The following is a 144,179-nucleotide window of genomic DNA, read 5'->3' on the forward strand; positions in this document are numbered from 1 at the left end:
AGGCTGGTCTCAAACTCCTGGCCTCAAGTGATCCTCCTGCCCTGGCCTCCCAAAGTGCTGGGATGACAAGCATGAGCCACCATGCCCACTCACCACTCTTTAAGAGGCTTCTGGTTGCTCACAGGTCTGGTTTTTGGCAGTTCCATTCCACTGGCTCCCAGATGTACCCAGGTATGTCAGAATCACCCCTCCCCATATTGACACAAATTAGCACCCAAACCTGATTTTCCACACTTCAAAGAGACAAGGCTTTCTGAAGAGGGTGGAAGCTGGGTCCTGGGAAGCATCATTCTGGAAGGGCTTTGACGGCTGGCTTGGCTGACACAAGGGGCACAGTGCTGCCCTGCTTGCTGTCCCTCTAGTCTAACCTTTCCTCCTAATCCTCATCAGTCATTGCTGCAGAGACTACCCCCAGGACCCTTTGCAAACAGCCATTTGGTCTCAGCCAGGCCTGGACCCTTAGTGAAGCAGGACAAGGAGAAGGGAAGGAGCTTCCTAAGCTGTCTGAAATATGCCCTTGTTAGACTGACCGACCTTCCTTCCTTCCTTCCCTTCTTTTCCTTCCTTCCTTCCTTCCTTCCTTCCTTCCTTCCTTCCCTTCTTCTCCTTCCTTCCTTCCCTTCTTCTCCTTCCTTCCCTTCTTCTTCCTTCCTTCCCTTCTTCTCCTTCCTTCCTTCCCTTCTTCTCCATCCTTCCTTCCCTTCTTCTCCTTCCTTCCCTTCTTCTCCTTCCTTCCCTTCTTCTCCTTCCTTCCCTTCTTCTCCTTCCTTCTCTTCTTCTCCTTCCTTCCCTTCTTCTCCTTCCTTTCTTCCTTCCTCCCTCCCTTCCTCCCTTCCTTCTCTTCTTCTCCTTCCTTCCTTCCTTCCTCTCTTTTTCTTTTTCCCTCTTTCTTCTTTCTTTTTTGGTCCCACTATGTTGCCCAGGCTGAATGCAGTGGCTATTCACAGGTGCGACCATGGCTCACTGCAGCCTCCAACTCCTGGCCTCAAACGATCCTCCGGCCTCAACCTCCTGGGTAGCTGGGACTACAGGGGTGTGTCACCATACCCAGCTACAGTTTCATGTCTTCAGGTTAAACACTGATATATTCAGATTCCCCTTTAAAAAATGTAATGTCCAAGAGCCCTTTTCGGATCTGGAATCTGGCTCATTTCCCACTATTCTTTCATATATGCCCAATGTCCCGTCCCCAGTGGATGGCTTACTGTTTCTGGAACTGGGCTGTGCTTGGTTATACTTCTGTGCCTTTACCTATACTGTTCCTTTACCTGGAGCACCCTTCCTCACTTTCTCCACTTGAGCAGCTCCTACTGAACATTTAAGACACAGCTTAGGCCAGGTGCGGTGGCTCATGCCTGTAATCCCAGCACTTTGGGAGGCTGAGCTGGGCACTCACCTGAGGTCAGGAGTTTGAGACCAGCCTGGCCACTATGGTGAAGCCCTGTCTCTCTACTAAAAACACAAAAATACACCCAGCTTGGTGGTGCCTGTCTGTAATCCCAGCTACTCAGGAGGCTGTGGCAGGAGAATCGCTTGAACCTGGGAGGCGGAGATTGAAGTGAGCCGAGATCTCGCCACTGCACTCCAGGCTGGGTGACCGAGCGAGACTCTGTATCAAGAAAAAAAAAAGACGCAGCTTAGTTGTTGCCTCCTCCATCCTCCAGGCTGAGTTAGGGGCCCTCCATTGTGTGCCTACAGCATCCCATACTAAGTTCCGTTACCACCCGTATCTCTGCTGGTAACTGTTAGTTTACTTGTCTGCCTCACTCACTAGACAGTGCATTTCTTTCTTTTCCTTTTCTTTTCTTCTTTCTTTCTTTCTTCCTTTCTTTTTCTTTCTTTCTTTCCTCCTTCCTTCCATCTCCTTCCTTCCTTCCTTTCTTTCTTTCTCCTTCCTTCCTTCCTTTCTTTCCCTCCTTCCTTCCTTCCATCTCCTTCCTTCCTTCCTTCCTTCTTTCCTCCCTTCCTTCCTTTTTCTTTTCTTTTCTTTTCTTTTTTTTTACAGGGCCTCACTCTGTCACCCAGGCAGGAATGCAGTGTGCGACCACGGCTCACTGCAGCCTTGGCTTCCTGGGCTCATTCCCCCACCTCAGCCTCCCACGTAGCTGGGACTACAGGTGTGAGCCAACACGCCCAGCTAATTTTTGTATTTTTCGTAGACACGAGGTTTTGCCATGTTGCCCAGGCTGGTCTCAAATTTTTGGGTTCAAGTGATCCACCCACCTGGGCCACCCAAAGTGTTGGGATTACAGGCGTGAGCTACCGTGCTCAGCCCAGTGCATTTCTTCCCCCCTCCCTCCCTCCCTTCCTTCCTCCCTTCCCACCTCCCCCTTTCTTTCTTTTTTGAGATAGAGTCTCACTCTATCACCCAGGCTGAAGTGCAGTGGCGCGATCTTGATTTACTGCAACCTCCGCCTCCCCAAGTTCAAGTGATTCTTGTGCCTCAGCCTCCTGGGTAGCTGGAATTACAGGTGCATGCCGCCATACCTGGCTAATTTTTGTATATATATATATTTAGTAGAGACAGGGTTTTGGCATGTTGGCCAGGCTGGTCTCGAACTTCTGACTCCCAAAGTGCTGGGATTATGGGTGTGAGCCACTGCACCTGGCCCCAGTGTGTTTCTTAAAGGCAGGGCCCATGATGGGTTCACCCCAGTGTCCTCAGCATTCAGGATCTGGCTATACAGTAGGTGCTCAAGTGTGTTCTCACCGACTATCTGTATAAGAGGGTGACTGCTGCTGTCCTATCTCCAGCCACCTCTATTGCTAACCTGCTGTCTTCTTAGTTTGGCCTCCTCCAACAAGCAGACCCTGAGAGAGGATTCGAGTGCAAGTAGTTTATTTGGAAGGTAAGAGAATACGGGTAAGGCAATGAGTGAGGAAATGAGACCTGGAAGAGAAGTCAGCCAGAAAAGTTGTTTTCAGGCAGGTTGGCACTCTGGGAGACTGGCTCTGAATCCCACTGGGGAAACTCTGGGAGTCAGCGCAGAACTGATATCCCACCTGAGATGTGAGGGAGCCGGGGTATATATGCCCCAACCAAATTAATCATCAGTCCTCAGTCAAGACCTCTCCTGGGGAGCACTGAGACCCTGGCAAATCTAGTCGGCTGCATGGAACAGCAAAGCAGACTTCTGTGGCTAGAAAGGGCTCAGGCAAGGAACCACAGGGACTGGTGGCCAGAAGTTGGGCCAGTGTGCACCCAGGTGGTAAGGCCAAGGGACACGGGCCAGCCTCCTGCATTGGAGCTGCTGCAGCAGCCTCCTCAGTGGTCCCTACCTCCAGTTTCTCCATCCCAATCCTGACCCACACACTGCTGGAGGTCAGGGATTGTCTCACTCATCTTCATGTCTCCAGCATTCAACAATAGGGCCTGTCTCAGAGGTGACACCTGGTGAGTACTGAACAAATGAATGAACAAATGACTGAATATGTGATTCAATGGAGGGCTACCAAATTAGCAAAGTTTTCATATCCGGCAGGAGAAATTAGGGGTCTGGAGATCCCTGGGAGCCCAAACGTAGAGAGAGAGAGACAGCGAGAGAGAGAGAGAGAAAAAGAGAGAGAGAGCGCACAGAGGTAGGTGGTGGGGTGAGGGCAGGAGGGATGGAGGTGGGCAGTGATGGGGAGGAGAGGGGACTCCCTATGGCTTTGAGGCTGGCTGGCCAGGTGGCCATGAAGAAAGGCTCTTTTCATATATTTTATGGGGCGGGGAGGCTCCCCAGGTCTGAGGGCCTTGCTGCTGTGGGAACAGTTTCCGCCCTGGGCCTGTGGGATTGCGTGACTCCTGGAGCACTGGGCCCAGGGTGTGGAGGCGAGCAAATGCCATTAGCCCTATCAGTGATCTCCCGGTGCAGATATGGAAGTTTGAGGAGGCCCAGCCAGCTCTGCCCAACTGTAAAGAGACGTGATTGAGGCGGGTCATGGGAAGGTGGCAGTGATTAAGGGGGGTCGAGTCCTGCTGACTTCCTGCCCAGCAGGTAGTGGTGACCAAGGGAGTCAGAGGATGGGGTGTTAGTCACAGCAGAAACCCTCTCATGAAGCTCGTAAAACTCAGGCAGAAAGTTTGCTGGGGGACCTCCAATAGCTCCAGGGAGAAAACCTCATTCCCTTGGAGCTGGAATTGTCCCTGCCCTGAGGTCTGACTCAGGAGCCGCGGGTACAGAGACACCAGGTCTGGTAACAGTACTAATAACACGGCGGCCCCAGGAGTGCTAGTCTGTGGTGTTTGCGAAGCACTTTCTCCTCCCATTATCTCATCTAATCCTCCATATGGCCCTGTTAGATCTGTAGAAATGAGGATCACCTCCATCTGATTGATGAGAAAACGGAGGCCCCAAGGCTTCATGCTTGAAAACATGGGGGTGGGAAGGAAGAACGGGCAGGGCTTCCGAGCAGGGGCTGACTTTCAGCGCTGTTTTGGCGCTGGCTGGGGTCCAGGGACGCAGATCGGGGCGGGAGGGGAGAAGGAATCTAAAGAGTGAAAGGACTCTGCCCTGTGGGGCCCTGCCGTCTGGGCCACTGCTGCCCTGATAATAAAACTCTCTCTCCCAGAGGCGAGATAGGCACTCAGGGAACCTTTCCTTTGAGTTACCGGAGAGAATAAAGTCCTGTGAAGGAGTCAGCAAGGCATGCGTCTTGGACGGTGTGCGCGTCTGGGTGTGGAGACAGAGTGGAAGAAATGCCCACTCTGGGGCAGCAGAAACAGCCACAGGGGAGGGGAAGCCCCATTTATGGAGGCCCCTAACCCTTAATTCCCAGAGGTCCTTGGTTCTGCCAATTTGAAGGATGGTCACTGTATTTGAATTTAGAAGACCTGAGTCTAAATCCCAGTTCTGTCACTTACTGGCCTCAGTTTACCCACCTGTGAAATGGAACAATACTATTTCTCTCAGATGGCCACTGTACCGGAAAAATGAGATGACAGGCAGTTAAGTGGGAATCCCATTTCTCCAGCAGCCCCCGGCATGCAGAAGGCACTCTGTACATCTTTAGGGAGCCAGTGGATACAAAGACAACACAGTCATTCAGACCTCCTGACCCCAGTGGGAAAATGGGGTTTGCAAGGGCAAGAGGATTGACTTACAGTCCTACAGGGAGCTCTGGCAGAAACACATGTTGGCCTCCTTTACTGTGGCTGTTCTGTAACCCTGGTCACCTTCTTCCCCAGCCCGCCTGCACCTCTAAGCTCCAGACACCCATAGATCAAACAGCCAACGAGACACCCCCGCCTGGGTGCCCCACAGGTACCTCACCCTCAGGATTTCTTTTTTTTTTTTTTTTTGAGTGGAGTCTCGCTCTGTCGCCCAGGCTGGAGTGCAGTGGCGCAATCTCGGCTCACTGCAAGCTCCGCCTCCCGGGTTCACGCCATTCTCCTGCCTCAGCCTCTCCGAGTAGCTGGGACTACAGGCGCCCGCCACCACACCCGGCTAATTTTTTTGTATTTTTTTTAGTAGAGACGGGGTTTCACCATGGTCTCGATCTCCTGACCTCGTGATCCGCCCGCCTCGGCCTCCCAAAGTGCTGGGATTACAAGCGTGAGCCACTGCGCCCGGCCACCCTCAGGATTTCTGAAGCAGAACTTATGAATGTTCTCTCCAACAAGCCCCCTAGTCCAATAAAGAGCATGTCCCTGTCCCACAATCCATGTCACCTGAGTATCACCTTGAGAGTTCCCCCTCCCTCACCTCCATGTTAAGTAGATCCTGGACTGTTTCCCAAATCTGTCTACTCCCTCCGACCCCAATGCCAGTGCCACTCCCTCACCATGCCACTGCCACCTCTTATCTGTATGACGGTCACAGCCTCCTAGCGGTCCCCCACCCTCCAGTCAAGTCCTATCTCCTCGGCTGATGAAGGGATAACCAGAGGGAATATCTGATTTGCAACTTCCCTGCTTAAAACCTTCCAAGGCTCTCCATGCTCCCTGGATAAAGTAGAAATCACTCAGTCCATCAGTATAAGTCCTGACCTATATTTAAAAAGCCATGATTCTATTCTACTGTTCCAGCCATTTCTCCTCCCCCAGCACCCTCATATCCCAGCCACATCTCAATATTTATACTTCCCAACATGCCACGTGCTTTTGTGCATGAGCCCTTTGCCAGGTGTTTCTTCCTTGTCTGCCTGGGCCACTCTTATAAATCCTCCCACTCATCTCAAATGTCACCTCCGCTGTGAAGCCTTCCCTTACCTCCCTGGGGCAGAGTGAAACCTCTTCCCCACTTCCATAGCAACAGAAACCACACAGCTCAGGTTATCTGGGAAATTTAAAATAAATTCTTTCGACGTCGAATCATAAGTGCAATGTGGGGCTGGAGAAACATGGCTGTCTTCTTTCGTCGTGACGTGCACAACCCTCTGTCCCGGCATTTGCGGCATTGGGTTACGTGCTAAGTGCTCTCATACTTCATCTATCTCATTCCTTAACGGTAACTTCGGGAAGTAGGTATGAGCTTGCCCAATTATAAAAGAGGAAACCTAGACAGTTACATGGCTCACCCACGGTGATACAGCTAAGAAATGGCTGCGTGGGGGATTTGAACCTGCCTGCCTGCCTCCAAGCCATTCCATTCCTGGCACCTGTCGGGTGTCTTGTCGTTGCCAGCGTTTGTGTTTACCTCTTCCATGAGAGTGAGTTCTTTGGTGACCCAAGTCATGCCAGGCTTATCTATGTATCCCCAGAGCACGGGGACAGCTGGGGACAGAGAATGTCCGTGAGCATTTGCTGACACGGAGCTCAAATCTTTTCCTCTTCCCTCCTCTCAGGCTGACCATGAGTGACCTTTTCTCCCTTTTCAGGCTGTCTCCTGGGCTCCATTTTGGCCAGATTTCCTTTGTCTCCACCGTGCAAGAAGCAGGGTCATGGGACTCAAAGTCTGACTATTACCCAGGAGATGCTGGGCAAGGAACTTCTCTCCCTGAAGGACAAGAGGGTCTGTGCCTCTCAAAGTGGGGTACACAGCCCTCTCTTAGGGGCACCTGAAGCCATAGGAAAGATGTAGTGCTCCATCCTGGGGATTCCTTTTCTTCTCAAAGTTTTGGCATAGGTAGAAATAAATGAAGTCATTTAACTTCTAAATGATACTTTATACATTAATTTTAAAGTTACAAATATATATAATATCTATATATAAGGTATTTACATATATAGGAGTAAATGACGAAGCTCATGTTAACTTTTAGAGGAAAACCTGCGTGGGCTGCATTACACTACACTCCTCACATCTCCAGGGAACATGATGGAAACATGCAGGAAGTACCCCATAAGGTCGCACCGGGTTCCCAGCTGCAAGCCCCCACCCCGGCTAGGGACGTAAGGAGATGCAGAATGAGTCAAGCTCCCTTTCCTTCTGCCCTGGTTTCTAGGTCCTCTCTTGCAGCAGGTCTCATCTAATGGAAAGACCATGGCTCTGGGGCTAGGAGGACCTAAGTTGGAATCCTAGAATGGTGTTATGGCTCTGTGACCTCAGAGTTCAGTTTCTCTCTTTCCCTTTGAGTATTATGGGCTGGACAATACTGTCCACCTGTGCAGAATATTCTCCTTGCCCCTCAGATGCCCCCTCCACTCTTCTCTACCAGGCTGTGTGCTCCAGGAGGCTGAATCGCATGCATGGTATCCATTGGCTGTTTTGCTCTCTGGCTTCCAGCTGGACTTGGCCAATGGGAGACTTTGGCAGGAGGCTGAGAGGAGAAAAGGACTCCTCTTGGCCATGCTGGAGTGACCAGTGGTCGCATTCCTTGGTGTTAGGGGTGCGACTCCTGCGGGGAGCCTCTTCTCTGCCTGCAGCCCTCTGGAGGTCGTGCCACCTTTTCTTCCCTTGTCCTTTAGAGCTGGGCGGGTGGGGGGTAAAGCCTTTCTGCGGAGGCCGGCCTTGGCATGTTTCACTATCCTTTCCTGGTTTCCCTTCATTTTAACCCTCCCAGGACTTTGAATCTAGTCTCTGCAAGACACGCTCTTCAATGGTCTCTTCTGAGTGTGCCATTTCCCCCTGCTGGGATCCTGACCCATAAACCACCTCACCGGGCTTGTGGAAGGATTCAGCAGACAGCAGTTTATAAGTAAAGCTTGTACTTGGTGCTGGAGAAGAATACTTGCTATCGTGAGGTGACAGAGTGGGGAGACAGGGGACACGAGGGGGGCAGCCCTGGCTAGAATCTTGACAGTAGGAGGCAACTCCTAAAACTCCTCCTTCCCCAGCAACCGTCCCCCACCCTGCAGCCCTGGGAGGCCTGGCTGGGGACAGGCTTTTCCAGGGCACGTTTCCCACTGCTGTGGCAGCAGCGGCAGCATCATCGATAACACGCTGGCTCCTCGGAGGCCTTCCTGGCTCCAGCCCATCTGGCAGGCTCAGGCGGCCAGGGACCCCAGGCCAGGAGCTGCCAACCCGCTGACTCAGCACAACGCCCCTCTCTGAGCAGCTTGGCTTTGGGTGGGAACCAGCCAGCCATCCGGTGTCCCTCCCCTCCCCTTGGAGGTGGCTGGACCAGCCCCAGGCCTTTAATAACTGCTGGCTGTTGCCTGGTCCAGGCCTAGGTCGCTAGGAGGGGTGAATGCAAGCACAGGCAGCAGAGAACACAGGCCTCCGAGGGTCAGCCAGAGAGGGCTCTTTCTTCCTGCCAGCCTCCCCTAGAGGCCCCCAAGGCCTTGGGATATCAGAGCTAGAAGGGCAGACCAGCTGACTGTGGAGATGGGGAAACTGAGGCTCAGAGAAAGTGACTTCCCAAGGCCCACTGCAAACCCTTATCAGACCCAGGCAACACTGGACAGGTCCTCACGGGCAGAGTCTCATGATTTCTTCTCTGGTGGAGGATGCTGGTTATCAACGTCCCCTGGCCAGGATGAGCTCCTAGCAAATCCTGTGAGGTTGGAGGTACTCGTCTTTTGAAGATTTTAATAGTTTATGGGACTTAAGCACTTCACTCATTTAAGAACTCTTATTCTCACAACAACTCTATCAGATAGGAATTGGGGACTTCACCAACTAGATGAAGAAACTGAGGCCCAGAGACAGGAAGCAACTTACCTGAGGTTGCACAGATAGTATGTGGCAGAACCAAAGTCCAACTTAAGCCTTTCCTGCCCTAACGCTTTTGCTCTGCCAACCAGGCAACACTGTCTTTGGTTCTTCTGGAGACAGCACAGCATACCAAGAAAGAGCCCTAGCAGGGGTGGGCCTCTGGAAGCCTGAGGTCCAGCCTCAGCCCTGCCTCTCCATTTTTCTGGCCTAGCTCCTTCACCTCTGTGGGCCTTTCTTATCTGTAAAGAGTGGTGATCAGGCTTGCCCTGCTTTTTTTCATTTACTCTATAAAACATGCAGGGTAGGTGCTGCTATTCCCATTTTACAGCTAGGGAAACTGAGGCCCATTCCTTTATTCATCATGAAGGAATTAGATGTAATTTGCTGAGATAGTTCTACAGGCCAAGTATGATGTCCCCAGAGAGGAAAGTGACCTACCCAAGGCCACATACATAGAAAATGGCAGAGCTAAGTCTCAAATGGACATTGGGGGCTCTAACCTACACTTTCCAGCTTCCAGTATTGTGGAAAAATGGCCAGGGGATCACAATTTTCCAACTCTTGCAGGAAGCCACTTGGATCCTCCTTGAGTCAAGCCCATGGCACTAAATAGACCCCAGGAATGACACTCTCCTGGGAACTTTTGGCCTGGAACATATTTACACAACTCCGGAGGGGATGAAAATATCCTAACCCACTCCCTACAGACTCAAATTAGCAATTTTCTTATTCTTTATAACCCCTCTGGAAGTTCCAACTATGTAATATTAGTCTAAAATTAGGAGTGTAAGTCACAAGAGAAAAGTCCTACTACTTGGGGAGAGAATGTTTTTGTAGCCTCATCCTGAGCATGTGTTCTAAATCAGAACACAGCAGTTGTCTTTCAAATACTTTTTTCCTCCTAATCCTTATAGATTGGAGGCAAAATCTTTTGAGAGAATGTATTTTTACTCTACTGCCAAATGCCAAATTCAATCCCAGCTTTGAGTTTCCAGGCTCCTCAGGTGAGGTCCAGAACACTTGCACAGGAAGAGCCTGCCCCGTGGGCCCAGAATGCCTCCTTAAAGGTGGGGCACTTTAACAACAGCAGCAATAACGTTACCCGCAGCCAACACTACGGACTGGTTTGGATGTACTGGGAACCTGTGTGAAGTGTTTTACAACCATTATTACATTTAAGCCTCATAACAGCCCTCTAAGGTGGATATTATCTCATTTTACATATGAGGGCAATTAAGGCCTAGAAAGATTAAGAGATTGGCCAAAGCCATATGGCCCTAGAACCATAGCTGTGAAGTTAGACTTTTAACCCAAATCAGTGTAACTCTGCAGTCCACCCCAGGGTGCCGTCTCCAATAATAGTTGCTATTTATTGAACACATGCTGTGTGCTACACACAGTTCTAAGTGTCTTATATAATAATCTCTCTTTTGTTTTTAATTTTTTTTTTATTTTTATTTTTATTTTTGGAGACAGAGTCGCACACTTTTGCCCAGGCTGGAGTGCAGTGGTGCGATCTTGGCTCACTGCAACCTCTGCCTCCTGGGTTCAAGCAATTCTTCTGCCTCAGCCTCCTGAGTAGCTGGGACTACAGGCACCCGCCACCACGCCCAGCTAATTTTTGTATTTTTAGTAGAGATGAGGTTTCACCATATTAGCCAGGCTGGTCTTGAACTTCTGACCTCAGGTGATCCACCCGCCTCAGCCTCCCAAAGTGCTGGGATTACAGGCATGAGCCACCGTGCCCAGCTTCTAATTTTCTTGAGGTCTATGACCAATGCAGGCCTTTTCTGGACATGAGATATGGGACAGGCAGGCTTTGACATATGTGGATAAAAATGACCGTGAGATCTCCAAGAATTAGATTAAGAAGGTGAAACGAAGCTCCTCGAAGCAGAGGACCTTTGTAGCTTGGGGCAATATGAGCAACGGTAGGGAATGGATATCAACAGGGAATAGGGCCAGTGTCCTTAAGCTGTTTATGACTGAGGCAAGAGATTGCGACCAGATGGAAGGGAAGGAGGTGAGCTGGAGCCCCCAGGGCGCAGGAACAAGCATGTGGTAAGTGTGAGCCCAGGGGCAGAGCCAGGCCTGCAGGGTGGAAATCACCCAGGGGCTTAGAGGGGAGAGAGCTTCTTGTCTCTTCAGTAGTTGTCCGTGGGTTGGGCAACCATCAGGAGCATTGTAGAGGGAATTTCTACTTTGGGGAGTGTTGACTTTCAGGGCACTGACTTTCCAAATTGCAAATTTGACCACGCCTCTTTTCTGCCTGGCAGCATCCCCGGATCCCAGTTGCTACCAACACAGCCCGAGAGAGCTCCTCGTCAGGGAGGACAAGGCTCCCACAATTTGCCGCTGACTGGCCACATCCACATTTTAACCTGGGAGCTGTGGCAGCCATGCCCCTCACCTGGCCGTTTTCTGAACACTTGGAGAATTTCACACTCTTGGGCCTATGCACACGCTCTGCAAATCCTTTCACCTCTCTAGGCACTCGTTGCGTCTGCTGAGCTGTGATTACTCATCCACAGACTGTGGCCCCCTTGAGAGCAGGGCCTAGTCGCGGTCACCATCATAACCTGCTAGACATGACTGGAGTATGGACTATGTGTTTAATGAATGCGGTGGGGCTCTGGGACATTGCGTGATGTTTTGAACTCTTAAAACCCTGCTATTTCTTTTCAGTCGGTGTTAAATGGGGGATCTACGAGGTGCAATCGCACGGTGAGGGTGGAGACATGCAAGTAACAACAGCATTCATGATGCAGAGACAGCCAGGGGCTGGAGCCAAGAACCAGGATGTGGGGGGGAGCAGAAGGTAGGGAGGGGGCCACCTAGTGACCATCAGGCATCTTGGTCCTCCTATCTCATAACCCAAACTCTTGGAGCGAACAAGTAGGAAAAGGGGGACCAGAAAGCAATGGGGATGGGCATGGTGGAAATGAGCTTTGGTTCTTTCTCTCAGGATGTAGAATTAGGAGCCCCGCACCCCCCCACCCCCATCTTCACTAGGTATTTCCAAGAGAATGGGTATCCAGAGGCCAAGATCCAGCCCCTCTCTCACCCAGCTCCTTCCATCAGCACCACACGGTCAGCGGGTGGTGTCAAGCAAGGAGGACCTGTTCATGAAAATACCTGCTTTTTAGCCTCGAGGGAGCCAAGAAAAAGTCATTGGAGTCCAGAAGCCACCAAGAAAGCCCGCCACAGACGCCTCCACCCCCTTCCCTCTTTGCCCTTCAGTGGAGGTGGCGAAGCTGCCCATCTGGTTTCCTCTAGTTGGAAATTTGCTATGTGACATCAGCTAGTGCTGCCACCTCTTCCGACCCTGAGTCTCCCAGGCTCCTTGCTGTGCACCCACATTGTAAATAAGGAGCCAGAAACTCAGGTCAGCCTAGTTTCTTATGGTGGCTGGAGAAACAGGGTGTGCAGCTTCGTTTCTTCTGTGTGTCCCCTCTTTGTTCCTGGGCTCCACACACAGCGGGAGGAAGGAAAAGGGAGCCCGTTCCAGGGAGGTGCTGGGGGAGGGCTCTTGTGGGAGCCTGGAAACCCTTTCTTGACTCTTGACCAAAGTTACTTTTCTTCCTATTTTTATTAACACAAATCCCTACGTGTGTTTGTGTCCAGAGAAAGTACTATGAATAACTGATGACACATTCGTTAACTTATGATTCATCCTGGGGGAGAGAAAGAGGGAGAAAGGAGCAGGAGCTTTGGAGGCTGAATATAAAGTGTTGTCAAATATTTAGCAAATGATCATCCAAGCCACAGGGAAAAAGTCAGAGAGATGGGAATTTGAAAGCTGCCAGGATTTAAAAGCCATTTAATGCTAACCATCAGTGCCAGAGAGCTGAGAGCGTTTCTCTTCCTCCTTCCATTGGCAGCAACAGCTCCGATAATGTGGAAAGGCTTGGATGGGCTACGGAGCGCTGGTGGGAACTGAGACCAGGCAGCAGGGCTGAAAGACTTTTTGTTCAAGAAAGCTCGTAAATAAGGGAGCGCCTCAGAGGTGGACTCTATCTTGTCAATTGCCTGGACCATCAGCTCTCTACACAGAAGACTCTAGCCAGTCATCTGGGTGTTTCAAAATATCCTGATGTTTGGCACCAAGGAAGAAAAAAAAAGAGCCATATGACTGACTGAATTTGTCACTTTCCTTCCAAATGTTTTGGTGTTACTTAGACAACGGCTTCAGTCTTTGTCTATCTGTCATTCTAAAGGTTTGAGCTCAGAAGGGTCTCTCCTGAAGGGTTAGGAATCCTACATTTTTAGGGCTGGGGTCAGTACTCACTTCTATAACCTGATTCTTTGGAGATATAGTTATTTTTAAGCAAAAGATGAACAGGTATTTCTTGATATTTTGGCTTGAAAGCCTCAAGTCTGCAGTTATGTCTCCTGAGTGTAAATATCCTAAGGCAAGATAAATTAAGGGAGAAGTGGCAGGGAAATTTAGGTCAGTGGAAGTAAGCGTCCCGCACAACAGACACCTCCAGATAGTTTGGTTACACTCGTAAGCTTGTCCAACCTGCCTTATTTTGTTGTTGTTGTTTGGTTTTATTTGGTTTGGTTTAGGCTTTTAGTAGCCTGAAGCCATGGTTTTAAATTTCTGTCCCTAGTGGTAAGTGGAAAAGAGGGATGAGGAAGGGGCTTTATTGGCCCAGTCAGAAACAGAAACTGAGAACCCATGACTCTGTTCTCTCCCTTGGACACCCCATAAGGCATTCTTCAAAGACATAGTATGATGAGTTCATGAGTAGCCAATGCAAGTGAATTTGGTGGATTGAATCAACGAATCTACTCACTGTGCCAAGAATGAATAGACTGTCACGCCTTCAGGGAACTTAGAATCTATTTGCTTGGGAGGCAAGCATTCCATTAACGATGTGGATAGTTGGCCTCTGAGTTCAGAAAAGTAAGAGATCTCTGGACAGAGTGGTCCCAAGGAGGAGGACAGGAATAACCACAGCAAAACTGCCCTGCAGAAGGAGAAAACAGAAAGTAGCTCTTCTCCCTCAGTTTTTTTTTCTTTCATTGTGTTCCTGTTATTTTGCTTCTCTGGAATGTCTTTTCTCCTCCTCTCTACCTATTCCAGTCTAACACTTCCCTGAGGCCCTCTTCAGCAAATCCACAGATTCAGTCTCTAGGATTCAAATCTTCATTCATTTTACTTCCTACAAACTCTTACCATTCACCTGGCATGTGATTTCATCTGTGTATTTGAATCTGTATGGAAAAAGATTAACCTTTTCTCCTCAGTTTATAATCGGTAAATTCTCTTTGGCAGGTGTCAAATCTTTTTTATCTTTTTTAGAGACGGTTTCACTCTGTGGCCCAGGCTGGAATACAGTGGCATCATCACAGCTCACTGCAACCTCAACTCCCAGGCTCAAGCAATCCTCCTGCCTCAGCCTGCGAGTAGCTGGGACTACAGGTGTGTGCCACCACACACGGCTAATATTTAAAACTGTTGTAGAGACAGGGTCTCGAACAAGAGACCAGCTCAATCGATCCATCCACCTTGGCCTCCTAACATGTGGGGATTAAAGGCTTGAGACACCATGCCTGGCCCAGATACCAAATCTTAAAACAGTTCTGTGTTCCCCAGAGTTTCTAGCAGTGCTCAGTTGCTGGCCACTGGCTCTGTGGGTGCGCAGTGGCATTGATTAGTAGGTAGTATACGAGTAGGCTGCTGGTGGTGAGTGAAAATCTCGGCTAGGATTGTGGAAGAAGACTGAATTCTGGGTAAGCCCAGGGATATGCTGCATATCAGCACATCCAGGCTACAAAACACATGCTCTGAGCAGTTTCTGATTCTGAAGTTCCCCTTCCCTTCTTAGTTCTGATTGTTAAAGCAGATGCAGAGTTCCGAAAAGTTATAAATTGAATAAAAAATTAATTTACTGAGAATGAAAGTGTATCAGCAGTTCCACTCGCATATTTTAAAATGTCTAAGAAAGAAAAGAAAAATAAAGGAAGAAGGAAAGGAGGGAAGGGAGGGAGGAAGAGAGGGAGGGAGGAAGGGACGGATGGAGGGAGGGGAGAAGGAAAAGGGGTAAAAAAGAAAGCCTGGGGGCGAGGGTGGGAAACACACAAGACTCAGTCTTCAAATACTATCAGCAATTTCATAATATGGTAATTTTTAATATTAAAAGTAAATTGTAAATGTGTCTTTATAAACAATATGCATAAAATAGATCATATTCTAAAACCTTTTCTTTTTAAAATGCTTTTTCACAGTAAATTTCTTAGGTGTCAGATTTTCCCTCAGAATAGTGCAACTGGAAGAAGGGAAATGTTGGCAGTGGCTCAGGACTCTCTGCTAGTACAAGTCCTTGTAGATCTCCTGCAGGAGCGGGTGAAGACTCATGTCCGTCTCCGTCTTCTTGATCACCTGCAGTAGCTGCACGTGTTCCGTGACAATCTGTCTGAGGTCTGTCATTTTCTGGAGCAGCTTAGCAAACAGCTGCGAGGACTCAGGGTGGTTCAGCTTCAGCTGGAGCTCCAGGGCTTGTAGCAGGTTGTCTTGAATGTCTTCAATGGGCTTCACATTCAGCAAACCTGGGCGGTCTGGGGAAGCACATATGGAAAACACAACAGGGGGTTCAGTCAAAAAATCCTCTGGGCCCTGCCTCGGAGGCCTAGGCAGCTCTAATAAGCAACTCATCTGTGTTTTTGGTTTGTTTTGCTTTGTATCTTAAATAGGTGGGGAGGAAGGGTAAGCAGATAATGGGTAAGAACTGAGGATGGAATCAGAACCAAAATGATCAGAGCTCTTTGCAGGGCCTTTTTTCTGGCCAGGATGGAATCTGTGTGGTCAGCTGATGGAGCATGGCATCAAAACAATCCCGTTCCCCAAATGAAGTTTCCTCTGCTAACATGTTTCTTCTACTCAGAAATCTCCTCTTTTTTTTTTTTTTTTTTTTTTTTTTTTTTTTTAGATGGAGTCTTGCTCTGTCATCCAGGCTGGAGTGCAGTGGCATGACCTCGGCTCACTGCAACCTATGCCTCCCGGGATCAAGCTATTCTCCTGCCTCAGCCTCCTGAGTAGCTGGGATGATAGGTGCTCACCACCACGCCTTTCTAATTTTTGTATTTTTAGTAGAGATAGGGTTTCACCATGTTGGCCAGGCCTGTCTCAAACTCCTGACCTCAAGTGATCCACCCGCCTTGGCCTCCCAAAGTGCTGGGATTACAGGCATGAGCCACCGTGCCCAGCCAGAAATCTCCTTTTCAACTTCTGCTCCTTCCTGATGAATCTATGTTTTATAGCTTCTACTCAGTTTCTTATCATAGCTTCAAATATGCTTTTTTCACAAATACGCTTTTTAAAAAAGGTTTGTCTCTTTGCTTAATTTGCTTATGCTATGTTGGCTTAATATGGCATATTTCCAAAGGACAAAACACAGTTTTAAAATACTGATACATTTTAACAGAGGTTTCTTTTGAGTGGTAAGATTGCAAGCAATTTTCACTAGTTCTTCTTTAGATTTTTTCTTTAGTTCAATTTGCAAATGGTGAACTTAAATTACTTTTAAATATTTTTACTTTTTTCTTTATGTAGATCTTGTTAGATTTATTCTCAAATACTTTATAGCTTCTATTGTGACTGGACTCTTCATTTTCATTACATCTAATATATCCCTGCTGATGTGTAGAAAACTAATTGATTTTAGTATATTGAAATGATTCCAATTTTCTGAACTTTTGTCAGTTCAAACAGCTTTTAATCATAGATTTCTACTTTTTTTGGATAATTATATCAGCAATGGTAGCTTTATTTATTTCTTCTTTTGCAGCGTTAACCTTTCTCATTTCCTCTTCTTGCCATAGTGTGTTGGCTAAAACCTCCAATATGGGATTAAGTAATAGTAGCAACAGTAGCAATTTTTGTTTTATTCCTAACTTTGAAGGAAATGCTTCTAATGGTTTATCAGCAATTATGACGTTTGCTATAGATTACGGAGGACATGTTTTACTCTTGGCTTTCCAGGGGTTTTAAAATTTTAATTTGTTTTAGTCAGGAATGTTGTTGAATTTTTATCAAATGCTTTTACATTTTTCTATCTAAAGAGCTATGATATCTGAAGAGTTATGGTTTTATCTTAACCTAGCACAGTGAATTACATTAATAGATTTCCTTATACCCTTGTATTCACTTGCTAATATTTTATATAGTTTTTGTATTTGTAGGTGATATTGGTTTAGAGTTATTTTGGGGGCCATTCTTTGCCTGTTTTAGTAACAATGTTAACTAGCCTTATACACTGAGTTGAGAGGTTTGCAGTAATGATCTGTTCCCTATGGTTTCTTAGAATTTGTTTGCAGAACCATCTGAGCTTGGTGATAAATCTATCACTATCTTTAATTTTTCTTCCATAGTTTTTATCCTTTCAGGATTTCTACTACTTATATGGTAAAGTTTTAGTAATTTATATTGGAATAAAGTTGTAGATGATATTGTCTTAGAATATGAAATGTATTATTTTTATTCATGCTCCTTAACTTAATCTTAATGCTTTTTTTTTTTTTTTGAGACAGAGTCTTAATCTGTTGCCCAGTGCAGTGGCATGATCATGGCTTACTGCAGCTTCCAACTCCTGGGTTCAGGTGATCCTCCTGCTTTAGCCTCCCAAGTAGCTGGGACTATAGGCATGAGCCACCACACCCGACTAATTTCTAAATTTTTTGTAAAGGTGGGGTCTTGCTACGTAGCCCAGGCTGGTCTTAAACTCCTGGCCTCAACCAATCCTCCTGCCTCAGCCTCCCAAAGTGCTGGGAATACAGGCATGAGTCACCGTGCCCAGCTCTTAGAGGTCTTTATTTGTGCATTCTCTCATTAAAAAAATCTGATTTGTCAAAGGTTTATCTATTTTTTGCTTTTTAAAAAAAAACATAGCTTTTGGTTTTATTAATCAAGTCTGTTTTTTAAAATTGTGTGTTTTGTTTTTAATTTATTGAATTCCTTTTTAAAACTTTCTTTAGGTTTACTTTCTTCTCTTTTTCTAGTTTTTTTGAGTTGAATGCTTAATTCATTTGGTTTGGTATTCCTTGTATTCTAATAAATGCACTGAAGCCTCCACATTTTCTTCTTAGTGCCACTTTGGTTTCATCCCATGGGTTTTGATAAATGGTACTCTCATAGTTCTTTTCTAAACAGCTTGTCTTACAATTTTGATTTCATTTTTAACCTAAGAGTTATATAGAAGCATGTTTTCAAATTTCCAAGTAAAAAGTTTGGGTTTCAGTTTTTGTTTTCTAATCTCTAAGTTTTATTTTCTAATTTCTCAGTTTGTTGCCTTGGGTTAGATTATAAGGTTTTCTCAGTCAGGCTCACCAAGAAGACAGAACATTCACTTGATCATCTATCTCATATTGATTTCAAATTTGAGCTCTTGAAGGCTATTTATTTTCTTTTAAAAACTGTAACTCTTCTCTCCTTCATGGTATGAGTTTTACCCACCTTTAATATCCTTCATGACCTGGACCATGGTCCTGGTCATCCTCCAGCCTCAGTTCTGTTTCATTTTGCTCCATGTTAAGCCATATTAATCTATTTCCATACCAAGTTCCTCAAACACCCTGTCCTGTCAGGACTCTGCACTTACTCAGATTTTATTCCTCCTGCCTGAAACATTCTCACCTTCCCTTCACTCTTCTTACTGACTTCAACCATTTCTTCAAAATACAGCCTGTGGTGGGATTCCATCCTGAAGTCCTTCCTCAACAGTATCCCTTCCTCTCTCCTGTTCATCTCACCTCCTTTCTCTGGGCCCTCATAGCACCCTATAAACACCTCAATCACTACTATACTAGTAGATTACATTCACTGAATGGTTATTATTTTCCAAAGATCATGCCAAGGACCTTATATACAATATGCCATTTAATCTTCACAATAACCCCATGAGGTCATACTTTACAGAGGGAGAAATTAAGACTTAGAGAAAAAAGTTGCATCTTACCAAGACAGGCCACTTGCTAGTAAATGCAGAGCTGACATTTGGATCTAAGTCTGTCTGGTTCCAAAGTCTCTGCTCTTATTCCTTATTATCTTGTATTGTTAAGTTCTGACTTTCTTGTTTCTCCCCCGTTAGACCATGAGGTATTAGAGGGCAGAGACTATGTTCTGAACCACCAGTGGAAACACAGGAAGCATTTGGTCGACTGAGTTAATGAGCGAGAAGGCTGTTCTGGCCAAGAGCCCTGGATCAAAAAGCACAATTCTCCCGGCTGGTGAACAGGCCTGAAGGCAGAATCCCTACACAATGAAGAAGTCTCCTGTAAATGATGTTTTCCTGTGTCTAATAAACTCTAGTGACCTTTATCCATTGAGATGAGGCTCAAGAGAACAATGTGAGATGGCAGAGTGGTCTCAGAGTGGGATTTTCAGAACTCTAAATATTCTTCTAAGTTAACTTTCTTACTTTTTTTTCCATTAAAGAAGGAAACTGGTCTTTAGCTTGATTTTTTCACTCTCAGGTCTCCAACATATCCCATTGACCAGAATAAGTATAATTTTCTTTTTAGATTTCAGCATTCAATTTTGGAACCATCAGCAAAAGATCTCAGATTCTGAGCAGGAACAAATGATCTGGTCCTGGCCTGCAGAACTGGGTCCCTGGGAGCATGGGGCCTTCCTCGCAGTTGCTCTGTGGGAATGAAAAAGCCACTGACGCTTCACTGAAGGCTGGGCCCCAGACTGGCACCTTGGTTTAATGACTACGGATCCTCCTGCTTGATACATGTGTGCATCTCAAAGGCCAGAGCAGACGTGCATCTAAAGACAGGTGCTGAGAGAGGCCCTCCTGGGCTGGGACCACTCAGCCTGGGCTAGGCCTCTGCTTACTAGACACTGGCTCCTGTAGCCTTTCTGCGGCTCCTCCTTCCTCCACCTGCTTCTTCTTCTTCTTTTTTTTTTTTTTTTTGGTAGAGATAGAATCTCTACATTGCCCAGGCTGCTCTTGAATGCTGGGCTCAAGAGATTTGCCCTCCTCAGCCCCCCAAAGTGCTGGGATGATAAGCGGGAGCCACTGCTCCCAGCCTCCTCCTTCCTCTTGAGCAGCACCACTGGGGTCAGCCCTTGGGCTGAGGAGATGTTGTTAATCTACTAGGTCCCGTTTATCATACAACCAAGGACTAACATGCAACTGATCAGGGCTTGCTGGAAACACTTGGCTCCGGTGCAGTGTCATGGAACTGGCCTCTCTAGGAGTGGAGAGGGATCTGGTTTGGATTTTCAAACCCCTCTTTGGCAAGTTGTTCTTTATGATGTGATGGATGAAGCTTGGCTGAAGGGCTGAAATTTTGTGGCCATGGAGTAAGTATATTTTCTGCAATGGCAAGTTAGATCATTTACAGATCAGTCCCATTGTCCCCCTGACTGAGCCTCCGTTAAGGCAAGATGGTTTAGGGAAGGAGAGCAGCAGAGAAAAGTTGCATATTCTACATCTAAAGCTTTCACTCACCAGCTCTGTGACCTTGGGCAAACTGATTAATATCACTGGGCTCAATTTTCTTGTCTAAACAAAACAGACCGGACTAAATAGATAATCTCAAAGATTCTAATTCAAAAATTGTAAGATGTATTCTCATTTGTAATTCCCTCTACATAATTCAACTGGGGAAATATACTCAAACATCTAATTGAAAAAGCATATTAACATTAAACTTAGAACACCTGACTTACTTAAACAACCAAAAAGCTTCCTTTGGTCTTTAAGCTCTAGTCAAGGGCAAAAGGGATCTGCCAGGGTTGTTCCCTACCCTCCACCCTCCAACTGGTCATGAGCTCCCCACTAGTCTCTTTCCCCTTTCTGCTCCATGCACACTCAGTCCTTTACTGAGCTAAGCCAGGTGCCACAGTTGTGCCACAGAAATCCATCCAAACACCCAGACTGTGCCAGGGCCTTTCTCTTCTCTCTCCATTCCCAACAGCCTAGTGCCTGCAAAGGCACTGTTCCCAAGAGGCCTGCCTGAGATCCTCTCCCTGCACCTTGCTGAGGTTAAAGTTGAGTCTGGAGTAGGGCCAGGGCCAAGGGTCCTCTCTGCTGGGGTAGGCTGCCTAGAAGGCCCTTTTGGGAAGTGTGTATGACTCAGACTCCAGGTCTTAGCACTCGAGGAGGCAGGAGTCAATTACTAGTTCCCTACTCCCCAGGCTGTGAAGAATTGGGAAAGAAACCTTTCCGGTCTCCATCCACACGGTCCTGGAATTGATTACAGAGCACAGTTGATTATGGGCAAATCTACAAAGCTTCCATCTCATCCAGATCTGGTTCTGTTAAGTGGAGGGTTTATCTGAAGCAGATTCAAACGTTCTGGTCCTCTTGAGATCTGCCCACCTGGGCTGGGTGTTCCCTAGCACAGATTTTCTCAGGAGGTGTCTCAATTAGGGAACCAGATGACCACAGCAGAAACTCCTGAAGGAGAGGCAGAAAAAATGCAGGTGGTTTTGTCTCTATTCTAGGAGCTGCTCTCCCGGCTTTCCGCATCTTTCCCTATTGGCTCTCTGATAGCAGAGACTAATCTGAAACTGACTGTCCCTAGGGCGTTAAAAAACAAAACAAACAAACAAAAAATAAATCTGATTGCAGGGCAGCTGTAAATTGATCCACAAAGACCTTAGTTCAGGTGTGGGCTGAAAACTGGAGGGGAGGCAGGGCTACTTAGGGAACCCAGGACTTTGCAATTTAAGTTCCTTTTGCGCTTCCTCTCAAGTTTCCTTTATTGCACTGCTCCCTAAGTTTACAGGCATGTTCTAGGAGGCAGTGGATTGGGAAACTGAAGACTTGTGTCCTGTTTCTCTTCCACTTAGTTTCTGTGTGCCTGTGGACAAATCATCTCATCTTTCTGGGTTTAGGCTTAGTTTTCAAGACAATGACATTTCTTTCATAAGCGTATGGTGAGAATGAAATAGGTAGAGGAACTTTAGAACATATTGCAATTCTTGTGTTTGTTCAAATAAAGGCAGTTTCCATGGGGTTGGGGTCAGGAGTGTAAGTAGGAGTGGGTGGCATATCAACAGTCAGGAAATTGAAGGTTTTTGAGTTGTTCTTGGTTAGAGCAGAAATTCAGGAGCTCAAGAAAAATAATGCCTGATGCAGACATGTTTGGGGTTTCAGGCAAGTTCTCGTTCCTGTAGTTGAGTGCACATAGGCAAGGTGGTTTAAGAGCAATAACAAAACAAAAAACCCACAGTGCCCCAATTCACTACTTCCTTGAAGAAATGATGCTGGGAATTTGAGGGTACTTTTCTGATCCAAACATCAGAATCACAGTGGGCCTGAACGGAATTCAGCAAAGTACCATGGTGTGGCCTGTAGCAATTCCTTCCCACCATCCTACCGATAGGAAAAAATAATTCAGCAAAGTTATACATGTGTCCTCTTAATATTTAAATTTGAATTGGAGCTTGGTCTAGTGCAGGGATTATCAATTTTGGCTACATATTAAAATTATCTGGGGAGACTAAAAAAGCAAACGAATGCCTGGGACCCATCCCTAGAGATTCTGATGCACTTACCTGGGGTATGACCTTCAGGATTTTTAATAGCTCTTGGGTGATTCTGTGTGGCCAAGGGTGCACACTACCAGCTGAGTGAGAAGCAGTTGGAATTACAACTTTGCAAACTAGATAACCTTGGGCAAGTTCCTTAACCTTTCTACACTTTGGTTTCCTCACTTTAACAACTGGAGCTGTAGCGGTAATTTAACTCAGTGTTGGTTAGAGGACTGAGGGACATATGGAAGGTGCTTAGCACAGTGTCTGTTGTACAGTAAATTAGCTATTACTATTTTCATTACTGCTCTGTAAACTTGCCTGATTTTCTTCTTAACTTTCTTTTCCTCTCATTTCTCTGATTTTCTTGGCTCTTTTCTATATTTTTCCTATTCTTTCTTCCTCAACTATTGCTCCCTTCAGCCTTTTTCTTTTCTCTTCAGCCTTCTCCCCCTCCGCCCCCCACTGCTTTCTGGATGTTTTCCCCTTCCACTCCTGGGCCTGCACCTTGCTGGGGATTTATAAGAACGCTAGCAGGGCCAGCTTAAATTAATCAGAGGTCTGAGCCATGGATGATTTGAGGAGCAATGTAGTTTACTGCTGCTTTCAGGGAAAGGGGATGACATAATATAGAGATCTTGCAAATGCTTTGACAAACAGATAAAGATCATCTGTAACCAGCACATTCTGCAGTGAACACACATGTTGCTGGTAGAGCCTTCACTCTGAAGTGGGTTAACATTCTGACACTTGCTGGTTTAAATAACAGTTTCACATTTAATTGCTTCCCCTATCTATGCCTGATAACAATAATATATATGACTGGGCCAGGATGGTGGAGCGGGATAACCATAATAAAAATCAAACCAGCCAATGTTTTCTTTGATCTGCCCACTAAATAGCGATTACATCTCAACTTGCCTCATCTCAACACTCCACTCCCACCTCCAATAAGCAACTCCCAAACCACAAAACAGAGCACAAGCCCATCTGGTGACGGGGTGGGCAACCCTTTCCTGTGTGCCATGTTCAAAGGCCCTCCACTCGACAGCACCACCAGTGGAAACTGAGCATGGGCTCTGTCATTTCCGGGTCTCTCAGAGTGAAAATGGAACCTGAGATTTCTGTCCCACCCTGGGAAGCCCTTGTGTCCCTACCTCTGTGCACCCTGGGGTTAGGGGCCCCGTCATTCTAGTCATTCCAGGTCACTCAATTTACATCCAGCCACGTGGTTTGCTTCCCACCTTTTTGTCAAGACCAGGGAGCCGTCTGCAGTCCCCTCTTAAGCCTAGTGATGTATGTACATTTCTGCTCCTTCTCTGTCCAAGAAGGAATCTGACTGGGGCTGGAAATGCGGGGTGGGAGGTAGAGGAAGAAGGGTGGTGCTGAAATAGTAAGAACGATCCCTTCCAAGTCTCTCACTAACCTGCCATCTCCATGCCCTGAATCCATCTGGTGGCTCTACCCTGCGATGCTCTGGGCAGGATAAAGGGAGGGAAAGGAAGAGAGAAGGGAAGACTAAGAACTCCTACCCTTCCTTACTCCCTCAACCTCTGGAAATGGCAACAGCACACGAAGGGCAGTAAGTGAAGTCAAAAGCTGCCAGGTATGACTTCTCTCCACCCGGCTCCCCTGCTGTCCTCCTTCCCAATGTCTCTGAGAAAAACCTGTGATCTCAGAACACAGGCACTCTCTCTAAATATGGTCTAAACACATGAAGTCCCCAAGAAGTTCATGGGAATTCCTGAAGGCTGGGAATCCAGCAGTCCTGCCATTCTCCATCTCCTTCGGGGGCCACAGGACGTCCGAATCCTCCCCACTTTGAGGCCCTCCCCTTCCTCCAGGATCTCTTTCCTTCTGGGTTTTGTTCTCAATCCACACCTAATCCCCTTAAAGCGATAGCTGATAAAGCGATTAGCTGTTATCTCCTAGGGGTATTTATATTGTAATAAGTGATCTTAAGAATGACTGTTGGTGGCATTTCCAGCAATGTGACTGGCAGGATTGAGTGGCGCTGCTTCAAATCATATCATATAGGGCAAAAGGGAAAATTAGCATTTATTGTGTGCTGAACATGTCCCAGGCATTGTGCCAGAGGCTTCACATCATGTTATTTGGTTTGCTCAGGGTCCTGATAAGGAAATTAAGGCTCAGGGAGGTAAATAATTGCTGCAAGCACGCATCTAGGAAGAGAGAGAGTGGGGATTTGGAACTCCTGTCCCTCTGATTCCAGGGCTTTGCATTGGGCCAGTCTGCCTCTTCTAGTCTACCTACTTGGGATGGTGGTGAGCCCTCCAAAGATTTCTCTAGGACTGAGTGATGCCTTCACTACCTCTATCTGTTAGGAGTGATTTGAACCAGTGCTGGGTTTTCATTCTTCCTCACTTGCAGATGATCTGTCTGAATGTCTTGGTGAACTGTGCCAGTCTGGAAGACTGCCTGGGGTCACTCAGAGTTTAAACACACATTGTGAGAGCCCAAAATGATAAAGTGCTCCAGAAAGCAGCCCACTGACTGACTGACTGAGCCTCTTCCAGGACTGCTGGTGTGGGGACAGGAATGACTCAGCATTCGACCCCATAGTCAGTCTCTGAGGGCAAATCAAATTGCTTGCTCGCTCACTGGGATGATCCCAGCCTACCATGCCTGGGCTGGGGAAGGGATTTTATTTCTCAACCAGTCACAGATAAAGATGCTTCTATATTTTACAAACAACAAAAGCCTGTATATGTATATGTTTAAAGTATATCAGATGATTCTAGGATGTTTCATCTCCTCCCCATCATTCTATCCCCACCCCCAGCTCTGTGGTTTTTAAAAATTGGGTGCCAGTTGAGAACTCATAAATAAACCTCACCCTTGTCAAACCAAGTCTATGGGGTTATGAAAATAGTGAACTAATGGGACATTTCTAGGTAACTCAAAGCGAGTCATTATTCAAAGCCATTCTGCCAACTAGCTGTGGGGGCATGGTGAGAGGTGTGGCCTAAGAGAGGAGCCTCACAAGCTATGCAGAAACAACATAGGTGCCCGTAAAATTTCTTCCAGTTAATAAGTGCTATTACTCTCAGACACAATCGTAGCCCAGATAGGGGACAGGAAACTATGCAATAACACTCTTTGGCTGTTGTCCTGCTCAAGAGAAAGCAGATATCCTTGTTTATTTGCAATATTACAAGAAAAGAGAGAAAAACAACTTTCACCATGTAGGCACCAGCCTGTCTTGTCCAAAAACACTCTACGGATGAGGGAGCTAAATATTTAGCTGGTACAGGAAAGGTAGGAGAAAGTGGCTGATTGTTGTTCACAGTATTTTTAATATCTATGTTTTGTAATATTTTGGGTTTGGTCTCCTCTCCAGTTAACTAGTAATGTAGATGCTAGCAGATGAAGAGGAGATGGAAGGCACCGGGCTGTGCAGAAGCAGAGGCTCCATAAGCCGGAGTTTCCTCCAGGAAAGTATTGGCCTATTCAAGCAAGTGCATCCTGTCTTTTGTTCCAGAGAGAAGATGACCCTTTCCATTTTAGAGCTGGGAACAGTCTCAGGAGTTTGAAGGGCAGCTATGGGACAGGGAAGAGAGATGAATACTCCCAAACCCGGTGCTCCTCAAAGTCAGTGCTGATTGAACACTGGTGTTCTGTGAGCTGGAATGAGTGTTCTGCCGTGACAGCTGCGTCAGGGTTATTCTGTTTGTTTCTGAAGGGCAGGAAGAAATGAAAGGACTGGATGGTATTTCAACAATTTAACATTCCTCTCATAAATTTTTCTGTAACCACTTATCTATATTAGAACCTAGTATAAGATGGTATCTGATTAAGCAGAGATGTGTTTACTTAGTTATTTAAAGTTGACTGTCCATTTTTGTGGGGCGTTCTGCAAACAGTACCATTATTTCCAGGTACCTACTGGCTGAACAAATTAAAGAACCAGAACACCAGTCTTCAGCACTATCACCAGGCCCTATTCCTTCCTCAAGTAATTTTCAAAACCTAGGATGTTAATTTTGTTAGACAGATTAAAATGGTGTCTTAAGGAGGGCTTTGGATATTAGTAAGTAATATCTGAACTATAATCTGGAGATTCTCTTTTTTTTTGAGACAGGATCTCACTCTGTTGCCCAGGCTGGAGTGCAGTGGCACAATCACAGCTCACTGCAGCCTCAAATTCCTGGGCTTAAGCAATCCTCCTCCCTCGGCCTCCAGAGTAGCTTGGACTACACATGCATGCACCACCACACCTGGCTAATTTTTGTATTTTTTGTAGAGATGAAGTCTCCCTATGTTGCCCAGGCTGGTCTCAAACTTCTGGGCTCAAGGGATCTTCCAACTTTGGTTTCGCAAAATGTTGGGATTACAGATATAAGCCACTGTGCCTGGCCTTGGAAATTCTTAATTATAATATCTGAAGGCAATATGGAAATAGGCAGTTTTTGATAACTGCCAAAGAACTCTAAGACTGAAGCAATTAATTGAGATGCTTCCACACCTCAATATGCAAAAAGTAGGGTCTAATGGTTAAGTGCACCAGTTTTAAAGTTTGAGAGACCTGGGTCTGAACCTTGACCTCACCGATTAGTAGCTCTGTGACCTTTGGCAAACTGCTTAACCTCTTTAAATTTCCATTTTCTCCATCTATAAAATGGAGGTAATAAAAGACCATGTATGCAGCCATGTAGTCTTCCTACCAAGAAACCCAAACAAACAGATTATGGGTGTATATAAAGTGCCCAGGACAGATTCTCCCACATACTGAAGCTTTCAACGAATGGTAGGTAGTATTATAATCATTTTGGATGATTATTCACTCAACAAGCATTTATTGAATAACTTATTCTGGGCTACCACTAGGCTTTGATTCTACTTTAATTCCAACAATTTTTTGTTTTTGTTTTTGAGACGGAGTCTCGCTCTGTCGCCAAGGCTGGAGTGCAGTGGCGCAATCTCGGCTCACTGCAAGCTCCGCCTCCCGGGTTCATGCCATTCTCCTGCCTCAGCCTCTCCGAGTAGCTGGGACTACAGGCGCCCGCCACCGCGCCCGCCACCACGCCCGGCTAATTTTTTTTGTATTTTTAGTAGAGACGGGGTTTCACCGTGGTCTCGATCTCCTGACCTCATGATCCGCCCGCCTTGGCCTCCCAAAGTGCTGGGATTACAAGCGTGAGCCACCGCGCCTGGCCAATTCCAACAAATTTTTTAAAAAATCTATCTATCTGGTATGACCCATGGGGGAGCCCCAGGAACCCCAGGTTACTGACCTGATAGAACTAGGTGTTATCCAATTAACATAAAATATCTGCTCCTCTTTGATCTATGAATGTATAGCAATGAGAACAATTCCCCTGCTTCTACCCTATTCTCCTTGCCCACTCAACAGCAGAAAAGTCTATGATCATGCCAAGAACAGCCATCCACAGTGGCTTCACAGAGAAGGAACAGTGCTGGGACTGCTGGAAAAAGAAGGAGCCGCCCTCGAGGTGGTTTGCGTCACCAAGCCAGACTCAGGAGGGCACAGGAGGAGGCTGGATGACTTGCCATCTGCGGCCGTTGTAGTGATATCAGCAGCTTCTCTGTCATTAGGACAGCGATGGCAATTTGCCTTGAAAAATATATTGTAAAATCCAGTGAATTTCCTCCCCCATATCTTGGAGGTTTAGGAAGAACTGAAATGGATTCCAAACTGTTTTGAATTAACAAAAAGAGCTTTTGCCTGCTGCAGAGTTCCAGCTGGAACTCTCCTACACTTTTTCTTCACAAAACAGCAAACACTCAAGGGGGCAAAACATCCACCAGAGTGTCCTGGGGCTTGTCAGCTTCACTGAGCTTTATGCTTGGCTTTGGCTGCTGGGTAGGTTTTGGGAGTTTGCTAGGGTGGCTGGCATGATGCTGCGGCGCCAGTTGCAAACATGGCTTTGCTGGAGACAGTTTTATTACTCTTGACACCGCCCAGCCTGTCAGTAAGACTAGGGAGTGCAAGGGAAGTTATGACCAAGGAAGCGCTGTTCCTGGCTTCTAGGTATGGGCCTACTTTAGGGATATAGTGAAGAGAGAACAGGTTGCAGCCACCAACACAAGAGTGAGTGTGCTGACCACAATCCACTGGCCAGGGCCAGAGGGGACAGTTAGGACACCCAGGTTTCAATGTTAGTTCCACGGTGGCACTAGTTTGTTAGATCTCAGACAAATCGCTTAAGTTTATGACCCTCACTTTTCTTTCTGTGAAATGAGAATTAAAAGCCCAGGAGCACTGTCAGGATCGAATGAGAGAATGAACATGAAATGCTCTTAAAAAGGTATCAAGTCCTGAACGTTGGTTCTAGAATACGTTGCTGTTCCTTTCATTTAGTCTAATTCTTGCCCCCAAGCTCAGGGGAGAAAGAGAGAGGGGAGAAAGACTCGAGAAGAACTAGGTCATCTTTCTCAGCAGCTTGGTTTGAGAGCTGAGTGAACAGCAGAGATGCTAAGCCCAGGCGAAGCTAAGTACCAGTCGAATGGTATCAGCAGTTTTTAAGGCTGAAGTTCAATGGCAGCAATCTTAGGTAGCAACTCCAGTTTCCCCAGCAAATACTGAGTTGGGTCAAATCAGTTACTTTCATCTAAAAATCTCATCTTTGGGTCCTCTAGGGACACCCCCATTAATCCCCAATTCCTTACCCCTGCCCACTCTTAGATGATGCACATCTTGCTCATCTTTCTTTTAGTCTGGGGCCCTAAGTGCCTTTGCTGAAGTGAAGTTCTTCTGTGAGTCCACAGCCAGCTCAGAATGAGGCCAACTGGATCCCCAACAAAAGCACTTCTTTCTGAAACCACCAAAGTAATTGATAGACTTTAGAATAAATTGCAGAGGAGAAAACAATCACTCTTGTTAAGATTGGGTAGGATCAGAAATTTGTTTAGTGGATGAAAGCCTCTTGCTTAGCTGAATGGAAAATCTGGAATAGGAGGAAAAACTAATTGAGAAATTTTGTCTTACTCTAAGGAAGCACAATCGGGGAGGTGGATCTCATCCTCGATAGATGCCTGAGATTCAGATCTCACTTCATAAAGCCTAGAATTCTCATGACTGTTTCTTGTCTAGACCTTGCCTAGTAGAAACTAAGTACCTTTGAATGGCTCATTTCAAATGCTTCCCTTCGTATATGTGGGTAGGAATACAAACTGCTATGAACGTACACATATGTGTATGTATATAGCTATATACGTGAGTGTTCATGTAAACTTCTTGATAGGAAAAATAGGACTTTGTTAATTCTATTTTGTCCGGAGGGCAAAGCCCTTTACTTTTCACTTATACCTTTCTGTACTCTTTCAATTATAAAATGACCGTGTATTACTTTTATTTAAAAAGTTAACAAAAAGTATTAACAAAGAGTATGTAATGACATGGGAAATTGACTAAGTGAAAAGAATAGACATGGGATATATAGTATGCTTAGGAAAAATATTTGAAATAAATTAAATATTAATATATTTCCAAATTTTATTAAAAATAAAATGTGCCTTAAAATAGTAGATAAATAGTCTCGTGCAGTGGCTCATGCCTGTAATCCCAGCACTTTGTGAGGCCGAGGCAGGTGGATCATGAGGTCAGGAGTTTGAGACCAGACTGGCCAACATGGTGAAACCCTGTCTCTACTAAAAATGCAAAAATTAGCTGGGTGTAGTGGTACATTTCTGTAATCCCAACTACTAGGGAGGCTGAGGCAGGAGAGTCACTTGAACCCGGGAGGCGGAAAACCCGGTTGCAGTGAGCCGAGATCGCACCACTGCAAGACAGAACGAGACTCCATCTCAGGCCGGGCGCGGTGGCTCACGCCTGTAATCCCAGCACTTTGGGAGGCCGAGGCGGGTGGATCGCGAGGTCAGGAGAGCGAGACCATCCTGGCTAACATGGTGAAACCCCGTCTCTACTAAAAGTACAAAAAATTAGCCGGGCGAAGTGGCGGGTGCCTGTAGTCCCAGCTACTCGGGAGGCTGAGGCAGGAGAATGGCGTGAACCCCGTGGGGGCGGAGCCTGAAGTGAGCCAAGATCGCGCCACTGCACTCCAGCCTGTGCGACAGCGAGACTCCGTCTCAAAAAAAAAAAAAGAGCGAAACTCCATCTCAAAAAATAAAATAAAATAAAATAAAGTAAAATAAAATACTAGACAAATAATATTAACTGTTTTTCTAACCTGGTTTTTCAAAATTTAATATTTTTCTTCTGGCAAACCTCTTATATACTGGAATCTCATCCTTTTTAGCTGAATTAATCAAAGATACCAGAGAGCCAGGGATTAATTTAGGAAGTAGATTTGGTCAAGATATTAAACCATGCCAGATAGTATATTTTTGTTCTATTAAACATAATGTCGGCTGGGCATGGTGGCTCATGCTTATAATCCCAGCACTTTGGGAAGCCGAGGCAGGTGGATCACCTGAGGTCAGGAGTTCGAGACCAGCCTGACCAATATGATAAAACCCCGTCTCTACTAAAAATACAAAAATTAGCCAAGTGTGGTGGCATGTGCCTGTAATCCCAGCTACTCGGGAGGCTGAGACAGGAGAATCCCCTGAACCCAGAAGGTGGAGGGTGCAGTGAGCCGAGATCGTGCCATTGCACTCCAGCCTGGGCAACAAGAGCAAGACTTCACCTCAAAAACAAAAAACAACAACAACAACAACAACAACAAAAACCCATAATATCAAGTAGTTATTTTAAAGTGAATCACGACTTGACCCTGGACTTAACAGCTCCAAAGGTAAACTATGCCATATTGTGATCTATTTGCACCCTAGGCATTTAAAGGCCGGTATTCCGCATGATATGATGGTAGAGAGTGTACAGTGTGAGCCAGCATGCCTGGCTCACAATCCTGTCTCCATCTTTTGCTAGCCACGTGACCTCGGGCAAATAAGAAAACCTCTCAGTGCTTTGGTTTCCTCATTTGTAAAATGGTCCTTACTTTCCTGAATTGTTGTGAGGATTGAATAAATATGCATGAAGTGCTTAGAACACTGCCTGGCACACAGCAAGTACTAAATAAATGTTTGCTATTCTTATGACTACTGCACTATGCACCTGATTTCAGAAACATTCTCCTTTCAACTGGACAACAAAAGACAACACAGGGATCGTGCTCTTTATAATACATTGTGCAGTTATACACAGTTTACCACTACCCCCGATGGGTTTTTCACAGAGGATACACTGTAGAGTACATACAAAAAGCTCACCTGAAGTCCACTTCAATAGGAAAACTTGCTACTTAAAAACAATTTTTATACAGAGAGATGAAAGTAAAACTTTCTTGTACTCATGAGAGGCTAATGAAACTAACGTTTAGATTGAGCATGGTGGCTTATGCCTATAATCCCAGCGCTTTGGGAGACCAAGGCGAGAAGATTGCTTGAGGTCAGGAATCTGAGATCAGCTTGGGCAACATAATGAGACCTCATCTCTACAAAAAAATTTTAAAAATTAGCAGGGCATGTTGGTGTGCACCTGTAGTCCTGTCTACTTGGGAGGCTGAGGTAGAAGAATCACTTGAGCCCAACTGTAAAATGGCCACGTATTACTTTTATGAAGTAGCATGATCACAGCTTACTAACTGCAGTTAGAAGCTACAGTGAGCTATGATTGTGCAACTGCACTCCAGTCTGGGTGAGAGAGTGAGGTCCTGTCTCACAAAAAAAAAAAGAGAAAAAAAAAGAAAAAAGTCACACTCAGAAGAAAATCTGGCTTTTGGAATTGGTTAGTCAGATCATGTACTTGCAGGGCCAAAAATACAACAAATTGCTAAATAATTAAATTTATGTCTATGTTGTGTGTTCGGTTCAGATGGCATTCTTAACCACAACCAACTACCTCACAAAGGTACTTTAAGGGAAGCCATCAGAGGAATCCACACAAGAGAGTGGGTGGAGGTCAGTAGGTATTCCTTAATTCGTGATATCACGAAAGCAATTCAAAGTAGTATCTTACTGATGGTGGGGCAGGAGCATGATTTGACCATAAATACTTAGTAGTCCCTTCTCTACATAAAGTGAGCATTGTCTTAAGCAAAGTTATACATGCCATTACTTACAGGAACCAAAGATTAGATTGGCCTCTAATTTTCCTTTCTGGAAAGAAAAGAAAGAGACAAAAGAAAAGAAAATGAAAAAGAAGAGGGCATTTGACTGGAAAAAATATATTGTTGAGGGATGAAAAAGAAGATCCTGGGTTACTTATTACCTTCACACTGCAAACCTATGATACTCTTTCTTGGTACAGTGTTTTGCACGTGTAGTGATGATTCATGTCATTACGCCACTGGCACTTAAAGTGACAACGCAGACTAACACTAAGGAAATCCAAAATTCTTTTGGCCGCCCCACCATCATCCTACCCTCTTTCATAGAAGATCAAAAGACAAATCTTACCTCCACTGAGAATAATGACAGCAATAAATATTGCCAAGTCGCTGTCATCTAATTCCAGTGCATTGAACTTCACAGCAAACTCAAACTTGGGCTCCATAAAGTCACCAAAAGGCTTTCGCAGGCTCTTTAGAAACTCCCTTGTCATGAAGCCTTGGCCCTCGGATATGAGAACCCCATCTTTATTCATCAAGGAGGCCAGCATTGTGTAAATGATCTCATGAACTCCATATTTGAGGAGAGTTACTTGGTCGTTCAAGTCAAGATTTACAAAACCAGGAATGCTTTTGGCATACTCTGTGATCTCCTGCACAGCCTCCACGGAGCGAAACTGGCAGCCCTGAAAGATGCGGATGGCCACCTCTTTGCTCTGCTCCTGCAGGGGGGTGATGTGTTTGAACTTGATTTTATCTTCTCCCATCATTAAGGAATTCATGTCATAGATAACGAATGGCTGCAAATAAAACAGGGAAAACGTGGGTGACTTGGAGATTTCTAACTCACAGTGAATGCCATCCCAGTTCAGAAAACTGTTTATGTAAACTTGCTTTGCTAACTAAAATCTTTAAAGCTGAAGATGCTTAACAATGAGAAAATACTCTCAAGTTCTTTTATTCATCTTAATTATCTTCTGGGACCAAACATATTTCACCAATTTTGGTCTTCTTTCCCTTCAATTTACACTATAACACTTTACCTATGACTGGCTAAGAATCCTGATTTCTTTTGTCTGGGAGTCTTCATTGTTGATTTTTATATTTATTTATTTATTTGTTTGTTTGTTTTTGAGACAGAGTCTCACTCTGCGCCCAGGCTGAATTACAGTGGCACAATCAGGGCTCACTGTAACCTCCACCTCCCTGGTTCAAGCAATTCTCCTGCCTCAGCCTCCTGGGTAGCTGGGATTACTGGCATGCACTGCCACACCCAGCTGATTTTTGTATTTTTAGTAGAGACGGGGTTTCACCATGTTGGCCAGGCTGGTCTTGAACTCCTGGCCTCAAGTGATCTGCCCGCCTTGGCCTCCCAAAGGGCTGGGATTACAGGCATGAGCCACCACGCCCGGCAGATTGTTGATTTTTAAAAGGATACAAAATCTACTGTTTATCTTGGCTTTCAATGAAATACACTTTTAACCTTCTTTCAATAAAAAATCATTTCAGCAACTCAGCGTTGAAAATACCCACTTGAACATAAAGTAACTTTACAGGTTTAAAAAAATTTTTTTTTCTTAAAATATTTTTTTTCTTTTCCTTTGTTCTCCTTCACAGGTAATAACTTTTCCGTTTTAGATAAAATCCTCTCAGATCAGAAATGAAACTATGTGCACATAAAATATGCTTAACTATTAAAAATCACTCTGAAAGCAGATTAGAGCTCTTGAACCAAGAAAATGTCTATTTCTTTTTTTAATGCTCTGGAAGCCATCTATTTCATAAAGAGCAGATATAGAAGGCCTATAGGTGAATGCTGCAAAAATACAGTTTTGAATTTATATTTTAAAATATCTGTCCTTATAGGCTGGGCGTGATGGCTCACGCTTGTAATCCCAGCACTTTGGGAGGCCGAGGCGGGCAGATCACGAGGTCAGGAAATCGAGACCACGGTGAAACCCGGTCTTTACTAAAAATACAAAAAATTTGCCGGGCGTGATGGCGGGTGCCTGTAGTCCCAGCTACTCGGAGAGGCTGAGGCAGGAGAATGGCGTGAACCCGGGAGGCGGAGCTTGCAGTGAGCCGAGATTGCGCCACTGCACTCCAGTCTGGGCGACAGAGCAAGACTCCGACTCAAAAAAAAAAGAAAAATCTGTCCTTATAGGTCAATCAATAAAATACATGCCCCAATTATTCAAGTTTGCAATAGGCTGCCTTCAAAAGTTAAGTCGTTTGGTCATGACATTCTCTCTCTCTTAATTCCCTTGCATAGAACTAACCAAGGTTTGTAGTCATTGAGAAATTCTCAAGGCTGTTCTGACTAAGGGGCAACATTTTACTTACACCGGATACACTGAATGACACATAAGGAGTTAAACCTTGAATCCTGTTCAAATACTTGTATACCTGAAAGCACTGGAAGAAGAGCTGACGGTATCTAGGTTCCAGCTTTGGTTCTGTGGTGAGCTGTGACTTAAGAAAAGTCATTTACCTTTCCTAGGCCTTAAATTTCTCAATCAGGGGTTTCCATCTCTTCTCCAGAGGAAATTCTAGTTGCATTTCTCAGAAGCAGGATGTGTGTGGGGAGTGGGCATATGTGTGGAGAGGTGTGAGTGTGCATGCACGACAAACATGAAGTCTCTGATGGACTAAAAGTAAAGACTGTTTTGAGCAGAGATGCTGAGAATTCTCTCCTGAAAGGGCAGAGAGAAGGTGCATGAGTGGCCGTGGCAGCTGGCTTCAAGAGGCACTGGTTGGAGATTCTACTCATATCTATGGAACTCTATGATTTTCATCAAAAGATTAAGTTTGTTCTAAAGTGGAGGAAATAACACCAACATTAAGGACTCTCAGATGTTAAATATCTTTCCAAACTTCTACGTCACATCAACACCCTTTACTGGAGTTATTCTGGAAGTTTTTACTTTTGTTACCAAAAAATTCACTTCAACTGTACTACTTAGCAAACTCCAAAAGAGGACAGATGTGAGGACCCCCAAACAGGTTTACTTGGTGGCTCTAATTTTTCAAGGAAATTGGGACCAAACTGTCCTTACCGTATGTCTTAAGCATTTTGCTTGGGTGGTTTTTTCCTTTTTCTTTTTTTTCTTTTCAGGATTAATATTATTAATGGGAGGAATACAAGGGGGACAGAGCAAGTAACATCAATGAAAATTTACTGTATTTTTCCAGAACGTCAGGTTCTAATTATGAGAAAAATTTGAATGGATAATGATGCTTCCACAGAACCTAGAGAAAACGTGTTTCTTGTCCTCCAGGCATTTTATAGTGTATTACAATTTATATTAATGAAATATTGACTTTCTTTTTCTAAAAAAAAATTATTTCATTTTTGAGATGAGGTCTTGCTATGTTGCCCGGGCTGGTCTTTAACTCCTGGGCTCAAGCGATCGTCCTGCTTTGGCCTCCCTAAGTGCGTGCTAGGATTACAGGTGTAAGCCACCACAACTAGCCTTTATTGACTTTCTTTAATGTCACGAGAAATGATGGTCTGGACACCTGAAAAGACCAACTGCACATGCAGGAGTACAAATAACATGAATATAAAATCATCACCTTTTCACATGTGGAAAGACTGTACCCAGAACTGCCCACTTCAACTTTCAGATGAGCTTCTGCTCAACCATTTGGCTTCTTGGCACAGAACATATGCATGAAATTCTTTCACCTCCATGTAAGTGATTTATCTGGAACTATGCCCTGATAAATCACCCTTGTCACTCTTCCCCTTTACTTCCCCTGTCCCCTCATATAAAGTTCCAGGTTCCTGTTTTCGAAACTCTGTAATAGTTGAACAGAGGGCACAGAATCCTGCTAATTTTCTCTCCCAATTTAACAACAATGTGACTTTAACCCCTTGGCAATTGATGTTGGTCAGGATTTCCTGGCAGTAAATACTCAAGGACAGAGAAAGGAATCAGCACCCCATCATCATGCCAAACCATTTCAGTTTTTTTTTTTTTTTTTGAGATGCAGTTTTGCTCCTGTTGCCCAGGCTGGAGTGCAATGGCGCGATCTAGGCTCACTGCAACCTTCACCTCCCGGGTTCAAGCGATTCTCCTCAGCCTCCAGAGTAGCTGGGATTATAGGCACCCACCACCACACCCGGCTATTTTTTTTTTTTTTTTTTTTTTTTTTAGTAGAGATGGGGTTTCACCATGTTGGATAGGCTGGTCTTGAACTCCCGGCCTCAGGTGATCCACTCACCTCTGCCTCACAAAGTGATGGGATTACAGGCATGAGCCACTGTGCCCGGCCCCATTTCAGCTTTTTCAATCCTTTCTGCCTTCTGAAGAAGAGGTAAATTGACAGAGAATTCTGGGTGTTGACATGCAAATGACACTAGTCATTTTTTTTTTTCACTAGTCATATCTGATTATACTGTTTTCACTGCATTTCTGAAGGCTGCATAGATTCTTACAGCCTCCAGGTAGATCTGTCAAACTGCAAGAGTGATCCCTGGGTGGGCGTGGTCTGCCTTTCTTTGCAACCAATTCACCAATTCTTAGATAGCAGACAGTTCACTTTTCATATTTCACAGGGGACCTCCTTACCCTCAAACCTAGTGAGAAGATCGTGGCCAGCCTGCTTTATGGAGAGAGAACCTCTTAAAACCCTGGTCAAATTTGGTCTGCATTTTATCTTGAATCATTAATTTAACATGACATTTGGTACAATGTGGTTCCATACAAAATGTACTGCACTTCCATGGCTGTGTTTTTGTATTTTTTACAAAGCAAAGTGGAGTCCTTACACTTTCCATCAGCTTGGACAGTATCACCCAAAGATTGCCATTATAGGAGCCGTATCATTCTCAAATTTTGTCTTAATGATTTTACACTTCTAGTTTGGGGCTAACAGTGTATTTATCTTCAGACCCTACATCAAAGGGCTGGGTAAGCGTCCCTCCTTAACAGGAAAGAAAGCTTAATTACAACTGGGAAATGATGGGGTGAATTCAGGTTTTGTGGGGCATAAAATATACACAGTAGTGGGGCCTCTCTAAGGAAAATATTACGAATTATGAGAATAAAATTGCTTGGGCCCTTCCCCAAGCACTGGAAGGAGCTCTGCACAACGGAAAGGCCCCATGAAGCTTCATTAGCTTCATGGTGAATCTGTCACTGGTCATTGTGTGCTTGTGCTTTTCATATACTGGACAGACCAGAATGGAATGAAGAAAGCTGCACTTGAACCCAGTGTTTTTCCAGGAAAGCAAAACGATTTCTGTAAGGAGAAATCAATTTTTTGAGGGATACATCAAATATAATTAATTTTGATATATTTCAATTTTCAATATTTTGACACATTTTGATTTTCAATTTTGATATATTTTGATTCTCAAAAATATATTTTGATTTTCAGGATGGGATTAAAAGTACTGTTTTATATAGATGAGTAAATTCAATGATAGATCTATGGCATGCTTCCTATGTAGAATACAAAGACAATGGAGTAAATGGGATTAATGATGAAAATAGAGTAATTAATTTTTTTTTTACCTTTTTGAATGGAGAAATAGAACAGTAGTGTTAATGAGAAATCCAATAACATCAGCATTTTAACATGAGTTATGAAAGGTATTATACATGAATGCTCTAAGTTTACACTCCTTTTGAGTAACAAAATAGCAAGCTAAGGGAGATAAAGATCAAAATCACTCAAAAAGCATAGGGTATTCTGGGTGACTTTTCTAATTTGGCAGATTGAGTGAGTGTAGTCAACCCTTCTACCCTCTCTCAAACAATCACTTGAGGTAACAAGTGTAAAAACTGGCTTGGAAAAATGTGGGCCTCATTGAGTGTGGCTTTCCTGATGTTCTTAGTTTTACCAGGGAAAAACACTGAATTCTTAGGGCTCATCGTTTTCATTTTGTTTCCTTCTTCCTTTTTATACATCTGACTTTCATCACCTTTGACACACATGGTTCTCCTCAGTTAGCTACAATCCAAAACTCTTTGGTTTGGTTTCCTCAGCCTCTTGTTGGTTTCTGCCCCTGTTGTTCCTGTTTCCCTCTTGTTGAGAACCATGAGATTTAGAGGACATAAGGGGTCTTCAGAAGTAATCTGCCCCATCATTCTCTGACTAATGAATAAACGGAAGCCAGAGACATTCCAAAGTCAAAGTGCCATTTATAGCAAACCGAGAACTAGAACCTAAGCCCCGATTCTGGGTTGACAACTTTTCCCTTTCTATTGCTTTCTATAGGACTTCCCCACTTCTTTTTTTCCTTTTAAAATGACTACTCTAGGATGAACTGGAGATTTTAAACTAACGCTCTTACATGCTGGGGTCTTGGGGCAGTGCCTTTTGAACCACTGTTTCCTAGAGGTGCTGGTGGAGTGCTGTGTGTGATAGAAATGAAGTTTGAAAGCTGTCAAAGATATTCTGCTTTCCTGCAGGGTTTAGCGATTTAAGACAAACAAATGAAAACTTAATATGAAGAATTATTCACACTCTAATGAACTAGCACACAACCACAGCTCTTAAAAAAATCAATTGCCAGCCAAAGAGTTACTCAGCGGGCAAACAAGGGTATTGGCCAACTGAGTCCAGCCATTGGAAAAAAAAAATCCAAGTGCTTTTCTTTTTAACTCTATAAAATATTATTTTTAACTTATTCTCTGAAAGAACACACTGGTTCAGATCTTTTACATCATTAGCTATTCTTGACACTCCTGGCAATAGACGAATTTATTAATATTGATACATGGATGAATGATCCCAGAAGCCTAACTTCTCCAGCAGCCCCAGAAATGAATTGGCACTACTATCCTGATTTTATTTCTACTGGGGTCCCTAAGCCCCTTTCTCTGAGGATTCTGCTTGATGTCTTTCCTTCGGGGAGCAAATTCCAGCTCAGTCGGGCTTTTCCAGAGATAAAGGGAAAAAAGCCCATATGTTGTTTAGCTGTAAGTGTAGGATTTAAAAGGACAGATATCTTTCCAATAGCTTTGAGACACTGGGTTTGATGGCCATTGCAAATTTCAGAATGCACAAACTTAAATTTTGGGAAAATTTAAGTAAGGAAATGTTTTCATAGAAGTTTACATTTCCATATTGATTTTATTCTTCACTAGTTTCATATTTCACACACTATTTAGAAAGACCATTTTTTCCAATGGCACCAGTTTGCTCTTATAATTATAAAAACAGTGACTCGACATGTAGCTACCATAAACAATGTGATGCTTTGGAACCCAAAGTCCAATATAGCACAAATAAAAAGTTTTATTCCTTATTTGCAGATAGAGTGCAGCCAGAGCTTTGCCATCTCTTAGATAGGGGGTGAAAAGTTGGCAGGCACATCAAGCGTTTTTCTATTTATTGTTTTATGACAAACCATGGCACTGAAAATGGTTTTTGAAAACCACTGTTTATTCTCATCAACAAACATGGGATCATGTGACAATGATACACCCAGTGTGATCATCGCACCAGGGTAATAGTCAAACACTGGGCACTTCCAAAGTCCATTCAGTTATCAAACTGCCTTCATGAAACAGAGCACCTAGTTCTGGCATATGCATGGTTTTCAGAGTGCAGAAAGATCTCTTAAATAAGGGGCCTTGGCTGGAACAAGCCACTGAAAGGGAAATAGGCTGTGGGGACAGTCAGTTCCATCCTATTGAGGGTGGTTAAAAGGTCTATTGCTCCTAAAATTTCTTGTCCGGCAATCTACAGCTGACGATTCCATATCCCATCTTTTCCCGGCCCTAAGCCTAAAATTCCCAAGCATACTCTTATTTAGGCAAAACAATGAAAAGTAGGGCATCATACACCAAGGATATGATGTTACAATTGGTAGAAGGGGAGCAGGGGAATTTAATTTATCCATTTTGAAAGGTGCAAGTGGCCCTAGGGAATAAGATACAGGAGAAGGAAGTTTAGATGGGGAGGGGAAGGAGTCTTGGTCTGCCTAGAGGCAAATGCTGAGTGGGCAGCGTGCATTCTATAATAGGCAATGGTGAAATTGAGCAGTAAGATACATTTAAAGAATGGCCTCTTCAATCAAGTCATTTCCTTTTCCAAAGGTTCTGGGTAATTGGTCACCCACTATTCTGAGTAGCCTCCCCTAGCCTTGGCCTAACCAACACTAATGACATCAGTCTCAAGCAGGGTGTATAAGAAATGCAAATTGCTCTGCTGCACAGCCATAGCCACTTTTATATACCTCCCACCCTCTCAAGAGTCCACATTTCTGCAAAACTTTTCCTATCAATGCAAATCTTAACTTTCATGAGTCCTGGCCAAGAGATAACATAATACCCCTGAGATAGATGCTATCAAATGAATAACATGACCATGTAGATAAAGAACAAATCTCTAGTCTCATTGGAAATCACATTTTGGTTTTTTTTTTCTTTCCCATATTCCTCTCTGAACCGTTTCTTTCCACTAGTGCTTAATTTGATTTTGCAAGATAAGGAGAAGAGAGGGTGCCAAACAATTGTAGTTTAGTTTTGTGTCATCAGTGAATGGATTATTTTAATTTGGCCCAGTCTCTCTTTTTCCAGACCCTGCCTGAATCCAGATCATCAATGATGTCCAGTTTGGTAAGCAAATATTGGGCTAGAGGCCCTCTGTTGAAAGTCCGGAATTTCAAAGGGCACAGGCAACCGTGTTTAATTCAATTAGGCAAATATAGTCTGAGTAACTATTAGGGGCAAGACACAGTCCTAGTTACTGGAAGAAAATGACAAACGCTTGGCCTCTGAACTTGAAAAGCCCATAATCAAGCATTTTGCAGCCCTCTCCTTTAAATAACTTAATACCTGTTTATTCCATAAAGAACCGCCTTATTTTTTAACTCAAAGATTTAGAGCCAAGGAGTCAACTGGAGTGAGGTATCTTGAGGGTGTCCTCCAGTAACACAGATAAGAGCACGTTGGACACCAGTAGTGTAATTTTAGGTTCTTGACCACCGAGGCTTTTTTTTTTTTTTTCAGTCTTTTGCCTGACTTTCTGGTACTATTACGTTGACAGGATTTCTAATAAGGATTGCAGGTATGAATTGGAGGATGAAAAGGTGAGAAAGCAGTTGATGAAAACTAACCATGGCTGGTGGCTCACACCTGTAATACCAGCTCTTTGGGAGGCTGAGGTGGGAGGACTGCTTGAGCCCAGAGTTCAAGGCCAGCCTGGCCAATATAACAAGACACTCCCACCCGGGCAACAGAGCAAGACTCCACCTCAAAAAAAAAAAAAAAAAAAAAAAAAAAAAAAAAAAGAAAAGAAAACTAACCAAAACTGTAGATAGTTTGCTTTAGGGCTCTTTCCTTTTCAGCAATCCTTTTAATTTTTTCTTCCTGGATATGAATGGTTTATTTTCTGTAGTCCAATCAGCTATGCAGAGGTCTTCATTTATTTTTGATTTGCTATGGCCAATTTTCTCACTGAACGAATGAGCTTTATGATCACCAGTGTTGTGCAGTCCTGTGCATGTAAAAGCCAGCAGTCCTAGTTAAGGACTTTTGTAATTTGTAAAGAACTGAAACAGCACAAAAATTTTCCAATTGTGAATATGTTGGGATAGCAGATGAGGTAAAGAATTCCTACTGTTCTAAAAATTGAGAAAAAACAATCATAGAAAGTTTTCTCAGAGTGAAGCTTTCTTAGTGTTATTATGTCTCCCTGGCTCACTACCAGCAAGTGGGAAAGACTAGCTTCCTAAAGTACTGTGCTACTGAGGGGCTAGCATGCTACGAATGCTCTGAACTAGAGGCCAGAAAACCTGCATTATAGTCCTAGGTCTTCTACACACTTGCTGTGGGGTCTTAGGGCAAAATGTTTAACCTCTCTGGACTTTATTTTCCTCATCTCTAAAATAAAGACGATAATAATAGCAGTAGTCAGGTGCATGTGGCGCGAACCTAATAAATGTGCAAGGTTTTTTTTTATACTGTAAAGAATTGAATCCAGGTATATTATTGTTGAGGTATCAAAGACCTATTTTCAAATCAGAAAACTCATTGTCCTTATTACCGTATGGCTTTATGCCATAAGTTTCCTTTTTCTATTAACTGATTCTATTCTTGCTAAATGGTTTCGCTAAACAGAAGAACTACCATCTTGAGATAGTCATCAAAATACATGAAAAGTTAATGAGATTTTCCCAACAATATATCTAAATAGGGGAAAAGTTACACATATCTATCAAGTAATTGCATAGCTCTCTGGGAGGTGTTCATGTGAAAATAAATGACTGCATAGAAGGGCTTTCCATGGCTGGGACGGTGTCTTCTCAGTGTGTTCTGCAGTTCTTACAGCCCTAGGAGCATTGTGCAGACATCAGAATCAAAGCCAAACTCTGTCATTAAATACTGAGCTACAAAGCCAGGCGCGGTGGCTCATGCCTGTAATCCCAGCACTTTGGGAGGCAGAGGTGGGCAGATCACGAGGTCAGGAGATCAAGACCATCCTGGCCAACATGGTGAAAACCCATCTCTACTAAAAATACAAAAAAATTAGCTGGGCGTGGTGGCGTGCGCCTGTAGTCCCAGCTACTTGGGAGGCTGAGGCAGGAGAATTGCTTGAACCAGGGAGGCAGAGGTTGCAGTGAGCCGAGATCACACCACTGCATTCCAGCCTGGCAACAGAGCAAGACTCTGTCTCAAAAAAACAACAACAAAAAAACTGAGGTACAGAGACATGATCCAGGTCATCCAAGCTGATGGCAGAATTGGGATTATAATTCAGGTACAATTTTATTCTATAATTCCATGTTGTTTTCTCAGTTTCCAGTCAGGGAAGAGCTCTGCTGCTTGGAAAACCTAACTCAGTAACAATTACAACCCATTCTGCGTTTTCTAAACAGTGCTGCTCAGTGAGGGAACAGATGTTGGAGAGTCCACTGGAGTGGCCCAGGCAGCTCAGAGCCTTGCAGAAGATAAAATTCACATATGTAATAAAAGGATAGAGCTTCTAGTTGCCCCAGAATAATCAAGAATGCTACAAGGAAAGAAAGGTAACATAATATCTAGAATCTATTTTTATGCCTCATGTTGAACTTCATAAGAGGTAACTCTAGACGAGCCTGATCAACATAGTGAAACCCCATCTCTACTAAAAATACAAAAATTAGCCGGGCATGGTGGTGCACGCCTGTAATCCCAGCTACTCGGGATGCTGAGGCATGATAATCGCTTTAACCTGGGAGGGGGAGGTTGTGGTGAGCCGAGATTGTGCCACTGCACTCCAGCCTGGGCGACAAAGTGAGACGACATCTAAAAAAAAAAAAAAAAAAAAAAAAAAAAGAAGAGGTAACTCTGGTAGTTCTCCTGAAAGGTGAAATAGTGGGATTCAATACCTTTTCTAAACCTAGGTTGGGTTCTTCCCAGAAGAAAGCAAGGCTGCTTGAATGAGTATTGCTGTGGCCAGTTATTTTGATGCCAAGAAAGGAGATGGATCCTAAAAGAGGGTGATAGGCTGAGGGGGCTTAAGTTCATTCATTAAAGTTAGGATGACCAATACATTCTTACACTATTCTCAAAGACTTCATGGACTTTTCTCCCTCTTCAAAATAATGTTGACTTATGCTATCTGAAAACACTTCCTGCGTTTCAGACTCAGCCTGCAATATGTTAACAGCCAACAGTTGAACAATATTCTGCATGTGCATTTGTAGTGCAGTAAACCATTTACTCAAAGAAACAAAAACCCAAAACAACTCCCCGCCTCCCCCAATGAAGACAGCAGAAGAGAACTAACTGATTTGTCTGTTGTCTTTCCTGTCAAGATCGCCCTCGCCTTTGCTTTGGTCAGCGGGAAGGACTTTATGTATGAGTCATACAAATGTTTTGCCAGGGCCCGGAGGTCAGCGGACTCTGGGTTCAGCTGGTCGATATCACTGGAGATCTCCGCCAACAGCTTCTCCTTCTCGGCCTGTGGCATCCGCCCAAACCTGATGGCTATAGAGGAAGAGGAATGACAGGATGAATCATTGGATTACTACTGCTCTGAACACACACTGTGCTCTCCCAGCCCTCGTTCCCACACAGTAGAAGCCCTCCTCCTCCACTGCTCTCGAGTTCTGGTTTCTGTCTACCACTTTGCTCATGTTTTTATTTCACAAAAGTAGCACAGACCATCAGTAAAAATTAAACTGTTCACTTTCATTTTTAAAAGTTAATGCATAATCCTGCTGAGAAAGTGAAAGAATTCATGAGTTTAGCAAAGGGAGGAAAGTATGTCGACTTAAACGTGAAATAATTGAGAACCAACTCCTATTCATCCCTCAAGACCCAATTCAAAGGTCACCTTCTTTGTATCCCCAGCACTTGACCTAAGGTCAGGCACTTAGAAGGATCAACACGTTTCACGAATTAAAATATGAAACTGTGCAGAATTCAAAGTTGTACAGACACAGGCTTTGTTCTCAGGGAGTCTGTAAGATCTGTTTGTCTCTGTTAGAAAGAAATATGGATGGTACTTTATCACATCTTACTAGTCCAGAGAGCACTTTTACACGTAGTGGAGAGAAGCCATAGTTATCTCCCGACTCTCCAGAGTTACCACTTAATGATGTTTGTCAGAAAGACAAACTGGCTGCCTGTAGGGTGAGGAAGTATGAAAGAAAGAAAAGCAACAAGGAAAATGTAAGAGGGGTTAGTGGGGACTAGTTTGGGGAAAAAATAAACTGTAACTTTTCAACTCAGATATGTTTTCTTTCCTTCTTACCAATATGTTCAGCAAAATATTATTTTGAATCATGTTCCTTTGGGAGCACACTTTGGGTTCTATGTTTCCCATAATAAGGGTACCTGGCCATCATGTCCACTTTCCCCCATGCATACATAGCTCTGTTCTTACACTCACGATGTGGTATCACAGCCATGTGTTTTTATGGTGATCAGCTTCACTAGACCATATGCTCCTCGAGCACAGAGACTGTCATATTTGTTTATATCTCTAGCAAGACTCTGTCTCTGCTGAATCCCAGAACAAAGAGATTTTTATTTTATTTTATTTTATATTTTGAGATGGAGTCTTGCTCTGTCGCCCAGGCTGGAGTGCAGTGGCACAATCCCAGCTCACTGCAACCTCCACCTCCTGGGTTCAAGCGATTCTCCTGCCTCAGCCTCCTGAGTAGCTGGGATTACAAGGGGTGGGCCACCATGCCTGGCTCAGTTTTGTATTTTTAGTAGAGACAGGATTTTACCATGTTGTCCAGGCGGGTCTCAAACTCCTGACCTCAAGTGATTCACCCACCTCAGCCTCCCAAAGTGTTGGGGTTACAGGCATGAGCCACTGTGCCCAGCCAGAAATAGTTCTTTTATATGTTATAATGCTAAGGGTAGCATTTCTACCATGAGACATGACAGCACATGATAACTTTCCCATCTGAGCACTCTGTGAATATTACCTTGGATTTTCCCAAGAAAAAACTGACACGTACCCTTGAGTCTCAAATTCATAAATTCATTTCCATTGACCCTAAATAAATTTTATTGCTGACTAATACAACTATTGTTTTGTAGGGGCCTCCTTAGAGACCAGACTTGGGAGTTAGAGGGGAAGAAAATCTTACCTCTCAGTTGGGATTCCTTTAAATTGAATTAGCTTATATTTAGATACTTTTAGTGCATATATCCTTGGTATATGGCCTCTTCATATAGAAACCTTTAAACTCGGAGTTTTTGGTCAAAAATCCTGTTTCCCTACTCACTCTTCCCCATTTTCCTTCCGTGTTGTTCCATGGGGCTGGGGTATGGTTGTTCATATTTTTATCTACTGGTGACCCCAGCCCCTGGCGCTAGGCTTGTCTGGGTCCCTCAGGATATGACCTCATCTCACAGCACTGATCACAGGAATTAATCTATAATGTTTTCTTTCCTCCCTTGCCATATAATCTCCACAAAGGCAGGAATCTTGTTCATTATTGCATCCTCAGCACTTAGTACAATTTCTGGCACATATTAAGTCCTTGTCTGATGTATTTTGAAATACAATGGAAAGAAAACCCCAGATAGCATATTCCTTCAAAATCCTCTGTGACCTCCTGACCACTTTGCTCAGATATAATTCCTTATGCGGTTGGCCCTCCATACCCGCAGGTTCCACATGTGCAGATTCAACCAGCTGTGGATTGAATATATTTGGAAAAAAGAACCAATAAAAAATAATATGGGCTGGTGTGGTGGCTCACACCTGTAATCCCAGCACTTTGGGAGGCCAAAGTGAAAGGATTGCCTGAGGCCAGGAATTTGAAAGCAGCCTGGGAAACCTAGAGAGACCCTGTCTGTACAAAAATAAAAATAAAAATAATTAGCTGGGCATGGTGGCGTGTGCCTCTAATCCCAGCTACTCAGGAGGCTGAGGTAGGAGGATCCCTTGAGCCCAGGAGTTTGAGGCTGCAGTGAGTCGTGATAGAGCCACTACACTTTAGCCTGGGTGACAGCAAGACTCTATCTCTAAAATAAATAAATAAAACAATGTTAAAAAGTAAGACAAATAAAAAAATACAGTATAACAACTTTTTTTTTTTTTTGAGACAGGGTCTCGTTCTGTCACCCAGGCTGGAGTGCAGTGGCACAATCATGGCTTACTGCAGCCTCGACCTCCTGGACTCAATCGATTCTCCCACCTCAGCCTCCTGAGTAGCTAGGACTACAGGTATGTGCCACCACGCCTGGCTAATTTTTAATTTTTTTGTAGAGACAGGGTTTCACCATGTTGCCCAGGCTGGTCTCGAACTCCTGGGGCTCAAGGGATCCTCCTGCCTCCACCTCCCAAAGAGATGGGATTACAGGCATGAGCCATGACACCTGGCCATAAGAACTATTTATACAGTATTTATACTGTATTAGATATTATAAGTCATCTAGAGATGATCTAAAGTATACAGGAAGGTATGTGTAAGTTACATGCAAATACTATGCCATTTTATATCAGAGACTTGCACATTTAGGAATTTTGGTATCTGAGTGGGTCCTGGAGCCAATCCCAGGGAGTAAAGAGGGATGGCTGTACTATGTTCATTTCTTGTTCACCAGCAGTTCCCAACTGAGAAGTGGGGAGGGTAGGGGAGGCAGAGCATACCAGAGTCACTCGGTAACTTCTGACATTGTATGTCTTCCCTGGGACATTTTGATGGGCCATCCATCCACTCAATTAGGAGTATATAAAAAACCTGGGGTTTGGGACAGTTTATAAAAAACTTCCTAAATGCTGGGCTCCTGTTGTATGCATACATTAGCTCATGTATTAAACTGTTACTATACTACGACGTTGGTTTATATCAGTTATTCTACTCGAATATAAATTATATGAGTAACAGGTTTTCTCATCTTTGTTCCTAGGTGTAACAAAATACACATAGTAGATTAACAATAAATGTTTGATGGATTAAACTCCAAAATATCAGGTTTAAAAACAGACAGAAAATGAGACACTATGTCCATTAGGAAGTTTGGGAAAATGATCATGAGAAAAGCACTAAGGAAGAAGGCATATTAAAAGAAGAAGGAATTCTGGCGTAAAACTCCGAGAAAATCAGTTATCCTATAACAAAATAGAGGCGACTAGAATCACCAACTCTCTGCTGCTCCTGAACTTTCGTTATTTCACAGACCACACAATACTGTCTCTTTATTCAAGGAGTAATTATTGAATGACTATTGTGTGCCAGGCATGGTCCTAAGCTCTGATTCAGTTTTTACAGGTAAGAGGCTATAAACATATGCAAAACTTTACACACCTATAAAAGCAATTTTTTCCTAGTGGGTAATCAAAAAAGTTAATTTAAATGGATATACAGCCAAAGATAGCCACTTACTACATTTACTAGTCTTGCTTTTCTATCACCTAACAAATATAACCAAAAAATACCCCTAAAAACCATTTTGGAATTAGGATATATTAAAGTGATATCCCTCTGCTATAATCTCACTAAAATGTATTTTTATAAGTTGAAGTTCCCCCCAAAGGCTAACTCTAGTGAATAAATTATCTGTATTGTTAAATGCCCATGCTACGAATTAGGTTCCATTTAATTACCAGTGCAACCAATTATATAGGTGATTTTTAGCATTTTTATACACCAGAGGTTCATAAAAGGAATGAAAAATCGATCCCATTTGGTGAGATGAAATTCACATAAAACATACACAAATTTGAAATTGTACAGAAAACAAGGATTTTTATTTGCCTACTTTTTTTTTTTTTTGTCTTTCAGCTGAGGCACGCATACCTTTTTTAAGGGGAAAAAAGCCAGTTTTATTATTTCGTTGCTTTTGAGTCCCACATAATCGTACCTATCTACCTCATGTGAGGTGATGAGAGGAGGCACAGGAAGTGTTTAACACAGTGCTAGGCACATGGCAATGCTTAACAAACACAGCTTTTATTGCTGTGGTCTTGGTAACTATGGCTGCTGTGGGTTCTAGACCAGGTTGGTAGTCATGGCACGCTGACCTCTCTCCCACAGAGAAAGAACAGAATCTGAAAACCTAATCTATGTGTCTATCTGTCTGCCTATCTCTATTTCTATCTTTCCATCTTTAAGTTGTTTGTGAGATGGTGTTTTTTAGTTAAGTAATTCTTGAGCCTCAGGTTCTACCCTTTATGTGGAGAATCTGACAACCAAGAGGAGGAAAGCGATGGAGGTTGGGAGGTGTTTCCTGCAAGACTGAAGTGAGAGCTTAGAAATAGAAGATGAACATTCTGGATTGGGGGTCAGAACTATAAAGGTTGAGTGTACTCATATACAAGTGTATTTTTCCAAATCTTCTACCACTGCTGATTAATCTTAAAAGGAAAATGCTTCATGTCTTACTGTGAGTCACTGAGTGAGAACTTTTGGCCTCTCTGGAAAGCAAGGGAATGAATACTGCACTGAATGCAGTCAGGAAGTTTAATTTCTAGTTTCAGCTCAGTGACAAACTAGCTATGTGGCTTTAAGAAAATTACTGAACTTCTCTGGTCTTCAACTGATTTATTTACTGAATGAGTAACTTAGAAAAGAAGATTCTAAAGTTTCCTTCCTCTAACTCTAAATTTAGCTCTAAAGTTCTACAAATGTCTACATAGTACTCAAGAACATGCTCTGCTCTCTTTTTAAAAGCAGTATTTGTCTAGTTTTTGAGGCTCGAAAAAAATACATTCTGTCTGTTCTACAGATCTGGCACCTGTCACACAGAGCAACTTCCAGAACACTGGCACATAGTTTCCTATTTGGAAAAATTCATCACCTACAGAGAAATCTGGTATCTTGGTAAAAAAAATTATCAATATCAGAACTGATAGGCTCTCTTCAGGAAGACTGGGTTTGATAGAGACTCATTAACTTCTGGGAAAGCATATTAGCATTCCTTTATATAACACACTTCTATTGAGCTGAATGTAGCTACTACTAGCATGTCATAGATTCTGTATTGTGTATTTAGTACTGATATTGCTGAACACACAAACACCAAGCACATGGAATAGTTAGATGTCCTGCTTTTTGGATCTGGGTATAATGCTAAGAAACAATTAATCGGCATGTTTTTAAAACATCTACCTAATTGTAGGAGCATTAAAGACAAATGCTACTTAATTACTAAGGTTAATTAAAGCAGGTTTTCAAAATAATAAATCAATAGAAAATAAAAGGATGAAATAAGATAAGTCTTATTTTTGTCTTTCCACATCTAAGGGATGAATTTGCAATCATTATCAGGCTTTTGAAAATTAGTAAGGCTATGTCTTATAGTCAATTTTTCTACTTTTTATATGTTTGTTGCATATAAAAAAGAACACGTGCTGTTGCCAATAAGTTGTTTTCCCATCTCTCTTTAAAATTTTTTTTTTTAGAGACAGGGTCTTTCTCAATCACCCAGGTGGGAGTGTAGTGGCATGATCATAGCTCACTGCAACCTTCTGGGCTCAAGCAATCATTCTGCCTCAGCCTCCCAAGTGGCTGGACCCACAGACGCGCATGACCATGCCCAGCTAATTTTTATTTTATTTTTTGGTAGAGATGGGATCTCGCCAAAACTCCTGGCCCAAGTGATCCTCCTGACTCAGTCTCCCAAAGTGCTGGAATTGCAGGTATGAGCCACTACACCCGGCTCACCTCTCTTTCTTTCCTTCCTTCTTTCCCTCCCTTCCTTTTTCCTTTTTTCCTCCCTCCCTCCCTCCCTTCCTTCCTTCCTTTTTCTTTTCTTTTTTTTTTTTTTTTAAAGAGACAGGGTCTCATTCTCTTGCCCGGGCTGGAGCACAGTAGTATGATCTTGGCTCACTGCAGCCTTGAACACCTGGGTTCAAGGGATGCTCTCACCTCAGCCTCCTGAGTAGCTGGGACCACAGGCATGCACCACCATGCTTGGCTCACTTCTCTTTCTTGAGGGAAAAAAAACAACTTGTGCCTGCTGGAGGTTCTACAGGATTTGGCAATCTAATAACTATCCTTTTGTAGTTCCTCTGAAGTAAAACAAGGAGCAAATTTAGCACTAATATTAAATTATTTTTATGCAGAGGTACCATTTTTCACACTATTTGTAGAGGACATTTAAACATTTTCTTAGGTTTCTTTCAAAAATGAAGACGAGCAAAACACCACCAGCTCACCTTCTAACTCAATCTCTGATTCCCTGAGGTCTTTCTGACATCCTTTAATTCATTCACTGAACACTTGGTTGATGCAACACTGCTACACAGATGGGGCTGGGGGAAAGGATGGAAAGGACATGTCTGGTAGGGGAGACTGGATATATTACACAGATGAGTCTTTCTCTAGTGTATCTCTCTGTACTGGCTCTGGCTTTTCGGCCCAGGTTGAAGGTTCTGACTCTACTATTGCCTCCTCTTTAAGCTATCTTTCCTCCACCACTGAACTTACTGAAAGAGTTGTTTTCACTCCGTCTGTGTTTGTCACTTTCTATTCACTTCTCGATCTACTGCAATCTAGCTTTGGGCTCACTGGGATTTACCGAAACTTTGTAAAAATCCTGAATGCTTTTCTCTCAGCCAGAACTAATGGCCTCTTCTAAGTTCTCAATAGACTTGAGCTCTTCAGTATTCTCCCAGCCTTTAACTCCGGCGACCATCCCCACCCTCTTATTTCTAAAATTTCTTGTCCTGGTTCCTGCTGTTCTGGGTCCTCTAACGTTCTGCCAGCTGCTCTCCAGATCTCTCTGACGGTGCCTCTCCCTTAGCTTGTATTCTGTGGTCCCTAGTATGACCTCTCTAATCTACAATGGGTGCTGATGATTCCTGCTCTTTCTTTACTGAAATTTGGAGCCTTATTTTTCACATCCTCCTATATTCCTCTATACATAGTTGCTGGATACTCCATAGGCATCTCTAACACAATATAAAACTGAATTTAAAATTTTCTCCTCCAAACCGGCTCTTATTCCTGTGTTCCTTTCTTGGTTAATTCATTCTATCACCCAAATTAGATATCCTAAATAATCTTTGACAACCTCTCTCCCTTCAGGCGCTTTTATTCATTGGTCACTGCTCTGATATTTCTCTCAATTTCCTTTCTTCTCACCCTTCTCAATGTCTTATTTCCTAATATTGCATTGGTCTTCAGATGGATTTCCCAATTCCAGTCTTTTCTCTATCATTTTTACTGCTATCAGTAGTTTTTTTTTTTTTTTTTTTTGGTAATATGTATCTGATCACTCTCTTGCTTTTTAAGGCAGAATGTGATATCACAGGAAGGTATGAAACACATAGAAAAGGAAGAGCAGGGAATCAGAAAAGTCTCATGGGAAGGAAGGCATTTGAATGCAGCCTTGAATGTCAGGTAGAATTTCCACAGGGAACAGACAAACATATCAACAGAGGCCCAGAGGTATCCAAGCATAAGCCATTTTCCAGGAACAGCAAAATGCAGAGTTTGCCTGAAGTGTGAGCGGAAAGTGGGCAGGGGTGGAGAAAGGAGGTGGGCTCCAACATGGGCGGTTCTGGAGTCCACGCAGGGTAGAGGGACAGGGCAGCTGGAGCAAACATGTACTGCCACATGCATTACGATTTTGTTACCTTTTCTGAAAGTTAAGATTTGGGTAATTTTTCTTTACACAACCAAGAAGACTAAAGAAAAAAAAGGAATAGGTTAGCCAGGCGCGGTGGCTCACACCTGTAATCCCAGCACTTGGAGAGGCTGAGGTGGGCAGATGACGAGGTCAGGAGATCGAGACCATCCTGGCTAACACGGTGAAACCCTGTCTCTACTAAAAATACAAAAAATCAGCCGGGCATGGTGGCGGGCGCCTGTAGTCCCAGCTACTCAGGAGGCTGAGGCAGGAGAATGGTGTGAACCCGGTTGGTGGAGCTTGCAGTGAGCCTAGATCACGCCACTGCACTCCAGCCTGGGCAACACAGCGAGACTCTGTCTCAAAAATAATTAATAATAATAAAAAGTAATAGGTTAAAGTTGAAATCTATTATTTGCCATTCAGAATTTTTCCTTTTCTCAATATACACTAGAGCTGCTGTTTGCAAGGCACTGAGAGAACTGCCTTAAAAACGTTGAGTGTCAATACCATTCAGGACATAGGCGTGGGCAAGGACTTCATGTCTAAAACACCAAAAGCAATGGCAACAAAAGCCAAAATTGACAAATGGGATCTAATTAAACTAAAGAGCTTTTGCACAGCAAAAGAAACTACCATCAGAGTGAACAGGCAACCTACAGAATGGGAGAAAATTTTTGCAACCTACTCATCTGACAAAGGGCTAATATCCAGAATCTACAAAGAACTTAAACAAATTTACAAGAAAAAAACAAACAACCCCATCAAAAAGTGGGCGAAGGACATGAACAGACACTTCTCAAAAGAAGACATTTATGCAGCCAAAAAACACATGAAAAAATGCTCATCATCACTGGCCATCAGAGAAATGCAAATCAAAACCACAGTGAGATACCATCTCACACCAGTTAGAATGGCCATCATTAAAAAGTCAGGAAACAACAGGTGCTGGAGAGGATGTGGAGAAATAGGAACACTTTTACACTGTTGGTGGGACTGTAAACTAGTTCAACCATTGTGGAAGTCAGTGTGGCGATTCCTCAGGGATCTAGAACTAGAAATACCATTTGACCCAGCCATCCCATTACTGGGTATATACCGAAAGGGCTATAAATCATGCTGCTATAAAGACACATGCATACGTATGTTTACTGCGGCACTATTCACAATAGCAAAGAGTTGGAACCAACCCAAATGTCCAACAAGGATAGACTGGATTAAGAAAATGTGGCACCATGGAATACTATGCAGCCATAAAAAATGATGAGTTCATGTCCTTTGTAGGGACATGGATGAAGCTGGAAACTATCATTCTCAGTAAACTATCGCAAGGACAGGAAACCAAACACTACACGTTCTCACTCATAGGTGGGAACTGAACAATGAGAACTCATGGACACAGGAAGGGGAACATCACACTCCGGGGACTGTTGTGGGGTGGGGGCAGGGGGGAGGGACAGCATTAGGAGATATACCTAATGCTAAATGACGAGTTAATGGGTGCAGCAAAACAACATGGCACATGGATACATATGTAACAAACCTGCACATTGTGCACATGTACCCTAAAACTTAAAGTATAATTAAAAAAAAAAAAAGGTTGAGTGTCGCAAAAATTTGTGAAATCTTTTCTCTGGATTTTTATGAAGCCACTGAGAAACTATTTTGAAAGTTGTCAGTTTTTTTTTTTAAATTATAAACTCTCTCTCATTTATATAATAAGACATCCTAGTCAGCAAAGCTAAGATTTCAATAGTTTTTAAATTTATGAAAAACATATTTTTAACAAAATCTCAATGTTATAGAGAAAACCTAACTGAATGATTCATAAATAACATGTCAATTCTTCTCTAGATTATTTTCTTAAATAGGTCAGGTGCAGTGGCACATGCCTGTAGTTTCAGCAACTCCAGATGCTGAGGTGAGCCCAGCCTAAGCAACACAGGGAGACTCCATGTCTAAAAATAGTAATAATAAATACAGAAAATTTTAAAAATAAAAAGTGCACTTAGCCTAAACTTACTATTTTATTATTTAGTTCATACATTAAAAAGAGCTCTGAATATGAATTATTCACTAGTCAAAATTTTTTTTTTTTTTTTTTTTTTGAGACAGGGTCTTGCTCTGTTACCCAGGCTGGAGTGCAGTGGTGCGATCACGGCTCACTGCAACTTCCACCCCCTGGGCTAAAGTGATCTTCCCACTCCAGACTCCCGAGTAGCTGAAACCACAGGCGCAAGCCATCATGCCCGACTAATTTTTTGTAGTTTTAGTAGAGATGGAGTCTTGCCATGTTTCCCAGGCTGGTCTCGAACTCCTCAGCTCAAGTGGTCCTCTGACCTCAGCCTCCCAAAGTGCTGGGATTATAGGCATGAGCCACCTTGCCCAGCCCACTAGCCAAAATTCTTAATGACTAAATAATTTTATTAAAAATAAAGAGGACAAGGCCAGCGTGGTGGCTCATGCCTGTAATCCTAGCACTTTAGGAGGCTGAGGTGGGCGGATCACCTGAGGTCAGGAGTTCGAGACCATCCTGGCCAACATGGTGAAACCCCGTCTTTACTAAAAATACAAAAATCAGCTGGGTGTGGTTGGGGGCACCTGTAATCCCAGCTACTCAGGAGGCTGAGGCAGGAGAATCACTTGAACCCGGGAGGTGGAGGTTGCAGTGAGCCGAGATCGTACCATTGTACTCCAGACTGGGTGACAGGGCGAGACTCCGTCTCAAAAAAAAAATAAAAAATAAAAAATAAAGAAGACATATTTTTAAAATGTGGTTACTATAAAGAACTTGGCAGCAAGATTTTAAAACAAAAATGACTACTTTGAAAAACTATAAAAATGCGTGCAAGAGCCCATCTGACTAAAGAAGCAACATTATCTATGAGTCTTTTTATCAAGATTCTGCAGACACCAGCTTCACTAACAAAGAGTAGTTGATGCAATGATCACTTGGTAAGTTACATGCACTGCTGAGTGGCCTAGGAAGCGGGTCTGTATTTCTGCTTCATTTTCATTTTGAGCTTTCCTCTAAGGGCAGTGTCTAGACACAGTAGTGAATTGATTGTGCTTGAGATGACTCAGGAAGGCTTCTGAGCAATCGGTGGAATTAACCCATGGTCTAGAAATGATGGGTTGTTAAATGACCAAAATAATTAGGAACGTGTGTTTATTTTCATTACTTGCAGGAAAAAACATATTTCTGAAACATATCAATCAGTCCATCACCTGGGTACTTTTTCTACCCAATGCTGAAAGTGAATATTTGAGAAACTATGTTTCTAACTGGAAGAATTCTGAAACTATGTTCTTCTACAACATGTAGGCGATGTGTCACAATGAAAATGAAAGTTCCTTCTGAAGAGCTGTAACCCTACATAGCCTAGGATGTCATTTATACTTTCTCTAGCCCAGAGGCTCTGGATTTCTGCTCTCAGGCTACATCACTACATAACCATCAAACCAACTGCCTGAAATTGCTGAGCAATTGATCATAACATATAGACCTGATTCAGATATATAAATTATATTTTTATTTTTATGGTACCAAAACATATAGGTGAAAACTTTCAAATTCAGGCAACTGACATGCCAGGTGCCTACATATTTGTGAAGACCAGAGCACTGCAAGACACAGAATAGCTGGTTGAAAAGTGAAAAATCCAGTGAGTTAGGTTGTTTGATTATACAGAATCATAGAATTTTCAAAGTGAAAGGACATGGTGATCACTGATTTCAGTGACTATCCAACAACATTAGCAAGAGCCCCTAGGGTTCCCTACCAGTTCCTTCAGAAGCCTCCTTCAAAGCTGTGAGTGCATGGCCAAAGGGGAAGCTACATTCATCAACCAGACTAATCAGAGACCAGAGAGCAGAAATAAGGTTAACACAGAATGGAGTACATTTGCTTTGGGGGACGTTCATGTTTTCTTGCACATACTGAAAACAGCTGGGTGCTGATTTTGGTATAACACTCAGAGCCTCTTTTGATAAAAAGGCATTCTATATGAACGAAAACCCTGTTGGCTTCACATTGGTCAAAGCAATGGATTTTAAATAGTGACTCAACTTCCTAGAAAACTTTGTATTTAGAAATGTTTTCTTCATGCAGCTAACAGGCAAAACTAATCAAAACCTTGTTGTTAGTCTGATGTTTCTTTTCTGTGCAGCAAACAAACTCCCATAAAAACCTCTGAGGTTTTCTTAGCTATGTTTGCAATTTTTGAAGTGTTGAACTGCCTAAGTCTCTGATGTCATGACACTTAATTCCTATATTTTCTTGCTTTTGCTAGAACTGAACAAACACTCCCTATCAAGATTGACCCTCTAGAAATAAAATAAATTGTCATATGAAGTCAAAATGTGACCTATCAAGTTTATGATAGTTTTCTTTGATTTTATGGGAGGAGAAAATTGTATAATCCATACTATATAGGTTGGGGTTTAAATAATATTTGCCTATAAACAATAAGCAATTGGAGATTGATTTTAAGTAAACATATGCAATGCCTGTAAGCAACAGGAAATATATCTTACATCAATGTATGCATTGCCTATAAGTAACAGGAATTATATTTTACATGAATGTGTGAAGTGATAATTTTTTAATAGGCAAAAAATAGTGTTAAAAGCGGAACTGGCATGCTTTCCTAGGCTGTTTCAGTGATAATGACCTCAAAGTCAATGATTTCTTCATAAAGATGAAATAAGTTTATTGCAACTTGATTGCATCACCTAAAATACAACCCTTGACTTGGAAGCTTGCCCTTATGTTTTATGAGGTCTGAAATAAAAAGGAAACTGATGGAACTGAACCAGCAAATTATTTTGCAATCCATGACTACAGTTGTATACAGCAGATGTAGTCAATTGTTGAGGAAAGTTGGACCAAATTTCCATCCTGTTCAGTGCTGCTGATAGCTCTATTCAAAATACATTCTTGCCTTTAGAAGAACTGACCCACAGTAATCATACAGATAGAATTTTGTGAACTATTTTTAAAGGGTAGGTTATTAATCAATGAGTGACTCTCAAATATCTTGATGGTTTCCACTGTGAAAACCAAATATCTGCATGATAGAGCAAAAATTTAATTTTCTCAGATGCTCTAGAGTGCATATAGGTGAAGACTGCCTTCTTACTAGATCAGTTTTGAGAAAGATGAAAACAAAAGAAAGAAAAAATAGGATAGCTGATGAAATGAAACTTCAAATTTAATTTGATCATGTTGGCATTTTTTATTTCTTGAGTGCATTGAAAAGAACTGATTAATACTAGACACATATAATACTATCAAGTTACACCTAAAATTTATTTTGTCAGCCAGGCAACCAATGAGAACCAAATAGTGACCAAGAATTATTTTTTCAAACATGTTTGTCTTCCAGGACCTTACTGAGTTAGTTCCACAGATCATGAAATAATGGGTCTTTTCTCAGGTCTTCTACATCATTTCCCTTAAGTTGACACCCAAAGTCATAAGCTTGACTTTAGACACAGGTTTCAAAAGTAGAAAGTTTTATTCTCTTATGTTTCTATGGCTTTGAAGTTTTGCAGAACTATAAAAATAATTTGTTTTACCCTTTCCTCAACTCATGGACGTTCCTTGAAGTGAAGGAAAGGAATACTCGTCTTTGTATAATAAACAGCAAAAAAAAAAAAAAAATTAAATGAGTCTAAATTCTCATATGCCATTTAAAATTTCAGACCCAGACATCTTCAGGATTTTCTTACATTTAAAGTAGAAAGACACTACTGATACACAAAAGTAAATTTTAATTCTGTTTTTAATGCATGGAGCAATATAAAAGTTAATCATGATGATCATTATATTTGTTCTAACACTAAAGTTTTTCCCATCATCCCCCAGATTTTTCAAGTCTCTTCTCTCCTCATGGCAGATGCTCAACCACAGAGAGAAAGGTTCTATAATAAAACATTAAAAACACTGACCTAAATGAGAAATGTTTTATCGGCATGCAATATTCTAAATTCTGGTATTTGGTGGAAAAACTGTACACATTTTTGGCAGTGGCTTTAGTGTCCACTGGTCTGGCAGCTATAATGAGAATAATAAAGTATATGGTGATGACTGTTTACTTACCATTATGAGACATCCCCACTGCAAGGCATTTCTGAAACCGACAGTACTGACATTTATTTCTACTTTTTTTGTGGATCCGACAGTTAAGATCACACCTGTCATAGATAAGCTTCAATCTGATTGTTCTCCGGAAGAAACCCTGCAAAGGGATATATATATATATATATAAAATATATATATATATATAAAAGAAGCAAATTTTAAGTCTTTATGACACATGGAAGCAGCAACCTACAGCGAAAGGTATACTGGCCTGGGAATCAGAAAAGGCAGGTTCTTGATACAATTCTGTCACTGGTGACTTTAGACAAGTCACTTAACCTCTCTGGAACTTAATTTTCTTTGCTATAAAATAAAGAACCAGAGGATCTCCAGGTCCCTTTTTTAGCTCTTAGACACTGACCACATCCAGCTGCGGCTTTCATTGGATCTTGGCTCTACATTTGGTTTTCAGCATGCTCTAAGAAGTGCTCTGGATTTAATGTAATGCAAATAAAACACCATGTAATCAGTTAAGTCTCTCTGTAAATCATTCCAACAGCATGCCCCAGCCTTTGTAATTGTGCTAAGCAGCCTGGCAAAGTTATAATCATTTCATTCTAAAACATGATCAGGGCCAATAAAAATCCACATGTGGATAATTTTTTTGGAATTCTCTATGTTGCATAATTTCCTGCAGAATTTGTTTTGCTTATTTATGCTGTTGAAAGTGTGCCCCATCATTGTTGTGGCTTACAGACAGAAAGAAACTATGGGAATAACATGAGAAGTAATCAGATAAATCCTCACAAAATCGACTGCTATCTCAAAATGTCAAATACGTCAATTTGAGGCCAACTGAATATTCTGCTATATTTACGTCTTTGGAAAGAGCTGAAAAAAATCGAATGGGATATGTTTTCTGACTCCATTTTTTGGGTTCGTCATATTCCTAATTCATTTCTATTGTGTTCATCTTCATAAAACTTAATTGCTAATTCTTTCAAATGTATCTGGCCCTGTTTGGTGCAAAAAACACTGCATTACTATTGCTTTAGTCACTAACATGCATTTTAACTTTCTCCAAACTTCCATTTCGAACTCTGGATGAGTATGTTCTGATTACTTGACAGCTTCATTTAAATAATTAATAGCCATCTCTAAGCCAGCCTGTCCAAATTGAAGTCCTGACCCTCCCCTACAAACTCACTTCACTTGTGGCTTTCTCCATCTCAGCAGATGCAACGCCATCCTCCCAGTTTCTCAAGCCAAAATCCTTGAAATCACTCTTGACTTCTTTCTTTCCTCAAGAAGAAAGCTTTCTCTAAATACACACTTGCCTATTTCCTTCATTGCCTTCAAGTTTTGTGTCTCACCTTCTCAATGGGGCTAAGCCAAACTATTTAATGCTGTGGCCTGTCCCTGCCCCACCTCTCTTCTGGAACACTTGATCCTCTTTACTCTGCTCCAGTTTTTCTTCTTTCCAATAGCACTTATGACTTTCTAACAAACCACAGAATTTACTTATTATTGTTTAAGTGTTTATTTTCTGCCCCTCCCTCACTGCTCAATTAAAATTATAAGCTCCTCAGGGGCAGGAATAGTCTCTTATACCCCTGGATGGAATCCAAATGCCTATGATAGTGCTAAATTAAAATTTGTGGAATTAATACAGATGTCACGTAACTTCCTTTCTGGGCCTCACCTTTTTCAACTATAAAATGAGAAAGCACTTCCATCTCTGGTAGTTTGTGATTCCAAATTGTGACTGAGATGTTACAAAGGCAAAAAGCTTGACAAAATAATCATTATTCTCAATTTTGGGTTTGTCATTTCCTTGATCTTTAAGAACATATAGGCTGGGTGTGGTGGCTCACACCTGTAATCCCAACACTTTGACAGACTGAGGCGGATGGATCGCTTGAGTCCAGGAGTTCGAGACTAGCCTGGGCAACAAGGTGAAACCCTGTTTCTATAAAAAAATACAAAAAAATTAGGCAGGTGTGGTGGCATGCACCTGCAGTCACAGCTACTACTCTGGTGGCTGAGATGGAAGGATCACCTGAGCCCAGGAGGTCAAACTACAGTAAACCAAGCTATGATTGCACCACTGCACTCCAGTCTGGGTGACAGAGTGAGACATTGTCTCAAAATAAAAAAAAAAAAAAAAGGAAGAAAATACAGCTTTATCACCTACTATGTAAAACAAAATAATATACTATTTAATTTTGCTTGTTTTGAGGCTTTATTAAGTGGTATTATGCTATATGTAGTTTTTTGGGACACTTAAAATTTGGTATGAGGTTTCTAAAATTTAAGTTCTTGTTAGTGAAAGACTACGATTTACTAATTTTCATAAATATACAGTATTCCATTGTATGACTATACTATAATTTATTAACCTATTTGTATGCGGATGGACGTTTGAAATGTCAATTTTTTTGCTATTATGAGAAGAGTTTCTCTAAATATTCCTGTAAATATTTTTAAGTGGCATTTCTGGGTTGTACAATGTGTGAATATTAAAATTTTACAAGATAATGCCAAATTGTTTTCCAAAGTGGCTATCAATTTACACTCCCCACAAGCGCTTTATGAAAATTGAAGTCTCTTCCACATTTGGTGTTGTTAGACTTCTTAATTTTGACAATCTAAAATGTATAAAATTGAATTTAAATCTTGATTTGTATGTCCCTGGCTTTTCACTTCCCAGTTTCTAATTGTCTTTTCCTTAAAATTGAATTTTAGACTTTTTTATAAATATGCTAGATATTAATCTGTTGTGTGTTACAGATGTTCAAATATCTTCTCTGTTTGGCTTAGTATCCTTGAAATGTACTTTTTCAGTATTTTTGTTTTTTCAACCAATAGATATTTCATTTCACTCTCATTCTTTTTTTTTGTTTTGTTTTGTTTTTTGTTTTGAGACAGAGTCTCGCTCTCTTGCTCAGGCTGGAGTGCAGTGGTGCTATCTCAGCTCACTGCAACCTCCACCTCCTGGGTTCAAGCGATTCTTGGGCCTCAGCCTTCTGGGTAGCTGGGATTACAGGCATGCACCACCATACCTGGCTAATTTTTTTTTTTTTTTTTTTTTTTTTGTATTTTTAGTAGAGATGGGGTTTCGCCAAGTTGGCCAGGCTGGTCTTGAATACCTGGCCTCAAGTGATCCACTCACCTTGGCCTCCCAAAGGCCTAAGATTACAGACGTGTGCCACTACGCCTGGCTCACTGTCATTCTTGAGAGATTACCGAGTACTCAGTTATTTTCTCTTAATACTTTGAATTCCATTATCCTTCTGCTTCCATTTTGCTGTTGAGAAGTCTCTTGTCAATTTACTTCTAAGGTGATGTATCTTTTCTCTTTGGTTGCTTTTATACTCCCTATTTGTCTTTAGTATTTGGCAGTTTAATCGCAGCGTGTTTGGGCATGAATTTATTTTCATTTATCTTCTTGGATATGTTGTTTCTGCATTACGGCTTCACATGTTCATCAGTACTGGACTCCAGTTAGATAAGTACTAGACTTTCTTATTCTAGCCTTCACATTTCTGAATGCCTCTCTTTTATTTTCCATCTTCTTCTCACTACTTACTAATATTGATTGCCAAAGTAAAAATCAGAACAGAAGCAAAATAACATGAAAATATATAATTACACTGGCAAAAGTAAAAACAAACATTTCTCACTAAAGTTCATTAGTGAGAACAGTTCTGCACTTTACTCTTCCATTGATCAGTGAAGAAGACATACCTCTTTAATATTCAAAGATCCTATGAATCCTTCAAGAACTAAAAGCCTTCAAATTCCAGCAGATCCTGGATAGGGCATATTCTTTAAGACACTGTTGGTTTCATTCTTGGTAGTTTCTTTGCATATCTCTTTCAGTTTCAGGTTTTTCTTCTGCTGTGTCCAGTAAGCTATCTAACCCTTCCACTGAATTTTTATTTCAATAATTATACTTTTAAGTTTTAGAAGCTTCACTTTTTTTTTCACTTGGTTTTCAAATCATCCTGGTTATTCCTAATAGTTTATTGTTGCAAGCCTATGCCCTCTTCCTTTAAATAATTCATAATAGCTATTTTATATTCTGTATCAGGCAATCCCAATTTTTGCTTTCCCCAGGTAGGGGAAGAGCAGGGAGTCTGTATCAGTTTTCTTGTTGTTGATGAATGTCATTCAAGATGGTTAGCTTCTCACATGCTTGCTGATATTATTTGGAACTCGTTTCTTGACCTTAAACTGGGGGACTCCTACAAGGTCTAAATTAGGAATTCAGTAGCCAGGGGTGCTACTGACTTATGACTATTTCAGACACTTTTGAGAATCCTGGCTTAATTCAGAAGCCCTACACTCAGCTCCTTCTCACTGATTCCTCAGAAAACTGCTACAGCCATCTGCCTTTGGGGCAATGTTCACCCCTGTACCTCTCTGGGCATCTATCATGGGGAAAACCCTGACATGCTAAGTGTGCCTGCAGCTCACAGCTTGGAACTGAAGGTATGTTTGTTTCATTTTGTTTCACTGATGTTTTGGAGAGTTTTCTCTACCTCTTGTGAGATCGACAATGTCTTAAAGAATATGCCCGATGTAGAATTTGCTGGCAGTTGAAGTCTCTTTAATTCTCAAAGGGTTCTGAGGACCTTCAGATATCAAAAAATTTTTTTTTCACAGATGAATAGAATGCTAATGTATAGAACTGTTCTCATTGATAAATGTTGGTGAAAATTTTGATGTTTACCATTGTGATCATAGATATTTTATGATATTCCTTGACTTCTCTTTTGATTCTTGCTTTTTAAAGACTAATATTAGTGGGTGAAAATGCTACTTGGCTAGCTGACAGCTGGATGACTCACAGAGTGCTCAGTTATTTGGCATGGTTAGGAGAGGAAGGTTTTTTGATAAGAGAATTGTTGATCCCTTCCTTACACCGTATACAAAAATTAACTCAAGATGGATTAAAGACTTAAATGTAAGACCTAACACCATAAAAACCCTAGAAGAAAACCTAAGCAATACCATTCAGGACATAGGCATGGGCAAAGACTTCATGACTAAAACACCAAAAGCAATGGCAACAAAAGCCAAAATTGACAAATGGGATCTAATTAAACTAAAGAGCTTCTGCACAGCAAAAGAAAATATCATCAGAGTGAACAGGCAACCTACAGAATGGGAGAAAATTTTTGCAATCTACCCATCTGACAAAGGGCTAATATCCAGAATCTACAAAGAACTTAAACAAATTTACAAGAAAAAAACAAACAACCTCATCAAAAAGTGGGCAAAGGATATGAACAGACACTTCGCAAAAGAAGACATTTATGCAGCCAACAGACATATGAAAAAATGCTCATCATCACTGGCCATCCGAGAAATGCAAATCAAAACCACAATGAGATACCATCTCACGCCAGTTAGAATGATGATCATTAAAAAGTCAGGAAACAAACAGATGCTGGAGAGGATGTGGAGAAATAGGAATGCTTTTACACTGTTGGTGGGAGTGTAAATTAGTTCAACCATTGTGGAAGACAGTGTGGTGATTCCTCGAGGATCTAGAACTAGAAATACCATTTGACCCAGCAATCCCATTACTGGGTATATATCCAAAGGATTATAAATCATGCTACTATAAAGACAGATGCATACATATGTTTATTATGGCACTATTCACAATAGCAAAGACTTGGAATTGACCCAAAAGTCCATCAATGATTGACTGGATTAAGAAAACGTGGCACATATACATCATGGAATACTATTCAGCCATAAAAAAGGATGAGTTCATATCCTTTGCAGGGACATGGATGGAGCTGGAAACCATCATCCTAAGCAAACTATCACAAGGACAGGAAACCAAACACTACATGTTCTCACTCATAGGTGGGAGTGGAACAATGAGAACGCATGGACACAGGGTGGGGAACATCACACACTGGGGCCTGTCAGGGGGTGGAAGGTTGGGGGAGGGATAGCATTAGGAAAAATCCCTAATGTAAATGACAAGTTGACGGGTTCAGCAAATCAACACAACACATGTATACCTATGTAACAAACCTGCACGTTGTGCACATGTACCCTAGAAGTTAAAGCATAAGAATAATAAGAAAAAGAAAAGATAACCTCAAGGTTATGGTTTTATTGCCCTGTAGAACATTAACCACTCTGAATCTTATTTCAGGATTCTTTCTTTCAGTGACTATACATTCTTGGTCCTTCAAGTTCTTCTTTGAACTAGATTTACCATCCTGCTTTTCCCTCATTAATGGGTTTTAAATAAATCTTTGACACACATTCAAAAAAAAAAGAGAATTAAGTTTAACTCTTATAATGGAAATTTCTGACATGATTCAGCTGATGCCTTTCAAAAGTGTATCACATTTTTTATGATGATCCAAGGTCTTTCAATGAATAATCATTCTGAACATTATACACTGTATATGTAAATAAAATCTTGAACTGAATACACAGATCCTAGCATGCATCTTGGAACTTGCTTTACTTTTTTTACACCGAGTTCATGACAACCAAGTGTTTTCTTGTCATTTAACTCAAGGAATCTAGAGAGGAAGATGTAAGGATATTATCGAGTGCTTTTCTGTAAAATTATTTATTGATTTACAGAACAAGGCCGGCTTCTCCAAATTTTCTTCATATTACTGATGAAGAAGCACTCTAATAAAACTCTTTTTTATTATTTCAGAGTCCATAGAACAATGCATTTTCAACAACTTACTCTTCTGATGATCAGGAAGTCTGTGACGTGGTGTGTTGGAGATGCATCAGTCACCATTTGAGAAAATTGTTTTGTGTATATATTTATTCTAATGTCTGCACATTTGTCTGTTAGAAAGTAACAGACAAATTTTTCATATCATTTGAAAAAATTTCTTTGATCTCTCCTTAATTGCTTTAATTTTAACAAAACATCAGGGACAATGAGACCTCAGAATGGTGTTGTTGATTTTACAATGAAATTAACAGCCCTGTGCTGGGCTTGCAGTTGGCTTTCCCATGAAGCAGTCTGGCCCCTGGAAGTTGGATTAATAAGCTATGACTGGCAGGTGAGAAGAATTAAAACTCTTTCTGAAGTAGGGATGAATAGACATACAAGTGGCTAACAAGCACACGGCATTCTTTTGTATACAGAAATACGAACTTAGATTACATTGTATTGTATGGTAGACTGTATTTACTTATATCTTTAGGTACGGCTATGGTTCCAAAATGATCTTTCACTAAAGATAAAAAATAGGATGGAACTTACCAAGGAAAAAAATGTGTCCAACATGTAAACAACAAATAAATTATAGCTTTCCAAGCTCTAAAGTATGTATATCTTTCAGTTGCTAAAGGTTTTATTTTACTTAAGTTTGCAATATTAACACACCCAAGAATCTGAAACTATTTCACCTTAATTCAAACCCAATCTACCCATTCTCATCTGTCTGACTGAATTTTGGCAAGAATCACTAATATAAACCTGTTCCATTTACATTGTAAAACTGTTTAGGAAGATCTACCAACAGCTGTTTTATGCTGTGTTTATTCTTTTCAATCCATAGATAAGCCTGCAGCTTTGTGGTCAACTGTATTTTTTAAATTATGAATATAACCCACATTCTACTACAACAGCAAATGTGAAGCTTCCAAAACACCTCTCAGAAAATACATGCAGATGAGTTAAACACATTTGCTAATTCCATTTTCCTGGCTTTTTATTGCGTATTGGTTATAAGCTAAGGAGATGTCTTTACGGACAGCCACTGGTCTAATGCAGCAGTATTCAGAATGTGGCAGCAATTTTGTTTAGTTTCAAAGTAGCAAAGAATGAGTAACTGCATTTCTTCAGAATGAGACTGAAAGTTTTATGGTTGCAAGATCCCTTTACTCTTTTTAAAATTATAGAAGACCCCAAAGAGATTTTGTTTATGTGGGCTATCTTTACTGACATTTATCACACTAGAAATTACAACTGAGAAATTATTATACACAAGAACATATAAGCAAACATTCCATTAGCTACCAGAGCTATGTCATCATCCTACATCATGTAGCTTCCAGAACACTCCACATACACTCCTGAGAGAATGAAAGTGAAAAAAGTAATAAAAATCATTATTATGAATATAGTTTCAACTTCATGGATGCCTTGAAAGGGTCCAAGCCCCAGCCACACTTTGGGAACTGCTGATGTATACTTGAAGAAGCCAAATGATATTGTTTCATTATGTAACCACATCCTACCAATAACATCTGAATCATTTTATAGATGAGAAAACCTGAGTAGGATGTGGTTAAATAATGATGTATGCAAATGTACCTCGCACAGTATCTGGTACATACTAAGAATTCAATAAAAATCAGAATAAGAATTCAAAAAAAGTTTCCTTTTTTGACCCATCATCCATTTAGGAATCAAGATGTCCTAATTCTTTCCTAACTGCTGTTCTATATCTTTACGCCAAATAAAAACCCCAGCCGAGGCAGGGTTTATTTTATAAGGTATATATTTATGAACAATTTATTCTGTGTAATCAGTATATAATAAATGCTATTTTATTCATTGAGTATATTAAAATTATTTTAAAAGACTTCATATCAAAGTATAAGTGGATTCACATATTTTCTTCATATTAAGTAGTATATTACTAAATGTTTAAATTTTCCAAGAATAATATTTTTCTTATTCTTACCTTTAAAATGTGTAGATGTCTATTTTCCCTTTCCAAGTGAGTAAAACCTTCCTTACATTTTAGTCTAGGAATTCTGGAATCCACATTTTGGATGGTTTGCAAATTACTGCAGGTTAGTAATACAATACGCTTAGTTTTCTTCTATGTTTGCTTTTTAATCTATGATAGGTTAAGGACTCCCCTAGAGTCTTCAGGTTTTATTAAGTATTTTTTCTCCCTCTCTGCTTTCTACCCTTTCTAATCCTAACTTGAAGGCACTTGGATTTCCTCTTCTCTCTTCTCTTTTTGCTACTCTTCTTCCCTGCTTGCTTTTAAGTTTTAGTGCCCTCAGAACTTAGATTTATCACTATAACCAACTACTGACAATGTTCTTGTCTTTCCATTTTCAGCTGTTTTCGGTAATGTTAGCTTTCCACAAATTTGTGACTAATAGGATTATGGTGGAACTAGTTGCTTAAAGGTTTTAGTTTTCTAAGTGCTTTACTAGCCCATAGAAAACAATAACTTATTGTGGAACCTTAAACCAACCATGCTGTTTTTATTTATTTATAGTTGTAAATTATCAACATGACCAAAACAGAATGGTTTCTTCAGATAAATATGGCTCAGAATTTAGCAACAGTTTACTCACTCAAAAATGGTATCCAACTCAGTAAAAATAAACTCTAACTCATTAAATCTAACAATAAAACTCAATAAAACCACAAAACACTCAATAAAAAATCTAAGTCAATAAAATGACATGTTCTTATTACTCATCAAGATCTTAGATAATTGACTTAATACAATGATTTCATATAAGGTCATAAATATTTTAACTTGGTTTAAATTACAGAATGAATGGGTTTTAGTGTTTTAAATGAAAGCATCTCTTGCCAGGAGTGTTTCAAAGTGTCACTTTGAAATTATAGACCTTAGAGATGAATAAGACCTTGTGTAGCCAATCTAACCAAGTCATTTTACACATGGGGGGCCTGATGAAGGATACAATGTGTATGTGACTGGCTAGTGACTTTGGAAAGTGGCGGAGCCGACCTCTGGCTTGTCCCTTTTCACTGTATTAGGTTGCCTTTAGAGTAAAAACTGTTTCAATTGAAGGGACTTTAGAGATCATCTAATTCAGTGTCATCTTATTTATTTATTTATTTATTTATTTATTTATTTATTTATTTTTGGAGTTAGGGTCTTGCTTTTGTGACCCAGGCTGGAGTGCAGTGGTGTGATCATAGCTCACTGCAGCCTTGAACTCCTGGGATCAAGGGATCCTCTTACCTAAACCTCCCAAGAAGCTAGGACTACAGGCATGTGCCACCATGCCTGGTTAATTTTTCAAAAATTTTGTAGGGATGGGGTCTCGCTATGCTGCCCAGACTGGTCTTGAACCCCTGGGCTCAAGCGATCCTCCTGCCTTGGCCTCCTAAAGTGTTGGGATTACAGGCGTGAGCCACCACACTCAGCCACAATCATTTTATAGATGAGAAAATCTGGGTGGGATGTGGTTAAATACTGATGTATGAAAACGTTACCTCATGCAGTATTTGGCATGTAGTAAGAATTCAATAAAAATCAGTTTCCTTTTTTGGCCCATCATCCATTTAGGAACCAAGATGTCCTAAAGCTTTCCTAACTGTTGTTCTGTATCTTTATGTTGAATAAAAAGCCCAATAAGCAGGTGTTTATTTTATAAGGTGAATATTTATGAACAGTTTATTCTGTGCATTGAGTATATAATAAATTGTACTTTTTTTTGTTGTGGATATTAAAATTACCTTAGAAGACTGCATATCAAAATATAAGTGGATTCACATATTTTCTTAATAATTAAGCAATAAATTACTAAACATCTGAATTTTCCAAAATACCCTTTTCACAAAGGAAAGAGGTGAGGATAAATAGTATCTCCTTTCCCACACTGTTATACCTCCTTGCCTGTCCGTGTATGTGGCTCACATTGATGCTGGAATAAGGAAACACGAGGCACTGCTTTGAGAGCCAACACCACTTGAGGAGTCAGAGTCTAGACCGAGGTCTGCCACTTACTAAGGGATGACCTTGGCAAGTTTTACTAACCTGTAATTTCTACATCTGTAATGTGGCCATAAAGAAGCCCAATCTTACAGGATTGCTCTAGGGATCCAAAGATATGCATATATAAATAATCTGTAAAATCTAGTGTCTATACAATATTACATGGTATAGCAAAAAAATAAATAAATAAACAAACAACTAGAGAATGCAGGAAATCTGCATCCTGGTGCCAGATCATCACTGTCTTGCCATGACACCTTGGAGAAGTCACCTTTTTGTAAAAATCTGCAAGATGCAAGGATTAAATTAGATCAATGTCTCAAAGAATCAATTTGGAGAAAGGAACGTGGGGCAAAGCAGCCCAGCTTTTATCCACTTTCTTAGGCTTTCAAATATTATATCATCCTTTGGGAGTCTGAGGTGGGAGGATCACTTGAGCCCAGGAGCTCAAGGCTGCAGTGTGCTAGGATAGCGCCACTGCACTCTAGTCTGGGTGACAGAGCAAGAATCTTCCATGAAGAAAAAAAATTCATATATTGTATCACCTAAAAAAAGGGTTCTGCTGAAATGAAATAATAAAGTTTCAACAATTTCTTTGAAGAAGACTTTTTTTTAATTACCTTGCATCCTTCACAAGCATGAACTCCATAGTGAAATCCAGAAGCTTTGTCTCCACAGACACGACATTCGATTGCCATGAGGGAGTTGGAGGGCTCTTCATGAGGCTTATTGTAGAGCTGAGTCTTCTCAGAATAATAAGGTGGAGATGCAGGCTCTACTTTGATTGCACCTGTGTATGGAGACATGTGAGAGGACAATTATCCCATGAAAACAGTCCTAAAAAGGCAACAGGACAAGCCCCCATAGTACACCTTTGTGCTGTATTTGTATTGTTTCAGTGTAAAAGCACAGTGGAACATGAAAAAACACTGGAGTTAAGGCAAGAAAAAGAAGGCTTTGTAATCACAGGCAAGTTACAACATCTCTAAGCCTCACCCGTAAATATAAAATGGGAACGAGAATTAAGTCTGTGGTTCTATGACCCCCAGTACCCTGCAATACTACAGCTCTAACAGACAACATAGAGGATTTGAGACAAGGAAGCTTATTTTGCTAGGAAATGTTCTGTCTTTGGTATTCATCACAATATTAAATTATACATTTTATTTAAATATTCCATTTTATAAGTACTTTGAAACAACTCTTGCAAAAGAACCACAGAAGGAACACCACTGTGAAAAGGTCATGGTATGCCTAGCTTGAGGTGCATGAAAAATACGAGCCCAGGTTACCATTAGTGTTCAATCAAAAGAGGTGGTTTGTGAAATAATCTTCGACAGAGCGTGGTGGAACTTATGGAAGTAAGCCCTACCTTTTACTAGTTAGGCTCAGGGCTACTAAATTTCCATATTAGGCTCTAACTGAAAACTGCAGATAAATATAACTAAGCATATTATTTATCTTTAAAAGCCACTAGAAATACAGGAAGTTCTTACTTGTCAAGTAATGATCACCAATTACATAGTGGTGGCTTTGGAAAACCAGCATGTCAGCCCACACATGATAAAAATCAAGGAAATAGCATCACAGAAATACATTTTATCTCAAAAAGTGCAGTTCTAGTTTTTCTTGAGTCTGATGTTTTGATGTTGATTTAGTTAATGGCATGAAAATTTATCAATAGGCCACAATGTTAAAACAAACTTGTGCTCAAAAGTAGGTTTCAGTATAAACTTCTGAAAGGACATACTAGAAAAAATGTACTGTAGTAGCAGTAATATAGTGAAGATAAATTATATCATACAAGGTGACTTGGAATTGTTACTTATTAACTTATAAGGGGCCAAAAGAATTCAAAGTTTGGATGATGGACTCTTAGCCTGAGATACAACTGGCAGTGTAATCAAGGTAGAAAATGTCCCTAAGAAGGAAGTAAGCAGGAAAGGAAAGAAGAGAGGAAGGAAGGAGGAGGGGAAGGCAAGATTGACCTGGGGCCAGCTCCCTTCCTGGCATTTCATAGATACCTAATATTTCATGGACAAATGGGTGAATAAATGAATGGTGAATGCCTTCTCTATTAGATTTCTAGTCTCTGGAGCATTATTGATTACAGGGTTACTGAGAGATAAGTCCAATTCTAGTCCTAGTAGTCTGAAAAGTGAAAATAAACATCATACTTTGGTACTCTTGAAGTTTCAGGTCATACTTATAATCCGCAACCATTGGATCTGTTCTTGTGAATGGAATGTCTTCATAATGTGGAGTAGAAATGCTGGAGAAGTCAACAGTAGTGAAGGGCTTGATGTCAAAGGAGTGGGAGTGGTCATCCATTACAGAGAGATCCACGGAGCTGATCCCAAAGTTGGTGGGCCAGAATGGCATCTCTGTGTCAACCATGGTCATTTCTGAAAGGAAAAATAGACTAGCAGTGAAGTTAAGTCCTAGAGAACACAGCAATCTCACAGTTTCAGAAACAGAAATGAAAAGAGTCTTTGGCAAAGTAATCTCATCTAGGCTCTCACAACAACAGAAAAGAACATAACCACCTTCTTAGTGCTGTCCAGGCTGTTTTATGATAGAAAGGAAGTCACCCTTCACCCAGGTATCATAATAGAGAATCCTGAAACAGTGCAGATATATACAGTGTATCCATATAAATGCCTTTTTGCCAACAGGCCTGCTCTCATTATCTTCTACAGAAAGTCATTAATTGAGTCTGTTAATGACTGCTGTTATTTATTTAAAATTTTGTCCAGCTTTATTGAGTATAACAGACACAAATTTTTAAACTTAAGGTATACAGGCCAGGCACGGTGGCTCACACCTGTAATCCCAGCAATTTGGGAGGCTGAGGCAGGAGGATCACCTGAGGTCAGGAGTTAGAGACCGGCCTGGCCAACATGGCGAAACCTCATCTCTACTAAAAATACAAAAATTGGCCAGGTGTGGTAGCACACCTGCAATCCCAGCTACTCGGGAAACTGAGACAGGAGAATCACTTGAACCTGGGAGGCAGAGGTGGCAGTGAGGTGAGATCACACCACTTGCTCTAGCCTGGGCAACAGAGCAAGACTCCATCTCAAAAAAAAAACAAAGCAAAACAAAACAAAAAAAACCCAAAAAGCCAAAAAACAAACAAAACACTTAAGGTATTCAATGTGATGTTTTCATATATGTATTTACTATGAAATGATTATCATAATCAAGCTAATGAACATATTCATCACTTCACACAGTTACCTTTTTGAGTGTGAATATGTGTAGTGAGAACATTTAAGGTCTACTGTCTCAGCAAATTTCAAATATACCATGCAGTATCACTAACTATAGTCACCATGCTAACGGTGACCTATACTTAGGTCTCCAGAACTTATCCTGCATAACTCAAACTCTGGCTGACATCTCCCCATTGCTCTCACCCTCCAGGCCCTGGCAACCACCATTTTACTCTCTGCTTTTATGAGTTCGACTTTTTTAGATTCCACGTATAAGTGAGATCATGTGGTATGTCTTTCTGTGTTACATACTACCCAGTTTAATTCTCTTAGCATAATGTCCTCTAGGTTCATCTCTGTTGTCGCGAATGACAGGATTTCCTTCCTTTTTTAAGGTTGAATAATATTCTATTGGGTGTGTACATATATATCTGTATGTGTATATATGTATGTGTGTATATATATTTTATATATACAGATACATACTGTGTTTTCAAAAATCCATTCATCCATTGACAGGTTGATTTCATATCTTGGCTACTGCGAATAATGCTGCAGTGAACATGGGAGAGCAGACAGCTCTTCAACATACTGATTCCATTTCACTTGGATATATACCCAGAAGCAGGATTGCTGGATCATATGCTAGTTCTATTTTTAATTTTTTGAGGCAGTCCATTCTGTTTTCCATAATGACTATACCAATTTACATTCCTGCCAACAGTGTACAAGGGTTCCCTCTTATCCACATCCTTGCCAACACTTCTTATCTTCTGTGTTTTTGATAACAGCCATTCTAATGGGTGTGAGATGATATCTCACCGTGGTTTTGATTTGCATTTCCCTGATGATTAGTGATGGTGAGTACCTTTTCATACATCTGTTGGCCACTTGTATGTCTTCTTTCTAGAAATGGATATTCAGGTCCTTTATCATTTTTTAACTGGGTTATTTGTTTTCTTGCGATTGAGTTTGTTGAGTTTCTTATATATTTTGGAATATTAATTCCATATCAGATGTACGATTTGCAATCAATAACTCCACATCAGATGTACAGATTTCCCTATTCTGTAGGCTGGCTTTTCACTTTATTGATTATTTCCTTTGCTGTGAAGAAGTTTCTAGTTTGATGCAATCTGTTAATGATTGTTTTTAAAGTGTGCACAGGGTTCCAGGACAATTTTGCTCTCTTGAAATTAGAAGCCCAAAATATTTTTCTCTTTAGGATGAAATTTTTGCTATTCTACTTGTATTTATAATGCTTTTGTGTAATAGAAAAGTTGGCAAATCAAATTTAGGTAAATGAACTTCTTCTTTAATTGCATCCTAAAATAATTTTGTTCTTAATACAAAAATAAAAAATTTTAAAGGGAAAAATTACTCAATTATTACTTCTGTACTATGAAAAATTACTCAAATAATAATCTTTTCTGTGGATACACCTTTTCTTAAAGAGGAAAAAGTTTTCCTCACATTGAGAATAGAAAGGTTAGAGAGATATGTGGAAACATTTGATCACACCCGAGAGTGTCAAAATCAGACTCTAGCCCAGCATTAATTTTAAACCACCTCCAAAACAAAAACAAAACAGAGATAGAAAAAAGAAAACACATAAAAGACAAAGGAAAAATACTTATATGGATTCTAAGGCCACAGAATAGCAAGTTTCATGAATCATCTGCCCAATATCACGTATGCCACATGCATTTTTCTAAACATGATTTATTGTCACAGTAAGTGCAACAAAACTCTTTTGCTTCACTTCATGTGAACTTGTGAGCCACCAAGTGTGTAGACTGGAAAACTTTCTTCAATAGGTACCTGGACTCTATTTACCTGAAAACAGTTCATTATTCAAAGTGGTGCCAAAAAAGCAGTCGTATTTTAAATGTTAACTCTGTGGTCAAAAACACCAGTGGAGAGCTGTGTAAATTTAGGACTGCTCACACTGGAGACAGAGATGAGCTGCTCATAAACTCCAGGACTCATCAAATGACAGGCGTATCTTTCTTGTTTGCAGTCATATCCCCACTGCTAACCAAGGGCTTGTCTCATAGTAGGTGCTCATTAAATATTTATTTATTAAATACTAAATACATTGATGACTTAATGAGATAGCTGTGAAGTTTTAGCAGAAGGAGCAGGGAAGGAGGGAAGCAAACTGGTATTGATCAAGCACTTCCCATGTGCCCAGTACATCCTACCTTTTCTTCTGCATAATCTGAAATATTATTCCCACTTTATAGATAAGCAAGCTAGGACCAAAGAAGTAAAGTGAATTGCCCAAGGTCCTCTAGCTAGGAAGTAGAAGATTCAAACTCAAGACTGACCTTGAAACTCTCTTCTGTATATACAGTATTCTCTTGATTCTCTCATTGATGAAACAGGCTTATGGAGGAGGGGCCACCCTCATCTGTGTGTCTGTGCACGGGCCTCTTGCTTTTCCTTTTTCTTTTATTTATTTATCATTTTTTTGGAGCAATTTTATTTTAATGCTCTCACTTTAACACCACTTGCTTTTTCTTACCAAGCAGATTGCCAAGAAATTCACTCCAAAGGCAAACTTTTGCATGAGTTGAAGATTGAAGATTTCAGCTGTGATCTTCATAAGAAAAAATGCCTTGAAGCCAGGCGTGGTGGCTCACGCCTGTAATTCCAGCACTTTGGGAGGCCAAAGAGGGTGGATCACCTGAGGTCAGGAGTTCGAGACCAGCCTGATCAACATGGAGAAACCCCGTCTCTGCTAAAAATACAAAATTAGCTGGGCATGGTGGTGCATGCCTGTGATCCCAGCTACTCGGGAAGCTGAGGCAGAAGAATTGCTTGAACCCAGGAGGCAGAGGTTGCAGTGAGCTGAGATCACGCCACTGCACTCCAGCCTGGGCAACAAGAGTGAAACTCCATCTCAAAAAAAAAAAAAAAAAAAAAGCCTTGAAAATATAAACAAGACTAGTCCTGTGAATGTGCGTCTGTGGTTTAAAGAGGACTAATTAGGTACCGTATGGGTTCACATGTCTATCTATGTAAATAAGTACCCAAACAACCTTAAGTTATCTGTGTTTCAGTGTCAACACTGCACACCAAAAAGGGGAATGTGTACTGGTGATAGTTAAAGGTCATTCTAGGTCTCAATGACATCCAGAAACAAGTCTGTGCTCCTAAGGACAGGGCACCCATCCAACTGTGTCCTTTGTTTCAAAATTCATCCAAACCTGTCTAACCCAGGTCATTCCATTTACTTTGTCTGTCTCCTTGGCAGGTTCAATTTTCATTTCTGTATCTACTTTTCTTAGTAAAACTTATTTTCATATTAAAGTATATTTCCCTTGTCTACATTGTAATATCCACAAAGGTGGGTTTATCACCTATTTCTCACTATGCTATTGCAAAGTTTTCTGCATACGGAATAAAGGCTGACAAAGTGAGTTAAAGGTAGTGGATATGCTTTTGTATGAATACTGGGAAATGAAAATAAGGATGCACAAATATCTGGGGTGGGAGAGAAATTGGTTGCTCATGATTTTACTGGTTTAATTTTGCTTTGTTTCATTTTTAACACACAACTTCAGTGACTTCCTATCAATCACAGCCATGCTGCTTTCTTTCCTCTCTCTCTCTCTTTCTCTCTCTCTCTCTCTCTCCGCCGCCCCCCACCACCTCACTTTTAAAAGAGACAGCATCTCACTGTGTTGCCCAGGCTCATCTCAAACTCCTGCGTTCAAGTGGTCCTCCTGGCTCAACCTCCCAAACTTCTGGGAATATAGGCGTGAGCCACTGTGCCCAGCCAAAGTCATGCTTCTTATTACAAAAGTTATATCCCTAGGGGTCATGTATTATATTGTGGAAATTTTGGGAAAAATTTTAATGTCAAAATAGCCATCTATGTGTTAAGGAAAGAAGGAAAAGTTCATATAATTTTTAAAGATATTATATGAAATTCCTAGAAAACTTTCTACTTGTAGTGCATCTCATGGCTAAAAGGATGCTGTTTTCTGTTTTGCTTTGTTTTTCACAGTAGCCTTTACTTTTGTGAGAGCAGTTTTAGGTTTACATAAAAATTGAGCAGAAAGTACAGAGCTCTCATAATAGCCCTTCCCCAGCCTCCTGTCCCCTCTCTACAAAACATGGTTTTCCCCATTACTAACACCTTGTACAGTGTAGTATACTTGCTACAACTGATGAACCAATATTGACACATTATTACTAACTAAAGTCCACGATTTACATTAAGGTTTGCTCTTTGTGTTGTATAGTTCTACGTTTTTCTTTTTTTTCTTTCTTTTTTTTTTTTTTCGGTGGAGTCTCGCTCTGTCACCCAGGCTGGCATGCAGTGGCGCGATCTTGGCTCACTGCAACCTCCACCTCCCAGGTTCACATGATTCTCCTGCCCCAGCCTCCTGAGTAGCGGGGATTACAGGCGTGTGCCACCATGCCCAGCTAATTTTTGTATTTTTAGTAGAGAAGGGGGTTTCACTATGTTGGCCAGGCTGGTCTCGAACTCCTGACCTCAAGCGATCTACCTGCCTCTGCATCCCAAAGTGCTGGGATTACAGTTGTGAGCCACCATGCCTGGCCAAGTTCTATGGGTTTTGACAAAGACATAATATCATGCATTCGTTAGAGGATCACACAGAATAGTTTCACTGCCCCAAACATACCCCATACTCCACCTATTCATTCCTCCCTTCCTCTACCCAAGAATGGTATGTTTTTGCTGTCCTCTACTAGTAAGGGCATACTGGTGGAAAAGCAGGAGAAACACTGACCTTTTAGCTTGGCATTCAAGGCCGTCTATGTCTTAGCCCTAACTTACTTTTTCAGTCTTATTTCCACTGGTTATCCCAGACCTCGCTCCCATTCTTGGCATATCTGGTGGCTGGGCATATCATACTATCTGCCCAGGTTAAACATGCCCTGCCTCTTTTAGTCATGCAGGTTACCAAGGCTGCTGTGTCTTCTTCCTGCTCCTCACCTCTTCATTCCACAAGCCTGCTTGTCTTTCAAAACCCAGTCCAAATGCTACTTTCTCCGTAAAACCATCTATGAATCCTCCAACTTAAAAACACTCCATTCTCTGTGTTCCCACAGCACTTTGTACCTCCTCCTTTAACTCAGATATAATTATCTGTATAACTATCTCCACCATTAGACTTCCAGCCTGGAGCAAAAGGACAGCATCTTATTATTCTATTTTCCCATGTGCATCTTTTATGCACAGTTTTTTTTTTTTTTTTTTTTTTACCAAATTCTTGCCAATTGACAATCATATTTTATGCAGAAGAGTAAATTTTCATTTTGCTACTAAAGATGGAAAAATAACAATACTTTCTCAATAGTTTAGTTTTGTTAAGACTTAAGTTCCCTCCAAAAAATGTTAATCTTCAACATTATCAATAAAATACAACTTAAGCCATAACCGTTCCCTCTCAACGACGTATATTCAGTTTTTTCTCTTTTGCTGATTACAAGAGGAAGGTTGTGATCCTAGATGGTTTTCTTATTTTTCTAAGTTGAAAGACAAAGTAAGAAAGAAAAATAGCTTGCCTCTTCACCTCTATGAAAACATTGCCCAAACACACTTTTCCCCCTCCCCCCTGCCCTTCTCCCTTCCCTTTTACTCTGGGACACCTTGACCTAAACAACATTATTCCATGGACCATAGTTACTGGGAGGCACAGTGGTTCCCTAGACATTTTATTTTATTTTGACTTAGAGATGGGTCCAGAAAGCCTGCTTCTAATTTTGTCTCTAGAAAACATAAGCTACTGTTTCTGCCAAGCTGTAAGTTGAGGAGGTGTTTTTTGTTACTCCGTGCAATTACCCATGAAAGAACAAATGAACAAAATATTTGCATGAACAACAGCCCTTCTCAGTAACAAGAACGTGTCTTAACTGCCCAGCTGGTGACACTGAGTTGTGTTGCATCAGTGGTATATCCATTAATTTCACAACCTTTAGAGTGTTTTAAGCTGGCAAGTCTTTAGGCAGAACTTGTGAGCAAAGGACATGGATGTGTGCCATTATGTTAGACCTTAAAACTTGGCTTTAAATGCTATTATAGTCAATGCGCAGACTTTTCACAATACTCAAAGGATGAAGTAGTTCAACAAAAATACAACCAATTTCATGCAAAAATAAAGTAACTTCTTTAATCTGATAGGCATTATTATTTGGGAGTATGGAAGTGGGTTGGAAAAGATGCTAAATTATAAAATTGAACACCAGAAATATATGCTTTACCTTTGGGGTTTTATGTTGTCCCTCATGAAAAGAAAAGAAAAACTATGATAAGAATAGCTGGTAAAATGTTACATCTTCTTCATATTTACATTAGCTAATACTAACAGGACACTAAATCTGTGCAAAGTACTACGCCAAATACTGTGCCTGGATTGCGTCATTTAATCCTCACAACCAGCCTGAGGAAGTAGGTGCACTTATAATTTACCTTAAAGATGGGAAAACTGAGGCATGGACCCGGAAGTAAGTAACTTGCCTAAAAGTACACAGTAACTAAGCAGTAGAACTGGCATTGAATCCAGATGGTCTGAAGCTCCATAGCCCACACTTGTGACTTTACAGTGGATACTGGTTAGAAAACATTATTTCTTCCTGATCTTCCAGTTCTATATTAAACAATTATTTAACAGTTCCAACAAACCTTTACTGAATACCTATGATGTGCCAGGCAGGCAGGGGGGCAGGGGATGTACTATGAAGAGTAACTCTCAAATGAAAGCTTTATTAGAGAAATGTGTTCAGCCAGGCAACAAGAGTATGTACCTGAAAAGTCTTTCATAGGTCCTTTGTAGTTTTGTTGGAAACGACCTTAAAAGACACTTAACCGCTGATTTTTCAATCCCTTCTCATTTGTTTCAGGTTAATGTCATGGTACTCATAACTGTGGTTCCAACTTGTTTATCCAGCCCATCCTTACTGATTCATGCAGATCAAGATCACTCTGCAGTGTAAACTGACCTGGGAATTTACTAATTCCTCTCCCATCATGACAGCTGACATCCAGAGACAAGAATCATCCTGAAACACTAGAGCAGAAAAGGCTGTTTTGAGATCATCTGAGTTCTCATTTGACAGATAAAGAAAATGAGGCAAAGTGACCCGCTCAGGGTTTCCTGGTGAGCTAGAGGCTGACTGGACGGGAGCCCAGCTTGGCTCCTCTGAGCCTGGCATTCTCAGCGCTGCGTTATCAAGTTGTTACTATATGTAAATACGCTGAAAATGGGACTTTTAACCTTTGCCACTTTTCACAGATCCAGATTTATTTTTAGGGGGTCTTCTGTGAATGTATATGAATGTCATCAAATTTATGAGGGAAAAAGTCTCATGTAAGGAACCATTTCCTGGATGGCAAATTATCACAGAATAAAATGCGAAGAACTACATCTGTAACAGAATTTGTTTCTAACAAAAGTCATGAACTCTGAATTAATCAAAAGGTTTAGGGAATAGTCTTGAATAGTCTAATAAAGTAAGCATTATCTTGGTTCGTTTTTACATAGTAAGTACAGATATACAAATTTTATTTGTTCGTTTGCTTTGTGCCGTTTGCTGTTCTGAACATTAACAGTGAAGAAGGATGGGCACAGCTCCATGTCAGATGCCCGAGATTCCAATCCAACCCTATTGCTGGAAGTTCGTATCTCTTCATATCTAATCTCCATCTGTAGAATATTAATATTGTCTCCCTCCTAGAGTTGTGAGGATTAAATTAGATAATGTATGTAGAGCACTTACCATAGGGCTGGTTACTTAATAAGTTCTCAATAAATATAATTAATATTAATAGTATAACAGTAATTTGTGTACACATTAGTCACCAGAGTACTACAGTCATATAAAAGGTGGGCTAAAAGCCTCCAGCACTACCACTAGGGGACAGGAAGAGGAAGAACCGCCAGCAAAGCCCTATTGTTTAAACAGGACTACGCCTAAAACAGATGTCCTGTTTTAAAGGCCTCTGGAAAAGGAGAGTCCACAGCTCCTCTTGGTTACTCATTCCAATGCTTAATTGCTCTTTAGCAGCCAGGAAAGTCTATGTCTTATCTGGCATTTCCCCAACTGTGTTATACATATGTTAATAATGTTCCTTTAAAAATAATTAAAAACAAAACAAAAAAAATCTGGTGATCAAGTAAATTTAGGCAATGCTAGGTTAAGCAAGGTTAAATAGGTTTACTGCAAGACTTCTTAAACTAACAGGCTAATGTTCACGAGAATGCACAAAAGAGAGAAAAAAGCACAGTGTGCAATATTTGAGGAGTTTAATATGTGATGGAATATAGTTTTAGAAATGATCTAACCTATGTCGAACTTTGCGACTATCTCTTTTTTCCCATTTTTTAAAACATATAGTTATCATCCTCTGCACATTTGCCTTTTATCACATGTACTTGAAACGTATTCCTGAGTTGTTCCTCAGTTTTTCTTTAACCTTAGAATGACTAAGATCAAGGACTTATGTTGGTTAAAACAGTAACAAAACCCAAGAGAGAAAGGATTTCTTAAACCACACAGAAAGCAACACTGTCAAGAGTAATACCTCTTCTATAGAGATGATCATAAGTACTTCCTGACAGGAAAAAAAAAAATACCATAGAAAGGATCAGGAATCAGAATGACATTGAACTTCTCAACAGTAACACTGGAAGCTAGAAAATCAATAGAACAATGTTGCCAAAATTCAAGAGAAAAAAATTTTCCAACTTAGAATTTTAGACTCATCCAAATCATCCATCAAGTATGAGAGTAAAGACATTTTCAGAATGATAAGGTGTCCAGAAAAGTTACCTCCCATGTACTCTTTCCCAGAGTTCTCCACCAGAACCAAGGAAGAGAAAAGATGGGACCAGGAAACAAAGGATCTGAAACACAGGAGAGAAGTGGAAGGTAGTCGCAGGCTACAGATGCAGAGCAGCCTAGAGAAAATGCAGGAGGAAGAAGGCCAGGTGGGATCACCTGAGAAACCAGAATGCCTGATATGTTTGACCACTTTCAGAGGAGTTTTTATTACTCTGCCAGAGTTTGAGGATGAATTAGTGATGAGTACATAGCAAGAAATGACAACAAAATGAGCAATGACTAAGTGAAAAAAATTAACTCCAGAAAAGTAAATAGCTAAGCAGGACAGGAAACAGAATCATAGTACACTGCTTGGCTCAATCTTAAGTGGCACTTTCAGTTACTACAATGTAAGCATAGACAACTGATTTAACCCCAAATTACAAGTAACTACATTGTGAAGATGGAGGGGAGGGAGAAGTATGTGTTTTGGAAAAGGGAGTATGGTAGTAAAAGGACTAAATTATTATCTCCCACAGTAAGAAGTCAATGGATAAGAATACAATTTTAAAAATAATAGTATAAGTATGTTATTATTATTATTATTATTTTTGAGACAAGGTTTCTCTCTGTGGCCCAGGCTGTCGTGCTGGAATGCAATCACAGCTCACTGTAGCCTCAAACTCCCGGGCTCAAGCAATCCTCCGACTTCAGCCTCCCGAGTAGCTGGGACCACAGGCATGCACCACCACCGCTGGCTAATTTTTGTATTTTCTGTACGGACGAGGTTTCACCATGTTGCCCAGGCTGATCTCAAACTCCTGGGCTCAAATGATCTGCCCGTCTTGACCTACCAGTGTTGGGATTACAGGCGTGAGTCACTATGCCTGGTCATTAGTGTAAGTATGTTATTCTAGAGATAGGAAGGTAAATGCCAGAAGAAATATGTGAAAGAGTTAAAATCACTGCCTATGAGGAGCAGGATTTAGCTGTGGGAATGAGTATCTCTTCTTCACTGAAAGCTGTAGCTATGTACAAGTGTTATTTAGATAAAGGTAAAAATTAAGCTAAAATTCACTATCTTTTAATTGTAATATCTTTCCATGATTTCTCCTAACAGAGGGAGTAAGTCTATTTCTTGCATGTGTTACCATCCTCTTAAAAGGAATTATCATGCAATCATCTGGAAAATTGGAGAAAATTTTAATGTAGTTTCAAGTAAAATGAAAGAAAATCAGAAAATAGTTTTGATACTTCAGCAACAAATGGCTCTCCTTTTGACTCAAGCATTTAAAAAATAAATTCTACCAACTCACTTCCTTTCCTTCACATAGTATCCTGAGTTTTGTTTAGTGAAGGAGGAAAAGACTCTGGAACCCATCAGCAGAATAGAATTTAGTAACAATAGCTAACAATTATTAAGTGCTTGTTGTAAACAGTCCTATGTTGTTATACACAAGTATTATTACCACCTAACAGATTAAAAATATTAGACATAAAAAGGTTAAGTGACTTGCCCAATGTTAAATAGGTATTGGGGCTAGAGTTTAAATTTTGTCATGGTTTCTCTGAATATAGAACCTTTTATTTTGGGCACCATGAATTAAGAAAATTATTAGAGGCTGGGCGTGGTGGCTCACGTTTGTAATCCCAGCACTTTGAGAGGCTAAGGTGGGAGGATCACCTGAGGTCAGGAGTTCGAGACCAGCCTGGCCTACATGGTGAAACCCTGTCTCTACTAAAAATACAAAAATTAGCTGGGCATGGTGGCGCAGGCCCTTGGGAGACTGAGGCAGGAGAATCACTTGAACTCGGGAGATGGAGGTTGCAGTGAGATGAGTTCATGCCAGTGCACTCCAGCCTGGGCAACACAACAAGGCACTGTCTCAAAAAAAAAAAAAAAAAAAAAAAAAAAGAAAACTATTAGAAATTAACTATTTGGTGTGTCATTTGCTTCTTCAATATAAACAAATGTATTTTCATTTTATTGTCTACTTAGACTATATTCAAAACCAAATTCGATGTTTCTGCAGTTTGATTTCCCATTGATAGCTTTGAGATCGAAACATTCCAATATGCATCTTTAGATGCAAATTTCTTTATAATAAGCCAGAAGGTCTCACAGGAAATTTTCAAATTCAGATCCACAAAGGGTATTAGAAAGACCATGTTTTAGCCGGGCACGGTGGCTCACACCTGTAATCCCAGCACTTTGGGAGGCTGAGGCGGGCAGATCACCTGAGGTCAGGAGTTCGAGATCAGCCTGACCAATATGGTGAAATCCCATCTCTACTAAAAATACAAAAATTAGCCTTGCATGGTGGCCAGCACCTATAGTCCCAGCTACACGGGAGGCTGGGGCAGGAGAATTGCTTGAACCTGGGAGGCGGAGGTTGCAGTGAGCCGAGATCGTGCCACTGCACTCCAGCCTGGGAGACGGAGCGACACTCCGTCTCAAAAAAAAAAAAAAAAAAAAAAAAAAAAAGAAAGACCTTTTTTTTATCATATTTTATTTAAATTACTATTTTTTTTGAGGCAGGGTCTCACTCTGCCACGTAGGCTGGAGTGCAGTGGCACAATTATGGTTCACTGAAGCCTCGACCCCCCTGTGCTGAAGTGATCCTCCCACTTCAGCCTTCCAAGTAGCTGGGACCACAGGCACTCGCCACCACATTCATCTAATTTTTTGATTTTTTTTTTTTTTTTTCATAGAGGCAAAGTCTCATTATGTTGCCCAGGCTGGTCTCAAACTCCCGGGCTCAAGCAATCCTCACGCCTCAGCCTCCCAAAGTGTTGGGATTACAGGCATGAGTCACTATGCTTGGCCCATGTTCATTTTCAAAAGCATACTTTCTCTTGCATGAGCCACATCTTGTCTAGGGAGTTTGCTTACGCTGGTCCTGAGGTGTCAGGACACAGAAAAGATTACAGGATTATGCCCTCACCAATATAAACATTTCTGCTTCCTCAGCAAAAATTCATTATGGTCAAACTAGCTCAAGCTTGGTTCCTCTGCTAAAAGTACCTTCATACATTTCTAAAGGGAGATGTTACTAATAATCTAATTAGGACTAAGGCTAAATCTGTTGAACAGTTGCTTTGGTTTAGTTGAAATTCTACTAACAGTGTCAAGAGAATAAGAAAACAAGCCACAGACGGGGAGAATGTATCTGTACAAAGCACATCTGATAAAGCAGGGGTTCCCAATCTCCAGGTCCAGACCAGTACCAGTCCATGGCCTGGGAGGAATCAGGCTGCATAGCAGGTGAGCTAACTTTATAGTTAACTTTGTCTAGCACGTGAAGAATGAATGAAAGTTATTCAGAAATGAAAGAGGGGTATCATTACAGATCTCATTGACATTAAAGGATAATATGCTCTATGCTCACAAATTTGATAATCTAGGTGAAATGAACTCATTCCTTGAAAGACATAATTTTCCAAAACTCATACAAGATGAAATAGACAAATGGAATAGGCCTACATTTATTAATGAAACTGAATCAATAACTAATAACCTTCTGAAACAGAAGGCACCAGAGTGGGTTCACTGGTGAATTCTACCAAACATTTAAGGAAGAAATTATACCAATTCTCTGAAATCTCTTTCAGAATATAAAAGCAGAGGGAATACTTCCTGACTCATTCAATGAGGCTACAATTACCCTAATACTAAAACAAAACAGACATTACAAGGAAAATAAACCCTATAGACCAATCTCTCATGGACAGAGATGCAGAAATCTTTAACAAAATATCAGCAAATTGAATCCAATAATGTATGAAAAGAATTATACACCATGGCCAAGTGAGATTTAGCTGAGGTATGTGGGGTTGGTTCAACATTAGAAAACAAATTAATGTAATCCATCACACCCATAGGCTAAAGAAGAAAAATCACATGATCATATCAATAAAGGCAGAAAAAGAATTTGACAAAATAAGAAAACTTCCTAAACTTGAGAAAGAACATCTACAAACAAAACGTATAGTTAACATCATATGTAATGGTGAGAAACTCAACCTTTCCCACTAAGATCAGGAATAAGGCAAGGATATCTTCTCTCACTACTGCTTTTCAACATCATACTAGAAGTCTTAGCTAATGTAACAAGACAAGAAAAGAAAATAAAACGGATACAGATTGGGAAGGTAAAAATAAAACTGTCTTTGTTTGCAAATGACATGACTTCTACATAAAAAAATCCAAAAGAACAGAAAAAAAAAAATCTCCTGGACCTAGTAAGTGATTATAGCAAGGCTGCAGGATACAAGGTTAATATACAAAAGTCATAATGCTTTCCTATATACTAGCAATGAACAAGTGAAATTTAATATTAAAAACACATTACCCCCAAACAGACATTACATTTTCCTCATAATGCCTGTTTTGTTTTACATTAGCATCCCAAAAACTAAAATACTTAAGTATAAATTTAATAAAATATATATGAAACCTATATAGGAAAACCACAAAACTCTGATGAAAGATATCAAAGAATGAAATAAATGGAGAGACACTGCATGTTCATGGATAGGAAGACTCAGTATTGTCAAGATGTCATTTATCCCAACTTGATCTATAGATTCACTGCAATCACAGTAAAAATCCCAGCAAGTTATTTTGTGGAGATTGGCAAACTGGTTCTGCAGTTTATATGGAGAAGGAAAAGACCCGTAATAGCCAACTCGATATTAAAGAAGAACAATAAAGTCGAAAGACTGACATTACCTGACTTCAAGCCTTACTAGAAAGTTAAAGTAATTAAGATAGTACGGTACTGGCAAAAGAATAGACAAATCAATCAAAGGAACAGAATACAGAGCCCAGAAATAGGGCCACATAAATGTAGTCAGCTGATCTTTGATGAAGAAACCAGGGTAATACACTGGAGCAAAGACAGTCTTTTCAACAACTGGGGCTGGAGCAACTGGACATCCACATGCAAAAAAAAAAAAAAAAAAAAAAAATTTAGACATAGAGCTTACTCTCTTCATAAAAATTAACTCAAAGATCTAATGTAAAGTACAAAACTATAAAACTCCTTGAAGACAATATAGGATAAAACCTAGATGACCTTGAGCACAGATAGGACTTTTTAGACACACCACCAAAGACATGAACCATGAAATAATTGATTATCTGGACTTCATTAAAATCAAAAAAAAGTCTGCTCTGTGCAAAACAGTGTCAAGAGAATAAGAAAACAAGCCACAGACGGGGAGAATGTATCTGTACAAAACACATCTGATAAAGCAGGGGTTCCCAACCTCCAGGTCCAGACCAGTACCAGTCCATGGCCTGGGAGGAATCAGGCTGCACAGCAGGTGAGCTGCTGATGAGCAAGCATTATAGCCTGAGCTCCACCTCCTGTCAGATCAGTGGCTGCATTAGATTCTCATAGGACCACAAACCCTATTGTGAACTGTGCACGCAAGGGATCTAGGTTGCACACTCCGTATGACAATCTAATACCTGATGATCTGAGGTGGACCAGTTTCACCCGAAACCATTCCCGCCCCACCCCAGTCCATGGAAAAACTGTCTTCCATGAAACTGGTCCCTGGTGCCAAAAAGGTTGGGGACTACTGTGATAAAGGACTGTTATCCAAAATATACAAGAACGCTTAAAACTCAATAATAAGAAAGTGAACAACTCTGTTTTAAAAATGAGCAAAATACCTGAACAGATGCTTCATCCAAGAAGATATATAGATGGCATGTGAACATGTGAAAAGATCTTCAACATCATATGTCATTAGAGCACTGCAAACTAAAACAACAAGATACCACTACAAATAGAATGGCCAAAATCTAAAACACTACCACCACCAAATGCTGATGAGGATGTGGAGCAATAGAAACTCTCATTTGTTGGTGAATGGTACAGCCACTTTGGAAGACAGTGTGGCCATTTCTTATAAAACTAAACATATTCTTACCATACAATCCAGTAATCACACTCCTTGGTAGGTACACAAATCAGTTGAAAACTTAAGTCCACAAAAAACCCACACACAGGTGTTTATAGCATCGCTATTCATAATTGCCAAAACTTAGAAGCACCAAGACACCCTTCAGTAGCTGAGTGGATAAACTGTGGCTCATCCAAACAATGAAATATTATTCAGTGCTGCAAATAAATGAGCTATCAAGCCATGGAAAGACATGGAAGAACCTTAAGTGCATATTGGTAAGTGAAAGAAGTCAATCTGAAAAGGCCACATACTGTATGGTTCCAACTATATGATATTCTGGGAAGGGCAAAACTATCAAGACAGGAAAAAGATCAGTGGTAGTCAGAAGTTAGGGGGAAAATGGAATGAACAGGTGGATCCCAGAGGATTTTTAGGTCAGTGAAAATATTCTGTATGACACTACAATGGTGGATATGTGTGCTTATACATTTGTACAAACCCAGAGAATATAACACCAAGAGTGAATCTTAATGTAGACTATGGACTTTAGTGATAATGATGTGTCAGTGGGGGGTTTATTGACTATAACAAGTGTACCACTTGGGTGCAGGATGTTGATAGTGGGGGAGACTGTGCACGGTGGGGGACAGGAAGTATATGGGAACTCTTTGTACTTTCTGCTCAATTCTGCTCTGAACCTAAAACTGCCCTAAAAATAAAGTTATTAATTAAAAAATAAAAAAGAAGAAGAATGGTGTTTAGATAAGAAAAAAGAAGCTGGAATGTTTTCCCCGGCTAGCTCCCCCTCCACGTTTTGGTTTTGGCTTCGCAGTGATAGGGGAATGAAAATAGGGGAGAGGAGAGGAAAAGGAAAAATGAAAGAAATGATCCAGAAGAGTGTGTAATGACTCAGAAAGGAGGGAGCCACCACAGATCTGCCAGAGTACTGTTTCCCTGCTGTCACCCTCAAACACTATAAAGGACTTCCTGCAACTGGGAAAAGACAGATAGGGTCAGGGTTTTAAATCATACTTTACTACTGAAGGTCCTCTAGTAGCTTGGCATTACCATAGGGGGAAAGCCACTTTCTTACTCAGAGTTGTTTAGTCTGGCAAAACCATGTGATACTCTATGCTCTTTTGAAATTATGTTTTCAATGTACTGTGTCAAGCACTCTTAATGAGAAGACAAGAGTCTTAAGCCAAACAGATACTGAGAACAAAAGTGTCAAAACAGATACAGCCAGATCACTAGTGGTTATGAGCTGATTTGAAGATTTTCACTAATTATACTATATAGTATCTTAAAATGTATTACAATATGATATTAAAGTATACATAGTAGATACTTTTCATACTTTTAATCTTTCTCCTGAGCACTATAAAAAATATTCTAGGGTAGGTACAGTGGCTCACACCTGTAATCCCAGCACTTTGGGAGGCCAAGGTGGGAGGATTACTTGAGCCTAAGAGTTCAAGACCAGCCTAGACAACACAGTGACACCCTGTCTCTATAACAGTTTTTTAAAAATTAGCTGGGTGTGGTGATGTGCTGTGGTCCCAGCTACTGGAAGAGGCTGAGGTGGGAGGATCACTTGAGCCCAGGAGGTTGAGGCTGGTGTGAGCCATGATCCAGCTTGGAGACAAAGTGAGACCCTGTCTCAAAAACAACCACCACAACAACAAACTATGAAAGCATTTGATATAATTCAACATTCACTCATAATGTTTTTTAAAATAAAAAACCTCTTAGGAAGGAGAGGGAACTTCATTAGTCTGCTAAAGAATATCTATAAAAAAGAAACAAATAAACAAACAAAAATCCTAGAGTAGCCATCATACCTGATGGTGAAATATTTAAAGCTTTCCTTTTGAGATCAGCAACAAGGTAATGATACTATCATTACTTCTACTCACCACTATACTGGAGATCCATCCAATGCAACAAAGGAAAAAGACAAAGAATAATTGGAAAAGAAGAAATAAAACTAAACTAACATTACTTACAGATGACATGACTGTATTTTGTTGTTGTTGTTCGTTTTGTTTATTTATTTATTTATTTTTGAGACAGAGTCTCACTCTGTTGCCCAGGCTGGAGTGCAGTGGCATTATCTTAGCTCACTCCAACGTCCACCTCTGGCGTTAGAGCAATTCTCCTGCCTCAGCCTCCCGAGTAGCTGGGATTACAGGGGCGTGCCACCATGCCTGGCTAATTTTTTGTATTTTTAGTAGAGACAGGGTTTCACTATGTTAGCCAGGCTGGTCTCGAACTCCTGAGCTCAAGTGATCCACCCACCTCAGCCTCCCAAAGTTCTGGAATTACAGGCATGAGCCACCATGTCAGGCAGACTGTGTTTTTAAAAATCCACAAAAAAACTCATTGTAGTTAATAAAATAATTTAGCAAAGTTGCTGGGCACAAGGTCAATATTCAAAAACCAATTATATTTCTATAAGCCAGCAACAAGTAGAAAATGAAATTTAAAAATTATTTTTGCAACAGCATTAAAACAATCAAATACCTAGGGGAAAAAAATCTAACAAAATATGTGGAAGATCTTGATAATGAAAACTCAAATATACTATTTAAAAAAATTAAAGAATAAATAAGTCAAAGTAGTCCATGTTCATGGATTGAAGGACTCAGTATTGTAAAGCTTTCAATTATCTCCCAATTTATCTATAGATTCAGAACAATTCCAATCAAAATCTCAGCACTTTTGTGTAGTAATTGATATGCTGAGTCTAAAATTTATAAGGAAATTCAAAAGGCCAAGTGGCAAGGCAATCTTGAAGGGGAAGAGCAACGCTGGAGGATTTATACTACCAGATATCAAACTATTTATAAAGTTACAGTACTTAAGGCAATCCTAATTGGTGCAAAAATACAATGCAATAGAAGAGTAAGTCCAGAATAAATCCCAGACCTATATGGTCACCTGGTTTATGACAAAAATGTCACTGCTGGGGAGTGGGGAAAGGATGATCTTTTCAATAAATGAAGCAGGTCAACTGGATATCCACATGGAAAGAGAAAAACCCTTACCTTACAACATACGCAAAAATCAATTCTGTGTGGATTATGGATCTACATGTGAAATATAAAACCAGAAAACTTTTAAAATAAAAACACACTTTATCAACCTTGGAGTAGGCAAAGCTTTCTTCAAAAGGATATAAAAAGCACTTACTGTAAAAGAAAAATCTAGTATATCAGACTATATTGATTAGAAATGTCTGTTTATTAAGTAAATGAAAAAGCACACAGAGTAAGAGAAGATATTTACAATACATGTATCTGACAAGGTATGCTTTAGAACGTTTACCTAAAGTACTCAATATAAAAATGGGTGAAAGACTTGAACAGGTACTTTACAAGAAAGGATAGTCAAATGGACAACAAACACTTTTTAAACTGCTTAACTTTTCAGACATCAGAAAAGGGGAGATTAAAATTAGAATATGATACCAACACACCCACCAGAATGGCTAACGTGAAAAAGACAGAGAATGCCAAGTACCAGTGATGGTGTGGAAGAGCTAGAACACTCATGCACTTCTGGTAGAAGTATAGATTTCTAGAGTCCTGTTCAGAACTGTCGGCAACATCTCCTGAAGCTCAATGTACTCAATTATTGGCTGAAGCATATAGCTACCAGGAATGCATACACTCCTTCACTAAGAGACCTATAGGACAATGTTCATAGCAGTACTATTTGCAATACTGAAAACCATCTGAATGCCCATCAACAGCAGGATAAATATGTTGTGATATATTTATACAATGAAACACTGTACAGTAATGAGAATGAAGTACAATTACTTTCAGTAGTGTGATTAATCTCACGAATAAATGCTAAGCAAAAGAATCCTGTCACAAAAGAGTAAATAACGTGTAATTCTATTTACATAAAATTCAAAACTGGGCAAAACTTATCAATGAGTTAGAAATTAGAATAGTCAGAGAGCTTCTGGAGTGCTGGTATTGTTCTGTTTTTTTTTGTTGTTGTTTTTTGTTTTTTGTCTGGGTGCTAATTTCGCAAGTATGTTCACTTGTGAAAATGATTTGGACATTTTTCCTCTATGTATATTATACTTCAATAAAAGAGTTAATTAAGAGAGAATGTTCCATATGGGTCCTAGGAGTGGGGGATGACAGAAGGAAACATGCAGACAAACCAAATAAGCCAACAGAAACTCTTCCAGTTGTGTTAAAAGGATTGTCATAGAATTTTAGGACATTCACTTAAAAATTATTCAATTCAGAACTCATAAAACAGTATTAAGGCCGGCCATGGTGGCTCACACCTGTAATCCCAGCACTTTGGGAAGCCAAGATGGGAGGACCACTTGAGGCCAGAGTTCGAAACCAGTCTGGGCAACATAGCCAGACTGTGTCTCTATAAAAAAAACAAAAAGAGCAAAAAGAAAGAAGAGAAAAAACTGTATTAAAATTATTCTTTTTTAAAAACCAATAGAAGTATTTTAATAAACTATCTGTTTTTGTAACCAGCTTCCTTGCACAATGAAGGCTAAATACATATTCAACCAAGGACTTCAAATCAGTGTAAATGGCGGAAGTAAAAATTCAAAGGGTGTATATTTTATCTAAAAGAGTGAAGCAGGCTGGGCACAGTGGCTCACATCTGTAATCCAGCACTTTGAAAAGTGCAGGCAGTCGGATCACTTGGGATCAGGAGTTTGAGACCAGCCTGCCAACATGGTGAAACCCCGTCTCTACTAAAAATACAAAATTAGCCAGGCGTGATGGTGGGTGCCTCTAATCCCAGCTACTCGGGAGGCTGAGGCAGGAGGATTGCTTGAACCCAGGGGGCAGAGGTTGCAGTGAGCTGAGACGGCATCACTGCACTCCAGCCTGGGTGACAGAGTGAGACTCTGACTCAAAAAAAAAAAAAAAAAAGAAAAGAAATAAAAGAATAAGTAGTAAAAGTTTTGTTTTTGCTTTGGAACTGATATATTTGGCTTGTATATAAGGCCTATTCTGCTTTACAAGGACACTGTATTTTTAAACAATGCAGGAATTTTTTTCCCCAAATTCTGAGGCCTATGTCAAGAGTCTTGTGTTTGGGAAGTTACTATATTTGGATCAGCTGAGTAGTCTTTTGAGGCATTCCATTTAAATGAAATAAAGTTAGGGGGTTAAATCCATTCAAGCTACCCATTTTTTTATAACGTTTTCTTTGTATCAACAATCTATTTTATAAACCTTGCTTCTTAGAAGTTATCATCATATTTTACTAGAGTGTTTCTCTTTTCCAAACTTCCTCATTTTATTTTCTTTGGCATTTTTCTTTGTCTATATCTTCAGCTCAGTAAATTTTCAATCAGTAATCTAAAACCTCAAATTAAGATAGCTAATCACCTAATACTATGTGCAAGGTGTTTTTCAGGCCTTACAAGAAACACATAGTATTGTGGTTCTTGAGAAGCTTACAAAGGTGAGAGATGTTTAGTAGCAGAAGGAAGTACAGAGACCAGACTCGTGATAGAGATAGTAAGTACTTTAGAAATGTGGAAAAGAAAGATACTAACATGTCCTGAAATAATCAGGGATAGCTTTCTGGTAGACATGGGGTCCAAATTCTGTGGAGCCATTGGGATGATTAAGATTTGGATGGTCATTCATATTGAAATCCCAAGAAAAAGGTACATGTCCCTGTCATCAACATGCCCCTTATATTACACAATATTGCTTAAGAAATAATACTAAGTGTATATAATAGCAAAGGTGCTGAGATTTTGTATATGGCATATACCTGAAAATTGAGTTGGTTTCTCCTGAGTTAACTGTTTACATATCTTGGGTAACTGCGGCTAGAAATGTGGCTGTATCAATGGCAAACAGATCTCTTTGTAAATGGCAAAGACTTCTGTGTAAATCTGGCCATCCCAATATCAAACTCACTTTGGCTCTTATTAGCATCATATTTTAATCCACTAAGCAAACTTGCTCAATCTATCTAATAGGTCTATAATTTTATTTACAAAACTAAAGGCAGGGCTTTAGGTAAAGTGTAGATAATAGTAAGATAATGTCCAGTGATCTTAAATCAGGCATACTTAATTGCTAATGCAAGCAAAATAATAATAATGAGAATATTTTACTTTTTCCTAAAGATCTGACTTAAAAGACCCAAGGGGAGACATTATGTCTGTATTAACTTCCATTTTAAAGATGAGAAGAAGACAGAACTGACATGTTTGGCACCTATTACATATCAGGCAATTAATATGTTAAGTGCTTCATATATTAGATATTAGCTAATTAAATAAGCTACTCTTTTTTAAACATTGCTAGCAAATAAGTGTTTTGGAGGTTCAAAGGAATAATGGAAGTATCAAAAGGTGGACAGATTTGCAGAAGAAGCCAGGGATTTGGGTAACTCACAAACAAATGATGTTAAAATTAATATTCAAATGATATTCAATGAATGCTATTCAAACTAATGGAGGGACATGGTGCAAATTAACTAACAGATAATTCAAAACATATTTGTGCCTGGTTTGTAGCATATCCAGTACTTGGTTTGTTTATATTAGCATTGGTTTTAGAATAATATTTAATATACACTAAAATTTTGTTTTTATTTGCTAAATATATTCCTCTCCTAAGGTCAGAGGACCTTAGGAGGAGATCAGCTTGGTATTAATAAGTCAACAAGACCTGATCATACTTATTATGTGTTTGGCATTTGTGGAATACAGAATAAAACATGGATCTTTTCTTCAGTGACTATATGATTTGGCTTAGGGAATATATAAAACAGGAAATAATACCAGGCAGTTTTAACTCAGGGCTAAATTGTGTGATAGAAGCCATAAATGTTAGAGGATTCTATTCTTTCATTTAGCAAGTATTAATGAGCACTACAATTCAGGTATTTGGAATACATCAGTGGGTGAACAAGCTAGACAAAGATCTCTGCCTTCATGTGGTTAACATTCCAGGGAGGTGACGCAGACAATAAGCAATACATACAATCCATCAATAAATTACATGGCATGTTAGAAGATGATAAATGCTTTTTAAATAGGAAATTGTAGAGTAGAGGAGGAAGGGCAATGGGGAGGATGGGTAATTCCGCTGTTCTAGGATGGGGAAGGCCAAGGTCACCCTCACTCTAAGGTAAGGTTTGAGCCAAGATTATAGGGAGTTGACAGAGGTAGCCCAGAGGATGCCAGAGGAAGAGGGTCCTGGACAGGAACAAGAGCTAGGGCAGGTACATGAAGGCAAGAAAACATCTGGAATGTTGGAGGAACAGCAAGGAGGCCGGCGTGCTTGGAACAGAGTGGGCGGAAGAGAGAGAGAAGGAGTGAGAGAAGACCAGAGGGGTCAGTTGGGGTAGGGCAGGAGGTAGGCGCCAGACTTGGACTTTTGTTACAAGTGAAATGGGGAACCACTGCAGGGCTGTGGGTGGAGTGACAGATCTGACTCACATTTGAGCATCATCCCTGTGGGTGACTGGTTGAGACTAAGCTGTTGTGAGGTTAGGATGGAAGCTGAAAACCCCATCAAGAGACTAGCATCCAGGCACAGATGGTGTCCTGGACTGGGCTGAAGGCAGTGGAAGAGGCAGAAGAGAGATATTCTGAACACATTTTCAGTTTAGAGGAGAGAGGGAGCAATGAACAGCAATGCATTCAGAGAATGCTTCACGGAGTAGAGGTTACTTGAAGCTGACCTTGAAGGACAGGGATGATTTGAAAAGGTGGAAGAATTAGGAAAGGCATTCCAGGACATACTAGGCTTGCAGCAAGGATGAGTCGGGCTTACTCTTGGGACAAAGAGATTAGTGTGAACAGAGCAAGGCAGGCCAATGCCTGGAATGTGGTGAGAAATAAGGTAAAATATATAAAGTATGCCTGGATTATAAAGAGCTTTGAAAGCCAGGGAAAAAGTGTCTAGATTTCACAGCATTCACTATGGTGCCTTGAAAATTGGCACTCAATAAATATTATTAGACTGATAATAAAGACAGGCATTTTAGGACCATTGGCAGTTTGCACTGGATGGCAAAGTTTCTCATTTAGAAGGTCAGCTAAAAGGCCGTATAAAAACCTGGCATGAGGTGATGGGGAATAATTCCCTTGTAGGCAATTGACAGTTGACTGTTTTAAATCTGCTTTACAGTGTTAACCACAAGTGCCATTCACCACTTGTGGGAACCTCGATCTTGTGTTGGCAATCCCTTGCTCAAACAAAAACTACACAGTTTAAAACACTGTGTACTCAAATAGCCACGTGATCTTGATTCTGAGGTTGTAAGAGTTGGATGGCAGTTGCTATCAGTTACATGTGCAAGTTCTTTGTGTCTAAATTAGTTACAGGTGCAAAACTGCTTTTACCAAAAAAAACAAAAAACAAAAAAAAGGCAATCTGGTAAAACTTTACAGAAACTTAATTCCATTCAAACGCATCTAATTCATTCTCACCTATATTTTCACAAATATTCAGCACCAGTAGATGGATATGAAGCATTTACTGGACAACCTCTAGTGCCTATTTTAAGCATCCAAAGGGAGCTAACAGGACAGAAGCTCTGTATCACTTTTGTTGATCTAAGATAATGAAGAAATTTACTTTGCTCAGATTTCCTCTGTCTCAAGGAATATGTACCTAACAAAAGAGCTGTGAAGATTTTAGAAATTTTCCCGGGGTTATCCTAACAGAGTTATAAGTGAGAATGCTGACAAAAATAGTAATATATGACAACCTCTATGAGAGGTATACAATTGTTTTTCATTTAATGACCCACGTTTTATACTGCAATTGGCAGATTAAATGGATTGTTGCTGTCAGGGAGCTTTCAAGACAAGTTGTATTCCTTAGAGATAGTAGGGGAAAATAAAATTAAAAATGAAACCTTTTATTTTCTTGTAAACAGCTAATGTAAATGATACTTCTTTGGGGTGTTTCCTACAATTCATAATTTTGGAGGAAAGTATGAGACAAATGACAGTTTTCAGAAAAGCAGTGATTTTCAGAGTTTAGAAATCTACAAAATCTGCCAAGTACTGGTGATGAAAAAAGAGGTTAATCAGAGTTAAGTCAGAAAAAAATGATAAAGCTAGAGCCATACTCAGAAAAAAATTAATACGAACAATAGTAATATTCAAGAAAAAGGTCTTGAATTCTAATTACACGTGAAATTATGGAATTCCGGGGCAGGCTGCGATTCAAGACCAGCCTGGACAACATGGTGAAATCCTGTCTCTACAAAAATTACAAAAATTTGCTGGGTGTGGTAAGGTACGCCTGTAGTCCCAGCTACTAGCGAGGCTGAGGTGGGAGGATCACCTGAGCCCAGGGAGGTTGAGGCTGTGGTGAGCTGTGATCATCATGCCTCTGCACTCTAGCCAGGGTGACAGAGTGAGGCTGTGTCTCAAAAAAAAAAAAAAAAAAAAAAAAAAAAAAGATCTGGTCAATAACTCAAATCTTTTCTGGACTTCTACTTCAGCGTATGAAAAACATTGTAATCTAAGTTTCTCAATGCCTCTGAGAAGAAAACATGTAATTGTCACTTTTATTTAGGCCCAAAGAATAACTTCAATTTCTTCATAGACAAATATTAATGAAAGTGGGAAATAATTTCATCATTTACAAAAATTTGACACAAAGATGCTTTCTCTAAGTTTGATCATCTCCTTCTCAAAACACTCACAGGAGATCATGCAGATGCCCCACTTCATTAATATAACTGCCACTTATTCTTGTGCAATAAAGAGTTCTGCAGTTTTTGTTTTTCCGTATTCCATAAAGTGCTTAAAATTTAGGTTTTCCTTTTTTTTTTTTGAGATGGAGTCTCGCTCTGTTGCCCAGGCTGGAGTGCAATGGTGCAATCTCAGCCTCACTGCAACCTCTTCACGCCATTCTCCTACCTCAGCCTCCAGGGTAGCTGGGACTACAGGTGCCCACCACCACGCCTGGCTAATTTTTTGTATTTTTAGTAGAGACAGGGTTTCACCATGTTAGCCAGGATGGTCTTGACCTCTTGACCTCGTGATCTGCCTGCCTCGGCCTCCCAAAGTGCTGGGATTACAGGTGTGAGCCACCGCACCCGGCCTTTTTTTTTTTTTTTTTTTTTTAATCAGAGCCTTCTATTCTAGCCACAAGTGATTAATGCTACAAGGCTAAAGCAATAAATTCCATATAGGGCTTTAGATCTACTTTCACAAGTATTGTATCATTTAATCCTCCTGTTAATCCTGTGTATTCTGTTAATATATGTGGAAACAGATGGCCAGAGAAGAAAAATGATGTGCTTAAATTCACACAGCAAATATGTGGCCAACAAAGGACTGGTCCTTATATTCCCTGGTACTACATGGGTCCCTTTAAACTTCCGGAAAGACGAAAACTTTGGTCAGCTTTCTAAATGTTTCTGAATATATAGTTGCCTGGAGCTATGTAACCACAGATTAAGTATCCCTCAATAAAAATGGCATGCAATCAATCACTCACTCCTATCTCAGGAGAGACTCGTTTTGAAGGATTGTCTATTGCAGCATTTATCATGTCTCTAAGGCATATTTCCATTGCTCAATCAGCTCCAAAGGACAAGTGTGTCATCATCTTTCAAGCCTCTGGTGCAACAACTTAAAATTGTAGAATTCACACAGGACTAAGTCTGGCACTAAAAGCAGGAGGCATATTCAGCTTAAGCTTGTGGAAGCTTCCCTTCAATCTTGCCAATTTTTACTAGTGGAAATGGTTTCAGAGCCAGCATGAGGTTACTTGGGGTTGCTTGAGGAGCTCTCGATAAAAAGAGAAAGGGGAATAACATAAAGGGGTCACAGCAATGATGGAGCCTTGGAAAAAGTATGGAAGTCCTCTTTGGGCATAGTGGCTAAGTGTAGTTGAGATTTTTAATCTCATGAATATGACCAATCTACCTGGATATCTGAGTCATTCACATTAAATGTGCCACTTTTTCTTTAACAGCAGTACCCAACCATTTGCAACACCCCCAATTTCACTTTGCCTATGATGAGGAAGAAGGAGCACCTAAGAGGACTACTGTACCCAGGCCAAAAACCTCATCTCCACAGTGTTCAGCTCTGCTGGCCTCGGCTAATGATGATGATATATCTAATTTATTTTTAAGTCTGTCTGTTTTGGAAGAGGTGGAGTAATTATTTAAAGGTCATTTACAAAATACAATAGGAGTAACAATCATAGGTCTTTGGCCTTTAAGAACTCACATTTTTAACAGAGAAACAGTGCTTATGAAGAAGTAGTAGCCAGAGACCCTATAAGACAAGTGTTAAATCATTGGTACAAAATATAATGTTTTAATTGCTAATAATTTCATTCTGCACTATGTTAATTAGGAAGAAAAGTACTGGATCATTCTTTTAGAGGAAATTGAGACTCAAAAAAATTAAACTCAGGGTAAATTCAAAGCATAAAATTAGAGATTAGCACAGAATGAAAACTAACTTGAATCACATAACCATCCCTTACCACAAATAGTACTTGCCTCTCAGTTAACCTATTTGTTGATATTTGTTGTACTGCATTCTAGACATGTTCTTTCAAAATAGACAAAACTATCAAATTTTGACTCAAGAACTACTTCACAGTATAGCCAGGACATTCTGCCCTGAGGCAGGCTAAATTAATAACTGAAGAAAGATAGCAACAATTTTTATGGCTTGCAGAAAAACAGAATAACAGCATTTTATGGAACAAAACAAAACTCCTAGTTAAGAGGCTTAGATGATAGAAATACATGTTGAATCAAATTACTGTAATAAAATAAAACAGTATTTCAGGAAACATTTTCTTACTAATTTTTAAAAAGCTTTATATTTTAAAAACAATGACTAATATGTTCAAACTTCAGGCTTCCAGGAAAATTAAAAGGTTAAAATGTAAAGCCATGCATTTCAGCAATTAAGTGACTTAATTTTAATGCTTTAGCACTTATATCATAAAACATGAATCACACTAGTTAACAATCTATTTTTACACAGAATCTGAGAAGAGCAAAATAAAATGAATAGAAATACAGACATCAATACGAGACAATACAAAACAGAAAAAGCTGTGCTAAGAAACTCCAGTAGAAGGAGCTATAGAAATGGAGAACTTATATTTTGCAATGGCCAAGAAAGAAATATTGAAAAGGAGGTATCTGATTTTGACACATCTGAAGAGAAGTTAATAGGTAGTCACTTGCAATAGGCATTTACTGTTTTAGGGACCTCATTTTCTTTATGCATAAAATGTGATGCTTGGAACAGATATTTTTCAAGGTTCCCACAATCTATTCTGCAATGCATTAGGCACTATGCTAGGAGGTATCCTAAGAAATCTAATAAAGAGCATCACTTGGTCCCACACTCTGGGAACTTACAATTCTTTGGGAGAGCTAAAGTACACACACAATATCTAGATTTCAAAGTAGAGCAGAAAAGAGCTGAGAGTACTTCAAGAGGAATAAAAGTGCTGCACGAGGGATAAAAACAGTTATGAGAGATCTCTAACATATGAGATGAAAAGAGGAAAAAGTGACCCTTCAAGTCTAAAAAGCCCTTATGTATTCTTGGGAAATCTATGCAAACTCAGGAAATAAAAATGAACAGGATTGTTTTTGGATATAACTATACCTTTAATGCTTAAAATTCAGGAAATGGGAGCCATGCACAGAGATAAAATACAGATTAGGTTAGGTTTCCTTTTTTAAGGTTCTGAACATGTTTTTAAATGAACGCGATAGCAACGAGCTAAGCATTAAAATACTGGAGTGTACACATGATAGTATTAAAACAAACATAACTTGGAAGACAAACTACAAGAGCAATTTACCCTTACATAAATGCCCCCACATCCCCAACAGCCATATCTGGAAGGAACTTTACCTTGTGATATGTTTGCAGACAGTGTATCAGTGAAGGAATCGCTTTCTGGGTCAATAGGAGAATCTCCCAGAGTTTCACCCATAACAGCATGGAATAGGGGTTTGCTGTAATTCACACTGATATTTTGTCTATATCTAGCAAAAGATCAATCCGTCAAAAGAAAAAGACTTAAAGTAACAGAATTTGTGAATACACCCATGAGTCAAGACATCAGTTTCCAAATATTTGGGAGAGATGGGAATAAACACAGAAAGGACTGGGCTTGAATTGGCTGGCACTGTCCTATTAGGAGCTAGCTGTGACAAAAAGTTGTGTCATAATGTTCACTGCTTTGGCAAGACTTGGTACATTACAGGGAAAATATTGCCACACTGTCTCGCCGGTGACCCACATGTTCAGTGTCTTGTGAGGGGCGTGAACTGTACTGTATTTAGAATTATCAGAGCAGAGACTCTTCAATATCCACTTGCATTTTTTATTGTTGTAAAATTCACATCAATTCCTTCTTAAATGGAAAACTTTAAATCTCTTGCTTATGAAATACCAGAAAGCTTATTTGGGTAAAGTTTTCTTTTGGTGTCTATTCCTGGTTGAATCTCTAATCACATTATTTGAAGAAAAATTTGGAATTCAAATATGTATCCATAGTTTAAACGTTCGTATCAGCATGCTACTGAAATGTTATATTCCTAAGGTACTTACTCTACTGATTTGTGAGCCCAAAATGATACTGACTGCTATCCAAATTCTGTAAAATTAAATAGTTGAGAGAATGAAGAAGGGTTTGATATGGTTTCAATTTTATACATCGGGTTTGCTTTCTTAAAAACTTCAGCTTATCCATCAATAGCAACTGCAGCAATGTTACATCAGCTGATGTTTGAACATCAATTGATGTTTAAATGATAAGTGCTATGTCATAATGAAAAAATGGAGTTCTCTGTGAGAAGAATAACACACCACCAGAAAAAAATAGACTTACGCTGTTAGGTTGGCGAGGAATTGTGGTCAGTTTTGTAATCAGGAAAAAGCTGGCTTCTTGCTCAAGGCCTTTGCCCTTTTTGGCAAGGAGAAATACAAGCTGTGCCAAATTACTGATGTGGGAGCAGGTCTTGTCACATGAGTGGCCTATTAGAATTGCAGTGACTTTGCGGACTTTCAAAGATGCCCCCACACAGGGCAGTATATTAGAAGGCAATAATTCTCTGAATTATACTTATCGTGATATTCCCTGAGTAAAATAAATATATATATGGTTAATCTACATTGAGTAACTATTCATTCTTCAAGGGGACTAGTAAAAGCGTCCCTGTCAATCATGGTGCAAGAGCTTGATGGGGAAATGCTCGCTGGGTCTGAACAGCACAGAATAAAGTGGGGAGTTGGGCAACTGTGCCATTAAGCCCCAAAACATCTTTATTAAGGCAATCCAAGTTAAAGCAAAACTTGGGTTTGCTAATTTGTCCAAATGACTGCAGTGATTACAGTTGTGTAAAATTAGTTTTCTCTATATTCAGTTGAATTCTCAATAAAGGAGCTTCTCCTTTCCTCCCCATGCTTGGAAATTTACTTATACTACAAAGTAATCCAGACACAATGGCACGATACTTAAGGATATGACTGAATCGAACTCAAGTCCTATACCAGTCTCTGTTACTCTTTGGCAACACACAGATGCAGTCTTTCCACCTGTCCTCATGTCCTCAAAGGGACTCACTTCTGGACTCTTCATCTACTGTTACTTCTATTCTCTTTTTTCTCAGACACCATTCAACTTCTGAGTCTACTGGGTAGTGAGGCCTTCTAAGCCTCTAATAGTTGCCATACTGTGCTTTAGCTTCTGAAACACAAGATTACATATTTTAACAGTTTATTATTCCATAGCATCAGAATCTGGTAACACCTACTCCTATAGCACCCACCACATTCTGACATTCCTTCTTCCCCCCTAGACTACGTTTTACTTGAAAGCAAAAACCTGTCTTACTCATTGTATTTCATGCATTTGTTTGTTCAACAAATATTCATTGCCAATATAATATGTGGCAAGCCTAAAGCTAGGTGCTAGGTATACAATGATGAACAAGATGGATGTGTCAAAAAACAGTCAATTAGCAAAAACTACAATTTTAATAAACACAGGGCCTGCCACATAGCAGCTCAGTAAATGTTGCTTACACTTTTGGCAGCATACACAAACCAAGCAACACGCAAAGCATTCCTACATTACTAACAAAACAGTTATACAATGTGGATTATTTAATCATATTTTATGTTAATGATAGTTGCACTGCAGTGCTGGGTCACTTAAGAAATAACTTGCTCACATGGACATTCAAATGAATGAAAATAAAGATAGATGAGCCAATCTCATTTGTATCTTATTATGTATCCGTTTTGTCTGTAGATACTGGAAAGACTTATTTTTACATTTATTCATCCCATCATTCGTCAAATACCTACTAAGCACCAGGTACTGACCCAGGCTTAGATGGTAAATAATAAGCCAAGGTTTCTACACTTCATGAGTTCACATGTAACTATATCAAAATTATCCAAATATACTTAAAAGAGTGATCTTTTCATTTGCTTGAACTTGAAGGTCAATTGGCATGCAATGATATGAGAAATAATATATTTGTTTAAGTAGAGTCATTACTATCAGTAAACAGTATATGATCACCAGAGAATTTATAAGACATGCATGTTACTATCCCTATCTTCAAAGCCTTAAGATTCCCCCAGTGTCCTGCCCTTTATAGTATTGATTGGAAGGATATTATAATAAGATACATAAAACAGCATGCTGGTGATTTACATGATAAGATCTTAGAACTTTAGATCTTGCTGAGGGTGCTTTGCACACCAATGGGTTGTCAGCACTTTGCAGGTCAATGCAGCCGTCTATTGCTATTCATCCTATGGACGGTCCCCTTGCAGGATAGTCCTTGGTAATGTTACAGAGTGAGGAGGAGTGGTAAAAGACCACTTTTCTTATGCACTATGTACTCCTTCTGTTGAGGGATGTAAGGTTCTGTGCATTGTAGAGGTTGAGAAGAGGGCCATCTCTCCTAGGACTCTGGAGACAGAGGGGTATGGATGTGACTTTGAGTACACCACCACATCCTTAGCCGGAGAAAGAATGGGGATAATGAGGAATGATTCTATAATGAAGAGGATGAAAACTTAACTCTACCCCAGTTCATGACATTTCAAAAAAAATTGACCGCCTGGTATTAGAGAAAGCTACTCTTCAACATTTAGTCTTCAATATTACTTCACAGAACCTGTCTTTGGCTACAAGAATCTGAATATTGCTCAGCCAAAAAAATTCTCCACACTTTGGTACTTTTAGGGGAAGGAAATTCAACCAATAAAAGCTGTGAATGATTCAATAACAAAAAGTAAGAAAAGGTCTAAAAATCTATAGTTAATAAAATCATGGTATTGAACCTATATAAAGTTATTTTTAGCATTACTTGGTGTAGGGATGACTTACATAAAATATTCCCATAATATAGGATATTAAATATTTTGGAGCTGCATTATTCTTGAAAGCTAATGAAAATTTTGCTCTTTTTTTGCTATAAATTTGGAATTTATTCTCTAGAATAAATTTGAATTTTTAAAATTGCTTAAATTGCTTTTTCTTTTGTGTGAAATAAGCTATGTGAGTATTGGTATAAAATTGTATGTACAGTATTTTTTCCTTTTGCTATAACCTCATTTAAAAATCTGCTTCATTTAATGCTATAAGTGCTACTAAAATTTATGCTAGCTTCTAAAAGGTTAGGAGTTTAGATCTCATTGTATCCCTAGAACCTAGCAGAGTCCCTGGTTGGCATTAAAACACACATATTGTTTTTGTTGATGATGAGAGTAATGAAAGAACAGCACATCCATATCACATGTATCATTCAAGAAGGAGTTTAGAGACCTAACGAACTGACAATAGCTTCCATTTTCTTCTTGTTTCAATAAGATGTAAATTTCTGCATGATGCTCCAACGGAAGCCAGATAATTGCTAACAACCAGAATGACCACCCAAGCTCACTTCTTCCCCTACCCAAAAGAATGGCTGCCATTTCCTAGTGCAATTAAGATTGGCTTGGAACTTTATTTTCAAGTGGTGGTTGCATCAGTTCAGGGTTTCTTCATAGTCACAGGAGAGAGACAACATGGGAGAAATGCTGGGCCAATGGAACACTCCTTTGAGAAGAACAAATAATCCTGTATCCTGGATGTAAATTTCACCACAACCATCACAACAAGCCGGATATTCCCATAAAAGCATACAAAGGAAGGTCAATGTTCAATGTATCTGTGCCCCTTTTGGAAAATTTTTTAAATTAAAAAAATTTTTGACAGGGGTCTTGCTATGTTGCCCAGGCTAGTCTCCAACTCCTGGGCTCAAGTGATCCCTCTGCCTCAGCCTCCAGAGCAGCTAGGATTTCGGATGCTCACCACCACACTCAGCTGTGTTTTTTTCTTTTCTTTTGAGACAGGGTCTCACTCTGTCCCTCAGGCTGGAGTGCAGTGGCGCAATCTAGGCTCACTGCAACCTACTTCCATCTCCCAGGTTCAAGAAATTCTCCTGCCTCAGTCTCCCGTGTGTCATTTTTTTGAAAGGCAAATCCATTCTTTAACCAAAAACTGTAATTTTGTTCAGATTTTCAAAAGTAATATATTTTATGGACATAATTATATTAAACAATTATATTATTTTGATTTAAAGAAAAATAATGCTGCTGGGTGCAATGGCTGACATCTGTAAATCCCAGCACTTTGGGTGGCTAAGGCAAGAGGATCCCTTGAGCCCAGGAGTTGGAGACCAGCCGGGACAACAGACTGAGACCCTGTCTCTAGAAAAAAATAAAATAATTGGCCAGGCATGGTGGCGTAGTGTCAACTACTTGAGAGGCTGAGGCAGGAGGGCTGCTTGAGCCCAGGAGACTGAGGCTGCAGCGAGCTGTAATTGCATCACTGCACTCTAGCCTGGGTGACAGAGTGAGACCCTGTCTTAAAAAAAAAGAAGCCAATAACTCCAGTAAATGTATCTTTGGTATCAAAAAAAAAGGTCTTCTTAACTCAGAAGCAGTAGAAAAGAACACTGACATCGCAGCCAGAAAGCCTAGGTTTTAAGTTCTTGTCTGGGCTCAGCCACAAACCTACTGTGTCAACTCTTTGGGTCCACACATCTCTAGAATCAGAAAAAGGCCTTTCCACAAAACAGAATAATCCTTAAGGTCCTTTTGAGTTTTAATGTTGAGATACTGAATAATATGACTGTAATTCATTTATTTAAAATTTAATGGAATTCTCCATATTGCATACTTATTCATGTTTTAATCCTGAGTTACTACTTCCTTTTCGTACTTGACTCATACCTAGGTGACAGTATAAAAGGCACTTTCATCTGAAAAAATAGTGTCTGATGATAAATTAAAAGTCTCAAAAGGAAAAAACCAACTGAAAACTTCCTTTTCTGCCCACCTTCAAAAGTTAACTTCCTCTAATACCTGAAAAAGAGCCTAACCTGTTAAACCACTTTCTAGGGATCAACTAAACACTTTTGAAATTACTGTAACTCTGAACTAAAGACGTCCCACCTAAACTATGTTAACTTGTTGTTGCATGTAATATCTGAAATTCTCTAGTAAGCTGTTTTCTAGCATAGTAAAATACCGTGAGCTATATTATCAACTGACACATTTTCATGTTGTGGGAAACCTAAACCTCTAAAACATGTATCTTTTTCAGTTTTCAGATTTTATCAATGAATTTTTCAAGATCAGTTATATGGAGATGTATTGGGTAGCACATCCTGTCACTGGTGACGCACACTGGGAATTCACAAAGGTTCTACAGCAAGCGTAGAGCCGCAGAGCTGCACTCAGGTTCAGCTGGTGTCACTTACCAGTTCTGTGACTGTACTAAAGGAAATTTACAGACTGTTGATATCGTGGGCTCACGACACTTAATAGGAGGGAGATTAGCACATTCCCACTCTTAATTTTTGATATAAGGAAAATGAGTTCCAGAGGAATGAAATGATTTGCCCAAAGCATGACCTAGATAAATTAGAAGCAGAGTTTGAGCTAGAAACCAGGTTTCTTGATTCCCAGTCCAAAGCTCCAAACGGTGCTCTATCTCATTAAAATAATGCAGTAAGATGTTCAAATCAATTCTTCAGGTCAATGATCCTTAATGCCAACAGTCATGGTGGAAGTCATCAGCATGAAAGCATTTTTCTATGATGAATCACTTAATGTGGAGGAATTACCTATGAAAATGTCATCGTTCACCACAGAGTTTAGATATGGTGCTCTCTACAAAGTAAGTACTCAATCATGACTTGGCAATTAAAATTTGATAATATTTGAACATCAGTTTACGGAGTCATTTTGCTAACAAATGTTCTCTTGCCTCATTCACAGATTCTTCATGAGTCAACCCAGCATTCTGGGGTTCTTCTGGTATGACGTTTTTGTTTCTATTGACAAAGTTCCTTGCTCTTATGAAAATGATAACATTACTATTTGAAAATTTCTACTTTGAGGTAATAATACTCTAAAAAAAAACCACCTTGGAGCTGTATAGTGTTTTTATTTCGTTTGAAACTCACAACAATGCTGGGAGGTTATTCAAAGCAAAGGAAGAAAATAATAACAACTATTGAATAGGGTTTCAATGTGGAACCAGGTAATAATTTTTGGCAGTAAAGCTTTGAGTAATTTGTCTTTATTCAAAATGAATAAAGAGTCAAACAGACCTGGGTTTGCATTCAAGCCTTGTCACATCTCTGTTTTCCTATCTTTTTGGAGTTGTGAGAATTAGAGATGATTTAAATAAATCAGTGTCTGGAACAGAGTAGGCTCTCAAAATTGTATTATGAATTCTTATAATTAAATATTTAAATCTTACACATGACACTTTAATAGAGCAATAAGAGCAGTCATCAAGCAACACTCTTATCGCTCTTATGTTAAAAGGAGCTACATAAATATGTTTCAGGAAGAGATGGTATATAGAGTATGGATTCTTCAAAAGCAAGTACAAATTTTTAAAGTTCACTTAGCAGAAGTAGACATTTTCTTCATAATAACAAATAGATATTTGACTGAAAATAAAATATAACTGTGAAATCAGTACATAATAAACTTAATTTTGATGGCAATTAAACCACAGGCAACACAGAGTATATTTTATGTTTATTTTCCAGTAAGATTCATCAGTCCATTAATAGTAGATTGGTTCAGTCTAAAAGTTTGTCTCTAACAATCTTTATTAGACACATTATAAATTCTGTCCCAATCTAGACCTTTACATTTGAACTTATAAAATATATCTTAGAGCAGCATTAGTAAAAGTAAGAAGACTTGAAAATATAAACTAGCTTTAAGTAAGATTCAGATTCCACATTTATTGAGTGCCTACTCTGTCAGGGGCTGTGCTAAGTCTTTTAAAATATAAAAATTTATCTAGACTTTATAAAAATTCTGTGAGATTGGCTGGGATCACACCTGTAATCCCAGGACTTTGGGAAGCCGAGGTGGGTGGATCACCTGAGGTCAGGAGTTTGAGACCAGCCTGGTCAACATGGCGAAACCCTGTCTCTACTAAAAATACAAAAATGAGCTGGGTGTGGTGGCACGTGCTTATAATCCCAGCTACTCAGGAGGCTGAGGCACAAGAAGTGCTTCAACTTGGGAGGCAGAGGTTGTAGTGAGCTGAGTTTGCCCCACTGCACTCCAGACTGGGTGACACAGCAAGATTCTGTCTCAAAAAAAAAAAAAAATTCTGTGAGATTGAATGGTAGCCCCATTTCACAAAAAGGAAACAAGCTCAGAAAGAATGAGGTTGATGTTATGATTAGATAATGGGCTGCTAAATACCGAGCAATACAGTTAAGTATCACATAACTAGGGATAGAATAATAAATAAGACTGAGCCTCAATTCTCAAGCAATTTTCCTACTTTTAGTAAAGAGGATAAGACAAGTACAATGCACTCTAATGTACGAGTAGGTGGCTTGAGAGAAGTGCGAACAATCATGACCATTACTGGAGTAATTTCTGTTGAGCTATGTATTCTGCCTCTACTGCAGTACTCGCCACTGACTTGAGGCACTCAACCCTGTGAAGTCATTTATTATCACCATTTTACCGATAAAGAAATTGAGTTTTGAGATCACATAGCTAATAAGAGGCAGAGAAGGGATTTAAACCAGATGTAATGGAGTGTGAAAGATGTTCAGAGATGAACAGAGCCCTTCTGACTGGGCATAGAGATGAAAGGAATCCAAAAAGGCTTCAGGAAAGAGAGGAAATCTGAGATGAGCCCGGAAGATAGAGAAGCTTTGGATGGCAGGAACAAGGAAAGGGAACAGAGTGAAGAAAGGCAAGACTGAACCAAGAGAGAAGAGTGAGAATGAACTAGGGGAATGAGAATCCACAATATTGGGCACCTGTAGGATGTGTTGGGATAGAAATTTCCAAGGGCTGCTAGGCAGTGATTTAGATCAACACAGGGGAGCCAAAAACAACAAACGTGTCTTAGACCTACTGTTTCAGGCTGGCAGAGTTCTGTGTGCACATCATTAAATAATACTGTATGTGTATAGGATAGGATAAAAGAAACCTCTTTAGTAAAGATACTGAATTTCAAATGAAGTACAATACAGTTTACATATGTTAAATCTTTGTATTTGAAAGTTTGGTGGTTTTTAAAGATACTAGAGTATTTTCTAGTCTTTGTATCTTCTTTCCTCAAAGGAAACATTTTTATTTTCCTTGAAGGAAAGAATATACTGCTGCTTTTCTATCTGAAAAGGTAGGGGTTTTTTTGTTTAAAAAAAAAAACAACATCTTTCATTATAGAACCAATCTGCATTCACTGTTAAAAATTAAAAAATAGACTGGTAAAAACAAAATGATTATATTTCCACTACCAGAGATAACCAATATTGAACTCTTAATGTTTATGCATCTGGGTCTTTTTCTGGGCATATGTATGATCATATGTACATATAGATAGATAAGCATGTACACATATACATATACATATAGCACGTGTATTTTTTAATCAAAATGAGATATGGTACTTCCTGGTAGTCCTCTGCTTTTTAAAGTCAATAATCTCCACCTTTTCATTTAACTACATTTTCATTTCAAACAATATCCAGCCCATATTCACATTTCCCCAGTTGACCCCAAATGTTCTTTATAGTTGGTTTGTTCCAACCCTACTCTAATCCAGTATGATGAAATGCATTTGGCTGTATGTTCCTAAGCCTTTTTAAATCTAGCATGATTACTCCTTCCCCTTAATTTTAAGGCCACTGACTAATTGAAGAGGTCAGGCCAGTTATCAGGTAGAATGTCTCAACTTCTGAATTTGTCTGGTTGTTTTCTTGTTGTATCATTTGGCTTGATTCTCTATCCCCTGTGCTTCCTATAAACTGGACACTATATCCAAGGATTTCTGGATTCAAGTTAAACATTTTAGGCTTGAATATACCATAGGGGATGTGTACTTCCTATTCCATCACATCAGAAGGCATAATATATGACTGACCATCAGCCACGGTAAAATCTACCACTAAGAATGGTGATATGTCTCATCTCTCCATTGTACAGTTACTTTTTCTCCTTCAATTAGACAGTCATCAGTGCAATGTTACTTTGGTATTACAAGGATGTTCAGTTTCATTAATCATTCACCTAAAGGTGTAACAAACTTTATCATCTTTTCCTGAATCAATACTTGGAGTTTATGAAATGTTTTTCTAATTCTACCACTCTTTCCACATTTATTAGTAGGAATTTTTTTTTCTTTTTTTGAGACAGGATCTTGCTCTGTCGCCCAGGCTGGAGTGCAGCAGCGCGATCACAGCTCACCGCAATCACAGCTCACTGCAACCTCTGCCTCCCAGGCTCAAGTGATCCTCCTACCTCAGCCTCCTGAGTAGCTGAGACCACAGGCACGTGCCACCATGCCCAACTAATTTTTGTATGTTTTTGTAGAGATGGGGTTTCACCATGTTGCCCAGGCTGGTGTTGAATTTCTGGGATCAAGTGATCTGTCCACCTTGGCCTCCCAAAGTGCTGGGATTACAGGCATGAGCCACTGTACCCAGACAGCAGGCATTTTTCTATAAGGAAGATCTTTCCTTCAGCAACTAAAGCCATGTAATTACCCTGAAATATAGTTCCTACAAGAAAGGAAGACTGCTTGTTTAATTTGTTCTCTTTTATTAAAAAGGTATATATCTTCAACACCAAACTTTCTTAGGCACATCTCTTTCCTCTGTTCATTGAATGTTCACATCATAAAACACTTACATATCTTAAGTTTTTCTTTTTCAGCTATTTTTAGAGAATTTTATTTCAACTTCACTTTTCTCCATTTTCCTTGGCCCTATGGACAGTTAACAGGACACACATCCCATGGTTCTTCAAATATCTAATCCTTTTTTTTTTTGAGATGGATTCTCGCTCTGTTGCCCAGGCTGGAGCGTGGTGGTGCGATCTCAGCTCACTGCAACCTCCACGTCCCGGGTTCAAGCAATTCTTCTGCCTCAGCCTCCCGAGTAGCTGGGAATACAGGCACGTGCCACCATGCCTGGCTAATTTTTGTATTTTTAGTAGAGACGAGGTTTCACCATATTGGCCAGACTGGTCTTGAATTCCTGACCTTGTGATCCACCCGCCTTGGCCTCCCAAAGTGCTGGGATTATAGGTGTGAGCCACCGCGCCCAGCCATCTAATCCTTTTTATTGCATATACAAAACCACTTACCAACCCCTAATAATATAACTTATGCTTTGGTTTTACCCGATGACTTCCACCAACAGATTTTCAGTGTTTAGCAGGTAGTTATTCCTAAATTACAGGGCATAGTCAGAATACAAACTTAACTGGTTCTTCCAAAGTTATGTTGTATGTCTGCATAGCTTTAGGAAAAGAGTCCAAGATTCCTGACAGGTTTGTGGACTAATAAACCACATTCCAACCATCTAGTTTATTCTTTATACTCCTGGAGTGCTTTTCTTCAGACACCTCTAGGAAGTAAGATGTTACGTTTTTATTTTTAAAAACACAGCTCTATTTTAATAAACTTTTCATTTGAAATTTTTGGAAACATTTTATTGAAACACAGAGGGAAGGAGGGGATGATGAAAACTTGGACAAGAAATAACTTTTACCACTCTAAAGTAAGCACCTCTCCCCCACCATAAAAATAAAAATAAAATTGAGACTTAATTCAGTCCTCCTCCTAATTATGTTTTTGTTATCTATTGCACACAGCCAGATGAATAGCTCAAAATGCCTACAGTAACTCTGGGCAAGTTGACAAGTATCCTACACATTGAAATGAGAAGAGGGAAGGAGGGAGATTGCTTAATTGTTACTTGGGAATTCAAGGAGGTGGACAAGCCAAAATCTGTACGGGGATCCAAGAGCACAACTCCTTCCTTAGGCAGCAGGAGAAAACAATGGGCCAGGTTCTCATTCTGTGTAATCTCATAGGATGGTTCCATTGTATAGCCCATTGTTTCTCCATGTACTGCCTAAAGGGGAAGTATATTGTTATCTATGGGAGAGCTTCCATAAGACAGTTACATAGGATGAGAAGGTAGCCTCTGGGAGATTAATGAATGATGGGGAGCCAGTCTTGTATGGAACTTTCAGATCAACACTTTGAGAACTGTGTACCTGAAAGACCTATGCAGTAAGGTCAGGAAGCTTGCGTGAGCAAGAATTAGTGAGACAAGCAATATGCCACATATGCCATATGCTGAATAAAGGGGCTTTGTTAGAGTATTTGAGGGAGGGGGAATCACTAGGAGGCAGAAATTCAGGTAACAGAAATGTGAGGATGCGACTGTCATGTGTGCAAGAAATTCTAGAGAACATTTAAACTAACACCCTCTTTATGGATGGGGAAACCAAGGCACAAAGAGGTTAAGTGACTTGCTCAGGGCCTTGCCCAAGTAGAGTCAATGACAAAGTCAAAGCTAGAATCCACGATACTGTAGTTACTGGATCCATTCTTTGGTTCCACTAAAAGTATTTTTTTCAGCCGTGTCTTCTGACCTTGGAAGGGTCAAGGGAGAGAATATCTAATACCTAAATATTCTTAGGAGATCTAGAAGTCTTCACAAAAAGCTTTTAAAACAGCGTCATGGATGGATATTTTACATAGCATAAAGTTCACCATTTTGAATGTGCAATTCAATGAATTTTAGTAAATTTACCAGGTTTTGCAACCATCACCATAAATCAGTTTTAGAACATTTTCATCACCTAGTAAGATCTGTCATGCTGATTTACAATCAAACGCCAATTCCTACCCCCAATCCCAGATAACTATTAATCTATTATACTTTTCTGCCTCTATAGATTTGCTTCTTTTATTAGACATTTCAGATAAATGGAATCATATGATATATGGTCTCATGTGTTTAGTTTTTTTTCACTTAGCATAATGTTTTGGAGGTTCTGAGGTTGAGTCTGGAGGTTCAAGTTGTGGCATGTGTCAGCAGTTCACGCCTGTTTATTGCTGAACTCCCTAGATTAGGCTGTGTATTGATATAGCACATTTTGTCTATCCATTCAGCTGATGGACATTTAGATTGTTTCCGATTTCTGAGGAAAAGTTTTTAATACTGTTTTCAATTTTACCTTAATTTTAATGACATAAAATGTGTAAGAATTCATATTTTAGATTATATGTAAGATTTTATAACTGAATACAGACAAGCAGTTTCAGCGCCACAGTTTCTACCTGTGATTTCACTGGTGCCCAATATCACAACTTTAGTTGTCTAAGGTTAGTGAAAGAAGAACGAAGGTAAACTTTTAATATGTAAATGATTCATCTGAGTTAACTGAAGTTCATACTAGATCCAGTAATACTGTAGAAAGGAATGTTTCACAGAAGAGTTGAAAAAGAAAAAAATCTTGGAAAAATTTAATCAGATATGGCATTAAGCAGCAAAAGGTGTTGAATCCCCAAAAGTATATGCTATAGCAGTCATTTCCATATTTGTACCTTTAATGTTAAGGGCTTTACAACTTATTTTAAAATTTATTTTGGTTGTGTAAATATATAAGAGCTATAAACATAGTTTACAATTTGTTTTACATATATTTAAGTTACATTTAATAAAAATTATGTGAACACTGAGAATCATAAGAAATTTTTTCCTTGAAGTCTGTGCTGTACTCAAGCAATTGTAAGATATATATATATAGTAATAAAATAACTGAAACAGAATTTAAATTGTCAAAATATAAATAAAGACAAAAGAGGAGACACAACTTATGCAAAAAATCACACAGCCAATTAGTGACAGCTAGGTCTGAAACACAGCTCATCAGTGTCATGGTTACAAAACATTTATTACAAGTTGTATGTTGTTAGTCTCATTGAGCCTTTTGTCATTTTATAAACAAGACTTTTATTAAAATTGAGACATGAAACAGATTCATTTTCTAAGTCATACTTTCCTATGTCTGAATAATGATTGCCTTCCAAACCTTTAGTTTAGGATCTAAGACCTGGTATTCACAGAGTTGGCATGGGGATTTAGCTAACTTTAAGACTGAAGAGGCAGAAGGATATATTTATTTGTCCTTCCGTATTCATGAAGGATTGGTTCCAGGACCTCGTGGATACAAAAATCCAAGATGCTCAAGTCCCTAATCTAAAATAGTGTACTATTTGAACATAACCTATGCACATTCTCCATTATACTTTAAATCATCTCTAGATTACGTATAATAGCTAATACAATGTAATGCTATGTAAATAGTGGTTTATACTGTATTTTACATTTTCTATTTTTAATTATTGTATTGCTATTTTTATTTATTGTATTGCTATTTTTATTTATTTTTAAAAAATACTTTTGATCCATAGTTGGTTGAATCCATGGATGTGGAACCCATGAATGGCGGCGGTGGGGAGGGGGGGGTGGGGGGCAACTGCAAATGGTAAAAACAGAAGAGCCAGGCTCGACTTTCAGCTCCACCACTAACTCGGTTTATGAATTCAGGCAAGTCGCAACAGCTCTGCTCTGAAGTCCCCATTTTTCAAGTGGAGATAGGGAAAGGAGAGTAGATTAGATGGCTTCTAAGATTTTCTTTGAGCTCTTCGTTTCATGAATTTTAAGTGTTAAAAGGAATCTTCCATTATAAACCTTTGTCTCTATTCAGAATCAGCCTAACCTTTGCATAGGTTAACAATATTATTGCTATACTCTGCCCACACACCCACCTGTCCTCCCACTTTTTGTTCACTATTTCCTAACACATAAGTTCTACTCAGAACAATGTACCTACTCACTCCTATGTGCCTATAGTATATAGTAAGTGCTCAAGAAATACTGAATAGATGCATTAGTGTAGAAATGAATGTATATATTCTTACTTTCTGCCATCCACTAAGACTTGTTTCTGGCTTCCTGATCTTTCTTACGCTGTAACACAATGAGATATTTCTACTGGTTGGCACAAATTAAATGCTCTTTGAATGCCAATTCATCCTAATAACTCATATAGAGTCAATACCACATAATTTAGACCTGATCTGTTTTACGTATATTTGTTTTATTTCTCCAAGTATATTATTAAGTCATTTGAAGACATGAAAGAGTATGCCTTCTACTTCATTTATAATTCTTAGTGCAGCATTAGGTGTTCAAGACTTGATTGATTGATTGCTGAACTCCAAACAGACAAGCTACTGTATTTTTAAAGGCCTTCAGGAGAGTACCCTATTCAAACTTAAACATCCACAAGAAGTTCAGCCCCCTTGCTTTACTTTCAGAAGAGGTTGTAAGAAAGATGGTTATCACTCTTTGCATAATGTCTTTATAAAAACCTAAAGGCCTTTATTCAAATATTCTTCTTCCTTACCTTCTTTTCCCAGCTAAATAATCAGATGCTCATAACTAGTTCCTGAGACCTGATTCAGTTTTCGGTACTTTAAACAAAATAAAGGCACTTAACTATTATTAAAAAATAATAGCTATCAAATCTGGAGGACTCTAAAGGAGAATATATCCACAGCAAGGCTTCTAGAGTAGATAAAATTAAATTTCAGAGTAGATTATTAAGGTAATCAGCAGGGATGTTCAGCTAATCTTTTTCAAAGAAGAACAAAGTTATCAAGAATAATGTAAATATTTCCATTTTTCTAAAGAACTATTATCTTCCATCCTTTTTTTTTTTCTCTGAAGTGTTTCTAGTAGATGTCAGCATCACTAGTCCTCAAAGAGCATCAAGAGGTGAAAACTCACAACATGGAAAACCTCAGACAGGAAGCTTAACGTTAGTGTTGCACAAAAGATACCACAAACTCCTGACCTGGTTATCCTCCTCCTCCCCACAACTCCCCAAGAGCAACCAGCATTAATCTGATGTATCTTGTGATGTTCAGAATGTGTTAGCAAAACAATTCTCATCTTATTACGGAGAATTCAGATCAGTAGCTTTTTGGTTCCAGCACTGTCTCAACCGGAGTATCATTTTCCCTTTAATATATTCTCATAACTCCCACTTCTTACCCTTCCTAATTAATGTCTCTAAGATAAAGAGATTAAATTAAGATGGGCATATACCTCCTTACCCAAACTGGGACACTTTTAAGAGTGAAAGAGGGCACTATTAAAAAATCACACTAGGACAACAGGCATAAACCGGGACTGTCATAGGCAAACCAGGACATACCATCACTTTAAGATTAAGCAAGGTAAGGAGATTTAGAAAGGACAGTGGTGTCACGATGTCTTTGGTCCTGGCAACTAGAAACTAGGTCAATGCTGCCATCGTTGTTTTGTTTTTTTTTCCCCACGTTGCCTTCCTTTTCTAATGATTAGCTCATTGATCTAGGAATCATATTAATGCTTTTATTGGAAATCTGTAATTAGAATGTGGTGGGGTGAATTTTCTTTGCTTGGCTTTTCTTCTTTTTTTTTTTTTTTTTTTTTTTTTTTACCACTGAAGGTTCACACAGGGCAGCTGTTTTGTAGAGGGTGAGAATTGCAAAGTTTCTGCCGTAGGCTCTCTTGCATTAAGAACTGTTGCATCTGGCCACTTTTCAAGCAACCAGATGTGAAGTAAGTAATGCCCGTTTAGATTACAAATCTCATTTTAATATCTTTCAACATAAACAACAATAGTCAATTTGTATATTTCAAGGCTTCCAAGAGGTGACAGACATTCACCACACAGGAACCACACTCTAAAAATGCTAGAGAAAATAAGTATCCTATTAAAAATATTTTTAAATGGTCAAAACTGCTTATTTCAATGAAGGCAGTAAAATAAAGCTCAATTTGATGACTACAAGTAACACAGTAGCAAAACCTCAAATAATTCAATTCAGTAAATTCTGAACACTTTGGAAGTCTTAACCATAAGCCTTAGCTATTGAAATGATTATATTCTGGAATTACTACCAACTCTGACAAGGTCTGTAAACACCACCTAAGGCAACACATGCTTTGATGGTACCGGTGCTCACATATTATTTGCAGAGTATTCAGAGCTCTAATATAGACTAAAAATCATCTCAATAGTGAATTCCTAACAATGTACCATTTCTACCCATCTGAACCTGCAAGTAAATGCATTAAACTACCTTAAAAGAAAATTAACAGTAATTTTTATTACTCCCAATTTTGCAGTCTGGATCCATTATGATGGGTATTGTGACTCATCACAGTAGGCCAGTCTGAAGACAGTTCATGCTACTTAAATCCATAGTCATAAGTAAAAGTAAGTATGGGAATGAACAAAATAAAGAATAAAAAATTAGAAATAAACTTAGAGCAAATAAAGATGTTAAAATGTATTGACCTAGATGGTAGGATAACAGAGATAAAAGTATATAATGTGAACAGCTGAAGTACATGTTGGTACATAAAGTGTCTACTGGAGCAATGCAGGACAGGGTGGCTTTGACTATAAAGTATAAAATAATCAGTAATATTTGTATAGTCTTTTAGAGTTCACGGAGCACTTTTGCATATATTATATATTTCATCTTGAGAAGTAGGAATTATTCCCATTTTGTTGAAAACTGAGGAGGTTCACAGAAGCTATGTAACTTGGCCCAGATCATTCAACCAGGGAGTAAACTCTAAACTTAAAAAATTTAACTCAAGTCATCCAGGCAAGGTGGCTTCCACACCTGTAATCCCAACACTTTAGGAGGCCGAGCAGGGCGGACCACTTGAGGTCAGGAATTCGAGACCAGCCTGGACAACATGGCAAAAACCCATCTCTACTAAAAATATAAAAATTGGTTGGGCATGGTGGTGGGCACCTGTAATCCTGGCTACTTGGGAGACTGAGGCACGAGAATTGCTTGAACCCGGGAGGCAGAGGTTGCAGTGAGCTGAAATCGCACCACTGCACTCCAGCCAGGGTGACAGAGCAAGACTCCGTCTCAAAAAAAAAAAAAAAAAAAAGAAAAAAAGAAAAGAAAAGAAAATTTAAGCCAAGTCAACAAACTTTTTTTAGTAAATCAGGTCAAAAAACTTTGCTATTTAAGAGACACTGTGGGAAATATTACACAAAGAAGTATAAGCCTGCTCTTAAGGAACTTGTAATCTTCTAGGAGAAAGAAGCTGCAAAGAGGTGAAAAGTTAAGTAATGATACATGATTTGAATTAAGAATTGTATCCAATAATAGAACTGTCACAAAGCAGCACCTAGTTAACTGCCAGATAAATGTAAAAAGGCCAAAGTTTCACAGGGACTCAAAAAAACCCGTCAAAATGGGATGGCTGGGGACAATGGCTTCACGGAAGACAGGGGCCTGTATGTGGATCCTAAGAGTATGGCCTTTTGAAAGACAGAGACCATGCAGCTAGGTTATTTCCTATCTGCGTCACTCAACAGAACCTCAGTCACTAATGTCGTATGAATAAAGACTGTTGTCTGACTAACTGATAAAATGACTGATAACTGAATGAAGGTGCACACAAAAAGGAAGTGCGGAGCCTTCTAGGCGAGGTAGGGGGCATGAGCATGATGGGGGAGCGTGAATGTGAACCTATTACCGTGCTTTACGATAGCTCAGAACGTGGCTTAGCCAAGGTTCCATAGCAAGATGGCACAGCTGAGGATCACTCGAGCCCGGTAGGTTGAGGTTGCAGTGAGCCACAATGGCAGTACTGCACTCCAGCCTGAGCAACAGAGTGAGACTCTGTCTCAAAACAACAACAAAAACACAGGAATATAGGTCTCCTGACTCCCAGAGAGATACAGAGATGGAAAGAGAAAGAATGATGGCTATAAAATTAGATATACTGAAGCTGGAAGCCCTGCATCACCACATGCCAGTGGTGTAACTTTGGGCAAAGCTATTTAACCTCCTTCTGTTTCCTCAGTTGTAAATGAGGATTGTGGTGATGAATATAAGAAATAATATTAAAGAGAATAATGTAAAGTACTTAGAAGTGCTTGGCATATAGTAAGTTGAAATACTAGCTTCCTTCTCCCCGAACTACATTTAAAAGGGTGTTTTTGTTTGTTTGTTTGTTTTTACAAGGCCCATTTTGGTACTGCTACCACTAGAAAGATCACCTATGCAGCTGGCTCATGACTTCATTTACTCAAACCTAATTTAGACATAACTTTTCAGATTTTTTATTTTTAGAGACAGGATCTCACTCTGTTGCCTAGGTTGGAGTGCAGTGGTGTGAACATGGCTCACTGGAGCCTCGACCTCCCGGGATCAAGCGATCCTCCCTCAGCCTCCCAAGTAGCTGGGACTACAAGTATGCGTCCCACCATGCCCAGCCAATTTTTAAAATTTTTTGTAGAGATGGGGTCTCACTATGTTTCCCAGGCTAGTCTTGAACTCCTGGGCTCAAACGATCCTCCCAGCTTGGTCTCTCAAAGTGCTGGGACTATAGGCATAAGTCACTGCTCCTGGCCTTCGGATGGTTCTTTACTGTATACATGTCTACTTGCAATGGTAGTAGAATAATTTTGAAATCACTGCCCTATATATGGAGTCAGTGATCAGTAATCAAAGACTATCTATTTGGATGACATTAATGATGCTGAGGAATGTACTGATATACCTAGGCCTCTGGGTGGAATTACATAAAAATCCACATATTAAACAAAAACAAATGCCATATAACTGTGATTAACTATTAAAAACCCTTAACACACTGAAAGTTGTTCCTCTACCTTTAGAACAAATGAGCAAATGCTAAGGGGGAAAAGGCAGTTTAAAAGTTATTTATTTATTTATTTATTTTTTTTGAGACGGAGTCTCGCTCTGTCGCCCAGGCTGGAGTGCAGTGACGCAATCTCGGCTCACTGCAGGCTCCGCTGCCCGGGTTCACATCATTCTCCTGCCTCAGCCTCCCACGTAGCTGGGACTACAGGCGCCCGCCACCTCGCCCGGCTAATTTTTTGTATTTTTAGTAGAGACGGGGTTTCACCGTGTTAGCCAGGATGGTCTCGATCTCCTGACCTCGTGATCCGCCCGCCTCGGCCTCCCAAAGTGCTGGGATTACAGGCGTGAGCCACCGTGCCCGGCTAAAAGTTAGTTATTTTTAAAAGCAGCTTCCAGAGCACTTCCTGGGATAATCTTCAACATTTTCTGTATCTACAGTATAATGTTATTTGCTATTCAAAAATAAAACTAAGATTCTAAAAGTTCTTGAATCATCAATTCAGGGCTATCCAAATTCAGTTTAAATTTTATTTCACCCTATAATATTTACCAAGACAGAAAAATGGCTTAATATGTTGAAGAAAGATTTTACACAGGCAGAAATGAAAAGGGCTTTTTGGTTGATTAGGTTAAGCAGAAATTTAAATTTAGTTTTGCCAAGAACAATGTATATACTGTACATTCCAGTTCCTCATCATTTCACATGACTAGATTCTGGAAAAGGAATTGGAAAAAATTCTTAATTTGACAACCATTCTTATATAACTATCTCAGCACATATAGTTCAAACACTATGGATATATTAGGACCAAATTTATATCTCTGCCTCAGTCCTCTAGTCTGAACCTCGACACTACATAGAAATATCTATTTGGTAACTCCATTGAAACATCTCATAGGCAACTGAAACTCAACAGGTTAAAAACTCCATTCATCCTCTATTCCCTAAAACTGGTCCTCCTTCAATGAGCCCTATCTTAGTAAATGCTGCCACCAATCTCCCAGCTGATCATTGGCAAAAACAGGGAGTCATAATTGACGGCCCAGACATCCCCATCAAAACAATCTCCATGTCCTTTTAATTCTACTTATTAAACATTTACATTCAGCCACATGCTTCAATCACTTCCACTTACCAACTGGAATCCAAAGACACTCTCTTCTCTCATATGCATCTTTCCATAGCTTCCTACCTGGCGTCCTGTCTGCCATCCTCTCCTCTCCAATCAATTCTGCATACTACAGCCAGCATGATACAAATCAGGTTATGTCACTCCCCTGTTTAAATTCTGTTTTGACTTTTGATTGTCTTAAACCCTGAATAACCTAGTTCTTGCTTCTCTCTGAAGCCTCACTGGATTCCTTTTCTCCATTTAAATCAGTGAGTAAACTAAGCTGTTTCCCACATCAGAGCCTTTACATCTTATTTCTTCCATCTGTAATATGGTTCTTCTCACAACCCCCTTAAGGTAACATCAATTCACTCTTCAACTATCAGCATAAAAACCACCTCCTCAAACTCTCACAGTAGCTTAACTCATCCTATGCAACTGCTCTCATTCTACACAACTCATACTGCTATTTCTCTCCCTCACAGCACTCATCATTTTAGTTAATACTTGTTCTTTTTCTGCTTTCCCCACTACCTGCAGACTTAATGAAGACAGAATCATTGCAAGATCTCCACACTAGTATAAAGAACACTGAGTAAAGCTTCCGAAGATGAGTTTTAGTGTTGGTTTTTTTTTTTTTTGAGACGGAGTCTCGCTCTGTTGCCCAGGCTGGAGTGCAGTGGCGCAATCTCGGCTCACTGCAAGCTCTGCCTCCCGGGTTCACGCCATTCTCCTGCCTCAGCCTCTCCGAGTAGCTGGGACTACAGGCGCCCACCACCACGCCCGGCTAATTTTTTGTATTTTTAGTAGAGACGGGGTTTCACCGTGGTTTCGATCTCCTGACCTCGTGATCCGCCTGCCTCGGCCACCCAAAGTGCTGGGATTACAAGCGTGAGCCACCGCGCCCGGCCTAGTGTTGGTTTTAACTTGCTGTGTTATCTTGGGCAAGTCACTTCTATCTTACTAATGTAAGAAAACAGTCTTATTCCAGGAAAATGTCCTTGTATTGTGAAATTTGGGCTTTATAATGACCTTTTAGATTATTGATATAAAAACAGATTATTTAAAATTCTAAAACTCTCAGAGCCCAATAATATATTTGTGGATCTCCAAGAATCTGTGGATCTCGGTTTGGAAAAGAGATGGTCTCTTCAAGGTTTAAAATTTCTCATCATTCTGAGAAAATGGATTTTATTTTCTGGAATACTTCGCAGTGAATCATACCCTAAATGTGACCTTGTTAAAATGAGCTTTGGGAGAGAATACAAGGAATTCCACAACATCAACGCATCCAGAACAATTCTTTCAGTTGAAGAGAGACAGATTCTCAAGTGATTTTAGCAACAGCACAAAAAGCATTTGACCTTAATTCAGTGTGTATGGCAATGGAAGGCTGACAGCATTTATCTGTGCTCAAATGAAATCATCTTTTTGACTTTGTGGAGAAATATGAGAGAAAATCAATTTAAAAGTGAGAGAAGAATAGAAAGGCAAAAGGCAAACAACCCAATTTAAAAATGGACAAAAGTCTTGAATACCCATTTCTCCAAAGAACCCATACAAATGACCAATAAGCACATGAAAAGATGCTTAACATCAGTAGCCATTACGAAAATGCAAATCAAAACCACAATGAGATAACACTTCACACCTAATAGGACAACCATATTTTTTTTTTTAAAAAAGGTGTCATAGCGATGTAGAGACGTTAGAACCCATATATATTGCTGGTGGGAATGCAGAATGGTATAGCAGCTGTGAAAAGCAGTTTGGCAGTTGCTTAAAAAGCAAAACAGAATTACCATATGACCCAGCATTTCACTCCTGGGTATATACCCAAAAGAACTGAAAGTGGGGACTAAAACAGATACTTGAACACCAATGTTTACTGAAGCATTATCTGCAATAGCAAAAGGCAAGAACAACCCAAGTATCTATCAATAGATGAATGGAGAAACACAATGTGGTATATCCATGCAAGGGAATATTACTCAGCCATAAAAAGGAATGGCATTCTGATACATGCTGCAACATGGATGTACCTTGAAGACAATGTGCTAAATGAAATAAGCCATATAAAAAGGACAAATATGAGTCCACTTATATGAAATAATTGGAATATCCAAATTCATAGAGACAGAAAGTAGAACAGAGGTAACCGGGGCTGGGGAGTGGGTGATGTGGAGTTGTTGTTTAATGGGTATAGAGCTTCTGTTTGGGTGATGAAAAAGCTTTGGAAATAGATAGGGATGACAGTTGTATAACATTGTGAACGTAACCAATGCCACTGTACCAATGTACACTTAAGATGGTTAAAATTGTGAATTTTATGTTAAATATATTTTACCACAATAAAAAAAAATGAGAGAATGGGCAACTTGTTTTTTACTGGTTGGACATCTAAAACTGCTAACCTTTTAATGACTAATAGAGATATAAAATACACAACATAGTTTTCATAGGAAAATTTGTTCTACAATCAAGAATTAGCAGTAATAAGTGTACAACTAATCATCTAGTCTACCTGCTCTTTTTAGAATTATAGCGGCCCCAAAACTGGTTTATACTTATCAAGCCATACAAACTTTAATTCTACAGCTCATGTTAATTATTAATCCTCCTTAGTCATATATGTTAAAAGTCTCAAAGATAATTGATCAACAGTTGAACTACAAATCAAAATATTCTGATTTCTTATTATCCTTTTTATCCCCCTCTAGTGGAGGTGACAATGAATGATTAAGTGACATCAGAATCAAGGAGAGAAAAGTGAGAGCACTATTACACTATACAGTAGGTTCTAAGAACAGAACTTAATACTATTTATTCCCATTTTACCTTTCCATACACATATTTTGTAAGGAAAACAGAGCTTTTAAAGTGCCATGTAGATACTAAAGAAGCATTCTCATTTGTTCAGTTTGCTTGCTTTGTTTGTGATAACAAAGGACACTCATAAATTTCAACTTGATGAGTGATGCTGATAGAAGCAAGTGCCATTCTTGGCTGAAAAATTCTGGCATTTTAACACCTTTTTTGTGATCTGAATATATTTTCTGAAGAACTTTCCTGAATCTAAGTCAACTGTCCTACAGAACAATTGTCACTCTTATTCCTTGCTCCTGGAGGAGGGGTTCTCCACCTCTTCAGACTGTGGGTCTGAAGCCGTTCTCAACAGTGCCAAAAAAGCATCTGCGCCCGCTACCTCGGTAGTTCTCTGCTGTGGTCTTCATTCTCTTTTGGTTTGGGCTTCTCATTCTCTTCAAAAAACTTGCCCACTAGACTATGTCTCTAGTTTTTATCAGGGTGCTTGGAATCAAACTGCTTAGTGGAAAAAGGCGACTACTCATAATAAAGATTCTGTTCTTTAGGCTTCTCTTTACAGGATTTCTTACCAAATGCCCAGAGGCTATGAGCTCAAATTATCTAAATATAAAGAAAATGCTTGTTGGCAACCTCATTTGCCAAAGTTCCACTTAGATTGCTAATTTATAGATGGTTTGAAAACTCTACATCCAGAAGATTGGAGCCCGAGTGGTGACGCTGCCTGCGGTGAGGCAAACAGAACAGCTAAAATAAAAGCAGCGGCAGAACAAAGGGGAAGAAGCAAATTGGGTACAAACATCCAGTCTCCTTCTCTTTTACCACCTGACTCTTCACTCTACCTCTGGTATTTTAAATTACAAGATAATCTCTTCCAAGGTAACTCCCAAATATATCACAGTAAATTAGTCATTCTTTTAAAATATACTGTGATAATGCAGATTTTGAAAAAAAAAGTTGAAATTGTTAAAATTGAACAAACCTTTAAAGGAGGAAAAAAAGTAATCAAAATCTTATTTCAAGTTCACATTCTCATAGGATGGCTGTCACTATCTTGAATCAAAACCCAGGATATCTGTAGAGCTTCCACCGAACACTCAATGTTTGAATACTTGGTTGTCGTCTATGGGCGTACCACCCTGAACCCGCCCGATCTTGTCTCAATACTTGGTTGGTCTTGATCAGTATTAGTTTCTACCCAAGAATCAAACAGTCATTTGTTAAAATCTCTCTTTTTTTTATATCTCACATAAACAAATACTCTAAATCTCTACCTAGGAAAGGAAAGATCAAGGATAATCTATGAACTTGAAGCTTAGTACTGAAAAAGAGACAAAGACATCTTTAAAAGTCTACTACCAGTGCAATGTACAACTTTGGCCCTATTTCTTAATCAGAAAGATGAAAACAATGAGTGACTTCCAAAACAGAGCTATGTAAAACTGTTAATATTCTGGAAAGTAGCATAAAGTATATAAAAGCATGTATTTGGACAAATGTTCTTGCAGTCAATTTTCTCATTTGAGAACATTAACCAGAGATGTATCTGTTGATTTTATTACAGCTGTAACTTTTCCACTGTATGAAGTATTAAAGTTAAAAGTTGGCTTGCTGTTTCAGTGGTCTGGAAAAAGTATATTGTGTATCACTGGACTGCTGTAAATTTAAATCCATTTCCTCCATTTCTCAGCCCATCTTGGCAGAATATTTCTAACTATAAGTGCAATAAACTATATTGTCACACTTCAGGGTTTTTACAACTTGATCTACCATATTTGGGGGTAGGGGGTGGAGTAGCAAGAACTCATAAGGAAGTAAAAGGTATTATGGTGACATTTTGTAACCTTTAGCTAGCCAGAAGACAAGTGAAATCATGTGTTTAAGATAGGAAGCATTACTAAATTTGGGATGACTTCTTGTGGTTTTCTTTTTCTTACATCAGCATCACTAAATTTGTTCAGAAATAGATTTCTGTTTTTCTAAATCATTTTCCTCTACAATATAAAACATAATTTCTTTTTATAAAGAAAATATTATTGGTAACAATTAAACTAATGAATGATGGAAAACTAGAATACTAATTTTTAAGTAACTACAAAACTTATTTTTGAAAATCCTATGATTTCCACTGTCAGTCAATTCACAAGTTCAGTTCCCTTTTCACAAAAAGTCAACATAGCAACCAAATGAAAAACCAATTTAAGTGATACAAAAATAGACAATACAGACAAGTGACTGCCTTTTGCACAATTAACGTGTCCCCGAATTGTCATGGAAGAGATTGAGAAAAAAAAAAAATCAAAGAGAAAAAAGAATGGGAAGAGTTCTATACTAGGCCTTTTTTTTTTTTTTTGGAGACAGAGTCTTGCTCTGTCACCCAGGCTGGAGTGCAGTGGTGTAATCTTGGCTCACTGCAACCTCCACCTCCTAGGTTCAAGTGATTCTCCTGCCTCAGCCTCCCGAGTATCTGGGATTATAGGTGCACACCACCACACTGGCTCATTTTTTATACTTTATTTATTTAGAGACAAAGTCTCGCTCTTGTTGCCCAGGCTAGAGTGCAATGGCGTGATCTTGGCTCACTGCAACCTCTGCCTCTTGGGTTCAAGTGATTCTCCTGCCTCAGCCTCCCGAGTAGCTGGGATTATATGTGCCTGCCATCACACCTGGCTAATTTTTGTATTTTTAGTAGAGACAGGATTTCACCATGTTTGCCAGGCTGGTCTCGAACTCCTGACCTCAGGCGATCTGCCCGCCTCAGCCTCCCAGTGTTGGGATTACAGGTGTGAGCCACTGCGCCCAGCCAATGTTTTATATTTTTAGTAGAGACGGGGTCTCACCATATTGGCCAGGCTGGTCTTGAGCTCCTGAGCTCAAGTGATCCGCCCGCCTCAGCCTCCCAAAGTGCTGGAATTACAGGCTTGAGCCACCATGCTCAGCCACAAAGCCTCTTTATTGGTGGCATTTAATTTTGCAATTCAAACTTTCATTCATTTCGTAAATATTCATTGGTAGTTGTTCTGTGTCAGGCACTGTCCTTGATGCTGAGGACACAGTGGAGAGCAGGATATCATCCTTGCTTTCAAGGGAATTTACAACTAGTCTAATCAGACATCTTAACAATTTTTAATAAGAAGAAAAAGGAATTCATCCAGAAATTCTGACTTGTGGACTTAAGTTCTAAAAGTTTCTTTGTACCTATGAAGATATTAGCTCTAATTTTAGTTATCTCAACATGTTCCTTTTATAAATAAAGCTATATGGTTGATGTATCTGTGAAAAGATCAAGGCTGCTCCATTCCAGAATGCTTAGAAAGTTAAGCACAGTATTATAGAATGGTTCTAAAAGATCAGTTTGTCTCACCTAATTTAACCTGTCTAACATGGGAAAACTGAGGCCTGAAGAGGGAAAGTGACTTGATTAGGGTCACTTAACTGCCATGTAGTCTTTGTTTTTTGAGATTTCTTCCAGGTAAAATATAACTTTCAAAGTATAGTTGTAACTAGTGCTTTTATACATCTATGCTTGCCTGACACCTTTCTCTTATCCCCCCTGCACAGTAGGCACATCAATCTCATTATCCTTTCTTCTAAACTTGGTGGGAGCAGCCTTTTCTCTCACATCGTCTGTGTCTTTTTAATGTCTATTCTTTTTTTTTTCTTTTGAGAGAGAGTCTTGCTCTGTTGCCCAGCCTGGAGTGCAGTGGCACGATCTCAGCTCACTACAACCTCCACCTCCTGGGTTCAAGAGATTTTCCTGCCTCAGCCTCCCAAGTAGCTGGGATTACAGGCGAGCACCACCACACATGGCTAATTTTTGTATTTTTAGTGGAAACGGGATTTCACCATGTTGGCCAGGCTGCTCTTGAACTCCTGACTTCAGGTGATCTGCCCGCCTTAGCCTCCCAAAGTGCTGGGATTACTTAATGTTTATTCTGAGACCTCTCCAACACCATTCCCACCTTCTCCACTGATAAGCAGTCTCCCCTACTGTACTTGACTCAGCTGCCTCAGAAGAACTGTCATACGTGCTGCCCAAATTAGCAATGGTCTAGGGTCACTTCCTCCGTGAATTTACTATTACCTTCTAAATGCCAAAATATTCCTACCACTATGCTTTTATAATCTTAAACAATGATCTTCTTGAACATTCTAATGGCCTTACTCTTCTTTTTTTATTCTTCTTGACCTTTCATTACCATTTTGCAGCATTTCAATTAAAAAAATATGTGGGCTTGGGGGTTAGAAAGACAGATCTCAGTTTAAATCCAGATTCACCTTGCACCAGCAGCATGACATTCAGGCAAGTTATTTAACCACAATAAACTTCACTTAATTCACCTGTCAAATCGGGACAATGATAATTCCTACTTTACATGGTACTGTGAGAATGAAATAAGTTTACACAGGTAAAGTTATTCCTACAAGGCTGGGTACACAGAATTACTAAGCGTTGTCTTCCTTTTCTTAAAAGTCCCCTCCTTTGGCATGGCACTCTCTCCACACGCTCATCTTCCTCTTTCAAACTCCACCTTTGTGTTGTTTCTTAACACCTCAGCTTTCAAAACATTCTTCAATCAGTGTTAATGACACCAAATCAAAGAGTCTGATTCTAAAATCTGAACCCAGGTCTGGTCACCTAATTTCACATCTTCATCAAATCCAAAAATCAAGTTAATCTCTCTTCCTCCCGAAACAGAGTCTCTCTTCCCAATTTCTTTTAATACCTCCATCTCTCTATTTATCAGCCAAAAATTCATTTTTCACTTTTTTCATCCTCTTTATTTTTTATTCAGTCATCAAATCATATAAGCTATCAAAATCTCTCTTTTAGCTGGGCACAATGGCTCATGCCCATAATCTCAACACTTTGGGAGGCTGAGGTGGGAGGATGGCTTGAGCTCAGGAGTTCAAGACCAGGCTGGGTCTTGAGATTTGTGAGATTCCACCTCTACAAAAAAAAAATATATATATACAAAAATTAGCTAGGCATGGTGTTGTATGCCTGTAGTCCCAGCTACTTGGGAGGCTGAGGCAGGAGGATCACTCCAGCCCGGGAGGTTGAGGTTGCAGTGAGCCAAGATGGTACCACTGCACTCCAGCCTGAGCAACAGAGTGAGACCCTGTCAAAAAAAAAAAACAAAAAACAAAACAAAACAAAAAAAAAACCCCAACTCTGTTTCACTTGTGCCTTCCAAATACAGCTTTTGTAGTATCACTTCCCTACCCCCAAATCTTCAAGATCCCCAATACCTCCCAGACCAAGTCCAAATTCCTCAATCTTTGATATCTTTTGATAGCTTGAAATTCTTTCCCCATGAAGCTCCTCATGTTTAAAATTTCCAGCTTCTTCCTTCTCATGTATCCACATCCTTACTTAAGGGTTCAGCTCAGTGCAACCATCTCATGAAGCAACTACTGACCATTACAGTTCTGCACGTGTATCTTCTTCTCTGAACTTTTACTGCATGCTTTTCCTCAGATACTGCCTGGCTCTATTATTTAATTCTTTCAGTTGTAGGTATTGTCTTTGAAACAAGACCATGAGCAAGGAATATGTCACAGTTCTATTTTGTCTAAAACCGTGCTGCATACATAAAGGTAGTGCAATAACTACTTGTTTAATAAATAATACATACAAGTAGGTGCCAAAAAATTTAAATGCCAATAACTAGTCTAGTCTTTCATGTGACTTAGAAGCCCTGCTTCAAACGCTAAAGAAAGCTAAAAAGTGCTAGCCAGTCTGTGAACTGAATATTCCTCATAACTAAATTAAAAGTGGCTAGCAAAGGGATCTATGTATTTTTATGGATTCATTTTCAATATCTGCAACAAAAAAGTCTATGCAAAGATTAAATCTACAAAATTGTAAATGCATATCTCTCATGGAAATTCTTTTCTTAATTTAATTCTGTAGCATGCTTTGCATCACATGTTGATAAATTTAAAAATAATATTTAGTCAAGGCTGCTAATACTACTAAGATTAATTAGTAGAAATAAACGCATATCTAAAAATGTTCAATGACACTGCAATTTTATTACTTGCATAATATTTGGTAGGAATTGTGTTAAGCACTAGGGATCTCTGAACATGGTCTCTGTTATCAAGAAGTACATTATAAAAAATGTTGAATCAACAATAGTATGAAAATCAATCCATCCCAGTCATAAACTCAGTGCTGTGAGAGGACACTGAGCAGCCTGGTGTGTCTGACCCATAAGATTTGTGGGAGCAGGTGGAGGTGATGACATCGAAGAGGTAGGCTGGGCCGACCACAGAGTCTCTAATGCTCTCTGAAAGGGGATGAAATAAAACTATGGACTGGAGGATGATGGAAACGATGGATTGCTGGGTCAGAGAGCTAATCTGCAATAACCCAAATGAGGAATAAGGAAAATCTGAACTAAAACAATAATCAATGCAAATAAAATGGTTAGAAAAATTTATAGTAGCAGTGATCAGTAGGTTCCTATACAGAAAGATTTTGTGTCTCCCTCTACCTCCACCCTGCAGCATTTGGCACCTGGGGGCAGAAGTGTACAAAAAAAATGAATTATTCATAGACTCTCATTTGCTGTTGCTATTACTTTTATTCCAAAGTCTGATGCATAAATTAGTTACCCCATATATATTAAGAACATTCATTAGTGAGACTTTTTATAACTTCCACGTATCAGAGGGAAGCAAGACACTCCACCACATGCCAGCCACCACTCATCCCAGCCCAGCTGATCTTCAGAAGGACATGAACTTAAAGGAAGTGAGTCCACGCCATCGGACACAGAGGCCACACATTTTAAAGGAGAGACTGCTGTCATTAAGCATAAAGTCAGCTTTTCCTGGTAAATATGTGGTAGGGTACTGATGTGGGCCTCTAACATCTCATACTTTTCATGTTGGTATATAACATAAAAGAGAAAACTGAATTAATTAACACAATGAAGGAGCTTAATGCTTTTCCCAAACAAAAATATTAAAAAGATATTGAATCATTGCAGAGATTCTTTGAACTCACATCACATAGATAAGCATTTAAAAAACAATTTAGTCTTCTCTTCTCTTCTCTTTTCTTTTTTCTTTGACAGGGTCTCACTCTGTCCCTCAGGCTGGAGTGCAGTGGTGCAATCATGGCTCACTGCAGCCTTGGCCTCCAGCTCAAGTGATCCTCCTGCTTCAGCCACCTAAGTAGCTGGAATTACTGGCAGGCGCCACCATGCCTGGCTAATTTTTTTATTTTAATTTCTGCAGAGACAGGGTCTCACTATGTTGCTTACGCTGGTCTCCAACTCTTGGCCTCAAGCCATCCTCCTGCCTGGGCCTCCCAAACTGCTGGGATTACAGGTGTAACCCACCCACCTGGCCTCCCAAACTCCTGGGATTACAGGTGTGACCCACCCACTGTGCCTGGCCTATATTTCTTATAGTAATATAGTTATTGTGGGGTCTGAAACAGAAATAAATAAATGCAGAAATATCTAAGTAATTTCAACACATGGCTCATGCTACAGATCAGTTTCTAGCAGGTAGAGCACCCAAGTATGTTCCTATAAGTCTTAAATTAATGAAAACACATTATTACCAGCAAGGAAATAAATACTAGTAGATACCGGTATTTATTTAGACAATACCAAAAGACAAACACCACATTCTGTTCAGCTTTAATTTGTAGTAAGAAAGCAGGGATGCACATTCCTCTAGCAATACATACATGCATACATACATACATACATATATATATATACATGCATATATACATAAATGTCCAAGATGCATTTCTAACAACACATCCTCAAAACAGGTTAGTTAGTATGTGCTAGGAAACAATCAATCCTTACTGCAAAATGTAATACCTCTGTATGCAGCATAAGGAGCAGTTTCCATTTACATTCCATCCTTAAGAATTACTTAGATTTGACCAGTGAGTGGGGCACTGATTAGCATGTACCAGTGACTGTTAGCTTGAGTAAGTTACTCAACCTCTTTCTATTTTGATTTATTCATTTGGAAAAGATAAAAAAGTGAAGGCAATTATTACAGTAATACCATAAATATATGCTGTAAATTATTTCTAAGCTCTTTATATATTTGATCTTACTTGATCCTTAACATAAACATCTTTTACTTAACAGGTAAGGAAACTTAAATGACGGCCAAAGAACAGAAGAGGAAAGACAGTAACTCAGTGACTTGGCTTCCAAAGCAGTGAATTTCCCTGGAATGACATGGTTAAGGTTCTTCCAAAGTATAACTGAAAGGTCAGCATCAGTAAAAAAAAAAAAAAAAAAAAAAAAAGTAAAAATTGAGTGTTAAGTATCTCTATAGTAATAGAAAATTACTATTGTATGTAATTATCACAATATTTCATGAGTAATATACTTCATATTTCCAGTCAAAGTGACAAGAAAGATTTTGTGGTTTATTAGTCATGCCAGATTTCTCTAGGTATTCATAATAGATTGCTTAAAAAATTAGGTCTTGTCAATTGTATTTATAATTTAGTGGTTACTTCTGTATATAAAAGTACTTCAATTTTACGACACTATCTGGAAGAAGTTCAATAATAGATTTTTTAATACTCTACTCCTACAAAATGATTGTAAAGCTCCATGGGAATTTAGATTTGCACAAGTTATTAGGATGTGACCTTTCCCTTAGATTTCTTATTTTAGGATCAACTTAACATGGTATTTCCCCAGTGGGAGCTGCTGTACTTCCTTCGCAGATAAGAAAAATAGCAATCACAAATTATAGTGAGCAAACTTAGGGAAACATACATCTCTGTGATGCAGACAAAACTGAAATCTTAAAAGGAGAACACACTATGTATTCCTTGGGCTTGAGAGGAAAGCCATGTGGCTTGTTAACAAAAGAAAACAAAAGTCATGCCATTATGGTATTTCCCTGAAATTTATACCTAATTGTTTCTTGTCCCAGCCACCAAGTCTTATGGCTTTTAAAGATTATTAAAGATGCTTACATCACTAAATTTCCTATGTCCTGTCTAGTGGGAGTATAAAAGGTTAAAAATATCTAACTTTTAATAATTTATTTCAGATCACAGGATCTGGACTGAAGAACAAGAGTCACAAGCTTAAAGGGGAAAAAAAAAAACTAGAACAGTATGAAAGAGAACACAGTTGCTTTCCTTTTGCCCCATGGAACCAGCTTCCAATTATTGAGTACTTACTATGTAACACTGTATATGTATTATTTGTGATATATAAGTTATTGGCGGTATCCAAAGAACCAAGAATGCTATAACTCAGACTGTAGAGCTCATAATTGGCTTTATTTATTTATTTGAGGCAAAGAAAACTGGGGAAGGAGACATTGAACCCCCAAACAGAAAGTTGAGAATAAAATGGAGAGTTTCACCCATAATCTTTTTCCTATTCATTTTAATACATTGTAAACATATAGTTTTGTATCTTAAAATTCTTATTATATCTTTATACTAAAATTTGTTTCTCAAATATTCAAACCACAAATTTAAAAATATTTGGTTTTAAATAAATATTTTTTAAAAACTGATTTGAACTTACTCCATGAAAGTCATACTTTGTTAAATCTGCATTTTCAAAAGCAATCATTTCTTCCTAATAACTAGCAAGTTAGACTTAAAGGTCGTAAGGGACCCACAGCACAGTCTTTACATTTTATTTAAATTTGACATAGCCTCAGGAAATAATCTGTAACTTCTTTGCTATTAAGCTGGGTTTTTAAAAAAAAAAACAAAAAACACACCATTTGGGAGGCCAAGGCAGGAGGATTGCTTGAGGCCAGACGTTTGAGACCAGTCTGAGCAACATAGCAAGGCCTCATCTCTGAAAATAATTTAGCAATTAGCCAGGTGTGGTGGTGTGTGCCTGTAGTCCCAGCTACTCCAGCGGCTGAGGCAAGAGGGTCACTTGAGTCCAGGAATTTGAAGTTGCAGTGAGCTATGATCACACCACTGCACTCCAGCCTGAGCAACAGAGGAAGGCCCTGACTCTAAAGAATAAAAATAAAAATAAACTGCTCACATCGTTCTAATCTCTAAACAATTATCGAAGCTCTTCACTCTCCAGCCTCTCACTATCATACACCCAAAGCCTTAAGTAAATGATAATTCATTTAAATTAACAGAAATCATTTAAATATATTTCCAAAATATATTTATGTTTTGTTCATTTGCTATTAATATATCCTCCAAGCAATTTGAAATGTCATAAAATTAATAATGCAAGAGTAAGGTAATTAATTGCTCAAACACTTTAACAAAGAAATTCCTCTCTTGGCCATTTATCTGAAAAAAATAATTTTTTTAATTGAATGAAATATGTACATAAAGATATTCATGGTATGTAATGGTATAAGAATAAAACATAATTACACAATAATAAAAACACCAGAAGCCACCTAAAAACTGGCTTAGTAAATTACGTGCTATCACTAAGATTAGCCAGGTAGAAATGAAAAATTTATAGGACCTAACAGTGAAAGAGGCTGAGGGCCAAGTGATACATATACAGTAACTGTCAGTAAATAAAAAGCATACACATGTGAACAAAACTGGAAGAAACTACAGAAGAACAGTTTGTGTGGTTGTGATCTTTTTATTTTAAAAAGTATTTCACAGCTTTTTAGTAATAAAAATGAAAAGAAATGAACAAAAATGAAACAAACCCAAAGGCCAAAATTCAAAAGCAAAAGTAATTTGTCTTCGTTCCTAATCGCAGTTCCACCCGCCTTTAAGGTTGGGGCAGTAAGCATTGCCGATGTTTCAACACTCAAGCCCTGAATTCATAGCATGGGTATAGCTAGGCAGAGAGTTTATTTACAGAGGGCAAGACTGAACTTTGCATGTGAGCACATACAGAAAATGATAAAGATCGTTGTGTCCTATTAGTAATTTACAGAATTGTGATTTGCTCCACCCAGTACATCTATAATTGAATTCCTCAGTCATAAAATCATTGAGACCAAACAAGTTCAGATATCTTTTATCTAAACCCTTTTTCTCCCTCACCATCAGTTAGCATATTTCTTATGGGGCTTTTCTTCTTTTTATAGATTCATTTGTCTTAGTTATAAATTAACCCCAAAAGAAACTCTCCCAGCCACCCGGCTCTACTGTTTCCTGTGTACCAGATTTTTTTTTAACCTCACAATTTATGGTACACAGGCCATTTAAACTGCCAGTTGGTAAATGACGTCCAGGAACCATCTTTAGATTTTTTTTTAAAAAAAAGGTTCCTAAGGATTAATGGTCCTCTAAGCAGAGATTCCCCTTAGAGCCAGACACCCTGGCAAAGAAGTGGAATATAACTGCTGAAGACTTGTTACTTCTTTTTTAGTTTTTAAAACTGTAATAAAAGGCCGGGCGCGATGGCTCAAGCCTGTAATCCCAGCACTTTGGGAGGCCGAGGCAGGCGGATCACAGGGTCAGGAGATCGAGACCATCCTGGCTAATATGGCGAAACCCCGTCTCTACTAAAAATACAAAAAATTAGCCGGGCGTTATGGCGGGCGCCTGTAGTCCCAGCTACGCGGGAGGCTGAGGCAGGAGAATGGCGTGAACCCGGGAGGCGGAGCTTGCAGAGTGGAGATCGTGCCACTGCGCTCCAGCCTGGGCGACAGAGCAAGACTCTGTCTCAAAAAAAAAAAAAAAAAAAAAAAACTGTAATAAAATATACACAATATAAAATTTACCATTTTAACCATTTTAAGTGTGCATTCAATGGCATTAAGTACATTCACAATGTTGTGTAACCATTCTCCAGGATGCTTTCATCTTGCAAAACTGAAACTGTCCCCATTAAACACTAACTCCCCATTCCCTTCCCGTGCCCCAGTCCCTGGTAAGCACCATTCCACTTTCTGTCTCTGTGAAATTTGACTACTTTAGGTGCAACTTCTGTTATTTCTTATTTCACATAAAAAATGTGAACTAGTGTAGTTTGCTAAATTAGTTGAACATACACAAGAGTTACCGGCAAAAAAATTCAGGGTTGAATTCCAAATACTTCACATTTCATTTTTCATACCAAAATGCTTGAATTTAGACCGCTCATTTTCAGATGCCAAAGTACATACCTGCTCTTAACTTTAAGAGTTTGCTCTTTTTATTTTAAAAGGCTTTATGCTTTTCTAAACAACTTAATGCTGTCATTGATTTCCTTTAAGAATGAAAGTCCCCGTAGTACTACTTGTATTCACTGAATTCCCAGACAATTTGCCTAGAAACAATATGGTCTTCTTCTCTCCTCTTCCCATTCAAACAAATATAAGACTACGAGTTCTAAATTCTTGTTCAAATCCTGTCTTGGGTAATGATGATTGGTGGATCAAGAGATTTTTTTCAAAGTATTTCACGAAATACTTTGACAGTTCTGGTGTGAACATTCAAATCAGACCCTCACTGTCACCAACAAAAAACACTGCTAAGATGTGGTTCCTGAGAAGGCAGAGCTTTGTGGAGTTATTCCCACTCACAGGTTTCTAGACGGCTGTAAACAACTGGCTAAAGTATTAAGTACACTAAATAGAGACCAGACTTGTACAGGTAGGGATGGGAGTGTGTATGAGAAGGATTAGAAAATAGCTCAAGAAATAGTCTTGATGAAAAGAATGCCCGCGCATTACTCTGTTCGAAGATCTGCAAATGCAGAATCTTACTCTATAAATTAGCGAAAATCTAATGAGAATGATTATTTAGTGACTCCATTGTGACCTGTAAAAAACTTCTTAACTTGAAATAATCTGAGGCTTACAGAAAGGTTGCAAAGATAGTGGAGGGAGTTCCTACGTACCCTTCAGCCAGCTTCCCCCCCAGTTACCACAGTGCAGTCCCAGCACAATTATCAGCGTTGATACACTGAAGCCAAGATACAGCATCCACCTGAGTTCCAGCAACAGATGAATGGATAAAGAAAATGTGGCTCACATACACAGTGGAATACCATTCAGCCATAAAACAGAATGAAATCCTGTCATTCATGACAACATGGATGAGCTTGGTGGTGATTATGTTAAGTGAAATAAGCCAGAAAGATACCACATGTTCTCACTCATAGGCAGAAGTTTAAAAAGTTGATTTCATAGAAGTGGACAGTAGAATAGCTGCTACTAGAGGCTGGGAAGGGCTGGGGATAGCCAGAGATTGGTTACCAGACACAAAATTACAGTTAGATACAAGGAACAGTTCTAATGATCTATAGCACTGTGCGGTGAATATAATTAACAGCAACCTATTGTATATTTTCCAATAGCTAGAAGAGCAGATTTTGAATGTTCCCAACACAAAAAAATGGTAAATGTTTGAGGTGATGGATATGCTGCTTACCCTGATTTGATCACTACACATTGTACGCACGTACTGAAATATCACACTGTACCACATAAATATGTACAATTATATGTTAATTAAAAATAATAATAAAAGCAAAAAAAGACCTAATAAATTGAGAATGGCACAATACTATAACTATTTGGATTTCGCCAGTTTTCCTACTAATGTCCCTTTTCAGCTCTAGGATCCAATCCAGGATCCCACATTGCATTTAGCTGTCATGCAATATTCTCCTCCAAATCTGTGGTGGTTCCTTAGTAAAGATGTGTCTTTTATGCCTCTGACACTGTTGAACAGCGAGGGTCAGATATTTTGAAGAATGTGTCTCTATTTAGGTTAAAGCTTTCTCATAGTCAAATGAGATTAAGGATGTTTGGGAAGAATTCGAAAGGCATGATGTGTCCTTTTCAGGACATTCTATCAGGGGCATATGAGCTCACTATGTCTTATTATCCCTGATATTGACCTTGATCATGTGGTTAAGGTGGTGTCTGTCAGGATTCTCCACTGTAAAGTTACTATTTTTCCTTTTGTAATTAACAAGTAAGTGGGGGCAGATACAGCAAATATTCTGTTTCACCTTAAACTTTCACTCAATTATTTTATTTAATTAATTAATTTATTTTTTGAGAGGGAGTCTTGCTCTGTTGCCCACGCTGGAGTGCTGTGGTACGATCTCAGCTCACTGCAACCTCCACCTCTTGGGTTCAAGTGATTCTCATGCCTCAGCCTCCCAAGTAGCTGGGATTATGGGCATCCGCCATCACACCCAGCTAATTTTTGTATTTTTAGTAGAGATGGGGTTTCAACATGTTGGCCAGTCTAGTCTCGAACTCTTGACCTCAAATGATCCACTCACCTCAGCATCCCAAAGTGCTGGGATTACAGGCGTGAGCCACTACGCCTAGCCCACTCACTAATTTTAGTATTTATCAGTGGAAGTTGCATGCAGCAATTATTGCTGTGGCTTTGTGACAATAATTTTCTATTTCCCCCATTCCTTTTACATTTATTAAAGTCTTCTACAAGGAAGAGTTATTCTCCCCCCATTTATTTACTTATTCAGTCATTTATGTATATCAATCTGGACTCATGTGTATATATTTTATTTATAAATAAGATTATAATTCGATATTATAGGTAGTTATTTTATTGATGAAATTGTTCCAGCTTTGGCCACTGGGAGCTCTTTCAGATTGACTCTTCTGAGCACATCCTTACTTTCTCACCCCACAACATCCTCCAAGGCTCAGCTTGTATTTTCCCTGCCCCAGCCTTAGAATTAACCACTTCTCCAAAGAGCTCTGATTTCCTTTAAGGAAAAATGGTATAGATTGAGATCTCTTATCCAAAATGTTTGGGACCAGAAATATCTCGGATTTTGAATTTTTTTGGATTTTGGAATATTTGCTTAACATTTACTTGTTGAGCATCCCAAATCCAAAAATCTCAAATCCAAAATGCTCCAAGAGTATTTTCTTTGAGCATCACCTATATGGCCGAAAAGTTTGGAATCTGGAAACATTCTGAATTTCAGATTTTCAGATTTGGGATGCTCAGCCTGTATTTGGAAACCACGATCTAGTTTGGTACTGGAGAGTCACTGCTTCTAGGTACTCTAGAAGCAGACAGAGTTAGCAAACACATATACGTATAATAACCCACATATATACACATCTCTATATTAATTTCTGTATCTATCTATCTGATGATTCTTTATTCAATGTTGTGGATTTCATTTATTTGCAGATTTCGGGAAAGTGAGCTATTCTGCGATAGCTCATGATTTACCAAAATCAATAGTCCTAAAACTACATAAAACCTTAAAGTGGCACGTCTCCTTTTCCTTCCCAAAACAGTTGGGGACTAAGAACTGCCTTAGAACCCTATAGTGAGGCCTCGGAAGGATAAATTATCCATGGTGGATATCCCAAAACTTTGGGAGCCCCTGGAGCCTCTGAAATCCTACCCCAATCTAGTCGGTTCCAGGAAGGAAGTAGTTTTAAAGCCAGGTGCCAGCTATAACTTAGCAATTCTTCCTCCTAGAATGGAGCACATTTGGCTTATACGAAGCTACTTTCTCCTTTGTGACCACAGATTATGACTGCATGGCCAATAGGGAACCAGGAAAGAAATCTTACTTTTTATCTAAATTTAATTAAAAGTATCATAAGAATCTAAAATAATGTAATTATTACTTAAGTAGAAAAATAAGATGAATGTAAAAGACTTTAATTAGAGATTCATTTTTAAGGACTTGAGTTATTTCTCAACTTCTAGGTCATTTTCCTATCCTACCTTTGTTTTGTGTTAGACAAATATGTTACACTGCATAGTCCAACTGACTGGAAAATTATATAGCAGAAAGTATTATAATAGTCAAAAATCACTTTCTAGGAAATTTTACAATAAAATACAATGTATAATTTGCATATTCTTTAAAAGGGATATTTTTCAATACAAATGCAGTATAAATTCTGATTTTACTTACCGTTAAAGGCTGACTCTTTTTTGAGAAAATGGCCTTCTTGTGTATTTGTGGTTTAGTGTTGGCTTCTTTCAAATCTGAACAATAAAAAAGAAACAAGATTTTCAATATACACACATGTTCAAAATGTGTACACATGTACATAGCCTAGGCTGCCAAAATGTACATGCCCAAATAAATTTACCTTCTCTATTGGATTTCATTCTGAATGTTTGCTTTCCCTGAGCCTACAATGCTTTCTATTCTCTGGAAGTAACTAACAGACCACAAAATGATTCATCATAAATCATGCAGGGCTGGAGAATCTTTTTAAAATTATTTCATAAAAGAAACATGTATTAGATTCACTTCACCTACTTTCCTATTTCCGTCACTAACATGAATGAAGTCCCTTTCCATCTTTTATGTCACATGAATGACGATACCTCTATTACTGCGCAGACTTAAGAAAAACTAGACCTTACAAGGATTAATAAGCCTGAAAGTTAATGTTTGATAAGTTATACATTGCAAAAACAATCCTTAGTAAAATACAACTTCATTCTAGATGACACATGGTTATTAAGCCTAAGGTGACAGTACAGTCGTGTGCCACAACCACTTAGGCAAGGCAAATGCAGCACACCCCTCGCAAAGCAGACTTTTCAGAGGATGAACCAGAGAGCGGATCATCTAAGTAAATGGTCCTAGGGTCTTAGGATTCACAACCTTATCTCTTATGAAAGGCTCAAGGATCCTAGAATAGCTGTATTTTCCATCAAGACAAAACAGCATCTAATGCCAAAAGCCTTATCATCAGGGCTTGAATAGCGCCAATATCAAGACCCGACATTCTACACAGTCTAACCTACATGAAACTCTACAGTATTTTCTCTTTTAAATCTGTACCTTTTAATTTACAATTTACAAAAGCTATTTTATTACTTAACACATGGCATAGATGTAGTAGACCATGAAGATAAAATGTTTTCCCATTTTGTTAACTCTAGCAGGAAATAATACAAACTATAGCCAATGTATTTTGCCAATTTATTTATTTCTCTGGCATTGTTTAGTACTGTTATTTGAAAAATGAGAGAAAACCTTTCCACTTTGGAAGGCTGAGGCAGGCAGATTGCTTGAGCCCAGGAGTTGGAGACCAGCCTGAGCACCACACCGAAACCCCGTCTCTACAAAAAATAGAAAAATTAGCTGGGCGTGATGGCGTGTGCCTGTAGTCCCAGCTACTCAAGAGGCTGAGGCAGGAGGAACTCTTGAGTCCCGGAGTTCAAGGCTGCAGTGAGCTATGATCACACCACTGCGCTCCAGCCTGGGCAACAGAGTGAGACCCTGTCTCAAAAATAAAAAAGAAAACTTTTTAATACAGACTCAATATCAAAAATAAAGCAACAATTTTCTTTTCAGAATGGGACATGTTCTTCTTTAGAAAGAGCTAATGTGTCAGTGTGTAATGCCCGTATGTTCTATGTTTTCTGGCTGTGACTGCTGACCAGTATCACAGCAATTTACATAAACACACTCTAATGTGTTAGCCAGAAATGAAAGGAGCACCCACAGCGAAACCACTCATTACACACAACAGGCAGAACACATGAGAGATGAGAAACACCTTTATCTATGACAGATTACCACTGGGGTTTTTTTTTTTTGTTTTTGGGTTTTTTTTTTTTTTACATTTAAGGCAACTATTAAAAAGGGCTCAAATATGTGAAAACAAAGGAAAAAATTTTAATCTAAAAAATGGAACCAAATCTGTATGTAAAAATTAAAGAATGTTGATTCCAGGTTAAGATTAAGTTGCACCAGCTTTCCTTGATACTTGTGCCAATTTTCCTTTGAAATACATAGGTATTTCTTCAGAAGTAGATGGGCAAAAAGTAAAGATTTCTAGAAACTGGTATCTATTCCTAGTGTGTAGCCCCAAGTGTTGGATCAAACAGAAAACTTGGCTGGTTCTTACTACTGTCAGAGTCAGGTAGATTTAGGTAATCTTTCCCCAGACCCCCTCCTGCTACTAGTCCTCTTCCTTCTGAACCCATTCAGAATTGCACTGTATCTTAGCAGGAATCATCTCCAGATGTGAAACACAGTAGGGCAGAGACAAGATCCATTCTGGGGGGAGTAGACACCAAGGATTGCAGTTCTTTCACCTCTGCCATCTGGTCAATTAACTCAAGAGTAGTTTATATTCATTTGATTATAAACACCCTACCCATCATCCCTAGAAGCCAGAGAACTGGGCTGTGAAGACAGCAGACAATTGCCTCGCCTCACACTTCAACACAGCCCACGTTAGATAGGGGCTGTTATCTCTACTCACACAATGATTTTACATCCGGGATGGGATTTTTACCAGAATCTAATAATAAGGCAGGCCAACGGCAGTTTACTCAGACTAACTTGTCTGAAATGAAATAAATGGTGAAGTTGACTTAAGATATAGAAAAATAATTAACAATGGAAATAATTGAAAACTTCAAAGAATTACTTCTCCCAAAAGCTATTAGTTTTATAGGTGATTTTTTAAAGCTTTCAAGGAAGAGATAATTTTCTTACTACATAAGCTGTTTCTGAGTAGGAAAAAATATAGTGACATAATTAACTTTTCTGGAGTATCATAACACTGATATTAAAACCTGACGACAGAGAAAAATATCAGTCCCACTTATCAATATTGATTTTAAATAATAAATAAAATGCTAATTAACAATTAAATCCTCTATTAAAATAATGAACCACCATAATCAAGTTATATTTATCTCAGAAAGGCAAAGAAGATTCAATATTTGAAAATCTATTAAAATGTGTCACAGCACTAGGTCAAAAAACCGTATGATTACCACAAAAATGAAAAAAACAGTACTCAGTAAAATTCAACATCCATTCTTGACAAAATTTCTTTTAAAAAGTATGAAACTTTAAGAACAAGAATATTAATCTCAAACTTTACAATCAGTATCATCTTAATTGTGAAATACTAGAGCAGCATTTCCCAAAATGTATTCTATAGATAACTTGTTCCCTAAGATTTTCCAACAGAAAAGGTTCTACCACAAAATAAATTTCCATATGGTCTTCATTTTTGGAGATTAATAAAGTACATTAGCATAGTATGTACTCTGCAAACCTTGTAATTTAAAAAACAAAACCACCATCAACAATAACAACCTGCTTCTCGGTTTAATTCAACAGTTCGCAAACTTACTTGAACACGTGTTTTTAATTTTTTATTATTTCACTCCTCAACTCCCTTTACTGTGGTTTTTGTCACCTACCTTTCTACTGAAACTTAAGTCCATGTCGTCTCCTTCCTGCTATGCTAAATCCATTAGAGTTTTCTTGACTTCAATTCTATTTTTCCAGTGGCATGCTGATAAATATTTAACTGGCTCTCCTTGCAGAGAAAAATGCCCTGATTGGTAGTGTTTGCCAATTTTTGTGGTGTAAATACTCCCACCACGACTGATTTAAAAGCAGCACAAATATTACAATGTATTTCCACTACTCAGATACCATGGGCATGAATCATCTCAGCAACGTAAAGTAATTAGGAAGTGGTGTGCTTTGTGTATTTATTACTTTTATTTTTAATATAATGTTTAACTGTATTCAATTTAAGTTTCAATAATGGCGTGCGTAGCAATTGGCTCAATAAAATTCTGAAAATTTAACAACGTGGTTCCAGCACACCACGGTCTCTGCCTCTGCAGCATTTGATATTTTGCCCATCCTCCACTATTAGATCTGTCTCTTTTCTTTTCTTGGCTCCTTGAAATCAGTTTCTTTCTTTTTTTTTTTTTTTTTTGAGACAGGGTCTTGCTCTGTCACCCAGGCTGGAGTACAGCAGTGTGATCATGGTTTACTGTAGCCTCAACCACCCAGGCTCAAGTGATGCTCTCATCTCGGCCTCCCAAGTAGCTGGGACTACATGTGTGCGCCACCACACCTGGCTAATTTTTCATTTTTTGTAGAGTCGAGATCTCCTTATGTTGTCCATGCTGATCTCTAACCTGCCTTGGCCTCCCAAAGTGCTGGGATTACAGGTGTCACTGTGCACGGCCTCCTATTATCCTACCATATGATGACTATTTTAGTCCCTTTTCCTAGTACCCCTTCTTTCTGAGATTTTCTGTTTTGTGTTCTCCAAGTTTCTTCTTGGCCTTCATCTCTTCTTTATATTCTTGTCCTCAGCACTGTGACTCACAAACACATCTACTTGCTTACAGCTCCCAAATCTATCTCTAAACACAACTCCTCTCTTGAGAGTTCCAAGAACAATTCAACACCTAATTGGACAACTCCTCATTCTCTGCAAAATTAAAAGAAATTCCCTTCTTTACCGGGGTCTTTCAAAATACATTAAAGAAAATTCAGCTTATAATCACAAAACAATCCTTCTCATATACTCCTTCCCTTTAATTTCCCCTTAATTCTCTTTAATTTTCCTTTAAGTGTTTTCATACACCATGCTCTCCAAACTGTCTCCTTCACCAAAGGCCGTCCTACCTACACACAGTCTTTATTCCCAGCCCAGGAATTTCACAATCTCTTCCTCTTCCTCTCATTCCCAGCACTTTGTTATGTATATCAACCCAAATCTTCTGCTTTTTGTGACTAGTTCCTTTCTACTCATTCTCTAATTCTTTTTCATAAAAATATAGGACTGACCTTGTAAGATCAACTTTTTTAAGAGTAGGGGAAGGGATTATTGTACTGTCAAATCACAATTCTCTTTGGTGGGTTGGGGGAGGTGGAAGTATGTGAACACTCACAAATGACTAATTTTTGTCCTATGCAAGTAAATACATGGATCTGTCCCCTAACCCCACCATAGCTGACTGATTCAATTAGAGGCCAGAGACAAGATGAGCCATTTACATTCCTCTCCGGATTTTTACAACACTGACAAAATTTGCTATATTCAATTGTATCCTGAGATACAATTTATTTTGTCTCAGGATACAAAGGTATCCTGAGACAAAATAAAATGTCTTTATTTAGATTAAGAGGAATTTAAGAAAGAGAGAGATAGAAAA

At 39.7% G+C, this 144,179-nt stretch overlaps 1 protein-coding gene across 2 annotated transcripts; it reads right to left on the minus strand.

Moving 5' to 3' along the window:
* Nucleotides 1-15,125: 15,125 nt before the first annotated feature.
* On the minus strand, nucleotides 15,126-100,435 carry PPARG (peroxisome proliferator activated receptor gamma). Of its 2 annotated transcripts, XM_003264989.3 has the most exons (7): nucleotides 100,178-100,435; nucleotides 71,536-71,763; nucleotides 69,979-70,148; nucleotides 58,653-58,791; nucleotides 44,295-44,494; nucleotides 32,914-33,364; nucleotides 15,126-15,584 (listed from the first exon to the last, which is right to left on the minus strand). In XM_003264989.3, the coding sequence occupies exons 1-7, from the start codon at nucleotides 100,257-100,259 to the stop codon at nucleotides 15,337-15,339; spliced, it is 1,518 nt and encodes a 505-aa protein (XP_003265037.1). In that variant the 5' UTR covers nucleotides 100,260-100,435; the 3' UTR covers nucleotides 15,126-15,336. The 2 variants fall into 2 exon arrangements, with proteins under 2 accessions (XP_003265037.1, XP_030657703.1); XM_030801843.1 differs by lacking the exons at nucleotides 44,295-44,494; nucleotides 69,979-70,148; nucleotides 71,536-71,763; nucleotides 100,178-100,435 and having other exon boundaries at nucleotides 58,653-58,754.
* Between the last annotated feature and the right edge of the window lie 43,744 nt (nucleotides 100,436-144,179).

This window comes from Nomascus leucogenys, chromosome 21 (genome assembly GCF_006542625.1).
Source record: "Nomascus leucogenys isolate Asia chromosome 21, Asia_NLE_v1, whole genome shotgun sequence".
Lineage (NCBI taxonomy): Eukaryota > Metazoa > Chordata > Mammalia > Primates > Hylobatidae > Nomascus > Nomascus leucogenys.

Coding starts and splice junctions, on each gene's coding strand:
- PPARG (XM_003264989.3), bottom strand. CDS start 100,259: ATGGGTGAAACTCTGGGAGATTCTCCTATTGACCCAGAAAGCGATTCC. Junction 70,149..71,535: donor GAAACTTCAAGAGTACCAAA/GTATGATGTTTA, acceptor CTCCATACACAG/GTGCAATCAAAGTAGAGCCT. Junction 58,792..69,978: donor ATGCTTGTGAAGGATGCAAG/GTAATTAAAAAA, acceptor ATCCCTTTGCAG/GGTTTCTTCCGGAGAACAAT.